Source organism: Mauremys reevesii, linkage group 15 (assembly GCF_016161935.1).
Source record: "Mauremys reevesii isolate NIE-2019 linkage group 15, ASM1616193v1, whole genome shotgun sequence".
NCBI classification, from domain to species: Eukaryota; Metazoa; Chordata; order Testudines; family Geoemydidae; genus Mauremys; species Mauremys reevesii.
Window position 1 is genome coordinate 20,074,512 of NC_052637.1, and position 143,829 is coordinate 20,218,340.

Sequence of the window (143,829 nt, forward strand, 5' to 3'; positions counted from 1 at the left end):
GCCCTGTTCTCTTCACACTGAGGGAGAGGCAGCCCAGGGATTAAACCCATATATTGACCAGGGCAGGATGGTACAGCAGTGGGGTGCTAGGCTGGGAGCTGGTGGCTAGATAGCCTGCAAGTGACTGCTGCTGGGTGTGTCCCTCCTGTGTGAATGCTGGTGAAAGTGCAGGCTGGGGGGCTTTGCAGCTTGTCACAGCAGCAGTGTGAGAGGGATACCAGGCTGGTGGGTCAGAGGGCTCAGTGGTACCCCAGTTCCAGGGGCACCCTGGGGGGAACCTGTCACAAACTGAACACCAAATTCAGTGGCTGTCCTTCTCCCAGCTGAGCAAAATGAAACAGCAACCTGAGAGCAGAGAGAGTGACAAGACAAGAGGGTATTTAATAATGAAGGTGTTGTTGGTAACATAGCTGAGGAAACGTGTCTGTTTACAAGTTTTAAGTTGACAGCATCACTTTAAATAAGGAAATACATTTGTCGAGAGGAGAAAAGTATCTGGAAAGCCCTGTACATTTAGGCAGTGCAGCAGCTAAACTACTCTGGATTCAAGTGCTATTAAAATTCACCATGGAATGGTTTCTAAAGTCTCTCACTTATAAAAAAAAGAAATTCTTTTAACAAATTGCAACTTGTGATTGTTCTAGCTACCAGTGTCTGGTGAACATTTGTACAATAGAAAAGTGGTGCCTTAAATAGTGACTTAAAAAAGCTACTAACATGTTCTTTATACAACATGCAACAACATCATAACCTCATCAACTGGGGCCAGAGAGGGCTGCAGAGGCTCCTCCTCAGGCTCCAACAAACCTTCAGCAAGTCACCCACATGGGAGTGCCCCTGCCCCACAGTCCCTTTGCACTGGGCTCTTCCCCAAATGACTGCACGGCCAGTGTGCTGCCCTTCCAGTAACACAAACATTAAATACACGCAGGCTGGAAATATTTGAACAATCTTTGTCAGCAACAATATTTACTTTTGCAAACCAGCTGACAGGTAATTCTTATAAAAGTAGATGTAGCTCTAAAACAATCGCTATCAGATTCTCTGGTGGCAGCCAAATGGTGACGAGATGGCCCTTTCTCACCGGACAGCCCGGTGAACAATATTGCACCGTGATTCAGAGGAGAAAGGCAGGTGGCTTCCTACTGCAGCCAGAGCTGCAGCAAAGCATCCATCTCTGATGAACTGGGAAGAACGAGCTCCTCTAGCCTTGTGGATTCACAGCTCTTCTCCGGATGACCTTGCTCTGAGCCGAGCAACTGGTGGGGCAGCAGTAACCTCAGCAAAAGGAAGGAGAGAGGAGCGAAGGGGAGAGGGACGGCAGGGAGGAGGGCTGGCATAGGGAGCATAGACTGCACAAACAGATGGTCACACAAACTCCAGCCATAGTTAAGGACCTGTTTTGACCCATTCCATTTCTTGGGGAACACACAGGAGGGGCTATTTATTGCAATTGAATTTCTGTGGCTCTCCCCCACCCTCAGGGTTCCCTGCAAGTCCAGGAGAGGTTCATCCTCAGGTTTCTCATACTGCAGAGAAAAGCCCAAGGGATCCCCTCCAGAGCTTCGGTTTGTTTACGTCCCGATTCAACATCCTCCTTGTCCCCCGCTGGAGACATATTTATACCACACCAGTAGGAAATCGACAGCTCTGTCAGTGCATCAGGTTATTTCAGTAGCTCTATGAGTAACCTGAGCAGCTGGAGTCAGGTATCAGGACATCTGTGGTTTGGGCTTCTTTGAGGTTAAATTATAAAATGTAACTGTGCAGCATGGAACACGCCTTGGCTTTCACTCACTAAAAGTGACCATATGAGATGTGCTCACATGAGTTCTGGCACATCTCTGACATGGCACAAGTCACCGCCCTTGACTGGACAGCAGCTGTCTGTGCTATGGGGACTTGGCTTCAGAACCATTTTCGATCACTGACTAATTGGAATGGAGACAGGAAGCAGAGCGAGGTGGACCAGGCTGTACAGTGCAGTGTGTTTTGTCACTGTGGTGGGCAGAGAACATGGCACTGGCTGCCCACAAGACTTCTGACCAAACTGGGCCTTTCTCCATGGCTAAGACGTGCCGTGCAGTATTTCTTGAAGGAGATGAGGCGGCTTTCGGTAGCAATGCCTTGGACCCTGTTCTGGATGCTTTCATGCTTCCTCCCAGGTGAGGTCTCTTTTCCACACAGTATGTCACGAGCTACTCCAGTTCTCATGTGAACGGCTGCTAACACTGAAAAAGCATAAAGAAAATGTTTTAGAGAAGTCTCATTTTTAAAAGGCATCAATAACCACATAGGTGTGAAAAATAAAGGGTCAGCGTCATTGTGCTGACAATTCTTAGTCACTGAAAAAGGGTAGGAATTATGTACTGGGAAAAATACTCCAGTTTCCCCTGACTGGTTGGCACATTAGCCCTTTGGGCCAGGACTCAGTTCCTGTTGGTTCTGTTGTTTAATGAAAGGACTTGTGGTTGGCTACTTTTGCTGTACATCCCCATCTGTATTGCCACCACCTTTCACCACTGCTGCAAGTGAAGGTCCATGGTGGTGTTTAAGCTGAGATCAGTGACGTCTAGGAAATCTATATTGAAGAGGCTGGGCCCGGTGGTGGTGAAAGAGCCAAAGGCAGTGGCTGAGCTAGGTGGGGTGAGATCCAGCCATTCCATCGTTTCCCAGGGCGATTCAGTGAAACTCATTTGTAAACCAGAGCCTTCAGCGGAGGAGGGTGACAGCTGGGTCTCCATGGGCGAGAGAGGAATCTCCTGGGATGTCAGAAGTTCATCTGCAACTTTGCTGGAAAACCCATCAATCAGCCCTTCAAAGTGAGACTCCTCACCGCCCATTTTCAGGAGGGGGATCTCGCTGACCTTTCCCAGGGGACTCTGGGAATTTAATAAGACTTCGAGGTGAGTGTCATTGCTGCCAGTGCAGTGGTCAAATGAGAGTTGGGCTGAGGAAACATGTTCAAATGGAGCAGAGGCCTTTGGAAGTGAAGCGCTGGCGTTCCCTGAAGACACCGTTATCTGAGGTACTTTTTGGAGGCAGGAACGATCTTCTTTGGCAATGGCTGGCATTTCTGTTTGCAAAAGGAAATGGAGAGCTTAGACCCATGCCATGTAACTGCCTGAGCCATCTGCACTGGCCACATGCCTTGACTGCCTGCTTTCCCTCAGAGCCTATCCCACCGTTCTGCTCCACTCAGGGTTCCCCCAACCTTATCAGTGCAAAACCGGACATCTTCCAACAAGACTTCCTTCCTCCCTGCACCATTTACCGCCCCCCCCAGACACACACACTTCACAGCCATCCACTGGCTCCCTTTTCTCCAGCTTATCAAACACAAACTGCCTGTCTTCAGTGGCAAGGCCCTTCTTGCTTAGCCCTGTACTACTTATCCTCTTATCCGCAGTCATGCTGCTGCCAAGGATGCCAGCCTACATTGACCATGAGTTTGATTTTCCAATACACGCCTTTGTGCTGTTCCCCTCGCTGCCCTTGTGCATGGGAGGAGCTCCCCAGAGACATCTGAAAACCCATCACACTGTCCTCCTGCAACTGCCCCCTTGCAACAACCCTCTGCTGAGAAACCTAGTTAGCTCTCAGCAGTGCTCGGACAGAGAGTGCGCTGGGACTGCTGCTGCTGACACTGATCAGCATGGTCTCACTGGTGAAAGGAGAGCCAGCCCAGGGTATGTGGGGGAAAGTGCGGCACAGACTGGATGGCCCAACTGATGCCCAGGCTTGGGGTGACTCAGGATCAGAATGTTGCTCTGACCCTTTGTAAACAGGACACCTGGGTCCTTGGCTTTCTTGGCAAATCACCCCAAAACCCAACATGGCCTGGTTTGTCCATGTCATACAGGGCCCTGCTAGTACCAGCACTCAACTGCTCAGCTTTCAAAGTCACCACGAGGCCTACTCATGGAACGCTATAATCAGCAATGCCTGAGAACATGGAGACAGCCCCTGTAAGGAGCAAGTGACCGGAGCTGCTTTTAAAGCTTGATTACCTAGTATGGAAGCCAACTGACAGCTAAGCATCAATGATGCTTTCCCGCTAGGCACTGGCATATGGACAGGGTACAGACAATGGCCCTATAGGCCATCATCAGAGCAGATAATGTCTCTTTGTAGCTCGTATGTGTGGGCAAGGGGCATAATCAGTGTTCCCCAAAGGCATGGGCCTTGGCCGTGGTAAATGAGTGTGGGGAATGGGCACTGTGTGACACAAAAGCAATTAGTGGTTCACTACTCTGTGTCAGCAATGCCTGCCAGGCCTGACAGAGTCATAGCAACCAGCACATGGGTGGCATAGGATTTATCTCTAAAGACTGTCATATGAGGTATCAAATGAAAGCTTATATTCTACTGGTCAACATAAGCATCATGAGACGTCTGTACAGGTGTTCTTCAAGAAATTGTATGTATGTGCTAAAAATAGGTTAGCAGGCAGAGCTGATAACCGAGGTTCTCCCAGACAAAGGAATGTTGCTTTACCTGGCTGCATAGGTGTCAGATGTAAAGCAAGCCGAAGTCAATGGGAATTACATTTGCATCTGAGGCAAACGGGACGAACATATTAACAGGCTAAGAAAGCTGCCTGGCTTCAGCTCCCCGGAGAGGAAACAGCAGAGGAGAAGACCTTTATCTGGGGGCACACTTCCAAAGGATACAGTGCCAAGGCTTACTGGACTGTAAGAAGGGGGTCTCCCTTTGTTGAGCAAAAAGGACAGCACTTTTTGTATCCATGAAAGCTGGATCCTGGCTCTGGTGGCTGGTGATGCTGAGAGGTTGCTTTAGGTAAGATGCTTATCTGAGACCAAGATTTTCGCCAGCTAAAGTTGTTTGTCTCTTAGAAGTGTGTTACACTCTGTTTTATTTGTAACCATTTCTGTTTTCATTGTTCTTCTTTATATCATTGAAATCTCTATCTTTCTTAATAAACTTCTCTTTGTTAGATCGTATGAGGAACTCTGGGCAGTAATATTAAGCAAAGCATGAATTCTTAGTTGGAGATAGCGAACTTGGTATCATTTCTGTGAGTGGCCAATGGCAGGGGCTGGGTGTTCCAGGGGAATGCTTTCTGAGGGGGCTCAGGAACTGCGGAACAACAAGTGTTACCTGTAAGGCAAAGTAAGGGCTGACAGAGCCCTGAGAAGTTTCTCTGGGGTGGCTAGCCACTTAACACCAGCAAATCTCTCTCTAGCTGGAGCAGAGGGGTCACACAGTGACTAACAGCTCTGGGCCCCCTGAGAAAGCATCACAGTATCATTGTTCTCCATGGAAAATGGGCACAGACAGAGCTCTCTAGGGAACGGGCGCGGGCGGTGCTCTCTCTCTAGGGAACGGGCGCGGGCGGTGCTCTCTCTCTAGGGAACAGGTATGGCTGATAACCACAGGACAAGCTCCCCACAGGAAAGTGATTACAGTAATGCACATGGGGATTTGTTAAAAGCAGAGCTCCCCAGCAGTGGTGGACATGTGCAGGGCACCTCCAGAGCACTGCTCCATTTGTGTAATGGAAGACAAAGCTTTAAAACCAGCCTCAGCCATTCCTTCCTCAGGGAAAGCCAATGCAAGATGGCAGCCTCAAAGAGGACTGCTCCAATGGGGCTCTCACGGTCCCATGTTCATCACCATGGTGCTGAGCATGCTTTTCCAGCAAGGGCACTGTGTGTAAGGTATCAAATCTCTGCCTACCTCCACTCTCAATCAGCACATCCAGGAGCTCGTCCATTTGCTGACTTCGAGTCATCTGCTGCAGCAAAACACCACAAGAGGAGAGCAGGGGGTTAGAAGCGGTTTCTCAGGCCAGGGGCCAGAGCACAAGATGCAGCTTTGCTAGTCCTAAAGTGCTGGAAAGATGAGATCCCATGCTATGCTGAAGAGTACGCTGAAACCCCAGTGCGTGACCGGGATTAGCCTCCAGAGACGGGGAAGACAAAGGGGATCCCTGGGACCAAGAGGATTCTCCATGCAGTGTGGATGTGCTGGGCTAATTTGCTGTGGCTAGTGAGCAATGAGCTGGTTTCTGTCCCCTCCCTGCAGGTAGAACTGAGCTCATAGGCTCCATGGTCACTGCACAGCCGTCTTTTACAACCATTTAAATCAGCCTCTGCTCTGCAGCTGGGCTTCAGGAGCCTGAGGACCAAGTTGGGTGCACACAGCCTCCCTGGGACTCCTGTGCCCAGCACACCTGGTGCTTGTCCCAGCAAGATGCCTGCTCCCCTATGCCCTCACCCCCCTGCTGGCCAGCTGAGCCTTGCTGATGAAATGCACTTTCCCTGTTGTTTCCTTTGATTTAAATACAAAACGACTCCTCGTCCCCCCGCCATTATGTGCCAATATTTAGTGCTATCCAGTGGGCCACGTGGGATGAGTTTGGTGGTCTCAGTCTAGTTACCAATGGAACAACTATCCACCATCACAGCTGGCACTAAGTGGCACCCTGTTTGCAGTCTCATGCGATGTGAGGGACGAAATGGACTATGGAGACTGAGTATCAGAGGGGTAGCCGTCTCAGGCATAAGGCTGAGGCACTCTGGCAGGGGGCAGAGCAGGCCAAGCTTGTATTTGCTCTGGGGCTAACTACAGAAGCCAAGATTTTCCAAAGTGACTAGGGATTTGGTGTGCCCAAGTTGGGACACTTCAAAAGGGCCAAGTTTCTAAAGTTTCCCCTTCTCCCCCCTTGGAGCTCACATCCATTTGAGGTGTCTCAACTTGGGCACCAAAACCTGGAGCTCCCCCGTATCACTAGCCCCTTCTGCTCTGCTTGACCAGGGCATCAGTCTGCAGGGCTGTCAGCCTAGCACCTTTCACCAGCACAGTATTCAAATGAAATCAAGTCTGATGCTTTTCTGTCACATTGAGACAATAGTTAGCAGCTAATGCCTGGATGCACAACAGGCATTAGGCAACTAAGGCCCAGTTTCTGGACCACTGCGATGCACAAAACTCCAGCTGCTCCCATAGGTGCCTAGGGTTACTCAGCACCTAACAGTTTGCAGTAAAAGTTCCCTAGTGCCTGTGTTCCTGCTGCTGGGCATGTGCACCTGTCCCCTGGTGGGCATCCGGTGCCGAGCTCCCACCTATGTCCTGGGGCAAATTCACAAACTGGGGGAAGAGAGGTGCTTGGCCGCCCAAGTCACATGCAGGGCCCAATCTGACAGGCACGCTCAGAAGCTACCCACCTCTACCCAAAGGCACCAACTTCTCCTGGTGCCGGTGGGTGCTCGTGCTCCCCCAGCTCTGCCCTGACTCTGCCCCCATTTCAACCCCTTCCCCAAAGTCCCTGCCCCAACTCTGCCCCCTCCCTGCCCCTATTGGACTCCTCCAAATCCCTGCCCTGGCCCCGCCTCTTCCCCAGAGCGTGCTGCGTTCCTGCTCCTCCCCCCACAACTTGTTACGCCGCGAAAGAGCTGTGGGAGGCAAGCGCCGGGAGAAGCAGGGACAGCACACAGATGGAGGCGAGCTGGGGCGGGGAGCTTGGCTGCAGAGCACCCACCAATTTTCCCCGTGGGTGCTCCAGGGCTGGAATTGGCGCCTATGTCTCTACCGGTCGGGCCCTCAGGTGAGTTCATACAAAAGAGGAGCTTTCCACGTCCCTGGTAAGGCCCCTAACCACGAGGCTAACAGTTCTGGGGTTATTATTGTTCTTCTTCCCTCTGGGATCCTTGCTGACAGCACAGCCACCTACTGCCAAGAGAGTGTTTGCACCTACTCTGACCACGTACCCCTGTCATTGGCCTCTCCCACTGGCTAGCTCATGCCTAGTGTGCTGGCTTTTGTGGACTGCAGTCTAAGGCGCCTCACTCTCCCCATTCAATGGACAGGGAGTGTGGGCATCCAGCTCAGGCGTTGTGGATCACAGTGATCTTCTAGGCACCTAATGTCTTTTGTGCACTTACGCCTAAAATGTCAATTCAAGCTATTTCTCGTACACATCAAATGTGCCTGCTTCACTCACAGACCAGGCAATGTGCTGTAATTGCCACAGTCACTAGTTCCATAAAACTCAATCAAAACAGAACAAGATCAAAATGGTAAAACCTATTCCTGTAGAAAATAAAAACCATGCAGTTACCTGCTTCACTGCATCCGCATAGGATGGAGGCTGCTTTACCTCCGAGAGGGCTGGGCTTGACTTACAAAAACTTGGGGATGGAATAGAAAACTTTTGACCTGCCTGCGTAGCCATCTGCGTGGGGGGAAATATAGGGAAATGTAATCAATCCACAGGCAAAAGGTTATGCTCCTCTCTGCCTTTCTTTCTACCTTTATTTGGGGCCCAAGCCGCCTCTCACCCCAGTGTAAACCAGAAGTAACTCCACTGGAGTCAATGGTATTACACCAGTGCCAAACCAGACTAAGTGAGGGAAAAATCAAGCCTGTGGGCAGGAGAGATGGGTTCAGGAGACTAGTTATGAGTTCCCCTAGCTATGAGGCAAGCATTCAGGTCTGTATGCACAGTTCCTGTGCATTTTAACATGAGGTGACCCTGAGCAGTTTGTCTTTCAGCACCCGCATTCAGCTCAGCTCTGAACGTCCCTACACCAGAACAAGAGGAAGAGCAAAAACAGGCAAAATAATATGCTGGTGAAAAATATTGGCCAAACATAGACAGCAAGGTCCCAAAGATACCACGTTACTGGTGCGTGAACTCGCCTCCCTGCCCTTATCGCCCCTCTCACACTTCAGCAGCCCTGGCTGATCCTGACCAGGTCTTATGCTAATTAGTGCGATGCTTGTTTTTTGACACCCAACCCAAATTCTGTTGTATGTCTCAGGTGTCTGAATCACAGGACAATGCTCAAACTAGGAGATGCAGTAACCCCACCACTCATTTCTACTGCCCCTTCTCAAAGGGCCTCTAGAGGCACAGTGGGTCAATACTCTGGACCTTCTCTGAAGTTCTGGTTTACATGGGTTAGGGCATCCTTGCAAAACTGTCGTACATGATCCCTCAGCCTGAAATCTCCTGCCCTTCACTTCTGGAAAAACTGATTCTGTTTTAAATGTCCCAATCACTCGCCCTAAGTAAGTGGTGAGAATAATATTGTGAGTCTGGATTAAGCCACAAGGGAATGACTTGCATGGGTCTTATCCTGCAGTCTTTCTAATCCCACCCATTTCACCACTCCAGAAAACAGACACAGACACAGAACCCATGGGATATTCTGCTTAGAAGGGGCTCACACACTGGCCTAGCAGGAATCTTGCAACTCAATGATGAGTTTCTTGGCAGAGGTTCTGAGGGAAACTTGCTAGAACACCTGTTCATTTTATACTGGGTTCTTGCCAGTGAATGTGACTGGGTAGCATTCTGCGGCCTGTTATGCAGCAGGCCAGACAACATCAGAATGGTCCCTTCTGGCCTTAAAGTCTATGAATCTGTGAAAAGATTAGCTACCAACCCCCTCCCCGCAGATAACAAATTCCTTTCCCTTTCCTTCTACTTCACTCCAAGACTGCTCTGTCCCCGCTGGCTGGCCCTCTCTCCCCTGTTCCCATGGTGTTATCATGGCAAGGCGCAGCATGACTGTGGCAGGCAGTGTTATTTCTGGGAGTGTTGATTAGTGTGGGAGTGATGCACACATATCCCAGCAGCAGCAGCTGGAGCTCCTTCTTCACCAGGATTCTCAGTGACCCATCAACACCCCAACTGGGAACCCAGAGGAATGGCTCAGATCCATGTCACAGAGAGCACAGGTCATTAGTGCTGCTCTGTCATACACACCCTTCTCAGGTGAGGACCCCCGGCACTGGTGTGACATCCGAGCTGGAGATCTGAGAGGCCGCCCCAGCTGGGAAGGACTCACGCCAAGCAGAGTTAGGCTCAGAACCTTTCCAATGGCCTCGCTCACATCAGGGCAGAGGAGGGGGTTGCTGTGGAACAGGGAGCTCAGAAGACAGAAGAGCTGCCCTGGTTACATTGTTTATAGGTGGGCCTGGGTTATGGTGTCTGATTTTTAGCCACGTGAAGAGAATGTGACCAGAGACTGGAACTGCAGAGGTAGGGTGAGGTACCCGCCATGGCACCCCATATGCAGCCCCAGCCTCTCTCCACCCACAATGCCAAATGCTGTCAATTGGAAATTTGGGGCTTGCAAATGTTCCACGCCCCCGAACGCTGACATCTTCACATGCAATTCAGGAGAGTCAGACACTCCTAATTCACACACACAGCTGGGCATGCAGAGCTGACCTGAGTGCAAATACAGGAGGACCTAAACTACAGGCGATGATTAGAGCCCACTTTGGAAATTAAAATGGTGACACTGTGCCCCTGCTCCCTGTGCCATGACCCTGCTGCTCCCCATGGTACAACCCAGCCCCCTGTGCCATTCCCCCTGCGGCTCCCCATGGTACAACCCAGCCCCCTGTGCCATTCCCCCTGCGGCTCCCCATGGTACAACCCAGCTCCCTGTGCCATTCCCCCTGCGGCTCCCCATGGTACAACCCAGCTCCCTGTGCCATTCCCCCTGCGGCTCCCCATCGTACAACCCAGCCACCTGTGCCATGACCCTGCTGCTCCCCATGGTACAACCCAGCTCCTTCCCCTGCTGTTCCCCATGGTACAACCCAGCCACTTGTGCCATGACCCTGCTGCTCCCCATGGTACAACCCAGCCCCCTGTGCCATTCCCCCTGCTGCTCCCTGAGGCACAACCCAGCTCCCTGTGCCATTCCCCCTGCGGCTCCCCATGGTACAACCCAGCTCCTTCCCCTGCTGTTCCCCATGGTACAACCCAGCCACTTGTGCCATGACCCTGTTGCTCCCCATGGTACAACCCAGCTCCTTCCCCTGCTGCTCCCCATGGTACAACCCAGCTCCCAGTGCCATTCCCCCTGTGGCTCCCCATGGTACAACCCAGCCACCTGTGCCATGACCCTGCTGCTCCCCATGGTACAACCCAGCTCCTTCCCCTGCTGCTCCGCATGGTACAACCTAGCCCCCTGTGCCATTCCCCCTGCGGCTCCCAATGGTACAACCCAGCCACCTGTGTCATGACCCTGCTGCTCCCCATGGTACAACCCAGCTCCCTGTGCCATTCCCCCTGCTGCTCCCCATGGTACAACCTAGCCCCCTGTGCCATTCCCCCTGCAGCTCCCCATGGTACAACCCAGCCCCCTGTGCCATTCCCCCTGCGGCTCCCCATGGTACAACCTAGCCCCCTGTGCCATTCCCCCTGCGGCTCCCCATGGTACAACCCAGCCACCTGTGCCATTCCCCCTGCTGCTCCAATGGTACAACCCAGCTCCTTCCCCTGCTGCTCCCCATGGTACAACCCAGCCCCCTGTGCCATTCCCCCTCCTCATGGTACAACCCAGCTCCTTCCCCTGCGGCTCCCCATGGTACAACCCAGCCACCTGTGCCATTCTCCCTGCTGCTCCCCATGGTACAACCCAGCTCCCTGCGGTCCCACTGCTGGACATCAGAACTGTACCTGGGTATTTGCAACCTCGTCCCTTCCCTGGCAGCCTGGTAAAACCCTTTCCCTTAGCCACGTGCCTGAGTGGGTGTGGGACCCTCCAAGGCTGGGCTACAAGGCCTAGCTGCTGAAGCATCGCTTGCCTCCAAGCTGGCAGGCTGCTGGCACCCTAGGAGTTGCGGGTATAGAGGAACCCCAATACTGCCTCGCTCCTGCTGCCTGTGTCACCTCCTGTATTACACCAATCTCACTGCCTGTGTCACACCCTCCAGTACCCAGCTCCCACTGCTTGTGCTACCACCAAAATTAACACGCCCTCCTGCGCCCTGTTTCACCCACTCCTGTTCTCTTTGCAACCTGCATAGTTTCTCCCTCCCACTGCCAGTCACTCCCATCTGTGATGAGACAAGAAGCTCCAACTCCCTGGCAATTTTAGCATGCTGATTGGCTGCCTGCCCCACCAGCCCACCTTCTAGGGGTGAGCAACCAATCAGATCTGCTGCAGGCAGCGCTCTCCCCTCAGCAGCCAGAGCCGTTCTCACAGGAGGGGAGGGCAAGATAAAGAACCCAGCTGCTCCAGGTGGTCCCGCCCCCTCCTGCCTCTCCCCCTGTGAGCAACAGGGAAGGGAAGGTTCCTCTTCCCCTCCCCCTGCCTTTCAGCTTCCGCCTGGGCCAGGGCAGAGGGGCACCTGGAGCTCCCCAGCCTGGAACAGGGAGAGGGGGCCCTGCTGCAGCTCCCAAGCTTGGGAGAGGGAAGAGCTGTAGGAGGAGCAGAGAGGGGCTGAAGTCTGGGTTGGGGCTGTTGAGGGGAAGCATTCAGTGCTGGGCAGGGACTGGCAGTGTGGGGTGAGAGCTCCTGCAGCAGGGGCCAAAACCCGCTTCCCAGTGCAGCTGGGGGCACTGGCAGCACTGATTATCACCCCACCCCCCCAGGAATGGCAGGGGAGCGCACAACACACGACAAACCAAATACACAGTGTCAGCGCTATGAACGGCTCAGGGGTTGGGGCTGACTCATGATCTCTGATCCCTGGAGGTCGGCAATGGTGTGCAGTCTCCCCTGACAGAACCGGCACTGGGTATAAGCAGATTAAGCAATTGCTTACGGCCCCAAGCAGCTCAAGGCCCCCCCGCATTTGCTTTTTTAGTATGTGTTGTGTAGGTGGTCCCCCAAAATATTCCTGCTTAGGGCCCCCCGGATTTGGAGAAGCAACCCCCAAAGCAACTGTACTGCTTGTGCCCCTGGATTCCCAGAGCTGCCCTCCTCTTCCTGTGCTGTACTGCTGCTGCCCGTGTTGCTCCTGTGATTTTGTTCCTAACTGTCCCTCGATCGTGAGCAGCTCTGTGAACACATCCAGTGTCACCAGGGTCTTGGCAAACTCACTGGAGCTGGTCACTGCATGTGCTCAGGATTTGCCCTTCCAGCTACTCTGACCTCAGCCTGTGTGGTGGAGGCACAGAGGAGGCAGCTTGCATGGAACGGTGGCTGTGTCTGGGCACACTCTGTGCAGCACACCCAGGCTCTTGGGTGATGAGCTCTCCCTGGCACTCCTGCTGCTCTCTGCCTGGGTGCCAAGGACGTCAGTATGCCGGCTGGCCCAGGTTGGAGAGAAGCACACGGGACTCCTGACCTGTGGCACTGCTTTTTGTAGAGTCACAAAGATGCAGCCTACAGCTTGGTGAGGGGAGACAGAGCAGTTGCTACTCCACTCACCACTGCCCTACTTTGAGCATGCTAGCCCTGTTTGCTCCTGGGATGGAACCCTTGGCTCTGCCTGGAGAACTCCCATTTGCACATGCGCTTTGAGCCTGGGCTCCCATGCCGCAAGCCAAAGACTGTTCTGTGAGTGCCCGAGCTGCAGGGGAAAGCCCAATCTGGTTTGTGCGGCCCTGTCGTGCTCACATGGGCCAGCTTACGATTCTGCCAGAATGATACATTTTGGGGGCAGCTGCACTTCCTGCTTCCAGGCAGGACAGGGAGCAAGGATGTGGAAGTGCTGCAGGACAGGCTGTTCCTGTGGTGTTCCAGGGTTGTCAGAGCCAGAGCACATTGGAGAGCTCATGGAATGGCCTGTACCCAACCTCATTCCCAGGTCAGAGAGATTTGGACAAGCAACCCTCAAAGCAACCTTTAATACCAGTGCAATCTCCATGGAGATAGGACAGAATGGCATTAGCCTTGTGCATTCCCCACTTACCGGTGCTGGGCGAAGTCGATTGCTGGCCTGTGGGGAAACACTGCGCCCTTCTCCCTGAGAGCCAGGGGACACAGAGAGAAGGTAATGGCTGTTAGGGGATGGTGGCAGACTAATATGCTGTGGGCTCTTTGAAGTCCCAAGTGGAGAATGCTGTGGAGAGCACTGTGGGCTTAGAAACGTGGAGGAGGTGATGGTGCTCTGGCCCGCTGACTCCATGCAAAGGCTGTTTACAATGTGAGGCAGCTGTGGCGTCCCACAGTTACTTAGTTTATCCAAGCTGTTGGCTTGGGCTTTCAAGGCAGTTTGTTTTGATGAGAATGGACAGCTGGATACTGTGTTTTCTTGCTTGATGGGAATACCGAAGAAATGCTGGGTGGGTGGCTGCTTCTCCTCCAAGCCATTGTTCCTTTTTCGCTTCTGGAGTTGCATCCGCAGCTCTTCCACCTGTCTCTGCTCTTGTTGCAGCTTCCACGTCAGTTCATTGATAACCTTCTGCTTTTCCACCAGCATCTTGTCTTTCTCTGTGTCAATCCCTTCCAGTTCCAACTGGATGCTCCCTCCATTCATGCTGCCCATTAGGCTTTCTTCAGCACTGCCATGCACAGGGGATGGTTGGAGACCAAACTGTGGAGAAGTCATTGGTCCATCATTGAATGTGTCTGGTAAAGAGCCACTGACGGAAAGGTCAGAGGATGCTGGGGAGATGGGTGGGGAGGAGCTGGTGCTGCCAAACTGATAGAAGCTGCTAGATAGCATGCTGGCCGAGGGCTGTGACTGGTAGCTTGAGAGCGTGTTTGTTGGGGTGACTGGAAAGGTGACCGTTGTTATTTCATTGAAGTTTGGCACCACACTGCCACTGCAATCCTGGTAGGGCCGCAGACGCTCCATCAGTGCCGTTTTCGTACCGGATACAGGGAGGCCTCTTATTCGGAGCTGCTGCCTCAGTTCTGACACCTAGAAGCAGAGCCAGCCATTTAATGACAGTCACTTCCAGCACCTCCCCTCACTGTCATGCTCCTTATACACTTGTGGGGAAATACCCTGCTGTGAATATTTCCCCCAGGGAGCATTCTCCTGGCCTCCTGCCTGATGGGACAGAGCCCCACCCCTCACTGCTACTCACAGTCACTAGAAGCACCATGCACAGCCTAACAGCCTCATTGTGTCCCAGCAGAGGAAATACATTCGTCCTTCCAGCAGCCACAGCTGCTGTAAGTGGAGAGCCGGAGCTGTGAATGGGTAATGTGGATAGCAGTGCAGTAATTCTCATGGAACACAGGCTGACACAGTGGGGCTTGGTGTCCCTGCTAGCAGCTGGCCCTCCTGTAGAGGTTTATGAGTCTGCTGCTGGCCATGAGCTAGCTAACAGGCTAGTTAGCTAACAGAAGTTCATGCTTTTAGATCCATATGGCTCAGGTTCAGGCCTCCCAGATGACTCAGCCAGGACTACTTTACACACATGCTCCACTCGCTAATCCTTATTCATGTCTCTGAATAATAAGGATTATTTTACACATCCCTGCTTCTGCAAGAGACTGGTCTGGGACTTTAATCATGTTTGAGTTTAAGTAACAAAACCTGAAAGAATTGTATGTGTAAATGACCCACATCAATCAATATATTTATGCCTGTATCTGTAATTTTCATTCCATGCATCTGAAGAAGTGGGTTTTTTACCCATGAAAGCTTATGCCCAAATACATTGGTTAATCTTTAAGGTGCCACCGGACTCCTCGTTGTTTTTATCAATCTAGTGTGAGTCTTTATTCCCCACCCCTTCCTCTCAGGGGCTGGTCTATATAAGAGTTAGTGACTCAGCAACAGCTTCTAGCTACAGGACTAGTCCTTAAGTTCAGGCAGTAAGAGCTCATGCTTTTCAAATCAGAAGTTATTGGATTTGTTCTCCACCAACAGCTCCTCAAGGCATTATCACTTTGGGTTCTCCTGCAAACATTTTGCATGGCTCTGACCACCTGTCTCAATCTGATGGCAATTAGGAGATTCCCGCACAGCAGCAATAGCATGTTCTCTAGCACCACTGCACCATTTGTCTCATGACAAGTCAGAGCACTTTATGAAACATAAAGGCACTTAGCTCTTCTCCATGCATTACATATTTTGCTGCATTCGCTTGCTCTATAACATGCAAGTTTAGGTTCCAGCCAGCTCATCGCTGTTACCCTGGGATGCCTGATAGACTTCAAAGCATTTTCATTGTAAGGTACGGTGTCGCTAGATATGATTACTGCTAACAAACAATTAATGGGAAGTTTGCACTCACTTTCAGATCATCCAGGTTGGAAGGGAGAGGGCCTGGTTTGATAGAAGAAACACAGGTCTGTCCGGAAAAAGTGGTTTTCACAGGAGAAAGGGGTATGTTGGTGACTGGAGTTGACGAAGAGTTTGAACTTTTGACCATTTGCTCACTTGGTTGCCTGAAATGACAAAGGAGGGGGTTTGGGGTAATAGTGTCCAGTTTTTGCCACGTTTACTAATAGAAAATGGGACTTACTTATGGAAGGGTGGCCAAAGAACAGCCCCTGCCCATCTAAAATATGATTTAACTTCTTCATCTTAGCTGCTTTTTTCTTCACTTTAGAGGGGTGACCTAAGGTCCCAGTAGATAATGCTCCATCTAGAGGTGATTGTAAAGAACATTGGAGACACTATAGCCGGGCCTGGGGAGCCCCAGGAAGGAGTTCAGCAAGAGCCTGCAGAGTTCATGGGATGGGGCTGCAGAGAGAGGACTGGGGATGCTTATCTTTCCTTGTCCATTTTCAGGGGGGATCAAAGGAGGCCTTATGTGGCTGTCATCCCTCTGTCTGGCCAATCAGAATATGGCTTTGGATGTGACCAGGGCTACGTTTTCAAACTGTGCTCCCAGATCCCTGCTATGCCGCACCAACAGGCACACAAGCATAGAAGCGGGACCTGCAGGAGAGCTTAGAAAGCCCCCCAAAACATCTAAGCCTCAGACTACTGTGCAGACATTGTTCTTTACAGGCTGCTGACTCACTTCTGCTGTGCTTGGTGGATTCCAGGGTAGCTGAAGTGCTGCTGCTGCTGCTGCTGGCTGAGGATTTGTAGCTGCAGGAAGAGCTGCTGCTGTTGGAGGAGTCTAGCATAGGCTGAGTCCATGGGCGGAGGAGACTTCTCTGCTTTCTGGTCAGGCGGAATGTACTGGTGATACTTCAGCTTCTTCACCTTTGGCTTGGTGTCCTTGGGCTTTTTGTGGCGGTTCTTGCTATCGCTGGATGATTTTGACTGTGTGTCATACAGAAAAAAGAACAGGGGTTATATAAGAAATCAGGTCTGGAGCTGGAGTTGGCTAAGCGATGACATTCACATTTATGACTTTAGAGACCCAGAACCAGAGGATGGGCATGTCCATATTCCTGAGGGCATTCTGCGGCAAAAATTAAAAATTATGTGCAGCACATTATTTTAAAATTCTGAAAGTTTTATTTGTCAATAAAAAAATGCAGAGGCTCCAGCATGGCAGTGGGGAGCACGGGCCACTGGCTGCACGAAGGTGGGAGATCACACTGCAGCCCCCGCATCCCCGGAACACAGACTCAGTGGTGAGGCTGCACCCGACCCTGATGCAACACAAGGCCTGGGCCTGCCCCAGAAACACCGTGGGTCCCTGCCCCTCTGCGCCAGGTGCACCAGGTGTGGAGGGCAGGTAGGCTCAACCAGGCAGGATCCAAGCATATAGGGGCTCAGCGTGGGGGGATCCAGGTGTGGGATGAGAGGATTCTGTGTGGGACAATCTGTGTGCAGGCAGCTCAGCAGGGTGGGGGTGGGGGGTTTAGGTGTGGTGGGATCTGGATGCACACAGGCTCATTGCGGGGGCTCCAGGTGCAGGCAGGGCCGGCTTTGGGCCGATTGCCCTGATTCCCCAGAATCAGGCCCTGCGCCCGCGCCTAAGAGGGCCCTGTACCTTAGGCGCCTTTTTATTTTTTTAAATTTTTTTACTCACGCAACAGCGGGGTGGGTGTGTGTGTGTCCGAGTCTTCGGTGGCATTTCAGCGGCGGTGGAGGGGTCTGCTCCGGGTCTTTGGTGGCATTTTGGTGGCGGGGGGTCCTCTGGTGCCACGGAAGACCCAGAGTGGACCCCTGCCACCGAAGTGCCGCTGAAGCCCCAGACCGCCGCCAGGTATTCGAATCAGGCCCCGCAGTTCACAAAGCCGGCCCTGGGTGCAGGGGCAATAGGACTCTGCAGGGGCTTCCAGGTGAAGGTGGTTGGGGCTCAGTGGAGGGGTCTAGGTGTGGGGAAGTGGGGCTTGGTGGGGTGGAGGTCTGGGTGCAGCTAGTTGGGGGTCTGGATGTAGGGGCTCAGGGTGGTGCAGAGACTGGGGCATCATGGTGGGGGTTTGAGTGGAGGGAGCTCAGTGGCTGGTGGTCTGAGTGCAGGGGTGGGGGTCCAGAGGCAGGGGGTCTGCGTGAAGAGCGGCTCCAGATGCAGGGATTGAGGTTCAGTGGAGTGGGGCTTGGGTATGGAGGGCTAGGGGAGTTCTGGATGTACATGGTAAGGCTTGGCAGGGGGATATGGGTATGGGAGGTCCAGATGCATGGGGGTTGGGTGGACGGGGGAGGAGCTGCCCGTACAGTGACCCCTCTCCCCACAGTTGAGTAGTGATGAGGGCAGGAAGCAGGGGAGGATGCTGAGCTTCCTGCAGCTGATGGAGGTTTCTGGGGGTGGGTCTGACACAGCCCCAGACACCCCTTGCAAGGGAAGAAGTCCTGTCCTCTCCTGCCTCCAGCCCAGCCGGGACTAGCAGCTGATCCCGGCTCAGGGTAGAAGCCACTGGCTGGAGTGTCTCCAGCCCCACGGTGATTTACCACTCTGCCAGCTGCTCCGGATGTGTGACATGATCATAGAATCATAGAATATCAGGGTTGGAAGGGGCCTCAGGAGATCATCTAGTCCAACTCCCTGCTCAGAGCAGGACCAATTCCCAACTAAATCATCCCAGCAAGGGCTTTGTCAAGCCAGATCTTAAAAACCTCTAAGGAAGGAGATTCCACCACCTCCCTAGGTAACCCATTCCAGTGTTTCACCACCCTCTTTTAGTGAAAACGTTTTTCCTAATATCCAACCTAAACCTCCCCCACTGCAACTTGAGACCATTACTCCTTGTTCTGTCATCAGGTACCACTGAGAATAGTCTAGATCCATCCTCTTTGGAACCCCCTTTCAGGTAGTTGAAAGCAGCTATCAAATCCCCCCTAATTCTTTTCTTCTGCAGACTAAACAATCCCAGTTCCCTCAGCCTCTCCTCAAAGGTCATGTGTCCCTAATCATTTTTGTTGCCATCCTCTGGACTCTTTCCAATTTTTCCACATCCTTCTTGTAGTGTGGGGCCCAAAACTAAGGAAACAGTACTCCAGATGAGGCCTCACCAATGATGTACCTACTGTGCTAGGGAGTGGTGCATAACTGCTCTTGCAGCTTCCCTGTCAGAAAGTCATTTTTTTCTGCAGGAAAGCAAAGAAATCTGTGGGAGATATGAATTCTGCGCATGTGCAGTGGTGCAGAATTCCCCCAGGAGTAATGTCCTGAGCCCACCACTGTCACCTGATCCTAATGGTGAGCCCCAAGAGGTCCTTCCCGTCCAGGGCTCTGCCTACATGCCAAAGCCCCAAATCTGGAGACCAATCCTGTCTCTAAGTGACAATCACTGAAGTGATGCACCTGCTCCCAATCACACCAGATGTACCAATAGTATCCAAGGAGCTTCCCTTTTATGTTGAATTTTACATTCCTAGTTTGTATTCTTTTCCCTCTCTGTGAAGCTGGTGGGGCAGTCTAATACTCAGAACCTAGAGGCTTGCCCACATTGAGACTCTGTCTGAATTCAGTATCCAGGGCCTCTCGCAGGGCACAATTCTACTCCTTGACCCTCATGGTGGCTCTTAAATGGGATCCACTGGGGAGTTCCATTCGTTCAGGGAGAGCAGCACACCAGACCTGGGGTCTCCTGTGCAGAGCAGGACAATAATTGGGGTTTTTGCTCTTTTGATTTTAATACTTCCATTAAAAAATCCCAGTGTGCAATTACCCAGATCACTAAAGTCAATGGAAAAGGAGGGGACTTGCAGAAAACTAAGCTGGGATAGGCCCCATTGTCTTTCCTGAATGAGCAAACAAGCTTTATACCAGGCCTTGAAGTCACTTGGGCATTGGGGATTACAGGCTGACTTTCAGCCTGAATTAGTGCATTTCATTGTACTATAGATAACACGTGCACCAAGGACCTGGTTAACTTTTACCAAGTTGCATTCCTCTGGTTAAAGTTCTGCTCTCAGGTCAGCATGGCAGATTGTGACTCTGATATTCTGCTTCCTTTCCATTCCTGGACCTCCCAGTCGGTGTCCACTAATCATGTTGCATTGGGAGATCTGCCCATGCATGACAGCAGAATAGAATTGAGAGTGTCAGAGGAGGTATTATGACTTAATAACATCCTCTCTTCTCTCAGCTGTTTGTTCAAAAGGCCTAAATCCTGCTCAGAGATACAGGGTGGGTGAGGCAATATCTTTTATTGGGCCAACTTCTGCTGGTGAAAGAGACAAGCTTTTGAGCTACACAGAGCTCTTTTTCATGTCTAATCTAATATCTTGGGACTGACATGGCTACAAGAACATTGCATAATTCCTGCTCAGCGAGGCACCCAAAGCCGCTCTCTCTAAAGCAACTAAAATCCTCATCTGAGGCCAATCCTCTTACTCATCTACTCATTTGCATTGATTAGCCTAATTCAGTGTACTGCCGGGGGACTGAGAAGTTACACACTACGCACTGTGTTGCTCTGAGTGTGAGGAGCCCAGCCCTCTAATGCACTGTATTGAACTCCTCTGTGTGACCCTGAGGCTTGGCATGCTGATAACTCTAATAAAACAATGACGATGATATTGAGATCCCAACGTGAAGGGGTGAGTGGTCTTTCAGGATAGCAATGTGTGCTGTGAGACATGTCCTGGGCAGTGGGAACAGGGAGAGTGTTTATGCAAACTTTTCCAGGTGATCCCTGCCTGGGAACAAGCTAAGCAAAGGCTCAGTCCAGACAAGACGGAGGTGGTTCTAGTTGGTAGCATTTGGAGAGAATCTCAGGACTGATGGTCTGGATGGAGGAGCACTGTACATCTTTTACCCTTATGTGAGGTTCACCATGTAGAGCATTTTTGGAGCAGGGATTTCTCCTACACTCCCAGCTGGTGGAGGTGACCAGAAGGGCTTGTTTATGGTTGGTGTGGTGATGGTGGCTGCTATCTCTGTAGACTAGCTCACTGCAGTCCCTTCAGCATGGGGGTCCCCACAAAGACCACTCAGAGCCAGGGGCGGCTTCAGGGCCCAGCACGCCAAGTGCGTGCTTGGGGCGGCATGCCGCGGGGGGCACTCTGCTGGTTGCCGGGAGGGCGGCAGGCGGCTCCGGTGGACCTCCTGCAGGCGTCCCTGCGGAGGGTCCGCTAGTCCCGCGGCTCCGGTGGAGCATCCGCAGGCACGCCTGCGGGAGGTCCACTGGAGCCGCGGGACCGGCGACCGGCAGAGCGCCCCCCGCGGCATGCCGCCCTGCTTGGGGCGGCGAAATGGCTAGAGCCGCCCCTGCTCAGAGCCTTGTCCTGGTGCAGAATGTGGCTGCCTGCTTTCTTGGGCATAATAAGCACATTCTGCCTGCTGTTCAGAGCCCACATGGATTCCCTGCTCACTTCTGGGTGCCATTCAGGGTATTGGCATTGATCTTTAAAGCCCACCTGCCGAGAACCTCCCTTTCCAATCTCCTCCTACGCCCTCCTCTTCAGTCAGCTTCCCATCTCTTATGCTCATCAAGAGTCTTCACATCGTCACGCTAGGAGCTGCTGGCCTGTGTCCTGCCTTGCATTTGTCTCCTTGTCAAGCTTTTCAGGACGGGGGCCAAAGCCAGTCTGTCCCATGGCCTGGGTCCTAGCTGCTCCCTCCCTGTGCACTGGCTCAGCAGCCACAAACAGACAATGCACTCTCATTTACAGAGCCAGGAGTTGCGTATCTGGAGGCTGGGTGAGGACAGAGCATTTTCTGGGGTTTGCCAGCTCCTGAAGTGGCAGACTGAGTCTCTGTGGGTATGTCTGCACTGCACAAGCCCCTTTCCACCCCCCTACAAATCAGTCTGACTTGGTCAGCAAGTACCTGGCTTCTAGGACCCTGTTGGAGATGGGTCAGAGCCTGAGTCCCGCTGAGAGACAGGGTCCAGCAATTGTAAACCCAGATTTAAAATGCAGCGTGGACGCTCAAGCATGGGCTTGGAAACACCAAGCCCATAAGCCCGGATCCCACAGACTAGGTTTTGTGTGCAGAGTAGACACACCCAAGGGGGCCCTACCAAAAGGACTACAACTATAATGGCTACCAGAGCTTTCTGACCCCATTTCCCAGCATGCACTGAGCTGGGGTGGGGACAGAGGGAACCCTGGTGGGCCAAGAGGGAGACTTCTGCATGGGGTGATCTGGACCAAGCAGTCCATGAACCAATGACAAGTGGGCACTGCATAGCCCCTAGCAGGGGGCAGCCTGACTCAGCTGAAGTTTGGTTTTGGTTTGGAAGCTGGGTGTCCCTGCTGAGGTGCCATTCCTCCCACAGGGCATTCTGGCTCTGCTGTGAGATCTAGCTGCATGGATCTGACAGCTCCAGCCCTGCAGTGACAGCATCCTGCAAAGAGGTCTGGCCTGGCTACCGAGAGCCAGCTGAGACCCCAGGAGGATCCCAGGCCAGGGAGCAGGGAGCCTGGTAGGATTGGGAGAGGGTCCTGCCCCTCCCAGGTGTGAAAAATAAAATCAGAGGACTTTTATTTAATCCAGCCAATGCCACAATGCTGCAGGTGCTCTGCCTCGGGACTCAGCCTTGGCGTACTATCTGCCTAGGATGGTGCAAGGGAGGGAGCCAGAGTGGGGGAGGAGTTGGGAGTTTGTTATTCTGTTATTTTGGGAGTGTCATTCCTTTGCATGGCCCAGTGAGGAGTCACCTTGGGTGGAAGGTGGGGCAGGGTTTCGTTACTGTCGGTTGAAACTGGCTGCTAAAGTGCATTAAGAAAATGTAGCTAAACTTTAATCAGCAAAACTCAGCTAGCCGTGTTGTCTTTCTTTGCAAGGCGACGAGGTAGATACGTTACCTTCACCACCGCAGGCACTGGGAGGGGTGGGCTCTGCTGGCCGTTCACCTGCTTTGGGCTTTCACATTGGCTGTTTTGCACGGATGCCAGGTCAGTCACGTTGTTTTCAGAGGTGCGGGAATGATCCTGGAATCAAGAATCAGTCATCATTAGTGTGTGGCACCTAATGTCCAGGAGTATATCATGTGCTGGAAAACTTTCCTCTCTAGTCATGGAGCCAGCACCCTAAGTGGGCGTGAGCCTCCCAGCAGTCTGTGGCTGATTGGCATGGTATTGATGGGGACCCTCCTAAACCTGCACTGGCTGCCTTCCTCAGGGCAGAGCATGTGTGGGCTGCAGCAAGGCCGCAGCATCTGGAGTTATCACATCTAAGGTGGGGATATTCTTCGAGTCAGGGATATCATTTCCAGCTCAGGTAGACATACTCACACTAGCTCGCCAGAAACCAAAGTGTAGCCGCGGCAGTGGAAGTGGCGGGAGGGGCTAGCCACCTGAGTATGTACCTAGTATCTCAGATGGGTCATACTCGGGGTGGCCAGCTCCTTCCTCTATTGTTAGCTCTGTAACTGCCTCCAAGTTAGCATGGGTATCACACCTCCAGCTTGCGGTGTAGCCAGACCTGAAGCGCTGAACCTGACGTGTAGGCAGAGGCTCGTGGTCCTGTACTAATGAGAGTGCTGCTGCACAGCCACCACCAGTTCCCTCCAGTACTCCTTGTACCAGGAGTGAGCTCTAAGCCTGGATCTCACCTCTGAGGGTGGTGTCTCCTCGGGCACGTTCATTCTCTGCCCATGCTCCAGCCTTGGGAGTAAGGGGCAGCATGGACGAGGCTTGAGACCTCCCCTGCTTGGTGTCAAACCCCATTCACTACCCATACGCACCAGCGCTCGTCTGTACATGGGCAGCTGTTGGTGTCACACCACCAGCAATTAAACACTCCAGCACCACGAGAACCGACAGATTCTGTTCCTCGGGACTATTTACATCACCCAAGCCACCAAAACACAGTTTGCAAAGATGCCTCTGTCAAACAGAGGAAACAAACTAAGACACAGGATGAAATCTTGCTCCTAACTGGAGCCCTGCAATCATCGCCCTCATGGGATATCCCACACAGGCAGCTCACATGTGCAATTGTATCCATCTTCTCCTAGAAGCTTGTTTGGAATACAGTGATTTCTCAGTGCAAGTCAGAGCAAACCTGCCATGGTTTCATCAGGCCGATACAATTAGACAAACCAAATGGACAATCATTTGGCTACCAGCCATAAGTGCTTGAAAAATTGAGGTACCCGATACCAAGTACGCTGTGAAACAAAGGCATTGAAATGGAGAAGAGTTGCTGTGTAACAAAGACACTGGAATGGAGAAGAGTTGCCTAGCCAAGAATATTTCACTAGCAGGTTAACAATTGCTCAGGATCTTTTGCATAACACCCCAGTGCTCCCTGGGACTACCAGAGGCTGATATCCCCCTGCTTTCCCCTGCCTGCAGCCTGTGCACTCAGAGTGGGGCCTGCCCAGGATCTTGCACTAGCCCATGCTTCACAAGTGGATTTAAAGACAAAGCATGTTTGTTTTTTCAGGATCCTGAGTCCAGGTCCCCATTTGTCTCATTAAGTCCCTGTCAGAGCAAATTCCCTGGGGATCCTGGGCAAGGCTCATGGAATTGTCAGCTGCGGGCTGCCCTTTCCCTATGGAGGTTGACATGGGATGCATGCACATAGCATGGCCTGCAGCTTCATCCCCAGAGCAGCTGCTGATCCTCCTTCCCAGGTAGCAGCGCTCTGTGTGGCTCCTGGAGTAGCCCGCAGTGCCCCATTTTCACGGCATTGATCACCTTCAAAGGTATTAATTACTGTTAAGTACTGGGGAGATGCTGGGGAAGGAAAGGCCTCCCCCCAGAGCCATGTGCACAGCCACTACCTCAGACAGCAGTTACAGAGACTCATCAAGACCCGGGGACATCACTCTGGGGGAGCTGCTGACTGAAAACCCGCTAGTTAAAGCCCTGGCCTCACACTGATGCCACTTAAAGCCCAGCTTTCCAGCTGAGCTGCTAGCCAGTTCTACTGTCTGTTCGTACCCACTCCCTGTGCCCCCCGCTAACCATTGAGTCTGGAAAGCCTCACCCTTTCAGCCCCAAGTCCTCTCCTGTCTGTGGTCTCCAAGGGGAAAAGCTGCTGACATGCTTAAAGCTACCAAAACTACTAGGAAATCTAGGTGCGACAGTGATACAGATCATAACTACTAACACGGAATGCCTAGTGACCAACAGAAAGGGCAGAGGGGAAGCCACAGCAAAGGCATTTGCATCCTAGAGCATTAGGGACAGGAAGAAAGATAAGCACTTCTCCCTCTGCTACAGCCAGACTCAGTCAGACCCCCTGAAAGGTATAGGGTATAGCCTTGCCCCTATTGAGTGACGGCAGGGACTGGAACTGGACAGAAGGCACTGTCACAGCAGAGGCTGTTCATGTGAGTTGCAGGATCAGTGTCTGGGATTCTGCTGCAGCATCTTCCAGAAAGTATCTGGCACCAGCGGAAACTTTGGAAATGCACTGGGCCTTTGCTGCTCCACAGACCCTGCAAGCTACACAAGCATTTGGCTTCTGTTCTTTCCTCCGTGCCCACATGACCACACTGCCCATGTGACCTGAATGCCCCTTGCCAGGGCGGGCTGGGCTGGGAGTGAGTGAGCCTTGGCATGTGGCACTGAGCTAGATGCTCTCTCTCTGCCCCTTCCCGCCCAGACATACAGCAAAGAAATAGATCAAAGGAAGCAATGAAGCAGTTAGGCTCCATGGAGACTCCAGGGCAGCTGGATGTACAAGGCTGAGCCAGGCAGGTCACAGCTCTGCTTTCTTTTAAGCTGCCTGTGCCAGTCTGAGAGCTCCCAGGGATGGTCAGCCTAGGCATTGCTCCCCCTGTCTCCACTCTATATAGGAGGGTACTATGCTAGCTTCCCAAGGTCAGATTCTGCCTCCTTTGCTCACACTGAGCAGAACCTCTCTGAGCCCATTGCTGTCTGTGGGACTCTTGGAGTAGGGCTGGTCTCCTGAGTGTGGGCTGAGGCCAGAGGTGAAAGTAAGCCGGTATGATCTGGTATGGCATACCGGCAAGAGCCAGTACGCTGTGCCACACTGGACTGGCTTCCACGGCGGTGATTTAAAGGGCCCAGAGCTCCAGCTGCTGCGAGGAGCCCCGGGCCCTTTAAAACACTGCTGGAGCTCTGGCAGCTGGGCTCGGGTGGGGATTTAAACGGCCCAGTACTCCTGCCACTGCGGGGAGCCCCAGGCTCTATAAATCTCCGCTGGTGCTCTGGCAGCCAGGCTTAGGCGGGGATTTAAAGGGCCCAGCGCTTCAGCTGCTGTGGGGAGCCCTGGGCCCTTTAAAGCACTGCCAGAGCTCCGGCAGCTGGGTTCAGGAGGGGATTTAAAGGGCCCGGAATTCCAGCCACTGCGGGGATCCTCGGGCCCTTTAGATTCCCGCTGGAGCTCCGGCAGCCGGGTTCCCATAGTGATTTAAAGGGCCCAGGAATCCCTGCAGTGGCCGGAGCGCTGGGCCCTTTAAATCCCCACCCGAGCCCGGCTGCTGGAGCTCTGGGCCCTTAGAGGCAGCTGGGAGCTCCAGGGCCTTTAAATCTTGAAAGGCCTCACCTCTTCTGATTGAGGCCACGCCCCTGCTCAGGATTCAGGCATACCAGTAAGTCCTTTAAGTTACTTTCACCCCTGGCTGAGGCAGAGGCAGAATCAGCCCCCTCCCTAGCAAGCACACGCTTCCCCATGATCATGTGGATGGGTGGAAGAGGTTGTTTAAAGCCTTCACTTAAAGGTTTCTTGAGGGGGTGCATGTGAGAGGGAGAGAGAGAAGACTCAGCACTGCAAGCAGCTTTCAGGAAGGCTCTGCACTGCAGCCCCACAGTAACCCAGCAGTAAGTTCCTGAGCCCAGGGCATCGCCAGCCCAAGGGGATGAGCACTCCCCACCCCCATGGGGTGCAGAGTATTCCTGCATTCAGAGTGTTGGGTGGACGTCCGAATGCCCTTGCTGGGGAGAGGAGACAGGCTTCCCCCAGCTGGCTCCCGGGGCCAAGCCCTGGCTTGCCAACAGAACACTTGCTTTTTTTTTTTTTTTTTTTACCTGAGTTGTCCCTGATGTGGCAGAGGAAATTGCCTCTGAGTTTTTGGTGGCTGCTGGTGATTCTGTCGAGCCCTGCGAATCCTCCCTCCTGGCCTGCTCTGGGGACAGGCCATCATTGCTACTGTCTTCTTCAAAGGCAAAAGCATCAGCTGATTTAGAGAAGCTCCCCTGGGCACCTTAGCAAGTGAAACAAAGGCAATGGGTCAGTGGTGCATAAACAGACAGCCTTAGCAACGTGTGCAATGAACCATCTCAGTGGCTATACCACCCCCCCTACCATACACAAGCCCAGCCCCCAGTACCTGAGTGGGAGCACCTTGAGCACAGCTGAGGAGGGGAGGGGGATTTTGATGGAATGAGCAATAGCCCCTGGGAACAGTGCCCTGATTCCAGTGTGGGCATTTCAGATAATGCTGGCTGTGATATGGAGCTGTATTTTGTGCAGCACCTTTCACACAAGTGTTCTCCTGATTGGCTTTTCAGAAAGAGCTCAGCCATTCAGATGGGAGAACATGGTTTTCAAACATGGGCATCCCATTGAGGTGCCCAAGAAACAACTCCCGGAAAATCATATCAGGTTTTGGTGTCTCTGTGCCCGTTTTATGCCTAGTGCTCTGTACACATCCACCTACAGATCTGGGCTTTCTAGTAAGGGACTCACAGAAGTGCAGCTGAGATCTGAGCTGAGATGGAGAGTCCATGAGGGGAGAGGTCAGGCAAGCTGCTCAGACTGCAGGAGCTCCAGAGGACAGTGCCCTGCAGGCTCATGTAGAGGGACAGGGAAGAGCATCAGAGAAGGCAGTAGGGAGAGATTTTGAAAAACCTGCCCCATTGAAATCTCTACGCTGCAGAGGGATTTTGGCTTATTCTGGTTATCATCCTTTGAACTGATTTTATTTCAGATGTGTCTGTCTGTTTCCCATTTGTATCCATCTGCTCCAGAGCAGGCTGTGGGGATCAGGCCCTGGAAACCTGGGGCATTTCAGTCATTAAGCCCTAATATTTTTCCTCCCAACACGGATGTGCAAAAATATGGTGATCCAGGCTCCTGCTCTCTCATTGGCCTGACTGGGCATGTCTTGGAGGCAGCACACTAGTGAGTGACACTCTCGTGGGCAAATGCAGCACAGTGATTCTGCTCCCCTCTAGTGAATGAGATGATGTTGGCTGAGGGGCTTTAGGGAAAGTGGGGGATCCTAGGAGCTTGGCTAGGCAATTGGAGCCTGGGAAATAGTGTAATAGGCCCCCTACTGTACCCAGTGTAATCCATGGGAGCTGCAGGTATTCAGCACCTCTGCAAATCAGGCTGTGGGGTTCTGAGCCTGAATACACATTGAGGTGCATAATTGCAGAATACGAGTGTGGTGTTCATCTCCAAAAAGCACCGGGACTGCTCGACTCGGGCAATAGCTCGGGGCGGGGGGAGTGTTTCCCACCTTGGGGGTTGGTTTGAATCCAGCGGTATGTGAAACTGTTCCCACCAGAGGGGCTAGCGCCGAGCAGCCTGTGTGATAATAGTGTGTGGGGAGTCCTCTTCCCACTGGACGAATGTCTAAATCACAAAGCCAGTGGCTGCTGTCTGGAGCCTCCACAGAGAAGCCAAGGACCGAATCAAACAAAGGTCTCAAATCTCCAGGCCCCAACCCTCCCCCCCCCCCCCCCGGCTTCTCTGCACAAAGTACAAAGAGTTGGAAGAAATGCTCCAACTGACTAACTGTGCTTCCGGAATCCCAGCAAAGCCTGGTCCAGACACTCCTCCGGAGGATTCCCAGGGCAGTGTCCCACACTCAGATGGACAAGAGCTCTTGACCCCAGGGTTGTGCTGATAAGCAAAGTGCTGAAAAAGCAAGGCTATTTTGCAAGACCCTCGGGAAGGCTTAGGCAGGAGGGTGGGTAACAGAAGGATTACTGCTGCTGCGGTCATACACTGCCCAGTCTTAACATGCAGCTTTGCACTCAGATAGCTCAGGGAAGGAGGAAGGGCTGGGGAAGAGTAATCCACCTGTCCGTGCTCCAAGCCCAGCAGTGTGCAGCAGCTTACTGACACGCTTCGTCGTGTTCTGACCTTTCCCTTCCATTATCGCCCATTCTCTTTGCACAGGGTGTGTTCTCCAGAGGGAGAAAGCAGATGAGAGACCCCATCGTGTGTGGGATAGTTTGCCAAGTCACTGGGAGCTAGCCAGCTAGCCACTAGGGGAGCTCCTGGAGTCTGTGCTCATCTGCCCAAGGCACTTGGTGGGAGGAGATACCACAGGAGCATTGCTAGTTACCATAGTTACGGGTTCCCCAATGCAGAGCTTGGCTAAGTGCTGGGCTATGCACTCTAGTGGTCTGGGGGGATGCTCTCCTAGACATGAGCCGCAGTGCTCCTAGCACCGGGCTTGAAGGGCTCCAGTCCCACTCATGTAGCGGGAGTAACTCACAAGTGGTTTGGTAGGGCTGCCACGGAGTCCAGGGTGCAAATATCCTCAGCACAAGGGCTCCAACTATTGGAACAAACCCCTCAACCGCAGCCTAAGGGCAGCCAAGGAGGGGGATAATGAGGTAACCTTGTCTCAGTGAGCTCCTCTCTCCAGGCCATCCTCTTGCCTGCAGGGCACTGCCCTGGATCTGCCTGCTGCAGCTGCTGCTGTCCCCGTCCAGCAATGGGCTGTGTTCCCCTCCCAAGGCTGCCAGGCGGTGATTTCTAGGCTGCAGACAGTCTGCGCTCCCTCCAGAAGTGCAAGTGCTGCCTGCCTAGCTTCTGCGAGGATCTAATACTCCATTGCACCTGGCTGGCAGCCTGTCTGCACCCTCCCTGTCAGTGCAAGGATTTCTCTGTCACAAGCCTTAAGAACTGATGTGCCTGGGAAGCTGCAGGAGTCAGTAACACCCAGAAACCAAAATCAGCTGTCATGTAACACAGAATGGTTGTTCTAAGCCTGATGAAACCAGCTGCTGGTTCTGGGAAGGCCAGGAAAGGGAGTTTTTCTGGTGGGAACCTGTGGAAGCCAATGGCACCTTTTATTCTTAAGTACCATGGGAGGTCTAGGAAGGATGCACAGGCAAGGGCATGGAGCAGTGTTGCACCAAAATATGCCAAAACATTGCCTCAGGAGCTACAAATACTGTGGGCTTTCTGTGACGCTGAGAGCTGACTCAACAGACAGGGTGTTCAGGTGGTGACAATTGTCTTGGCGCTGCCTTGAGAACTGGGTGACAGCATGGCGGATGGCAAATTATCCACCTTCAGTCTTCCTGCCGTCTGGAGCTTTGAAGGAACCCTATCAAATTCCAGCACGTTACCATCCTTAGCCACAGAGTATCAAAGAATCATAGAAGATTAGGGTTGGAAGAGACCCCAGGAGGTCATCTAGTCCAACCCCCTGCTCAAAGCAGGACCAACCCCAACTAAATCACCCCAGCCAGGGCTTTGTCAAGCCGGGCCTTAAAAATCTCTAAGGAAGATGATTCTACCACCTCCCTAGGTAACCCATTCCAGTGCTGCACCACCCTACTAGTGAAATAGTTTTTCCTAATCGTACAGCTGGGCTGGCAGTTAGGAGGAATTTAAATCCCCTCCAAGAGGAGATAGACACCAAACAAGTGAGCCGAGGGGACCTCAGTCAGGGACAACATGGCATTCCAGAGCATGACTGGAATGTGCTGCCTCTTACTTCACTTCTTGATACCAAGGGTCTGCATGGAGCAGGGAGAGGGGAATGCTCGGCTTATCTCTCTTGCTCTCACAGCAATCTGCAGCTATCCATGTTGTTTCATGATCCCATGCCTCTGCTGTAATCTCAGGCAGGATGGTGTTTGCTTGGGGCTGTTTTTAGTGCACTGGGTATTGTCCTCCTGAGTGCATTGGACAGAGTGATGACAAGGACCTGGTTAAAAAAGGCTATTAGATCACCCCTCAGCTATGTGGAGCACAGGCAGCCTCCTGTTGCTGGGACATTAGGGATCTAGACTGGCTTCAGCACTTTTCTTTCGCCCTGTTGGAGGTGATTAGATGAATATGACAACTATATTTTCCACTGTATAAACATTTAAAATTCCAAGGTTACAATAAGACAATTTTAAACCCCATCATTTTTCTGGTATTGCAAAAACAAAAGACTCAGCGTTTCAGAATAGCAGTGCTCCTCTCTGCTCCGTCTGAGCCTGGGCTGCAGGCCCCAGGGGAATCATGGACCTGGCAAACACACTGTGCTGCTCCTTTGACTTAGGCATTTTGCTACATAAATCTAAAGGCAAGCACTGACATTGTGTCATGCTGCACAGTTCAGTGCTCAGCATTCAAGAACCCCAGAAAGTTTGTTTAAAGATGTGCCCTTGACTCTGCCCCCTTGTGGCTGAACAGCCAACAAAGGGTAGATTGACCCACTGGTTGCTGTGCCCAGGTGGGATTCGCACCCAGAGCAGGCAAACCGTCGCCTGGTTGTTCTGCTGGGGAGGACACCTTAAACTTGGGATGGAGGCTCCTCTGCCCATCAGGGGGAAGCTGCCTAGGAGAGAGGTTAAATCAGTGAATTCCTGGGAACCTTGGCCCCACCTCTCCCAGGGCACTGCCATCCCACTGTCCGAGCTGCACCGGCTAGCTCTAAGCCTTCTTAAAGTAGGGATTGCGGGTACCTTCCACCCCTCTGGGCCTGCTGCAGGAAGACTTGCTGCATCAGGCAGGCCCTCAGCCTGCATTTCTGTGGGCAGGAGCTGAGGCTGGCTAGAGCCCACACTCTTGAATTATGTGGCCATGGATGATTTTTCAAATAATAAGGTATTAATTTCCAGACGCAAGCTGTGATCAGTTGGAGCTAAGGCTGAGAGCACATATTACTAATTTAGGGCAAAACTCTGTTACCAGTACGTTGTAATTATTCTAAAACAAAGTGTTTTAAACCCAGGAAATGCATCGTCCGGGTAATTCTTAATAGAAATTCAAAGATGCTGAGATGTGGCAAAACACAGATAAGGCACCCAAACAACCCAGCTCTGCCCCGTAGTGATGTCATGCAATAATCATAGGTTTATGATTCAAATGTTTTGGTGCTGGTGGGTCCAGACTAGATTAAACTGATTTTTAAGGACACCCCATTGGACTTTTTCATATTTTTACTCTGATGATATCATTGCAGGGCCTGACAAGAGAATGTCTGCTAAGCTTTTGAACAAGGGAAGACATTTTTCATCAGACCATTTAAAACTTTTGGTTGTTAAGCCCTATTTAATTCAAGCCCCTAACAAGCACTTAGGAGAAAAGCTCTCGTTGTTCAAGATTCAGACACACCTGCCCAGTTTATTGTGAGCTCAGAAAGGTCCCATGTCAGGTGTCTGATTCTGAGCTCACATCAGCTTTATGCTCAGCTAACTCCACTTACTCCTGATGTACGCTGGGGTCAGTGAGAAGAGACTCAGGCCCACATTGGCTCATCTGTGGTAGAAAAACCTTTGAAATCCCAGACATTCCACAAGCAGAAAATGCTGGGAAGAAAAACCTTGCAGGCCCTCTTGGTGCATCACAAAAAGGCACAGGGCACAAAGCCAAGTTCTTGTCCATTGTCAGTTACCTTTAAGGCCTGAGATCATTGTACGCTCTTGTGTTGCTTGGTGGGCGAGGGAGGAGCCAGGAACTGAGCAAAGTCTGAACACAGCCTCTGACCCAGGTTTCCAAGCCACCCTCCCTCATGCTGGCGGGGGGTTCCCTGCAGTCCATGCTCCCCAGGTAGGTTAGTGTGCACATCCCAATGACCAGGCCATGACCAGGATGCCTTTTGCAAGTGTGCCTACCATAGGCTGTCTTCCAGTTGGGCAAAGGCCCTAACCCTCCTCGAGCACTCTTCCCCCAGCAACCTTCCAGCCTCCAAACCTCAGCTCTTTCTGACACAGCGGCATTCAAAGACATGGCTCTGGAGTTTTTATAAAGTAGGAAATGTATTTTTCCACTCTTCCATCATTTAAAAATGGCTGACGAGATTTTGCTTAAACTCCCCTTAAAAAAAGAAAGACCCTTCAGGCAGGCACCCGGCTTGGAACATTTCAGGCTAGTGTATTGAAAAGTTACAAGCATGAGAAATCAGGGTGTGACACTGGACCCTGAACTATAGTGATGTGACCCGTGCAACGCTGGGCCTTAAAGGTGTCAAATATGCCAAGACCAGAACAGTGACAATAGCAGGGGCCAAGAAAGGAAACCGCTGCACACGACAGCATGGGAAATCTGCAGGCTTCACTCTGCTTGACAGTGCTCTGCCGAGTTGGCTCACCATGGGATGGAATAGCTCAGGTTCTACATGCTGGGTTCTTATTCGAACCAAGAGTCAAAGGGCTTCCTGTTTCTCACACCACGTCCTGTGTCATTCTAAAGTCAGTATTGCCAAAGGGTCTAAGTTCCTGGTGAGCAGAGCCCCTGCCACTGGCTCCAGCTCACCCTGAGCACTAACCGGGGCACTGAACGCCCTCACTGGGCTGCACACGTAACTGGCATGCCAGTGGAAATAATCTGTTACAATTAGGGACTGAGTATTATTGAACAAGGAATTTGGGCTGCATGGGACCAGCTCTCAGGGACACTTTCAAGTCAACGGCAAGACTGTTATTGACTAGCAGAGCTGGATCAGACCCTCCATGGATGGGCCTGGCTTGGGTACAGATGAGCCTTCTTGGCCTGTCACTGCTGGGTCTCTCGTTTCTCTCTTCCAGATACTTCCTGTATTGGGAGTGATTCTGGCAGGATTGAAAGTGCCTTTTCATTTGGGTGTCTGGAACAGTACCAGCCCCATGCAGAAATACTAACAGAGAGCATGGCTAAGCTGGGCTCCATTCCCTCCCACAGGTGCTATCTGTAGGCTGACAGGGTAGTAGCAGTCCTGACTCTGCAGCTGCTTGAGCTCTGCAACCTGCATTTCCTAGCCAGTGCCAGGCTCCCTGGGGCTGTGGAAAGTGGCCCTGTACATTTCACTCAGAAAGGGCTCAGCCTTGAAGTGGGCTTTATCCCCTTGGCGAGTCAGCATGGCAGCTTAGTGTGCCAGAGCGAGCAGTCCAGGCCCTAACTCAGGGGTCGGCAACCTCTGGCACGTGGCTCACCAGGGTAAGCACCCTGGCGGGCTGGGCCAGTTTGTTTACCTGCGCAGGCGAGGGATGTGCTGGCTGCAGCTTCCTGCAACCCACATTGGCCTGGGATGGCAAACCGCGGCCAATGGGAGCTACAGTCTGCCGAACTTGCCAACGTGGCAGGTAAACAAACTGGCCCAGCCTGCCAGGGTGCTTACCCTGGCAAGCCGCGTGCCAGAGGTTGCTGACCCCTGCCCTAACTGCACAGCCTGGGCTAGCCCTTACCAAGACCCCAGGGTGACAAGCTGTGTGTCTCAGGTGAGCCAGGAGGTGCAGGGGGGAGTGTCTCCAGCATCCTGAAGAGAGGACGCCCCTTGTGTTCACTAACGTGAGTCCTGTGGCCTCTGCGTCAGAGAACAGCCCCAGCCTGGCTGCTGTCTTCTGGGGCACTGCTGAAATGCAGTGCAAACACACAGGGCCTGACTCATCCCTTCCTGGGGCATTGAGGCCGTTTACACCAGTGCAGAGTGAGTGCAAAGCACCACCTTTCTGATTGGGGACTGTTTTACACCCACTTTGCACAAGTCTAAGGGCAGATCTTCACTACCCACCGGATTGGCAGGTAGTGATCGATCTATCGGGGTCGATTTATTGCATCTAGTGTAGCCGCAATAAAATCGATCCCTGATCGCACTCCCCATCGACTCCGGAACTCCAGCTCGCGAGAGGCGGAAGCGGAGCCGACAGGGGAGCAGCAGTGGTCAACTCGCCACCGTCCTCACGGCCAGGTAAGCTGACCTAAGATACGCCGACTTCAGCTACGCTATTCGCATCTTAGGTCGACCCCCCGCTAGTGTAGACCTGGGCTAAGTGGAATGACACACCAGGGAGAGGCAGGGGGTACCAGGCCCACATGGTACACACAGCACGACCCCTCATCCCCATCACCAGGCATACTCATTCTTCCAGCCCTCCTGGCCACTGCCTGGCACTTCAGGCAGAGGCATAAAACCAACCAGCCAACCAAGTAGCTGTGCACTAATGCAGTGGGGGTGCCTCCCAAGCCCTGACTGATTCCTTACCCCAGCGGTCCCCTGGCTGCGCAAAGAAGGGAACTGGACTCTGCTTCGGGCAAGTGAGGTGAAGGGATGGTAGGAAGAGACTGGGCATGCTGAGGCCTTTCAGCTCTGGCTGATGGAAGCTGTGCCTTCGTCTTGGTCCTTAGCTAGAGGGTAGGATTTGAGTTGTGATGCCTAACATATGTGGAGGGGAAGCTGACTGCACAGGGGGGTGACTGAAAATGTTAGCCTCTTACCAAGGCAACTTAATGGGAGACATTTCTGGGAGGAGTTGACAGCTTCCTTTCTCCTCTTAGACCTGGTGAGGAGAATATATGCGCTGCTGGTTGAGGCTGCTTTCAGTGAAAATAATATGGACTGACTTAGGTTCTGTTATGGCTCTTAACTTTATACTGGTAATTTCCTGCCAGACTCATATCTAAGTACTGCACTATATGTATCAGTGTCCTTATCAATCTGTGCTGTACACACACATGCGATACCAGACGTGCTTCTCTCGTGACCTACCTTTTATTGCCTCTTTCACAGCTGAGTCAACAGGAATAATATTCTTCTCCACCAGCTCCAAAGGACCTGGTCTGAGAGCAATTTTTTCATTGAGATCATCTGCAAGTCGGGCTCTTTTCAGCTTCATCTGAGTAGCTTGAATGGACCCCTCTGCAGCTGAGTCTAAAAGGCCAAAATTGAAAGCATCAGTTCCAGGTCCCGCTGAACCTGTGCTCTAGATACAGAATGCTCAGTGATAACGAGATTTCCCTTCCGGGATCACGGTCAAAACAAAACACATTTCAGGTTAGAGCAGTAAATGGCGAGAGATCACTTCTGAGCCTGGAACGCTGGCTGTTAGACTAATCCCTAGACATAGGACTGTGTGTGGGATGGATTGTGGGTCTCCACATGGTTCTCAATGGTTCCCAGGTCAGAATTCTCAGTTATCAAGTAAAAGATTCTCCCCCCTCCCCCCGCCCCCAGATTCCAGCTGTGCAAACTCAGCCTGGGACCCTAGAGTTATGCTGGGTTCTGTCTGATCAATAAACAGTCTGCAGTGAAACTTAGTTAAAAATTGTGTGGGTGATGCAGGAGCAGAATAGACTCCAGCTCCTCTCCCCAAGCTGGACTGGCTCTGCCAGCTAACGGGAACAGACTCTAGCTCCTTGGATGCTGAAATATTAGAGTGTGTAGAAAGAACCATAAAAATGATTCAAAGGCTGGAGAGAATCATGCTGTACAGGGAGAGATGTACAGAGCTCAGTCTGTTCAGTTTATCAGAAAGAAGATTGAAAGTAACTTGATTACAGTGGAGAAGTACCATCGTGGGTACTATGAAAATGCTGGACACTAAAGGGCTCTTATTCTAGCAGAGAAAAGTGAAACAGTCACAAACGGCTGAAGTTTTAGCCAGATAAATTCAAACTGGAAATAAGGCATAAATTGTTAACAGGGAGGGTGATTAACCATAGGAACAAAATCCCAATGGAAGTGGTGGATTCTCCATCGCTTGCTGTCTTCAAATCCAGACTGGATGCTTTTCTGGAAGGCACAAATTTTGCTTTAGTCTAACACAAGTTGTTGGCTTAATACAGAGGTAACAGGGTAAAATGTAATGGCCTGTGTTATGCAGGAGGTCAGAGTAGATGATATAATGGTCCCTTCTGGCCTTAAACTCTATGAAACAATGACTCTCTGAGTCCTCTCCCAGAGCTGGATGGGCTCTGGAAGGTTGACAGGAAAAAAAGGCAGAATTTACTGGTTATACTTTATCCTAAGGCTCCCCTGATAAATGGTTTATAAAGAGTTGGTAAATGATTACTAGAGATTTTTAATAAGTAATTAATCAATTTTTATAGATTTGTTATTATAGATTGTCACCAAGTCCAACAAGTCAATAGATTGCTTATCACCATGACGTTAACATCTTCTACCATCCCTAAACACATACTACTACTGTCTGCAACATGCTTATATCTATTGAACACTTACTAAGCCTTTACAAACCATTTATAAATGGGCCCTTAATATAAAGTGTGACCAACCTGCTGTAGTCAGTAAAGTCAGGGGACCTCTCTGGACCGGAAGGTACCACCGCACATCCTTATGGTTCCGAATACAACTACTCTTTGAAGAAATTCAGGCTGTGGAAAACACAAGCCTCAAAGTCTCAGCAGTGTGCTGTAAAGCCTGTTACGGACCTGATGGGACATTTGAATTCTTGCTATCCTGTGAGTGGTCATTCACCCCAATCATCCCCATTTGTCCTTATGAAAGTCTCTTAGCAGCTGTTCTACTCTGCAAAGCTTCTACTCTCCCAGATTAATTCAGATAAAGGTAGGGTGCGAATTGACTCCCAGGAGCTGTTCCAGAATAACATGGTAGGTCCTCTAATGTCCCTGAGCATTTTACAGTCACTATCACCATCCTGGTCAGGTGGTCGATACTATATCCCTACTGCTATATTCTTATTATTCAAGCATGGAATTACTATCCATAGAGATTCTATTGTACAGTTTGGTTCATTTAAGGTTTTTACTTCATTTGACTCTACGCTTTCTTTCACATGTAGGCCACTCCCCCACCAGCATGATCTATTCTGTCTTTCTGATATATTTTGTACTCTGGCATTACAGTGTCCCATTGATTATCCCCATTCCACCAAGTTTCTGTGATGCCTGTTATATCAATATCCTCATTTAATATGAGGCACTCTAGCTCACTCATCTTATTATTTAGACTTTTAGCATTTGTATATAAGCACTTAAAAAATTGTCACTTTTTAACTGTCTCCCATTACGTGATGTAATTGAATGGGACTCTTTTTCATTTGACTGTTTCTCATCAGATCATTTGACTGTTTCTCATCAGATCAGTATTTCCATTAATAGATCCTCCCTAAGGGATGTCTCTGTCCGAAAAATGTGCTCCTCTGCACCTGTCAGCTTCCCCCCAGCCCTTAGTTTAAAAACAGCTCTATGACCTTTTTAATTTTAAGTGCCAGCAATCTGGTTCCATTTTGGTTTAGGTGAAGCCCATCCTTCCTGTATAGGCTCCCCCTTTCCCAAAAGGTTCCCCAGTTCCTAATAAATCTAAACTTCTCCTCCCTACACCATCATCTCTCATCCACGCATTGAGATCCTGCAGTCCTACCAGTCTAAGTGGCCCTGCACGTAGAACTGCAAGCATTTCAGAGAATGCTACCATGGAGGTCCTGGACTTCAATCTCTTCCCTAGAAGCCTGAATTTGGCCTCCAGGACCTTTCTCCTATCCTTCCCTATATCACTGGTGCCTACATATACCACAACCACCGGCTCCTCCCCAGCACTACACATAAGTCTATCCAGGGGTGAAAGTAACTTACAGGAGTTACCGGTACTGCCGGAGTCCTGAGGGGGGCGTGGCCTCACCCAGAAGAGGCGTGGTCAATCAAGATTTAAGGGGTCTGGGGCACCAGCTGTGGCTGGGAGAACCAGGGCCTTTAAATCAACCAGGGGCTCCCAGCTGAAGAGGTGGCTGGGAGCCCCCCCTCCCGGCTCAGGGGCAAATTAAAGGGCCCAGGGCTCCTGCCGCCTGGAACCCCGAGCTTTGTGGGGCTGGGGCAGGGATTTAAAGGGCCCAGAGCTCCTGCCACTGAGGGGAGCCCAGATCCCTTTAAATCCTGGCCCCAGCCCCACTGCCAGAGCTGTGGCCGGGATTCAAAGGGCTCTGGGCTGCCCACAGCCGCGGGCAGCCCAGAGCCCTTTCAATCCCCGTGGAAGCCAGTGCAGTCCAGCACGGCATACTGGCTCTTGCTGGTACGCCGTACCGGACCAGACTGGCTTACTTTCACCTCTGAGTCTATCTAGATGTCTTGAGAGATCTGCAACCTTCGCACCCAGTAGGCAAGTCACCATGTGATTCTCCCAGTCATCACAAAACCAGCTATCTATGTTCCTAATGATTGAATCCTTCTGATGGACCTGGTGCCAGCCACTGTGACACAGGATGCTGAGCTAGATGGACCTCAGGTCTGATCCAGGCTGCCAATGCCTATTTATGGATGATGAGAGCTGCATTGGGCACAACATGAAATACCTTGTGCTACAAGCCCTTTACATAGTCTGATTGCCATCAAAATCTGGGGCAAAGTAACCCTAAAAGTGCATCTTGCAGAGAAACAGGAAAGCAACAGAGGATTTGGGGCCGCAAGAGATGAAAGGTTGGAGAAATCTACAAATATGTGAGGAACAGCTCATCCAGTCTTACCTTGTAAAATGTGCATATTGACCCGGTCTGATTGCTCAGGCCTGCTTCTGATCTTGTGCTTTAGGTAATCCTCAGTCTGCAGAACAGAAATACAGAGAATGTTAGATCACCAGCTCCAGCTCTGGCTCTTTCTGCTCAGCTATTGGAATTGTTCGTGTTTTCGTAGGAAGGGGGAATAACTGCTTTTCTCCACCGAGTGAGCTGTTAAGTGGTACCTTATTCACCCAAGTATTAGCCAGCACTCAGACAAGAGATGCCCAATGAGACAAAGTGATGCTCTTGGAATCAATGTTGACAATTCGGCAGATGGCCCTTGTAAGGTGTGTCCTTTTAAGCCTCCAGAGAGCTGTACCTCAAGACCCCAAGCATTGCTGGTGCCCAAGCTGTTCTGACAGTATGTGAAGTCTGCTGGAGCCCTGTTCACCGAGTGTGAGGACTATTCACCGGTGAGTGCCTGGAACTACCCCCACAAGACAGCACAGCATGTTTCCTTTGGAGTTGGTTCTAAATCAACACCCCAGCATGGTGCGAGAGGATGCTATGCTGCTGGAAATGGCAGCTTTTGGATGAGATGTAAAACTAGGAGCCTGACCCTCTGTACCAATTCTCTGACACTGTTTGCAAGACAGAGCTATATTGGCTATTGCAGTGCTGATAATGACACTTTGCCTTTCTAAATCCCCCACAGTTTCCAGAGTACTCTGCACTTCCTGATGTAAGCTGCTAGGTCTTGTTGCTCTGCACTTAACTGCTGAATTCCACTTTGTGAATGGCCGTGGCTGACAAAGTCATGCTCTCATCTTAGATATAAAGGTGATAAATGCCTTAGAAATAGATAGACAAGGTAGGTGAGGCAACATCTTTTATTGGAGCAATTCCTGCTTCACCTACCTTGTCTCTCTCTCATATCTTGGGACCAACATGGCTACAACAACACTTAGAAATAGGTTTGTAGATAGATACTGATATACAGTGAGACCTTCACTGGGGACAGCACTTAGTAAACAAACATCGTAGCTCAAGTGACAAATTAGTATTATTGGAATGCCCAGAAAATGCCAGATCCTTTCTAAATAGAGAAGAAATGATGTCTGCCAAATGAGCTATCAATATAAAGGCAAATGGAAAGGGTACAGCAGATGCACAGGCATATTAGCAAATACACATCTACTCACACATATGCTTAATTGTATTATTACAGTAGGAAATATCAGTTATACTCAAGTTACCCCTTCACCTTGTCATTGTCATTCAATTGACCTTCAGATGTAGCCAATAGAGTTCTATCTGACAATCAGTTAAAGGCCATTCCACTACTCAACAGAGTTTACCAACTACAAATATCTGGATATCAATGAAAGAAACTTTAAAAGTAAAAGCAGGTGAACTAAAATGTCCAACATTGCAAGAGGATTGTGATGTAAGTGGCATTTCTGTTTAACAGGGTGGAAAGACAATAATCAATGGGATACTGTAATACCTGGTTATAAACTATACAGGAAGGATTGATTAGGTCAGAGAGATGGGGGAGTCCCACTATCTGAAAGATTCCATGGAACCTAGTGAGAGACCAGCTCTGCGTAGAGAGGACCACACAGTTGAATCTGTGGAGATCCAAGTCTCAAATAATAGGAATACAAATATATGAGTGAAATGATACTCCCAGTCTCCAGTTAAAGAAAATGCTATTGAATGAACAGTGAGGAGGGAGACAAAAGTAAAAACTACACCTACAAAAAGAGTTATAATGGATATCTCTTAGTACCCGCATAAAAACGTATCAAATGTCACTTCAGGCCAGATTTTCAAAGGTATTTAGGTGCCTAAAGATGCAGATAGGTGCCAGGTGGGATTGTCAAAAGCAGCTAAGCAGGTTAGATGCCTAGCTCCCTTTGAAGTCAAGGACAGTTAGACACCTACTCTCTTTTGAAATTCCTACTAGGAACTTATCGGCATCTTTAGACATCTAAATGTCTTTGAAAATCTGGCCTTTCGGGTCCACATGTAGAGAAGCAATTTCTTGGCACCTTAGTGAGAGAACACAAGAGGCAAGACTATGCTAAACTTAGTCCTAAGTAACATAGAGGTAAGTTCCAGAAGCAGCTAGAGTTGAGTTGCCAAGTGATAGTGACTATAAAATATAATTAAATTCACCACCATTGAGGGAGGATTAGAAACAGTCTAAAAGGCAGAAATCAGTCCAGAGGAAGAAAGAGTCAATTTGCAATATAGCAAAAGGTAAACGGTGAGATGCCACAAAGTTCTGTGCTAGGATGGTGTTATTTCAGGTACTGATTAGTACTCTGAAAAAGGGGAGGGGGGAGCAGTGAGGTGGAAAAAGCTTCAGATGGCACAATGTTATTTAGGTCAGTTAAGATTAGAGCAGGCTGTGAGGAACTTCAGAGGGACTTAACCACGCTGGGTGACTGGGTAGCAAGAATGCAGATGAAATTCAGTGTTGACAAAGACAGTGTAATGCACATTGGAAAGAAGAATTTACACTGATCCTACTAGGTTCTAAATTAATTGGAACCACTCAGGGAAAACATTTCGGTGTCACTGTGGGCAGCTTAATGATATCTTCTCAGTGTGCAGAGATGGTCAAAAACCCCAATAATAACATTAAAAAACACAAGAAATGGGATGGAGAAAACACTGAACAGAATTATGCAGTTCTATAAATACATGGTAGGTCCTCTCCTGAAATCACGTATTAAATTCTGGTCACTCCATCTAACAACATGTCTAGCAGAAAGAGAGATGTTCAGAGACAGGCAATGAGGATGATGAGAGGTATGGAAAGACTTTCTTATCAGGTGAGAGTGAAAAGAACAGGACTGTTTAGTTTAGAGGGGAGATAAAAAGAGGTCATATGAGCTAGTGAGTGGTATAGGGAATGAATGGCGTCTCATAACTCAAGAACAAGGGGAGGCCAGCAAATTCAAAACTAATAAAAGGAAATGTTTTTCTACATAATGCATTGCTAACCCGTGGAACTCTCTGCGACAAGATATTGTGACAGATATGGCAATTTCTTGCAATATCCTTGAAAAATCTTATTGAATTAAGTTTAAGTATCTTGGATTCCATTGTATTAAAAATTTAAAGTTTATGTATTATTGTGGAATTGTATGTGACGCCTCTAGAGGGGAGACATGGCCAATATAAACCCTGGGAAGTGTTAAGAGTCAGACAAGAATGAACTTTCAGGACAAGCAAAGTTAAGTGTGTTTCCCAGAAAATCTCTAGGGGGAGATGAATGCAAATGTACCACACCCCCCAGTTGTGCAAAAATCCAGCCTTTTGAAGCTATGCCCTGTGGAAAGAATCATTACGTGCTGATTACCTGTTCCTGGAATTTAAGGCTCAAAGGCCAAAGCTGTGTAATGGAGAGATGCACAGATTCTTAGGTTTGCTTGTTCTGGGCTAACAGCTGTTTTGAACTAATAACCACAGAAAACTCTTGTTGGTGTTTGAACTACTGACTCCTACCAGAGTCCTTGTTGGAGTGGGGGTGACCTCTGATAAGCTTACTAGCATGTGTGTAGGGTTTTTTATTGTTTGTAATATGTTCTCTGTATACTGCTTTCACCTTAGGAAGAAATGTGTGCTTAGAAAGGGCTGTATGATGACTTTTAACCGTGGCAATTATGCTGTTTATAGCCTCTGAGAAAGGAAAGCAAAGCTGGCCTGCCTAGGCCACCTGACTTGCTGGGGAACTCATGATGAAGGCAGGGAACTGTGCAGCTGGAAAACCCCCAGTTAGGAGGGAGAGAAATGTGGGTCTCTGCCCGGTAGAAGTGACAGCTGTGGAGCTGGGAGCCTAAAAGTAAGTGCCTGTGGTGGGCCACAGAGGGGCAATACAGGTGCAGATATTGCTGACTGCAAGAGCTTCCAAAAGAGGATTCCAAAATGGATGAGGCATTATATGAGTGATAAGAACACTCAGTTACATTACATTGGAGAAATGTATCTGTGGTACCCGCATAATAACATAATACTTCAAAGATCTGACTAATCCTATTACCTCCCCATGATTTCTCCCATGCTACCTGTGATGCATGGAGGAATCCCTTAGTCAAATTTTATAAAGCCATCACCAAGTCCCTCCTCAAAACTTACCTCTTCCATAATGCATGCGGTAAACTGCAAGCTGAGCACAGCTAGATAGGTGCTAAATTGAGTTTACTGCTCCTGACTGGCTAAGAATTTGGAACATCCTATTAGTTTTGCTAGTCTGTCTCCTTCATTCCCCACTCTGTGATTTGTGTTAACCTCCTGTTATGCCTTCAAGTTCAGAGCACAAACTGACTGACATTGGGAAGAAACTTTCCCTGTGTAACTTATTCCAGAATTGTCCTTCCTCTGAAGCATCTAATACTGGCCACTGTGAAAGAAAACATATCAGACTAGATGGGTGGCAGATCCGATCCTGTACAGCATTCCTATGAATCCATGTTTCTTTGGTGCCTTGATTTGTTTAAGTGGTGTCACTGTGTCACTATATACTGTGTGTATAGTTCTGTGAGATCCTGTGCTCTGAAAGACCTTTGGAATAATGTATCTGGAGGTGGTGGATTAATTTAATTTAATTAATTTCACATTATAGGCTACCAAACAGCCATCAGATAGATTCCTGACTCAAGCGAGACTTGAATCACTAACCTAGAGGTTTGTCAACAACCCCTTGGACCATCTAGTCCACTGTGCATTAACGTTAACACTTATTGTCGTTCTGGCTCCCCTCAGGCCTTCCTGGTTCTAAGTAGTAGGAGAAGTGACCTGGGGCTCAAAGGCAGGAGATGCTGTTATCATGATGTTTCTAGAATCAGTGGAAGCAGAAAATATTGGAATACATAAAAGAACCTGTTATTAGATTTCTAGACCAAGTTTGTAGAGAATGGAATTTGGAGAAGATTCAGCTAAGCAACCAAAATGTCATTGGCTGCTTAGCTGAAAGCACCCAGCAATCCTCCTGAAATTCACTGGTTACTCCCCTAAACAAAGGGCACCCCTATAAACAGGAGTATATTTTTGTCATGCATTGTGCTCTTTAGCATGCTCTGAGAACAAAGACATTTTTGGGCATCCCACTCATAATCCTTCCCTCTTCCCCCAGGCAAGCAGCCAATGGAAGCCTTTGAAGGGCGAGACAGAGAGACATTAATGAATACTTGAACAATAAAATATACGACACTTCAAGGATACTTTAATTGGTTGAAATTTCCTAAACATACACATTTTTTCATAGGAGTGCTTTGTTTCTTACATTAGTCATTTATGATTGTAGGAGACAAAGGGCAAGTACCTAGAATATGTTAGTTCACAAGAACACTCCCAAATATTTCAAGTTAACTCCTTCACATAAAGAGCCTATACAAGTAGCTGAAAACAAATCTCTCCTAGGGTAACTGAATGAATTGCTCTGTTCTGTTTACACATCAGCCAGAGCCAACCATTTAAAACAAGGTATTTTCCTCTTAATGTGCCATGCTACTATTATTGCTCTGTATGCAGCATGAACCAACTGTTAATGAATATGATATGGGCAAAGAAATGAGGATGAAGAAAACCATACTCAAAGACCAAATGAGAAAATTGGGATAGTTTTGGATTAGTTTATCTTGGATTGATGCAATGGAATCAATGCAATGTACTTGATATATCAGCATAGCAGAGGTTTGTTGTCTATTGTCAGCGTTGCAGGGTATCTTATTCCTTGCTGTATGTACTTTTCTAACCTGTTGTCTTGGACTGTGTGCTTTCTGAACCGGCCCCCAGGCAAACGGGAGAGCTGTGTGAACCCTGGAGACCCTCTTAGGGCATGTTTACACTTTGAGCTGGGGGTGTGATTGCCGGCTGGAGGAGACACACTCACACTAGCTCCGATTGAGCTAGCATGCTAAAAATAGTGTAGTCATGGCAGCATGCATGGTGAGAGGGGCTATCCACCCAGAGTTCATGCCCATGGTCTTGGGTGGTAAGGCTAGCCCCTCCTGTGGCTCACGCCACCGCTGCTGCACTCTGTTTTTAGTACACTACCTTGTTCTGAGCTAGTGCAAGTATGTCTTCTTGAGCTGCGACTCACCCCCTGCTCGAGATGTGGACATACCCTAGGTTTAGCTGGGGGTGGCAAGTGTGTAATGTAGGGGGCTTGGAAAGCTCACATGGTTCCCCAAAAAGCTATCTAGTCACAGGCATTTTCAGACATTTCTGGAAATGGCCACTTATCTTATCTCTGCCATTAGCAATATTGAGAGGTGCCTGAGTTGGGCTAGATAGCTGGTGCCAGCATGAGCAGAGCACATTCCGGGGAGGTACTTAGCTCCCTGAGAGGCTTTGCAATATCCCAGCGGACCCTGGGGCATGCTGCAAAGCCAAAGGTCAGGGTTTTGCTATGTGATGACAAGTATGACTTGCTTGGGGACTACTCACTGCAGACGACAAAGGGCATTTCAGTTCCTCCCTGGACACTTGTTTAGGGCTCCATGTGAGTTCAGTGGCTGAATCAGAAACCAGAAGGACTGCTCATCTACTGGAAGGCATGAACCTGCCCCATAGATCACTGTCAGCTCTTGTACAAATGCAGGATTCTGACCCCCTTTCTCAGGTGTAAGAGTCTTCCTTATCTGCCCCATGCATCTTTCCTCTACCCCTCAGAACTCTGAGTCCCCCTGTGGACTTCTGTGCTTTACTCCACAGATCTCTGTGATCCACCCCACAGAACTGTACTCCACCCAGAGGATCTCTGTGCTTTACTCCACAGATTTCTGTGATGCACCCCACCGAGCTCTCCTCCTTCCTGGGGATCTCTATGATCCACCCCACTGAGCTCTCCTGTACCCAGGGGATCACTGATTCAGGGCTGCCAACTCTTTGGGTTTACCCTGCAGGTGTTTTGGGGGGCTCCTGAGGTCCTTTCCTTTTGCCCCATTCCTGCGGTGAACTGCCCCATGAGAGGTGCTACCGCTTCTGATGGGCATCTTCCTCCCACAGCTCATGGAGCGGACAGAGCTCTTTGGGATGGAGGTGGAGAGCCTCCCCACCTGGCTCTGCAGGGCCTCTTCTACAGCTGCCAGCATTGCCTGCAAAGGGGGAGGGTGCTTGTGTAAAGAAACTCCCTCTTGGCCCCAGCACACCTGAGGGAAGGGACTCCTATCCGTCCCACTCTCCTCAATGCCCCTCCCCCTGTACAGGAGCCCTGCACTAAGGAAGTGCAGAGCAGGGACAGCCTAGTACTATACTTACAGGGTGCTCTGTGTGTAGATTAATGCATTTGGAGTTTCCAGTATTACAACCTCAGCGTTCAAAGATCATGAGATTTAAATTCTGCCACCAGGAAATCACCTTTTTTTTTTTCCCCCCGCTAGTGTGAAGCTGGGTGCTCCTAGTTTGTGTGGGATGATTGCAGGGCCAAAATTCATGCTACAGCCAGCTCTGAGGGGGGTCCACTACTAGGGCTGCCAACTTTCTAATCGCAAAAACTGAACACCCTTGTCCCACCCCTTCCCTGAGGCTCACTCCATCCCCCCTCACACGCTTGCTCGCTCTCCCTCATTTTCACTGGGCTGGGGCAGGGGATTGGGGTGTGGGAGGGGGTGAGGGCTCTGGCTGGAAGTGTGGGCTCTGGGTTGGGGCCGGGCATAAGAGGCTTGGCGTGTAGAAGGGGGCTCTGGGCAGGGGACAAGGGGTTTGGAGTGAAGGGGGGGGTGCAGGGTGTGGGCTCCGGGAGGGAGTTTGTGTGTGGGAGGGGTCTCAGAGCTGGGGCAGGTGTTTGGGGCTCAGGCTCTGTCTGGGTGGCACTTACTTCAGGCAGCTCCCAAAAGTGGTCAGATTGTCCAGCTCCTAGACGAAGGGGCCAGGGGGCTCTGTGCACTGCCCGTACCCACAGGCCCCCTCCCCCCCGCAACTCCCATTGGCTGCGGTTGCTGGCCACTGTGAGCTGTGGAGTCGGCACTTGGGGCAGGGCACTGGGGCAGTGCATAGAGACGCCATGGCTGACCGTGCACCTAAGGGCCGGACATGCCAGCTGCTGCCGGTAGCCGCATGGAGCCGGGGAGCCTGCCTTAGCCCCACTGCGCCACCAACTGCACTTTAAGTGGTCAGAGTCCATTTTTGACTGGGCGTTCCAGTCAAGAACTGGATGCCTGGCAACCCTATCCACTACCCCTTCCCTAGCTGCCACTCCATCCCCCTCTCTCCCGTCCCTAGCTGGACATGATAGCTGGTTGCCTCACCTGAATTCTCCCTTCATAGTTTCACCATAGTCTGCTGGACCCCACATTTATTTGCCAGACATGTTCCCCTGCTTGTCTCCTAAATCTTCTACCCATCCCATTACTCTCTCTCTCTCTCTGCCCCCCGGGGCGGCTCCAGGCCCCAGCACGCCAAGCACGTGCTTGGGGCGGTAAGCCGCAGGGGGCACTCTGCCGGCGCCGCGAGGGTGGCAGACAGGCTGCCCTCCGTGGCTTGCCTGCGGAGGGTCCGCTGGTCCCGCAGCTTTGGAGGACCTCCCTGCCTGCTGTGCTTGGGGTGGCAAAATTCCTAGAGCTGCCCCTGCTGCCCCCACACATCTGTTGCACCTCCCATCTGTCCCTCCCCTTGCCTTCCAACCCTATCAGTATGCCTCATACCTCTGCTATCCCTCACAATCCCCCCATTCTCTTGCTTCCCACATTTCCCACCCCCACCCGCTTGGTGTGTCTTATGCTTTTCACATTTCCCTACACATTCCTCAGCCTGCCTCCTGCTCCCACATTCCCCTGCTGTCTCAGCCTGCATCCCGCCCCCACATTCCCCTGCCCCCTCAGCTTGTCTCCTGCAGGGGTGGCCAAACTACAGCCTGGGGGCCACATCCAGCCCTTCAGATGTTTTAATCCGGCCCTTGAGCTTTCACTGGGGAGTGGGGTCTGGGGCTTGCCCCGCTCTGTGCATGCCCTGGCTCTGCGTGTCTCTCAGAAGCAGCGACATGCCCCGACTCTGGCTCCTACACGTAGGGGCAGCCAGGGAGCTCTGCATGTTGATCCCGCCCAAAGCACTGCCCATGCATCTTCCACGGGCTGGGATTCCTGGCCAATAGGAGCTGCAGGGGTGGTACCTACGGATGGGGCAGTATGTAGAGCCTCCTGGCTGTGCCTCCACATAGGAGCCGGAGGGGGCATATGCTGCTGCTTCCGGGAATTGCTTGAGGTAAGCGCTGCCCCGAGCCTGCACCTCTGACCCCCTCCTGTGCCCCAACCCACTGCCCTAGCCCTGATCCCCCTTCTGCCCTCTGAGCCCCTCGGTCCCAGTCCAGAGCACCCTCTTGCACCCCAGCCCCTCATCCCCAGCCCCACCCCAGAGCTCGCACCCCCAGCTGGAGCCCTTCAACCCCCGCCCATACCCCAACCCCCTGCCCCAGTCCAGAGCCCCCTTCCACACCCTAAACTCCTCATTTATGGCCCCACCCCAGAGCCCTCACCCCCTCCTGCACCCCAACCCCCAATTTTGTGAGCATTCATGGCCTGCCATACAATTTCTATACTTAGATGTGGCCCTTGGGCCACAAAGTTTGCCCACCCCTGCACTGGTGTAAATACATTGATGGACATAACGGTCCAGGCAAGGCCTGATTCAATTTATGCAAATGTCTGCAAATGAAAGGTAGACTGTGGGGTGTTTTGTCTGAAGTTCCACCCTGGAGATGCCTGTGATCTTCCTTAGGGATCTCTCTCTTCCACCCTGGAAGATCTCTATGATCCACATCTTGTTTCTCTCCACCACCTCGATTTCTCCTGCATTCAATATAGTCTGAACTCATTTTACATGGACAATATGTAGCTAAGGTCCACATTGCAGACAGGAAAGAAGACACTTGCTGTAAATGAAGCTGTGTCAATGTCAGTGGAGCAGGATATTAGGCCCAACAATTATAATGTTGCTTTTATGCAAACTCCGTGTCTGAGTCTCCGGCAGCCTGCCCAGACTTGGAGGATAATACACAAATTCATTCATTCACATGTGTGCAAGGAGTTACCTTGGCTCTCTCCAGGTTTTTCCTTTGTTCATGGAATGCAGAGGGGCTTTTCAGTGCTGCAGTAAGAAACACAGAGGCACAATCAGCACAAGGGAAGGAGCAAGCAGCCACCAGAATACTCAGCAATAGAATTTTAACAAGTGCTATAAAAATAGCAACACAAATGAGCCGATCTCTTTACTGAGCTAACTAAAAACTCAGAAAGCTACGGGAAATCCCAGACTCTCAGCCAGGCTGTGGCAGGAGAGCAGAGAGGATGGAGAGCAAGGGGAGAGCAGAAGCCCACAGGCAGAGAGATGGTGCAGGCTGTGCAGCTCAGCGCTCAATGGGACACTTCCTCTTCCAGGGGAGGCTCTGTGGGTTACAGCACCAGGAGGCCTCAGAACATAGTGGGGAGGAGAAAGCAAAGGGTCAGTACCCAGAAGAGAGGAGACCTCGTTAAAGGACTCTGTCAGCAGGTGGGTCAAACTGTGAGGCCAAGTCCAGGGGAACATGAAAAAACAAAGGGATCTCGTCATTCTTCACTTAGGTTGCAAGTGTATATTAATCACAGGGCCCAGAAACTTTTGTTCTCTGCTCTCCTCCCCAGTTTCTCCACTCACTGCACACCAACCTCATCTCTGTTCATTTACACAATCCCCTTCTCTGCAGCTCCCGCCTTCAAGCAGCCTTCCTGGCTCTCTGACACTCTTCTCCATCCCCCCGTGAAAGGTGCTGGGCAACTGAACTGTGGGTTTGGGGAGTGCTAAGTTAGCACATGACCCAGCCTGGGAGCCAAATTCAGCAGGCTGCTCTGGCCACCCCTTTCAAAGACTCTTCCTGAAAGCATTTTGGTTTTCTCCAAAGAGGGTTTCCAAGAGAAGGGCGTCTGTACAATTCTGTTCACCCTCTTCAGAATATTATATCATGCAGGGGAGGTCAGCCTGGTTGGTGAGGGTCCCTGTGGCACATGCTAAGGCCCACAGCTCTCTAGGGATTACATACAGCTTGCGGGTTGAAAATCTGAGTAATTTCGGAGTTCCACTCTGTTATTCCTGGGTACTTCAAAATACCAATCGACAATAAGTTCTTTAGTATCATCTCAGTATCAGCTTCCGAGAGCTGAGTGTAAAGAGTCTGTTTCCAGTGCTGTTCAAAGCCTCTAATGACAATATCTGGAACTTTATGTTAAAGCTCAGCTAGAACTTATTTATATTTCTGGCTGAAAACCGAGGTTTCCAAAGTGCAGAAATAAAGGCTGTGAATAAAAGCAAGGCCACAGTTTGCTCCGCGTCACGTTATTCCCCATTTGCAGGGTGTAAACGAGAGCAGAGTTTGGTTCTGGATTTGAAATCTGTAGGAAAGACTCAGTCTTTTTTTGGGTGTCCAGGGAATTTCTTCTCTGGCAAGAAAAGAAAAAAGACTCAACCATCTCCTTGGGTTCCTGCATTGAATGGAAGGGGCATTCTAAAGTGAGAAGTTCGGGGGTCTGTTTTGTTTGGCACCATTTATTTAGCTAACTTACTTTGATCCTTGGCAGGAATAAAAAAAGGGGTTAGAAGTTCATTTTGCACAGAGCTCAGAACCTAGCGGCCAGTCTACACTCCAGAAATGTGGGAGTAAATGGGGAGCTCAGGCAGAACAAATAAACGTAGGGGAAGGGAAAGGAGGCCAAGGGGGATTTGGGGTGGATTGGCTGGTGGAAGGGGATGGATCCAGTGGAAAAAGTAGGATGGATCACACCAAAGTACAAAGGGCCAGGGAACCTTTTCTTGCTTCCAACATTTCAAGAGCAGACAGACAGACATGCTTGTATGATTGTGCCGTGCTTTGGTGAGCAGCCACGAGGATGGTGACAGCTGTTTTAGTCAAAAGCAAAATAAAATGAGTGCACAAAAAAAAAACACCACAATGAAGTAAGTAAGGGACGTTACTTTTGATAGCCCAGTTCACTACGAAGTCCTAGTGTTATGAGGTTTCTGTGGGCAGGAATTGACCAGGTCAAACTTCATTTCATGCTATTCGTAATGAAAGTGTTGCAGAATTTAGTCATTTACCAAGATTTTGGAGGAATTATGTGGATGCTGCAGCTTGTATTAGTCTGCAAAACAAATAAAGGTATTGCTAGCATCGGTTCTTCAAACAACACATCAGGATAGATCTGTGATGGGATTCACCAGTTTGGAAGTGCAGGTGCCTTTGCAGAAAATGGACAAAGCTGCTGCACTTGACATGCCAATTTTAGGACAGATTTTGCCTTTAAGGCACAGCCCTGTGTTTGGGAGGATGAGGAGGAGCCTCTGTGTAGCCTGAGCCCAGCATGAATTAGGCCAGAATTCTACTGGGGATCTTGAGAATCAATCTCTGTAGCAGCAGCTGGTCCACCACCAGGTGCAGTGAATGGCTTCTTCCAGCCCAGCCTTCCCATTTTGCAGATTGTGGCTGACCCCTGCGTAGGGTTGCTAGGGAAAGACTTCTTGCACACTCTTCCTTGTTTGGGCAAATACCCACACAATCTGCCCCTTTGTGGATCATGAAATGTAGACAGTTAGTGATACTCCTGACTTTATGGCAAATGCTTCCCAGCAGTTCCACAGAGTGAATTTGCCCCGTAAACCAGGCATGAAACATTTTCATCAAGCCAATAAAATTGCATCTGGATGAGACGTTCAATAACATATCCCGTTGTTTTGGTCCTCCTGTTCACTAACGGGGCACGTTTGGCTCAGTTACTTTATTGTGAATCCAGAGTTCCTCCATTGACTTCACTGAGCCTGATTCTCTGCTTACTTTCACAAGTTCTACCCTGTGTGACTCCATTAGCTGAGCGAGGTTGAGATTGGAGTTTGTGCCCTTCTCACCTGAGACAGTCACCCATCTCTCCGGGGGGAGGAGAGGGGCATGTCTGCAAAGCCTTCCTCTCTCTTCAGTCACAGTCTACCCCATAGGCTGTGCAAGGCTGGTCTTTGTCTTTGCGACCCTGACTGCTTTAGCTATTCCATTTGGAACTGATCACAGACTGACCTTTCACAGCATCGGGTTGTTCCCACCGTTGAGGCCACATGGGACACTCCTGCTGCACACTAGCTAAGATGCTTCAGCTTGGTGTGTTCTGTATTATTTGTTTGAGGCTTTCACTTTAATGATCTTTCAGTAAATGGTTACAGAACATTGTAGTGTTCAGCACCTCCAAGTGCTGTTGAGAACATTCATAACTCATTAGTATCCAGAAGGGATTGCTCAACACTTTTACCCACTGATTTTCTATTACTGTGAATATTAATCTGTCTCTCTGTCCTCTGTGGGTGGAAATCTAGAAATGGATCAGTTTTAAAGAGGAGGCTAAATTCTTTGCAACAGAATTACACTAGCAGAAAATCTGGCAGAGGGATTTTAAATGACCCTTGTCCAAAATCCAGGACTGACAGTGTCCCACTCTTGGACCAGTTTCATGATTAAGGGCTGATATCTTGTGACTCCTTAAGGCTGCTGTATCTCACAGAGTAGCTTTCTAATATACTGTATAAAACAACCAGATCCAGCCCTGGTGACTTTTGGGATCTCAAACTTTAAAATCATGACACCCAGGTTTACAGAACAGCTCTTTTTGATATATTGTAGACTGCACACTTTGTGCATTAAAGCAACCCCACCTCATTCCATACTCACCTCAGTGTATGGAATGAGGTTCCAGTCGATGTGCACCTTCAAGAACTCAGCTTACATACGTATGCTTAGTAGCAGCAAAACATGGGGACACCATTAGGAACAGACCCTTGTTGTTAGGACACATTGACTGTGCGTGCACAAACCCTCTGCGAGCTGGACTATTGAAAGGCATCTGTGAGATGCAGCAACAATCTCTCTGTCAGATGTCTAGTTTCTATCCTTCCTTGTGACATGATAATGCTGTTAAGAAATGTGCACATTTGTATAATGGCAAAAGAGTATTTTATTGTCTTCATTCTCAAAAACGAATGAACCATTTGTGCCTAGTCTCTCCCCACATGGCCCCCTTGGACAGAGGCCTGCAAAATGCCAGCCCAAAAGGTGAGAGTGTGGCAAAGCTGTAAGCAACAGGAAAAGGCCTTTGAGGTTTCTTCACTAGTGCCAGTGCCTCTGCTGTGCGTTTCTGCGCCGTGTGCAATGCAGGAATTCTTTAGAAAGCACTAGGTCCCCATTTCTAAAAGTACATGTGCCCCATGTACTCACACCATTGGGGGCTTTCCAACTGCACAGACCTTTACGTTCAAGAACTCCAGTTTATGCACATGCAGTGGGACACTCTGCATGCTCATCTTGAGTGTGCCCCTTTGAAAATGTGGGCCAGTCATCTAACAGGAGATGTTAGAGGTGGCACAGAAATCTGATGCTATCACCAGCTCTTGCAATTCTATCACAAGTCTGACAATATCTGGTGTTCTTTTTTAAAGCCCCAGGCTCTTGGATTTACATAAAAATTTCAATTTACATTAAAAATAAAAAAATAAAAATGTCTAGACTTCCTGGTTGCAGAGAAAAGCTTGAAAGTATGAACCCAACAGGCTCAAAACCCAGAATGCAAATCAAAAGAACTCAACATTTATTCTGTTTTAAAATCTCATGATTTATATGACAATCTCATGATTTGGGGCCCGACTCATGATTTTTGCATGCTTGAGGGTGGTAGTACTACACTGATTAGCCTTTTACTGCTAACACCGATTACAGACTCATGAAAGCAAGAGAATTAGAAAGATGGTGGGAGAGATAATCCAAGTATTGAATGGAATACTACAGACATACGGTTACTGAAATGTCTTGTTACTGGAGAGCAGAGACCATACTGCTATCCTCTGTTTGGGTTTAAAAGTTGTTTGAACAGCACAGTCCTCAAGGAAGTCCATATTATAAAGCACAATAGCCAATAACAGAGAAAGAAAGAAGCAAGTAAGAAGTGTATTTGGTCTTGCAAATTTGCAGTCCTTTGCAATTATTCTAAAGGGGCAGTGAGGAGTGTGACAGACCCATACCAGTGGGGTACAGGAATCTGGTCGAGGGCAAATATACTGGTCACTGGATGAGTAGTTTTCTGTTCCCTGAGTGACCAGAGCAGGGGCTGCACTAGAGTAATCAGGAACCTGCTAGAACCAATTAAGGCAGACAGGCTGATTAGAACACCTGCAGCCAATCAAGGCAGGCTAATCAGGGCACCTGGGTTTAAAAAGGAGCTCACTTCAGGGGGGAGGAGCTGGGAGCAAGAGGCACAAGGAGCCGAGTGGGAGTGCTGCTGGAGGACTAAGGAGTACAAGCGTTATCAGACACCAGGAGGAAGAACCTGTGGTGAGGATAAAGAAGGTGTTTGGAGGAGGCCATGGAGAAGTAGCCCAGGGAGTTGTAGCTGTCCTGCAGCTGTTACAGGAGGCACTATAGACAGCTGCAATCCACAGGGCCCTGGGCTGGAACCCGGAGTAGAGGACAGGCCCAGGTTCCCCCCAAACCTCCCAACTCCTGATCAGACACAGGAGGAGTTGACCCAGACTGTGGGTTCCACCAGAGGGGAAGATCACTGAGGTGAGCAAATCTGCCAATAAGTGCAAGACCCACCAAGGCAGAGGAGGAACTTTGTCACAGGAGACAAATTGTATAGGGACAAATGCTTGACCTGGGTTACTGCTAGCATTATAGCTTCTGTACATGGAGGGCTGTTCTAGACTAGGATGAAATGTGTCAGTTAACAAGGCAGAAGGGAGGTCTGAGATTTAGCTGACTGGCTCCATTGTTGCCACTTGCTGGCTTCATGCAGCTGGGCAGTGCAGGTGCAGCAGGTAGACCAGTTTCATTCTTGCCTTTCCTGGCTCTCATATGCTAGCACAGTGCTGTTGGGTTTGGCTTTGGCTTTGGCTTTGGCTTTCTGAAACATGGGGCTATAGCGAGTGCTGGGCTGGGCTGGATCCCACCAACTGAACTAGCGGCTGCAGAGCCTTGGTGAGAGAAATCTGCTTAGGAGGTAGGGGGATCTGAGCAGGGCAAAGCACAAGTGCTCCACTCATCCAGGGGCAGGGGATGCAGAGCAGGTGTGGCCCCCAGGAGATGCACTGACTCAGCATGGCTGTCAGCTGGCCCCTAGCTAGACACCTGCTGGGGAGTAATGGCTGTGCCTGGGGAAAGGGCTGGGTATGAATCCCACCAAGTAGCACAGTCCCTGCTGACTCAGGGGCTGTGCCAGGGGGTGGGGAAACTAGGTCATTGTTTTTATTGACTCCTGCCTTTTAAAATAAAACAGCAAGCTGTTCAGCTTGACTGCATGTCACTGCCCTGTGACGGGGAGACTCCGGCCACCACCAGGCCACAGACCGCTTGAGATGTGGAAAAAAATCTTCAACACTATCACCCCCTCGCCTCTTTCCAGGGAAATTCATTCCAGCAGAAAATCCCAGACAGCTCCCGGCAGCCTGTTCCCTGCCTCTGGGCCTGAACCTACCAGGTGATGAGCACCTCAGGAGACCTGGCGCTTTTCAGGTTCAAATGTGTTATCAGACTCCTGCTCTGACCATGAAGTGAACTGTTGGCCCAGACAGACCTGCGCTAACCTACAATGGAGATTTTGAACAGAACAGGAGGGTGACCTGCAATGTACAAGAGAGTGGGACTGAAACTCTACTAAGGATGATGGCTAGCAGGCCAGATCCTCAGCCGGTGTAAATCGGGGCAGCTCCACTGACATCCATAGGAGGCCTCTGCATTATTACCCATATGATAGATATCCAAACATAGTGCTCACATGCTAGCTAGAGCAGCGTGGAGGTAGCGGGGTCCTCCCCAGAGCCCAACTCCCCAACCAGGGGTGAGAGTGAAACCCAGCCACGTGGAGGGTGCCAGAGAGCAGCTACCTATAAGCATCAGGAGGCTAATGCTACATCTGCAGGAAGTACTGGCGGCTGTGCTCTAGCTCTGTGATGCATGTGTCCCAGAGAGTGGCAGGTGAGGTACTCACGTGGCATGATGCCCTGGTCTGCCAGCTGCTCACGGGTTCTTCTCTGCTGAAGCCGTAACTGTAAAACTGTTAGAGAAAGAGTGTCAGGAAGAGATGCAAACTTTTTTCTGAAGCAAGTAACTTTCTGCGAATGGCCCCGGAGAGCTTTCAGCAACACGCCCAACACCTTTCTGTCACTGAGGATGAAAGACAGTCTTGCCCTTAACACAAGGAGGAGAGAGGAATTCCCGTAAGGGGAGGGGTGTTCCTGAAAAATAGTAAGGGAGGCCCTGCAAAGCAGGTGCTGAGGCATCGCTGTGATCCTGTTTTATTCAATATCTGTAGGGCAGCGTTCCTGAACTGGGGGGCAGAAGGATCAGCAGGTGAGAGAGGACACAGACAGAGCCTCTTAACTGTTCTCCAGAGTCTCAAATTTCATTTAAAAAGAGCACCACAGCTTGACAGAACCTTCCAAATGGGCAACAAAGGTAAAAGATGCTCAAGGCTGCAGAGAACCTGAAACACTCTGAGCTGCCCCATTCAGTAAGATGGGGTTGGCTCATTATACAGGACTTTGTAATGTCACCATTGCTGGCTATTTCACTGCCCATCACAGCATGTCTGAAAGGGTCTGTCCTCGTGCTTCCCATAGCGCAGGGCATGCTGGAGGCGTGTCAAGGACTGGCCGGGGGACACAAAGGCAGCATCCATTAAGAAGGGGAGACTTTTAAGCGCCCATGGAGGCCTTGCATGGGGTGTGATTGGTTTCATTTTCCAAAGGTGGCTCAGCGGTCAATAGTTTGGGACGTGCTGCTCCAGGGAAACCAAAAAACCCAGAATGAAACCAAAGTGCACAGCAATTCCTGGAGCGATGTGAGAGCTTTCAGCCACACCGAACCTCCTCCGGAAACGTGGGACCTAAATAACATGGGTTCTTTCTGGCTGCTGTGCTGCAGGTGGGATATGTGAGAGCCCCATATTGCTACTGGGGGCAGGGGCAGATGGAGAGGAGGATTATGAGGGGGCTAGGCTTTGTTGGCATGGAGGGTGCAGACAGCCCTCTGGCCTGCCTAGAAGTCATTATTTTGGCACCTGTGTCAGTGCCCTCATGATAGGCACCATATGGTGGCCATGAAGCAGCACAGGATTGCTATACGTTGGGCATGTGGCGACTGAGAACTGTGGAGGTCTGAGTCCTTGACCCCGTGTGAGTGAGCAGGGGTGGGAGTCAGCAGGGTGGAGGACTTTGGTCTCACCTGCTGTACACATGGGAGATGGAGCCTGTCCTTCAGTTCATGTTGTCTATCACAAGGCCAGTAGCATCAAAACATCTATTAGGTGTTACTGAAACCTGGCTGGAAGCTGCTGCTGAGCCAGTCTTGGTCCAGTTGATGCCAGCCAAGTGCTCAGCCCAACATGGGCCAAAGGGGACAGCCAAGCTGTAGCTGTGCTCTCTCAACCAACCTAAAATGCAGGTCTCCAACCCCAAGCCTAGATCTAACACAGTGTGTCCATCTGGCTGGGAGGGAGCTGGGGCTAGTCCTAGTGCATCGCCTGCCCTGCTGCCCAGCACGGGCCATTCTGGGGTGGCTGGAATTTCTTGTTTCAGTGGCATTGGAGCTCTGTAGGCTGATGGTGCTTGGCTATTTCAGTGTTCACAGAGATGACCTTTTGCCTGAATCACCTCAAGATTTCATGGCACTGGAATGGCCCCAGGACTATCCCAAGGGATTGCAAGCTCAACTCACACAGCTGGTCATACTTGCGATCTGGGATTTGGCCTTAGATTGATGGTGGAAGCACCTCAGAAACCCTGAAGCTCCATGTGGCACTGTGCTGCTGCTAACCCCTCCCTTAGAGGTGAATACAACCCTCGCCACACTCACCCTCATGGGGCTTTAGCTGCATGATTTCTTTTTCCATGATGTTTTGCCCTGGGTGCCATGTGGCTCTGTTTGCTGGGGGGGCTCTAGATAACGCAGTTAGGAGAGGTTAGCTCCGTACATGTAAGAAGTGCCTACTTAGATAAAATGTCAATCGCTAGTATCACTTCTTCTTGGAACAAAAGCTCTGGCAGATGGGAACCAGCCACTGAACACCGCAGACCTTGGCTTCTCTGTGACAATGAAAGCAGATGTGCCAACTCCCTGTTGATAGTTACAATACGCTGAGAGAGGCTCCTCCAGACTCCTTATAGTAGATCCTATGTTATAGTATACTGTGTCTGTGTGGCACTGCATGGTAGAGTGTGTATTCTCTTACTACTGCAGTCACACTGGCTATAGTAATAGATTTGACACCCTCTCTCTTTTGATTATTTATCATGCAGTTTTTCAAAGAAATGTAATTAAAAGAAAAAGGAAACAGTGTGGATTGCTCTCCTTTCTATTTCATTGCATGGAGGTCAGAATACTGAGTGTTCAACATTTTTCTCCATTAGGAGAAATTCAGTAGCTAGAGCAGTGCTTAATTTGTAATGAAAGAGGCCAGGGCTCAAAGTGCCAGGGCTCAAGCAGTTTTATACATTCATCACTGATGCAGCAAGCCCAGAGGTGCTGGGCTATGAACTGCCAAGCCAAGGGGTGGGGGGCTCAGCCCTGGCAAGCCCTGACACAAATTAAGCACCGCATTAGAGATTTTAGCAGGGATACGTGTGTTTCCATGGACATAACATAATGGCATACTCCTCTCCTGACTAGAGATGAGCCCATAGACAAGGCCTTGTGAAAATCACAATTTCATGAACTGCATGGAAATTGTAAAATTAGCCCAATACCACAATTTTTCCAGGTTTCAGAGTAGCAGCCAATACTTTTACAAAATCAAAACAAAATGAGGAGACCAGGGTCATGTGATCTTGTTGCAGTCCTTCTGTCTGCCATTTTAAGTTGTGGCTGTGGGGAAGAAAGAGGCACAGTAGCAAGCTCTGCTGCTGCCACTCGGACCATGAGCAGCTGTGGCCTCAGCGGGGAGGTGGAAGCAGGCATCCATGTGTGCAGGTCTCATGCTCAGTGCAGCTTGTCACATGTGGCAGCATCATGTTAGAGGATTAGTTTGGGGGGACTCAGAGACTAGTTTTATGCAAAGGATTGTAGCAGTGACCTTTCCCCAACTGCATTATGTGCATATTCTGTGATATTTGATACTTTACCCGGGATACTGCTGTGAATTTTCTAAAAAAAAAAATCCGCTATTTTCATAGGTCTCTAGCCAGAACAGAACCCCCAGCCTGAGCACCCCAAGACTTTAGCAGACTCAAAGTAATGATCGATAAGATCCCCTGGGCAGAACATCTAAGGAAAACAGGAGATCAGGAGAGCTAGTAGTTGTTCAAGGAGACAATAGTAAAGACACAACTACAAACTATCCTGATGAGCAGGAAAGAAGAGGCCAATATGGCTCCTTCGGGAGGTCTTTAATGGTCAGATTATCAGAAAGGAATCCTACAGAAAATGGAAACATGGATAATTGCTAAGAAGGAGTACAAAAGAATAGTACAAGTGTGTAGGGACAAAGCAGAAATTCTATGATTCTATTATTAGCCTATCAGGGTTGGAAGGGACCTCAGGACCTCCAGTCCAGCCCCCTGCTCAAAGTAGGACCAATCCCCAACTAAATCATCCCAGCCAGGGCTTTGTCAAGCCTTACCTTAAAAACTTCTAAGGAAGGAGATTCCACCACCTTCCTAGCTAACTTGTTCCAGTGCTAAGATACACAATGATTTACATCTAGCCAGAGACATAAGGGCAATAAGAAGAGGTTCTTTAAATATAATAGGAGCAAGAGAAAGATGAAGGAAAATGTAGGTCCTCTACTTAGCAAGAAGGAGAGCTAACAACTGATATCAAGAAAGCTGAGGTGTTTAATGCCCATTTTGCTTCGGTTTTCACTAAAAAGGTTAATGGGGACCAGATACCAACAAACCTAATATTAACAACAAGGGGGAAGGAATGCAAGCCAAAACAGGGAAAGAACAGGTTAAAGAATATTTATATAAGCTGAAGGTATTCAAGTTGGCTGGGCCTGATGAAACTCACCCTAGAGTACTTAAGGAAGTATCTGAAGCAATCATCTTTGAGAACTCATGGAGGATGGGTGAAGTCCCAGAGGACTGGAGAAGGCCAAACATGGGACTGATCTTTAAAAAGGGCAAGAAAGAGGACATGGAGAATTATAGACCAGTCAACCTAACTTCAATACCTGGAAAGATCCTGGAACAAATGATTCAACAATCAATCTGTAAGCACCTAGAGGATAATAGGGTGATAAGTAAAAGCCAGCATGTTTTTTTCAAGAACAAATTATGCCAGACCAACCTAATTTCCTTGTTTGACAGTTTAATGGCCTAGTGGATGGGGTGGGGAATGGGGAGGAGCAGTAGATGGGATATCTTGATTTTAGTAAGGCTTTAGGAACAGTCCCACATGACATTCTCATAAGAAAACTAGGGAAATGTGGTCTAGATGAAATTACTATAAGATGGGTGCACAACTAATTGAAAGACTACAGAAAAAGTATTTATCAATGGTTCGCTGTCAAACTGGGAGGGCATATCTAGCAGGGGTCAGTTCTGGGTCTGGTACTATTCAGTATAAAAACATAAGAACATATGAATGGCTATACTGGATCAGACCAATGATCCACCTAGACCAGTATCCTGTCTTCCAACAGTGGCCAGGATCAGGTGCTTCAGAGGGAATGAAAAGTACAAAGCAATTATTGAATAATCCGTTCTCTGTCATCCAGTCCCAGCATCTGGCAGTCGGAGGCTAAGGGACATCCAGAGCATGGGGTTGCATCCCTGATCATTTTGGCTAATGGCCATTGATGGACCTGTCCTCCATGAATTTCTCTAATTTGTTTTGAACCCAGTTATACTTTTGGCCTTCACAACATCCCCTGGCAACAAGTTTTACAGGTTGACTGTGCATTTTGTGAAGAAGTACTGCCTTTTCTTTGTTTTAAACCTGCTGCCTGTTAGTTTCATTGGATGACCCCTGGTTCTCGTGTTATGGAAAGGGATAAATAACATTTATTCACTTTCTCCACACTATTCATGATTTTATAAACTGCAATTATATCCCCCCCAAGTCATCCCTTTTCTAAGATGAACAGTCCCAGTCTTTTTAATCTCTTCTCACATGGAAGCTTTTTCGTACCCCTAATGATTCCACCCCATACCTTTTCTAATTCTAATATATCTTTTTGATATGGGGTGACCAGAACTGCACACAGTATTCAAGGTGCAGGTGTACCATAGATTTATATAGTGGTTTTATGATATTTACTGTCTTATTATCTACCTCTTTCCTAATGGTTCCTAACATTCTCTTGGTTTTTTTTGACTGCTGCTGAATATTGATCAGATGTTTTCAGAAAACTGTCCACAGTAACTCCAAGATCTTTCTTGATTGGTAACAGCTAATTTAAATCCCTTCCTTTTGTATGTATAGTTGGGATTATGTTATGCCTTTTCAACACTGAATTTCATCTGCCATTTTTTTGCCCAGTCACCCAGTTCTGTGAGATCCCTTTGTAGCTCTTCACAATCTGCTTTGGACTTAAGTATCTTGAGTACTTTAGTATTATCTAAAAACTTTGCCACCTCACTGTTTACCCCCTTTTCCAGATAATTTATGAATATGATGAACAGCACAGATCCCCCAGTACAGATCCTTAGGGGACTCCACTACTTCTCTCCATTCTGAAAACTGGCCATTTATTCCTACCTTTTGTTTCCTATCTTTCAACCAGTTACTGCTCCATGAGACGATCTTCTGTGACACTCTGTATCTTGGGGGAACCCCCTGAACCCCCATGTTCATCCTTATAATATGATTGTGTGGTATCCAATGCAAAGTTTGTCATGTCTTCGGAAGGCTCATAATGCACTGAGCATTGTTGTTATAGTAATGTTATAGGTTGTAATTTCATGTATATAGTTATGAGGCTGAAAATGTGTCCTCATGGCTTCAAAGAAGCCCTGGCAAAACTCTCCAGGAACAGAGGAGCAGTTCATATCTCATGAGGGCACGTATGGGACAAGCCCAGCCCAGCCTCACAGGAACAAAGGAGACTGGCATAGGCAGCAAGAAAGGATCGGTTGGACTCTTGAGTGAGTTACACCCCTTCCCTTGGCCAGTTTGGGACTATGATGAGGTAATGCTCACTTGACTCGGGGGGGGGAGGAGAAGTTTGCCATGCTCTCTCTCTTTCTTCCACCTCCATCTACAGACACCACTGCCAAGCGATTGAAGCGCTGATCAAAGGGGAGAGCCTGGCTGAAGGGAAACCAGACCAGCCTGTGGTGAGAAGCATCTAAGTTTGTAAGGGCACTGAAAGTGTTAAGATCAGATTAGAATGCATTTTGCTTTTATTTCATTTGACCAAATCTGACTTGTTGTGCTTTGACTTATAATCATTTAAAATCTATCTTTATAGTTAACAAATCTGTTTGTTTATTCTACCTAAAGCAGTGCGTTTGGTTTGAAGCATGTCAGAGACACCCTTGGGATAACAAGCCTGGTACAGATCAATTTCTTTGTTAAATTGATGAACTCATATAAGCTTGCAGTGTCCAGTGGGCATAACTGGACACTGCAAGTCAAAGGTTCCTAGGGTTATGTCTGGGACCGGAGATATTGGCTAGTGTCATTCGGTTGCACAATCCAAGGAGCAGCTTACATGCTAGAGGCTGTACGGGAACAACCCAGGAGTGGGGGTTCTCACAGCAGAAGAGGGTAAGGCTGGCTCCCAGAGTCGAGGATTGGAGTGACCTAGCAGATCACTGGTCCAGATAACACCAGAGGGGAATGTCACACCTTCCTCTTATCCCATGACTTCTTACTTTGCTTAAGAATCTTTGGTGAGGGACCTTGTCAAAGGCTTTCTGAAAGTCCAAGTACACTATATCCACTGGATCACCCATGTCCACATGCTTGCTGACCTCCTCAAAGAAGTCTAAGAGATTGGTGAGGCATGATTTCCCTCTACAAAAGCCATGTTGACTCATCCCAACAAATCATGTCTATCTATGTGTCTGATAATTCTGTTCCTTACTACAGTTTCAACCAATTTGCCTGTTACTGAAGTTATGCTTACTGGCCTGTAATTGCCAGGATCGCCTCTGGAGCCCTTTAAAAAAATTGGCATTGCATTAGCTATCCCCACTCATCTGGTACAGAGTCTGATAGGTTACATACCACAGCTAGTCGTAGTGTAATTTTATATATGAGTTCCTTCAGAACTCTTGGGTGAATACCATCTAGTCCTGGCTTAATTTATTGATTTGTTCCAAAATCTCCTCTATTGATACTTCAATCTGGGACAGTTCCTCAGATTTGTCACCTAAAAACAATGGTTCAGTTGTGGGAATTCCCCTCATGAGCTCTGCAGTGAAAACCAATGCCTCAACATCTGTCCATCCAGACATGCAGCCTATATTTCAGGTTCAGAGGGGAGGCTAGATTACTGTGCTTTTGAAGCAAAGCAGCCATCCCAGGATCCTTTGAGTATGTCCCGTAGTTGCTCAGTGGCTCATGCACATCTGATTTCATGTGGAAGCAGAAATTGGTAGTTGAAAGTCAAGAGCACTTTTGTTCTGACATGTTAGTGAAAATTGACTGTGTCTCTTTAAGACCAGTGGGTTTGAATTGGTAGTGGCTAATAATTTGAAAACCAACAAACAGAGTAGTGCCCGTGTCTATGCAAATTGAGCTGCTTGGAAAGGACACTTAATCAGCAAGTAGATTCTTTTAACCAAAAAGCTCAGATTTCAACCCTCCAGGAAAGGGAGGTGGCGTAAGAATTGTTCTTGAAGGTGAAAAAGACAAATTAACCCTAAGAAGGCAAAATTCCCTTACATTATTACCTCACCAAACCCTGAAATACCAACCCCCCGCAAGATACAACTGAGCTAAAAGCCTATGCTAAGGAAAACACTGACGTGAAGGAGAATCTAATGACTAACTAGATACAAAAGTTCAAAAAGGGTATTGAACAAACTGTCCTCAGAGACAAACTGTCAAAGCAAAAGGTGTGGTATGACAAAGATACTTGTAAATGCCCACTTGTGATAGATTTGGTGTTAATGTCAATGATAAACATTGGGAGAAATTTAATGTTGATGTTAAATTATGTAAAAAATTTACAATGTGTATAACCTTTGGGAAAAGCCGTTGGTGGTAAGCCCACATCTTGAATACTGCATGCAGATGTGGTCGCCCCATCTCAAAAAAGACATATTGGAATTAGAAAAGGTTCAGAAAAGGGCAACAAAATTATTAGGCGTATGGAACAGCTTCTATATGAGGAGAGATTAATAAGATTGGGACTTTTCAGCTTGGAGAAGAGATGACTAAGGGGGGTTATGATAGAGGTCTATAAAATCATGACTGGTGTGGAGAAAGTAAATAAGGAAGTGTTATTTACTCCTTCTCATAACACAAAACCTAGGGGTCACCAAATGATATTAAGAGGCAGCAGGTTTAAAAGAAAAAAAGCGGGTATTTCTTCACACAACGCACAGTCAACCTGTGGAACTCTTTGCCAGAGGATGTTAGGAAGGCCAAGACTATAAAAGCGTTAAAAAATAACTAGATAAATTCATGGAAATTAGGTTTATCAATGGCTATTAGGCAGGATGGGCAGGGAAGGTGTCCCTAGGCTCTGTTTGCCAGAAGCTGGGAATGGGTGACAGGGGATGGATCACTTGATGACTTCCCGCTCTGTTCATTCCCTCTGGGGCACCTGGCATTGGTCACTGACCGAAGAAAGGATACTGGGCTAGATAGACCTTTGGTCTGACCCAGTATGGCCATTCTTATGTTCTTATGAATGGTACATGAGAACACACTCTGTGTTAAAAACCCTTATGATTATGCTGTTTCACTGAATAAGAACACCCTACTTGTTAAAAAGCCTTATGGTAGTGATAATTTGCAGCTGATACCTGTAAGCAATCTTAGAACTTATCACAGCAGAAAAGCCTTTACAAACTTGAACTGCTGTATGAAAAGGGAAACTGAGGCACGCCATCTCATTGCTTTCATGGCTAAATGCCAAGACACCTACACTATGGAGAACACTAATATCTACATTGAGTTGATGTTAAATGGGTTATAAACATTTGCCAGACCTTGTATGGATAACTTTCATGAACGCCTGCCAAGGTCACATGAAAAATTTAGTGACTGTATTACAAAAGCTGAAGAAATCCTTTAATTGAATAGCCAAATACTGCAATAGATTTGTAAAAGGATGCAGTAACATTGTTACTCCCATGATGAACCTTACAAAGAGAGAGCTTGTTTTAGTCAGACAGGATTATGATAAACCATTTCTGTTACACACTAATACTTCTAATATTGGATTGGAAGCTGTAATGATGCATTGCCAAGAATGGAAATTTTCTAGGATGAATTCATCAGTGTCTTGGACACCCCTTTCTGCATCAATTTTGTGTTGGGGGTGTGATGCTGTGTATAAGAAAGGTGATCATTTATAGCACTGTTATTACCATAAATCTTGTACAAAGTGTGTCATATAAGGTATCAATAGAAAAAATTCTGAATTGCTAGATATGATTATCCTGTTTATATGTTTGTATCATCTTTGTATCTGAAGTTCTGAGTATTGGCTATGTATTTGTATCTCAAACACGTGTTGTATCCCTCAGTGACGCCCCCAGATAGATTTACATCAGGGCTAGCCAGCTATGTATTGATGGCCTATTAAGGACACTCCAATCACACAGTGGGCCACTGAAGAATCTCATCCCATCCAGTAGGCCTTTGCTGGGGATGCCGCAGATAGCGAGGAGCCAGTGACCACCACCCGTGATTCAGCAAACCATGTAGGGGCATCTGATGTGGACATGTGACCTTGGACTCCATCTTTGTCAGTAACTTTCCATACACAGGGGCTATGGGCTTTGTTTGGGACAGTAACTTTCCATGCACATGGCAGAGGATATAAAAGACACGTGAGTCGGGTGACCATACATCCCACTTTGACTGGAACATTCCCTGTTTTAAGCCCTGTCCTGGCTGTCCAACTTTTTTGGCAAAAGTGGGTATTTGTCCCATTTGCTCTTGCTGCGCAGTGTCCCATTTCCCCTTTGGAAAATATGGTCACCCTACAACTGAGACATCTCCATTTTGCCTCATTCCTGCTCCAATTCTCTGGACTGTGGATTTACAACTAACAGGAGTATTTTGAACTATGGCCTGAGGACCTGTGTTCCCTCTAATCTGCATGGTCAGGCTGCCGCCCAGGAGGGATTCAAGTGCCATGCACTTGACTAGCAGAACCGCATACATCCGGCAGTGTATGTTCAGGTGCCCCTCCTCCCGCTGCTTTGCAGCCACATTGCTCCTGCAGCTGCTCCTGGGACTCTCCTGCTGGGTGTGCAGAGCAGGTGGGAGACGGTGCTGATGTCAGGGTGTCCCCCTCCCCCCGCCTCTGTCCCCATTTCCAAAGAGCAGGGGAGGGGGGACAGGGATTCTGAACGAGCCTTCCAGACGGGGAGTGAGTGCCTTAAAGGGACAGTGCACGGCGTCCCTCAGAAATTTCCCCAGTAGCTAGCTAGCTCGCTCACACACACACACACACACACACACACACACACACACACACACACACACACACACACACACACACACACACACACACACACACACACACACACACAGTCTCTGCGTCTCTCCTCCACACACACAGTCATTCACACTCACCTCCCAATACATAATTGTATTATTGTTTTTACTTCTTGGTACTTCCTGTAATTTTATTCTTTCAAAGTGTGTTATTTTAATTTCTGGACTGTTCTATGCCTTTATTTCTCTCTTACACTTAAATTTAATTCTTTGAGTAGTGAGTTCTAAAATGCCTAATCTGTCCTGGCTGGAGTAATTATCCCTATGGTAACTTTTTAGAAGCATACGTTGTATCTAGGTTTTTTGTTTCTACTGGTGGCGCACATCCGCACATTACTTTGGTGCACATAACAAAATTTATTCTGCACATGGATGGAAAAAATTAGAGGGAACATTGCTGAGGACCTTCCAAGCTTTTGGAAGTTACAAGAGAGACGTATGTAAACTAGCAGTCTAGTCCATCACTGTTATGATTGTGATCTATGAACACTGAAAATCACTTGAATGGTTAAAGAATCATATACATACAATAACTCTTCTTTTCTTTTCTTTGTTAGTTTACGAAGGATTGGCTGACAGCATGATATTTGGGTAAGATCTGAGATACATATTGACCTGAGGGTAAGTGTCTGATCCTTTAGGATTAGCGGAACATCACATATGGGTAAATTGGGTTTTCCATAACCTCTCACTATATTAAACCTGTTTTTCTGTATGGGAGCCAAGGGCTGGAATGTGTTTGGCTTCTGGTTAACCCGCGTGGTGCTGCAGAAGCCCCTTTGATTCTGGTATGGTGAATCTAATTATAGAATAAACAACCAGTTTTGGGGAATTGTCTGCCCTGATTCTTGAAATCTACCCTAAGCATGGCATTTTCAATGTGATCTATCCCCAGAACCTGGTCACACCCCCATGTCCCACAGGATATTACATTTAATTATATTATGGTCACTATTACTGAGTTATTCACTTCTTGGACCAGATGCTGTGCTTCATTTAGGACTAAATCTAGAATTGCCTCATCTCCTGTGGGTTGCATGACTAGTTGTTCCAAGGAGAGGTGATTAATGGTGACTAGCAACTTTATTTCTGCATCTCATCCTAAGGTGACAAATACCAAGTTACTATGGGGATAGTTGAAATCCTCCATTAATATTGAGTTTTCTATTTTTGTAACCTCTTTAATACCCGGAGCATTGCACAGTCACTATCATCATCATCGTAGTCAGGTGATGGATAATATATTCCTGCTACAATCCTCTTACTAGTCAGTCATGGAATTTCTATCCATAGAGATTCTATGGTACAGTTTGAGTCATTTAAGGTTTTTCTATATTTGACTGTATGCTTTCTTTCAGACTCCCTCACCATCATGGCTTAGTCTATCATTCTTATTTATGTATTTTATATCCCAGTATTACCATGTCCTGTTGATTATCATTGTTCTATCAAGTTTCTGTGATGCCTATTATATCAATATCATAATTTAATACCAGGCACTCAAGTTCACACTTCTTAGTATTTAGCCTTCTAGTATTTGTACACAAGCACTTATAAAATTTGTCGACTTTTCATTGTCTGCCTTCATGTGATATACTTAAATGGGACTCCTTCTCATTTGACTGTTTATCTTCAGTACTGTTTTTCTATCAGTACTTTATCAATATTTTCATTAATGAGTTGGATAAGGCACGGAAAGTCTGCTTATAAAATTTGCAGATGACACCAAATGCGGGGAGGGGTTTGCAAGCACTTTGGAGGACAGGATTTAAATTCATAATGATCTTGGAAAATTGGAGAGTTGGTCTGAGTTCAACAACATGAAATTCAATAAAGAGAAGTGAAAAATACTTCACTTAGGAAGGACAAATCAAATGCACACCTACAAAATGGGGAATAACTGGCAAGGCGGTAGTACCGCTGAAAAGGACCTGAGGGTTATTGTGGATCACAAATTGAATATGACCCAACAATGTGATGCAGTTGTCACAAAGGCTAAGATCATTCTGGGGTGTATTAACAGGAGTGTCATGTGTAAGACATGGGAGGCAATTGTCCTGCTCTACTTGGCACTGGTGAGGCCTCAGCTGGAGTACTGTGTCCAGTTCTGGGTGCCACACTTTAGGGAAGATGTGGACAAATTAGAGGGAGTCCAGAGGAGAGCAACAAACATGATAAAAGGTTTACAAAGCCTGGCTTATGAAAGATTAAAAAAACCTGAGCAAGTTTAATTTTGAGAAAAGAAGACTGAAGGGGGATCAGATAAGTCTTCAAATATGTTAAGGGCTATTACAAAGAGGAAGGTGGCCAACTGTTCTCCATGTCCACTGAAGTCAGGAGAAGAAGAAATGGACTTAGTCTGCAGCAAGGGGGATTTAGGTTAGATATTAGGAAACCCTTTCTAACTATAAGGGTAGTTAAGCTCTGAAATAAGCTTCCAGGAAAAGTTGTGGAATCCCCAAGTGATGAAGTGGGAATTTTCTGTAATATGTTTATGAAGTGTGTGTGTGCTTCAATTTCCCCTACACTGTGCATGGTTACTCAGTGTGGAGAAAAAGGCTAAGAGACAGGACAGGCTAAGAGACATAGGTTGGAATGTCACCTGGCTTTCTGACCCTGAATGGGTCATTAGAAATGACTGGCCAATGCCAACCCCATATTCATGGAGAATCCAAGAAGACGGTGACAAAACCAGTCTAGGATATTGACACCTAGCAACCAACAACCCAGAGGGAGGTGGATTTCCCCACCTCTCAGCAGAGAAGTGGGGCAACCCCCTGCCCCTCCCCAGCTCTAGAACAAAGGACTGGAGAGGTGTGAGGTGGGGAGTTTTAGAGTTGGAGGCTGGAAGATGTTGGGGCTCTCACTCAGAGGCGCTGACTTTCTAATTTCCTCAGGGGTGCTCGACCCCTGCTTTGCCCCAGGCCCTGACTCCACTCCATCCCTTTCTCCAAGGCTCCACCCCCACCCCGCCTCTTCCCACCCTGCCTTTTTCTGCCGCTGCTCCTCCCCTTCTCCCCCCAGCGCCTCCTGCATGCCACTGAACAGCTGATCATCAGCAGGCAGGAGGTGCTGGGAAGGAGGTGGAGGAGCTGATCAGCTCCACTATTTTTTTCCACGGGTGCTCCAGGCCCATGCCTAGGCTCTCACCTGGGAACTGACCAAGGAGATCAGACTGAGAGAGTGACAGAGCCTGATCATGGGGTTCACTACAGCTGGGCTGGACTCTGGGCTAACCATAATGGACGTGGGCTATGCTTTAACCTTCATTTCTCTGTGCTAACCTAAGGACTTCCAGTGCTGTGTTCCAGCTGACTAATAAACCCAACTCTTCTGAGTGTCACTGCAAATGCTTGGTGAGGTGCATTAATCCCTGAAGCATGTACAAGTCTTTATCAGGGAATCCATCTCAGTTGGACTCACTGACCAGAGTTTACGGTGTGAAGCATGAGAACTGGAGCCGCTGCAGTTTGCTTTAGGAGGTGGTGAAGCCTTGGCCTTCCCTGATGGAAGAGTGAGACCCCTGGGGAGTCTGGCGCACTGAAGAGGTTTCTCCAAGAGACTGTTTCAAACCTGGGGTCACAGCACCAGTCCTGTGGATGCAACACCCCATCATTGGAGGTTTTTAAGAACAGGTTGGGCAAACACCTGCCAGGGGTGGTCTAGATTTACTTGGTCCTGCCCCTGCACAGGGGACTGGACTTTGACTTCTCAAGGTCCCATCCAGCCCTATATTTGTATGATTCATTGACTCAGGGTGTGTGTAGGGGTGGAGAGGTCCAGACCAGCTCAGCTCTCCTCTTCATTAACCTTCAGCTTCTGTAAACAATTTGTAGTATCCAGAATGAAACTTCCCCGAAGTCTGAAATGGAGCCGAATAATAACAGTGCTTCCAAAGAAGCCTCCATAGCATGATGCTACTTGAAATGTCTTTGCTTTGTACTTTTCCATATTCTGAATACAAACAGTGTCTTACGTTCAAAAGTAAATATTTAGTGAAAACCCCACATGGGAGGATGGTTTCCTGCCAAATTCTAGCACTTCTTAGAAAACCAAAGTTAGATTTTTTTTCTGAGTAATAATGCAGCCTCAGCACATGGGCCAGTCTACATGCACAGTGTTTTCCTTACACAATCAAATGTGAAATTAATGACTAGTTCTATGCAAAAAGGAGCAAAGTATTCCCCGTACAAGTTTTCTTACCCAGAAAACACCATAATTCCAGGCAATGTCACAGAGACACAGTCTATCTAGGTACTTATTTGGACCTGTCACCAAAGCATGTGAGCTCTTGTAATCGTACATTAGGTTTTAACCTCCCATCCCCCTGGGAAGGGGAGAAGTACTACCCCAGTTTGATGGATGAGTAACTAGGTAGGGGAAGTCACTTGTCCAAGAGCACAGAACAACTCTTCAGCTGACCCAGATCACTGAAGGTCTAGTCTAGTCTAACCAACCTGATAGCTTTCTTTGACAGGGTAACAAGCCTTGCGGATAGTGGGGAAGCAGTAGGCGTGGTATATCTTTACTTTAGTAAAGCTTTTGATACTGTCTCGCGTCACCTTCTCATAAACAAACTAGGGAAATGCAACCTAGATGGAGCTACTATAAGGTGAGTGCAAAACTGGTTGCAAAACTGTTCCCAGAGAGTAGTTATCAGTGGTTCATACTATCAGTGATCAATCATGCTGGAAGGGGATAACGAGTGGGGTCCCACAGGGATCAGTTCTGGATCTGGTTCTGTTCAATATCTTCATCAATGATTTAGATAATTACATAGAAAGTACACTTATAAAATTTGCAGATGATACCAAGTTGGGAGGGGTTGCAAATGCTTTTAGAGGATAGGATTAAAATTCAAAATGATCTGGACAAACTGGAGAAATGATCTGAAGTAAATAGGATGAAATTCATTAAGGACAAATGCCAAGTACTCCAATTAGGAAGGAAGAATCAGTTGCACGCATACGAAATGGGAAATGACTGCCTAGGAAGGAGTACTGTGGAAAGGGATCTGGGGGTCATAGTGGATCATAATCTAAATATGAGTCAACATTGTAACACTGTTGCATAAAAAGCAAACATCATTTTAGGTATTAGCAGGAGTGTTGTAAGCAAGACATGAGAAATAATTCTTCTGCTCTACTCTACAGTGACTAGGCCTCAGCTGGAGTATTGTGTCCAGTTCTGGGCACCTTATTTCAGGAAAGATGTGCACAAATTGGAGAAAGTCCAGAGAAGAGCAACAAAAATGATTAAAGGTCTTGGAAGCATGACTTATGAGGGAACATTGAAAAAATTGAGTTTGTTTAGTCTGGAAAAGAGAAGACTGAGAGGGGATATAACAGTTTTCAAGTACATAAAAGATTGTTTACAAGGAGGAGGGAGAAATTGTTCTTCTTAACCTCTGAGACTAGGACAAGAAGCAATGGGCTTAAATTGCAGCAAGGGAGGTTTAGGTTGGACATCAGGAAAAACTTCCTAACTGTCAGGGTGGTTAAGCACTGGAATAAATTGCCTAGAGAGGTTGTGGAATCTGCATCATTGGAGAATTTTAAGAGCAGGTTGGACAAACTCCTGTCAGGGATGGTCTAGATAATACTTAGTCCTGCCATGAGTGCAAGGAACTGGACTAGATGATCTCTCAAGGTCCCTTCCAGTCCTATGACTCAGCAAGGTATGCAAGGGCATGTGACCAGGTCACATGACTCTGGACTCCATCTTGGGATGTTAGTATTTTCCCACAAACTGGTCTGGGAACTAAGTTTAAAATGAAGGGTTCCCACCATATGCTAATACTATGTAAGGCAGGGAGTGACATCTATTGTTCTTCACTCCCCACACAAGAGGACTCCTGGAAATACCTGAGGAACAAAGACTGAACTGGGGGAAGTGCTGGACCCAGGCTAAAGTGATTTCTAGCCTGTGTATGAAGACCTGGGGATCCTAAGCTGCAGAGCAAGTGCAGCTTGTATCTAGAGAATCTGCAGCCTGCTTGTATCATCAGTCAGGGTGGACTGTTAATTCAAATCCTAGCCTTCTAATACGTTAAACTTGGTTTGTGTTTTTATTTACTACATAATCTGCGTTGATCTGTTTGCTATCACTTAAAATCTATCTTTTTTAGTTAATAAACTTACTTTGTTTTAATCTAAACCAGTAAGTTTGGAATGAAGTGCTAAGGAATCTCAGCTTAAGGGGCAGGGGTTGCATTTTCTCTCCACATTGATGGGGAGGCAACTGGATAATAAATTCATAGTGGTCGGGGTTTTGACCAGGGCAGGACAGTACAGCTCTGGGGTCCTAGGCTGGAAAGCTGGCGGTTATTTTGACTGTAGCCTCTCTATTGTTGGTTCATACAATGGTTGGTCAAAGAGCCTGCATGTAACTACAGCTGGGTGAGTCCCTACCTGTGTGAATCCTGGTGGAAGTGTAGGACCTGGAGCAGGTCTGCAGCTTGTCACAGCAGTACAGTGTGAGGCACAGGGCTTAGTGGTACGCCAGTTCCAGGAGACACCCCAGGGGGAACCATCACACTGGGGATTTAAAAAGCCAGCTCCTAAGTGACCAGAGGAGTTAGCAAACGGGATTTTTGCAAGGGAGTTTAGAGAGGGAGAGTGAAAGCCAGATACATCCAACATTCTCTACACTTAGGCCAATAATGCCACCCCCCCAAAATAAAACCTGCAAGAATAAAATTAATGCAGGCAGAAGTCCAGCAGTGCAGGGGGGCTATCCAGTTCACTGCACTGAATGCAGCATGTAAAACTACCTGCCTTGTTGGCAGGTAGCATATGGGTGCATTCAGTGCAAGCAGCTCATGGCCCTCATAGACTGAGTATGAGCTCTGGAGACCATCGTGGCTGAACTTGAGGAGCTAAGTGAAACGTAGAGGTACAAAGATGGGACTTTCCAGGACAGAGTAGAGTGGTCCCACCCCCAGTGTGACAGCCTCTGTGCTGTTGAGGAGATCATCAAACTAGAGCGTAGGAAAATGATCCCATAGTTGGGACCCTCCTGGAACTGTAACTCCTCTTACACTGGGAGGGGACACTGTTATTAGGAAGAGATAGGTACAAGTAATGGGGGATTTGATTATTAGAAATATATCTTGCGGGGTTTGTGATGACCCGGAGAACTGCATGGCTAATTGACTGCCAGGTGTGAAGGTTGAGGATCTCTCGAGATATCTAGACAGACTCATGTAGTGCTGGGGAGAAGCCAGTGGTCATGGTGCATATGGGTACCAATGACAAACGGAAAGGTAGAAGAGAGGTCTTGGAGAACAAATTTAGGCTGCTAGGTAAGAGATTAAAATATAGGACCTCCATGATAACATTCTCTGAAATGTTTCTAGTTCCATGTGCAGGGCCCATTAGACAGGCAGAACAGCAAGGTCTTGATGTGTGGATGAGACGATAGTGCAGGGAGGAAGGTTTTAGGCTTATTAGGAATTGGGGAACCTTTTGGGAAAGGAGGAGTCTATACAGGAAGGATGGGCTCCACCTAAACCAAAATGGAACCAGATTGCTGGCATGTAAAATTAAAAAGGTTGTAGAGGAGTTTTTAAATTAAGGACTGGGGGAAATCCATGGTTTGGACAGAGACATTATGAAGGGAAGGTTTTATTAATTGGGATTCTCTATATCCTAGTAAAGAGGAGAGGATAGAAGTTGATAAAGCACAGGTAGAAGCTGAATAGAAAATGAAAAAGAATTCCATTGAATTACATCATATGAAGGCAGACAACTAAACAGTGACAAATTTTATAAGTGCTTGTATACAAATGCTAGAAGTCTAAATACTAAGGTGGGTGAACTTGAGTGCCTGGTATTAAATGAGGATATTGCTATAATAGGCATCACAGAAACTTGGTGGAATGATGATAATCAATGGGATACAGTAATGCTAGGATACAAAATATATTTACAAAATAAAATGACAGAGTAGGTCATGCTCAGAAGGGAGTGGCACTAAATATGAAAGAAAGCATAGTCAAATATAGCAAAAATCTTAAATGACTCAAACTCTATCATAGAATCTCTGTGGACAGAAATTCCATGCTTGAATAATAAGACTATAGCAGTAGGAAGATACTACTGACCAGAATGGTGATAATGATGGTGAAGTATCAGAGGGGTGGCCGTGTTAGTCTGGATCTGTAAAAGCAGCAGAGTCCTGTGGCACCTTATAGACTAACAGACGTATTGGAGCATGAGCTTTCATGGGTTAATACCCACTTTGTCAGATTTTGAAATGCTGAAGGATATTAGAGAAGCTACAAAAATAGAAAACTCAATAATAATGGGGGATTTCAACTATCCCCCTATTGACTGGGAATATGTCTCCTCAGGACAGGATGCAGAGATGAAACTTCTGGACAACATTATTGACTGCTTCTTGGAGCAGCTAGCCCTGGAACCCATAAGGGGAGAGGCAATTCCTGATTTTGTCCTAACTGGAGCATAGGATCTGGTCCAAGAAGTGAATACAGCTGAACTGCTCAGTAATAGCGACCACAATGTAATTAAATGTAACATCCTTGTGTTTGTGTGTGTAATACCAAAGTAGCCAATGACAGTAGCATTTAACTTCAAAAAGGGGAACTACACAAAACTGAAGCAGCTAGTTAAATGGAAATTAAAAGGAACAGTCACAAAAGCAAAATGCCTGCAAGCTGCTTGGAAACTTTAAAAAACACCATAATAGAGGCTCAAATTAAATGTGTACCCCAAATTAAAATAAAAAAAACAGTAAGAGGACCAAAAACATGCCATCATGGCTAAACCATAGAGTAAAAGAGGTGGTAAGAGGCAAAAAGGCCTTAAAAATTGGAAGTCAAATCCTACTGAGGAAAATAGAAATGAGCATAAACTCTGGCAAGTCAAGTGTAAAAATATAATTAGGAAGGCCAAAAAAGAATTTGAAGAGCAACTAGCAAAAGACACGAAAACTAACATCAATTTTTTTTAAAGTACATCAGAAACAAGAAGCCTGCCAAACAATTAGTGGGGTACCTGGACAATCAAGGTGCTGAAGGAGCACTCAGGGAGGAAAGTGCCCAGAAGCTAAATCAATTCTTTTAATTGATCTTCATAGCAGAGCATGTAAGGGGGTTTCCCACAACTAAGCCATTATTTTTAGGTGACAAATCTGAGGAACTGTCTCAGATAGAGGAGGTTTTGGAGCAAATCGATAAATTAAACAATAAGAAGTCACCAGGACCAGATGGTATTCACCCAAGAGTTCTGAAGGAACTTAGATATGAAATTACTCAGCTACTAACTATGGTATGTAATCTATCACTTAAATCAGGCTCTGTACCAAAGAGTGGAGGATAGCTAATGCAATGCCAATTTTTTTCAAGAGGCGATCCTGGCAATTATAGGCTGGTAAGCCTAACTTCAGTAACAGGCAAATTGGTTGAAACTGTAGTAAAGAACAGTTATCTGTTCTTTACTACACATAGGTGAACACGATTTGTTGGGAAGAGTCAACATGGCTTTTGTAAAGGGAAATCATGCCTCACCAATCTACTAGAATTATTTCAGGGTGCCAGCAAACATGTGGGCAATGGTGATCCAGTGGATATAGTGTACTTGGACTTTCAGAAAGCCTTTGACAAGATCCCTCAGAAACAGCTCTAAAGCAAAGTAAGCTGTCATGTGATAAAAGGGAAAGTCCTCTCATGGATCTGTAACTGGTTAAAAGACAGGAAACAAAGGATGGGAATAAATGGCTAGTTTTCAGAATGAAGAGAAGTAAATAGCAGGGTCCCCCACGGATCTGTACTGGGACCAGTGCAGTTCAACATATTCATAAATGATCTGGAAAAAGGGGTAAACAGTAAGGTGGCAAAGTTTAAAGATGATACTAAATTACTCAGGTAGTTAAGTCCAAAGCAGATTGCAAAGAGTTACAAAGGGATCTCACATAACTGGGCAACAAAATGGCAGGTGAAATTCAATGATGATAAATTTTAGGCAGAGTAATGCACATTGGAAAACATAATCCCAACTATACATACAAAAGGTAGGGGTCTAAATTAGCTGTTACCAATCAAGAAAGAGATCTAGGAGTCATTGTGGACAGTTCTCTAAAAACATATTCTTAATATGCAGTGGTGTTCAAAAAAGGTAACCGAATGTTAGGACTATTAGGAAAGGGATAGATAATAAGACAGTAAATATCATTTTTCCACTGTATAAATCCATGGTACGCCCACACCTTAAACACTGGATACAATTCTGGTCACCCCATCTCAAAAAAGATATATTAGAATTGGAAAAAGTACAGAGAAGGGCAACAAAAATGATTAGGGATATGGAAAATCTTCCATACAAGGAGAGATTAAAAAGACTGGGACTGGTCAGCCTGGAAAAGAGGGGACTAAGGGGGGATATAATAGACATCTATGAAATTATGAATGATGTGGAGAAATTAATGTTATTTACCCTTTCACAAAACACAAGAAGTAGGGGTCACCCAATGAAATGAATAGACAGCAGGTTTAAAACAAACAAAAGGCAGTACTTCTTCACACAACACACAGTCAACCTGTGGAACTCATTGCTGCGGAAGGCCAAAAGCATAAAAAAATTAGATAAATTCATGGAGGATAGGTCCACCCATGTCTATTAGCCAAGATGGTCAGGGATTCAACTCTATGCTCTGGATGTTCCTTTAGCCTCTGACTGACTGATCCATCCCTGTCATCCACTCCCAGCATCTATCAATAATTGCCCAGGTATTGGCCATGGCCAGAAAACAGGATACTAGGCTAGATGGACCATTGGTCTGATCCAGTATGGCCGTTCTTATATTCTTATGGCTATGGGTAATTGTTGCCTTTTTTGGAAACCTCTTTCTGCTTCTTACATGTGTATTTAATACTGCCAATGCTGCTGCTACAGGGCTCCCAACTGCAAGTTTACTTCTGTTAGTTGTGGCAGAGAAGGCCCCTTTGATACTTTGGTGAAGAGGAAAGTACAAGAGTAATCACTTGCTCTTTATCCACTGGCAGGGAGTACAGTGTTGTAACTACCTACTGTCTGCTTGGATGGTCCACAGCTGCACTAAGCAATAAGTATGGTGACAAAAAACTCGGGTTACCTATTGAGTCTATAATATCCTGAATATATCGCTGGGCTGCCAGCCATGTTCCTGAACTCACATCCCATTGCAGGCACTTAGCCCAGTGTGAGGTACCCAGACTACACCCAGTACAGTGCCTACTCAGAGAAATAGTAGGCAAGGTCCCCTGGAAAGACCAGTTAGGAAGAAAAGGAATTGAAGGGGGCTGGCAGTTCTTAAAAGATGTTATTCTAGAAGCTCAGCAGCACGTTATTCTGACACAGAGGAAAGATAAGAAGAGCCACAGGAGGCCAATGTGGCTGCACAAGTTGCTTTTTAGCTATCTACAAACCAAAAGGGATACACACAGGAAATGGATGGAAGGCCATGTCACCAAGGAAGTATACATAGGAATAGCACGAGTGTGTAGGGACAAAATCAGGAAAGCCACGGCAAAGAATGAGTTACAGCTGGCAAGGCATGTTAGAAGAAATAAGAAGGGGTTCTTCAAATATGTCAGGCAAATAGGAAGATTAAGGACAGTGTGGGCCTGCTGCTCAATGGAGAAGGTGAGCTGGTAATGGAAGATGATAGGAAGGCAGAGCTGCTCAATGCCTACTTTTCTTCAGTCTTCTCACAAAAGATAACGTGACTGGATGACTAACAAAGTTACCACAGAGAATAAAGGAGAAGGGATGCAGATCAGGACAAATAAAAAGCAAGTAAAAGATCGTCTGACCAATTTGAATGAATTCAACTCAACAGGGCTGGATGCTAGTCACCTGAGGGTAATGAAGGAATTAGCTGAAGAAATCTCAGAAACACTGGCAACAATATTTGGAAACTCATGGATGACAGGAGAGGTCCCAGAAGACTGGAGCAGGGCTAACGTGGTGTCCATCTTTAAAAAAGGGGGAAAAGGAGGACCTGGGGAAGTATAGACCAGTCAGCCTGACCTCGATACCTGGAAAGCTACTAGTGCAATATATAAAACATTCAATTTGAGAATACTGGGAGGATGAAGGGGTGTTCACTAGTAGCCAGCATGGATTTACCAAGAACAAATAATGCCAAACCAGCTTGATTTCTCTCTTTGACAGGGTAATTGGATTGGTGGCTAGGAGGAATGCGATGAACATAATATATCTGGATTTCAGCAAGGCTTTTGACACAGTCCCACATGACATTCAGATAGGTAAGCTGGAGAAACATGGGCTTGGTGGAAGTACCATTAAGTGGATACATAATTGGTTAAACATCTGTAAACAAAAGGCTTGTCTATATTACCCGCAGGATCGACGTGCAGCGATCGATCCAGCGGGGGTTGATTTATTGCATCTAGTGTAGTCTAGACACGATAAATCGACCACCGAGTGCTCTCCTGTTGACTCCTGTAGTCCACCAGAGCGAGAGGTGCAGGTGGAGTCAACAGGGGAGTGTCAGCAGTCAACTCACTGCAGTAAAGACATCACAGTGAGTAGATCTAAGTACGTCGACTTCAGCTATGTTATTCACATAGCTGAAGTTGCGTAACTTAGATTGATCCTCTCCCCTATAGTAGACCAGACCAAAGAGTAACTATTAATGGAATTAATTAACTATTAAGGGGAGGTCTCAAGTGGTGTTCCACAGGGATCTGTTCTGGGTCCGGTGTTGTTAAACATCTTTGTTAATGACCTGGATGTAGGACTAGAGAGATTACTGATAAAATTTGAAGATGACACCAAACAAATGGAGATTGCAACCCTTTGGAGGATAGGGCTAAAATTCAAAGGGGTCTTGAGAAATTGGAGAACTGGGCTATAGACAACAAAATGAAATTCAACAAAGACAAATATTAAGTGCTACACTTAGAGAAGGAAAACCAAATGCGCAAATACAGAATGGGGGATAACTGGCTTGGCAGCAGCACTGCTGAGAAGGAGCTGGGAGTTGTGGTGGATCACAACCTCAACATGAGTCAGCAATGCAATGCTGTTACAAAAAAAGCAAATGCAATTTTCGGTTGCAGTAACAGAGGCATAGCATGCAAGTCACGGGAGGTGACGGTACAGCTTTACTCGGCACTGGTTAGGCCTCAGATGGAGTACTGTGACCAATTTTAGTCACCAGTGCAAAGAAAGTATGTGGAGAAACTGGAAAAGATCCAGAAGTGAGTAACAGAGGTGATCAAAGGGATGGAATGGATGATATATGAGCAAAAGCTGAAATAACTGGGTATGTTTGGTTTGGAAAGAGGAGCTTAAGGGGGGGACATGATAGTGGTCTTCAGATAGTTTGAATGTTTAAATATTAAGTGGAACAGGGACTGGTTTCCCTTCCCTCCTCCGGGGAGAGTGCCCTCACCACCGGTCTTGAGTCACACTCTTGTGCTCCCTTTTGTATGGGTTAGGCATGCCCTGAGAGTGCTTACCAGATTGGGCCCCTTTGACGCAATGGGAATTCCTGTAATATTTGTATGAATCCTAAATGTGCCTCAGTTTCCCCTATATTTTGCATGGTTTCCCAGTGCGGGGAAAGGACTAAGTTTGCTCTCAGGGCAAGCTAGGAGAGATAGCTGTGAGTACTTCTCTTAGCTGTCTGAGCCTGAACAGGTCATTGAAAAGGATTGGCCAAGACTGACCCCATATCAACTGAAAATCTGAGAAGTCCATGGCAAACCCAGAACACTGACATCCAGCAACCAACGACCCAAAGGGAGATGGATTTCCCCGCCTCTCAGCAGGGAAGCTGAGCAAAGACCCCAGCTCAAGAAAAAAGGACATAAGAACATTAGACTGGCCATACTGGGTCAGACCAATGGTCCATCCAGCCCAGTATCCTTTCTTCTGACAGTAACCAGTGCCAGGTGCTTCAGAGGGAATGAACAGAACAGGCAATCATCAAGTGATGAAGGACTGGAAGGTGTGAGATGGGTGATAAAGGGTTGGCTTCCGGAAGGAGTCTGGACTCCCTCACCTGGGAAGTAAGGAGGACCAAATGAGAGAGAGAGAGAGACAGCGCTTGACCATGGGGTTCACAACAGTGTGGCTGGGCTCTGGGCTCACCGGAATGAACTATGGTGTAACTTAGTTCTGCCTCTCTGTGCTGACCCTAAGGACTTGCAGATTCTGCGGCCAGGTGACTAATAAAGATTAGCAAAGGACTAACAAAGGCTGCCTGTGTCGCTGTAATACTCACTGAGAGCCCTGCGCCCTGAAGGGGACAGCACAAGCCTCCCACTGGAATCTGGCTGGGGTAAGTTGCTGCAGGGAGCCATGGAGAGAGACGGGAATTGCTGGGGCTGACAGCCCAGTTCCAGAATCGTGGAGGCCACAGGCCTGCCCCTGTGGACAGTGTGGGTCCTTGGGGGCTGGCCCACTACAGGGGTCACTCCCTGGAGACTGGTTACAGGCCGGGCATAGGCCAGATCCTGTGACTCTGTTACAGCCCCACAGCCGAGACAGGCAGCGGAGAGCCTAGTTTGACAATGTACTGGGACCTAGGTGTGAGCGGGGGCTCCAAGCAGCTTGGCAGTGTCAGGACTTAGGCAGGTTTGCACATGTGCTCCAGCAGGAATGTAGGCACCTCATGGACTTTGCTGGCAGAAACGGAGGTGCCTCAGGAATGTGAGTGCCTACTCGATTAGGTGGCAGCTGAGAGGTGGGTTTTGAGGTTCTTAATGTTGCATAAATGTTGGGCCTTGCCACTAACATGGCAGTTAGGTGTGTCAATTGATTTGTGGATCCACTGGTTGTGGGCTGGGTCTAATCTCAGCTCGTTCAGTCGCTGAGTGGTGTCAGTGGACTCATGCCATGGTAAGGGCTGTTAAAAAGGCAGAATTATTTTCATGGGTCAATAGCAAAGTGAGACTGGATTGCCTGGTTTAATTACATGATCACACAGTATTTTTTCACAGGGAGTCAGATCTCCCATGGTTCCACACTTTGCCCCCTGAGGACGGCAGCTCAGTCCAACACCCAGTCACAGAGACACCACAGCCAGTCACCACAGAGTCAAGACCTCAGGACTTTCATCTCCCAGAGACCTTGTTTAGGAAGAGCAGACTGCTCAGACTCGAGGGGACAGCACCACCTGTCCGTATTCTGTTAGTATACATGAGAGCATCCACCACAACAGGTGTCACCAGGTGAACTTGTCAGACCTCTCTACACCTAGGTGTTGGAACTAGGGGTGCCGGGGGTGCTGCCATACTCTTGGCATGAAGAGGTTTCCATCATGCGTAGGGTTTACAATTTGGTTCAATGGCTCACAGCACCCCCCCACTATACAAATTGTTCCAGCCTCCCTGCCTCTGCAGAGGCTGAACATGTGTAGAGGACATTCTGCCCGTTAACCTGTGTCAGCCAGAACATACTCCAGAGTGACTGAGAGAAAAGCCTCCTTCCAAACAGCAGTGACAAACGCGTGAGAATCCTGGCACTGGTTTTCAGGGCAGGATAGCTCTCTTACACAGGCTGTGGTCAGAATCTGCACCATCCTGTATAGGAAGGTTTCATGTGATGCTGAGTAATGGTTAATCAGTGTGGCATCTTCCGGTAACTCCCTTACACAGACCACTAGAGGGCCTTTGGTGAGCCAGCCCAGCTCTTTCCTGGCCACCTGGCTTACAGGCTGCTTGGGAACAGGGTGAACCTAGAGACTGTTTATTTTGCAAAACAGGGTAAACCTAGAGACCGTTTATTTTGCTGCTGGCTCCAGGGTAACAGCTGAGATGCTCTTGGGGCCAGGCCTGTCTTCTGTGACATCAGACTGACAATGGAGCAGAATAAACCTGTTTGAAACCTGAAACCTGCAGTTGTATTTCCCTCCCCACAAACCCTTGTGGCTTTGGTCTGGTCTGATCATCTGCCAAGTTTGTTTCAAGCCCTAAGGCCAGATCTGAGTGCCAGGCATAGATAGCAGCCTCAAGGGGGAGATAGTCGCTGTGTTAGAGCTCTGATACACACCTCACCTCCAGCCAGCCACAGGGCATGAGCTGCTCACTGTAAGCGCAGAGGGATGGAAAAGCTCCTGATAAAAGGGAGCAGCAGTCAGCAGATAGACGTGTCAGTGCAGCAGTGGGCATGGCCTCACTGCCATTAGGAAAGGGACAGCAATTCTTTCCATGGTACTGCTCACTCCTGGATTTCCCTGGGCACCAGAGGCCAGACGGGGCAAGATCTGTGCCATGAGAAATCCCTGCCAGTTTGGGGCTGAGCTGACACCACCGATGTATTTTATTGGCTGGACGCAAAGTGGGTTTGGACATTGCACGGGCTGCTGCTGAGTTTAACTCGCCAACCGGAAGCATGGGGTGCTGAGGAGTGACTCTGCTTGAGATGCTCTTTCTTTTCCATCAGAAACAGATCCCCAAGGAAGCAAACAAAACTCCCATTGCCATCCATAGCTAGTAGCAATGAGCTCTGCAGACACTGTGCTTCCTCGGGCCCCCACTGCCCCTCAGAGAAGCTCTTGAGGTCATGGTTTGTAGAAATTCTGGTGGTGCCCAGAACCCGCCCCCCCACCTGCCTAAGGCTCTGGGAGGGAGTTTGGGTGGGGGAAGGAGGTCTGGGGTGCAGGTCTTGGGCTGGGGATTAGGGTGCAGGAGGAGTGGTTCTTTCACACTCGGGGTGCAAAGAGCCAGGTGGCTGCTTAGGCCCTCCTTGCCTGTCAGTGCTTTGACCTCTGTTTCACATCACTCATGAGTCCTGTTCCACACCTCCTCGCAAAGGCCAGAGGGACTGCTGTGGGGCCCTTCTGCAGAAGGAAGATTTTCAGAGCACCTCATGCTGTGAGGACATTAATCAGCCTCTCTACAGAGCAGGTGCACACAGCTGGCAAGCTCCTGAAACTTGGGGAGCGCTTTGGAGCTAAGCAGAGTAGGTGATGCATTGATGGAATTGCCCTTGTCTGGAAAGACGCTGCACTATCAAACAGACCCAGTGGTTACTGGTTTCTCTCTCACCATTTAGCTCTTCCATATCTTTCCCTGCCCTGCTGTTAAACAGGCCCAGCAGAAACCTATGGGCTAGAATGTCTGCCCCAGGAGCTCGCCTCACATCCCTGGCAGGAAGGGCAGCCCCCGATCCCTGCTAGTGCTCCCAGAGGTGCCACGTGCTGGAAGGCAGAGGGACAGAGTGAGATCAGGGCCCTGGTCCAACACCCACCTTTGCACAACAGTTAGTAGAGCTGGCTGGGCATGAAGAGGGCCAGGCATTGGCGGGCACTGTCTAACAGCCCTCCGGAGGCATTTTGGCTGTGGCAAGCAAAGACTGAGACTTTGGCTGCAGCAAGGCCCTTATGCATTCCTGCCAATGCACCAGGCAGTGCCCAGGGCACAATCTAGCCCTAAAGAAACTGAGGCCAGTTCCACTGACTGGCACAGCATGAGTCATGTACAGCAGGGGAAGGCGAGTGTAAACTGCTGGGAAATCAGAAGAGTAATGATTTGCACCCATTTCCCCCTGGTGTAAGAGACTCACATTCTGCTGCCGGACAGCATCCGCGGCTATCTCCAGATCCCCACCCACCTCCATGGCATGCTGGGATGCTGCACACAATGTCTGTCGAGAAAGCCCTCTCTCTGAAAGAACACATGGCTAGGAGTGGTCTCTGCCAGCCAGTCCTTCTGTTGCTGCAGCACACTTCCCAGGAGAGCTGCCCTCCATGGTGCTACCCCTGGGAATAGAGTGAAAAACAGGCCTGCGCCCAGCCAGAGGAGCAGGCTGCTGTGAACAGGGCTGTGCCCAAAGGTATCTGCATTGGACTGGTTCTACTTGGGAGCATTGGCTGGTTGGAGAGCCAGGGCTTGTGCCTTGCTCCCTGCTAATGTTCAGCCATCAACGCCCCTGATAGGGCCAGGCCTGGGGAGATTTTGTCAGTAGTGCCAGTCTCAGTGACTATTTTGGGTAGGTTGTAGCTCAGCAGTAGAGACTGTTCCCAGCCTGAGGCCCATCAGGAAAAGCACAGCCTGGCATGGAGCAGGGGCTGGGTACAACACTCCACCTTCTCCCAGAGCTCCTACATTTGCTCCCCATTCACAACTCAATACATTTAACCTTGTCAGTGCCACAATGCACACCCCCTCTCCCTTGCCTGCAATACACCCACTGCTGGAGAGGTTTAATTAGATCCATCAGCTAAACCAGTCAGGGTCAGGATGCGTGTTAAGATAAAACAAGACACAGACCAACATACGCTGAGTTTCCACAAGTCTGTTTTTAAATACTCTATAAAAACAGAAGGAACTCTCAGGAAACAATGTTGTGAATGAAGATAGGGTTTGACTGTAAACACATACACGGATTTAAACAACATTATTTGAAAATTAAACAGAAACACATGTTGTTTGAAAAACCTGGCAATTCCGAGTCAAGAGTCCACTAACAGCCTTAAGATGGACCTTGTCCCCCTGCCCATCTTCAAACTATCACCAGAACTTCCTTGCTCTCATTTCCCATACCTCATCTACTTTTTCTTTCCACCTAATATCAGCCATTCATCTTTGACACATTCACTCAGATATTCAGGGGGAATCACATCTTATCCACGTACAGTGCAGAGAAAACATCTTTCTCATCTGCTATTCCATTGTAAGCCGGAGGTCTCAACCTACTTCTTCAGCTTTTACATGCAGACTGGAACCTCTGCTGCATCTACTTCATCCAGCCAAACAAGCCTCATTGGCACCTTAGCCTGTCCACACCACACAACCTACCCAGTGTTAGCCTAGGGCACCATCAGTGCCCAGTCATGCTGAGATGTGTCTAGAACAGGGGTCGGCAACCTTTCAGCAGTGGTGTGCCGAGTCTTCATTTATTCACTCTAATTTAAGGTTTTGCGTGCCAGCAATACATTTTAACATTTTTAGAAGGTCTCTTTCTATGTCTATAATATATAACTAAACTATTGTTGTATGTAAAGTAAACAAGGTTTTTAAAATGTTTAAGAAGCTTCATTTAAAATTAAATTAAAATGCAGAGCCCCACCAGACTGGTCGCCAGGACCCAGGCAGTGTGAGTGCCACTGAAAATCAGCTTGCGTGCTGCCTTTGGCACGCGTGCCATAGGTTGCCTACCTCTGGTCTAGAATGTTATATACTAATTCCAAGTACTGTGGTACTATCAGTGTAGGACCTTTTATATCTGTTTCCTCATTGGTTGACCAGGGAAGGTGGAAACAAGTGGAGCCCTGCAGATCTGCAGATATCTGCTTTATGTCCACAGATATCCACAGCCGTGGACCATGTTTGCAGATCATGGATTGGATGTGGATGCAATCTGTGAAGGGCTCTAGAAACAAGTTCAGAGTTAAGGTTGTTTCACTCTGCATTTTCTGGCTATCAAAGTTTGTGCGCGGTGTGTGCTATGACTGAGTGCACCTGATTTGGTTTGGAGCAGCGGCTCTATCCATAGGAATGGTTTGTTCTGGGAAGAGTTAAATACATTCAGGGAGAAAGGTTCCTGCAACAGCCCCTTGTGCGTCCCAGTTGATTTAATGCGATCCCATTGATACTTGGAGCCTTCAGGACAGCCAGGCAAGCAAGAAGAATCATTGTTCCTGCAAAATTTGTCAGGATGACCTCAGGTTTGTGTATTTATCTTTGGCAAAATAGACAAAATAAACACACACACAAATCCTTGTCTCTTACTCCTAGGAAATGGGAGGAGAGAAAACCTTAGTGCCTGCAGCACATTGGAATTGCTGATGTGTAGATTATTCTGCATTTCAAACCACAGTTAAAGTTTCCCAAATCCCACTCGGAGCAGCTATTCACTGCATTATATGGTGACTGCTGCAGTCTCTGCACATGATGCAGCTGTGCTGAGCCCTTCCCCGCCACTGGTGGCAACTGGAAGAGTAGAAACTTGCCATGTATGTTCTGCGCACAGGGAGGATTACCAGGGACTGTCTAGAGAACCTGGCCGGGCAGAGACCATTTCCAACCAAACTCCTTTTCTTCCTGATTCCCACGGAAGCTACCAAAATGGAACCAAGTGACTAGTAGAGATGGGCTATCGATAGGTCAAAATGAGTCAAACAACTCTTAGGGCAACAGTTATGTCTGTATCATCAGATGCCGCCCCGCGATGTGCTGCGGAGATAAAAGAGGATTCTGGCACTAGGGTGCCAGCCAGGCAAGTAACATGTTTCCATTGCCCATTAACTCTCTGAGTGCCCGTTCTGCAGTTCAGTAACTCAGACCACATAGCGACGGGAAGAATCCACTTACTCCTGCCTTAGCCACATCAACATGGCACTGTTCAAACGACATATGTGAGCACGAGTCACAAGAATAGTTCATCCTTTCTAGGACCTGAGGGAATGATCACAGCCTAACACCTGCCACCTGCCTGCTTAGCACCGTTTCCAAGGCAACAGAAAGTCCTATTAGGGCCTGTGCCTTTTACACCTGTGCAAAGTGGGTGTGAGGCCCAACCCAGTCCGAGTACTCTACTCCCTGACACCAGCATTAGTATTTTACAGTTACTGCGCGCAGGCTTTGTGCAAATGTAAACAGCGCTCAGGCCTATAAACGACTTGTACCAAACTGAGATTGATCATTTCCGTCATTTATTCACTTTGTCTTCTTTATTGCATGTAATGTGGCAATTTAACTCAGGTCAACAGCCCTGGCTGTGGGATTCCTTGATTTCTGCCGACATTCAGCTTTCCCCCCCACCCAGTTTTAGTGATGTGTCAACAGCTAGGATTGGGATGCTGTTAATGCTGGCCCTGAGCTGCTCATGCACTCACCTGCACCATGGCTAGAAACGAACATCCACAAAGCTGGGATTTGGGGAAGATTTGCACTAAAATAATAAATAGGCAAAATGTTGTCAAATCGGCATCATATCTTTCAGCAGCCAAATAGCAGTTCTAGGAACAAAGGCCACAAACTGAAGAATGCCCCATAAATCAACTGCATTAAAATTGCTGAAAGGCATGGGAATGTATGGAAGTGAAGACCCATCAAGTTTACACTTAGTAAAGAATCATTTGGAAAATATGTTTTGAAATTCTGCTGTCAGCTCCATAATAAACCCCTCTTACAAATGACCCAGAAATGAGTCTTAAAAACAATAATGGTTCATTTGAAAAGAATGTGGTGACACAGAACACATCCCCATCCCCCTCTCTTCAGAAAGGTGGCAGTATTGCTTTGGAGTAGCTGCATGAATTGTTAGGAACTGAGACTTCCTTCAAATGAACAGCAATGTACCATAATATACCAACAAAATCTAAGGAACGACTTAATCTAATGCAATGTAAGATCCTAGTGATATGGAAACCACACCAAAGCCCTGGACCCAAGCTGTGTGTAACTCAGCCAGACTAGGACCCTTGTGTTTCCACACATACATTTGGATTTTTAACCAGCTGCCAACTTTGTATTTGCTAAGAAAACAAAGTTTAAATTGACCACCCAGCTATCTAAGAGATCCTGATAACACCACACATGTCTAGTATTGGTATCGGAAGCCTCTGATCTTGTTATTACCCGCAGCCTACACAAAGGCAAAACAAGAGTGGGTGATGGTCTGGAATGGGCTTTACAGCATTATATATGGTACGTGTGGACATAATTTGTCTGTATGTCCACATGTACAGTAGCACTATAGAGAGCTGTATGCCACTGAAGCTAACAGCAGATTGTCAAATATTTTTTTCTAGCATTCTGATCAATCAATTTACATTAATTAATGTCAGTTAAAAGAACGAGCAACACAAACACATACACCCCCCTTATTTATTATAAGTATAGAACATGAATAAAATCACAAGTGTCCAGCAGAGGGGCTGAGTCAGAAATGACCGTCCCATCGTTCACCTTCACTCACCTTCACTCATGCAGACTGTCCTCTGGAAAGCCCCTCATTGGGACTTCCACTAACTCACAAGAGGGGGACATGTTTTTAGTTGCAAACCCTCCGAAAATGGCACTCAGCTGGGTGGCTCTGGTTTTATTTCTCTGATGATGTCACTTTAAATATTTTGCATGTTCCATTTGTTATTTTTACTTCTAAAAATGACGCATTTCTGCAAATTCATTTTTATCCAATTAGTCACAACTTAATGGAACAAAGTCAACTGCCTGGATGTCAGAGTAAATGTCAGGCCTGTCTTCTCTGGGACTAGCATGTATATACAGGATAGCACCTGGAATATATGGAGGGGATTAGGCATGTCGTTTTTCACAGCAGCTCTTTTGGATTTCTGACCCAGTCCGTCACCATACGGCCCAGGCCAAGAGAACCGGGAACTGTAGCTTTACCAACATACACCACAAACATAAATTGAAAGCAATGAAAAAGCAGTTAAAAAGTAATAGAGAAGAAGGAAAATGCATTTCTTCATTTGCAGAATAGCCTCTGTGAGAGCAAAGCCATGACAGCTTTACGACTCCCTGATTATTTTACTTGCATGCGGCTTCCAAACATTTAATGAAAACCAGCGTATGGCTGAGGCTTGCAGGAGAGGAAAACTTTAGACGAAATTCTTGATGCTTAGCCCTACCTGATCTGAACTTGCTCCGAATCAGCAAAGAATGCTCAGAACCCAGCAGTGTCATGGTGACTCTCTGTGAACAGGTCCAGAAGCCCCCGCACTTAAAGCATGAACTGGCTCCAAGGAGACAAGCTGGCCACTGCTAGGGCCCCAGGATTCATCCAACCCTCCTGGGAGCCTCTGGGTGCTTTCAGAGCTGGGCTTGTAGAAAGCAGCAAGTGACTTGAAAAGATTTGGTCCCATCCAGCACTGCCTCTCCACAGAAACCAACTGCTCTCCCCTGTGCTGGGTTGAACTAATTAACTTTGAGCTAGCAGGACCCTCCTCCTGCTCAGAGTTTACTATCAGCAGCATCACTGGGTGTCCTGGCTGATGTCATAGTCTAGCAGGGAGCAGCGACTATCACTAAAGGGTCTTAGGAAAGACAGAAGTTTGATATCTGATCCTTATTACTACCAACAGGAACTTGGCCAATCAGGAGGCTCCTTCTCTCAGACAGCCGGCTTCAGAGCAGCTCTGAAATATCAACAGACCTAGAGCTTAACTCTTTCCAGCATGGGAGATGTAGCCACTGGGAATTCTGTGTGATGGGACTTAACTGCACAGAACCTAGAGCGGGGCTTAATAGCTGCAACTTGAAAATAATCTGGGCACTTTATTCTCTGATACTTAACAAGAACTTCAGGGCCATTACATGGGGCTCTCTCTGCTTCTGCAGGAAAGGGGACAGGATGAGATATTTATTCATTGGGCTTTTATGCTCTCTGATGTACAGAAGTTGCGACTCCTTCCATCTAAGGAGTCTAAATGTTCCTGTGGGGCATGTACTATTGCCAGCATACTGGCGTGCTCTCCCAGTCTGGTTCTGCAGGGGCTCCTTGTGATGTGCTGATGGAATGTGCTGTACAGTGGGTTTATGCAGGACTCACCAGGCGTTATCTCATTCTGATACCGATAAACCACAGATAAGTGGCGTTTTTTTGAGGAAACACAGTCTCCTGGTAACTGCATGGCCATCTTACCATCCAGGCCCAAAATGTTTGCTAAAATCAGTCATTCCATAGCTGGCGTATTTGTTGGTGCTGAATATTCAATACACAGAGGTTATTGCAGCTTAAAATCACCCTTTTGTTCAGGACAGACTAATGCAGTAATCACAGAGATGCGAGACACAGAACACAGAGACTGCCATGGAGCCATACTGATGTTTCCCCAACTCCCATCTATCCCATCTCAGAGCTGGTAGTACCTTTGCAAACACACAGGGAGGTGGATACAAATTCCTGCACAGCTTGTTCCATGGAAAAGATGACAGGCAGAAGTCACTACCAGGGTCTGGAAAGAGGGCTCCAGAATGAGACTTTTGAAGTGAAAAATTTGCCAAGAATGTCCCAGAATCAGAAGCTAGAGATGGGAGCCCTAGGCTCAAAGGAGCTTGTTCCTTATTGTACACCCTCTGATGCTTTGTCCCGTGGTGTTTCAGATGTCCAAGGCAACAGACCCCTGCCATCCCATCCCCGAGAGGCCATTCCCCAGCCTAACAATACTGCTCACTTCCTGATACGCTCCCAAAACTTCCCCCTCATTCCTCCTTGCCCTGAAGAATTCCTCTCTGCCTGTGGGACTTGTTTACGTGCTTCACAGAGCAGTACACTGTTATCACGTCCTCTGCTAGTGGCTAGGCTCCTAGCTAAACTACTCATGTTTGGCCAAACACAAGCTGTTGGGCTCAAAACAGGGGGACCTGAGTGAAATTCCCTGGCCAGTGGTAGGCAGGGGGTCAGACTAGATGATCTAATGGTCCCTTCTGGCCTTACACTCTATGTGTTGCTCTTTTAATGTTTCCTCCTCACCAGCCCCTTAGGTCTGTCAACTTCTTTGTTGCTCCTCTCTCAAGCTGCCTTGCTCAATTGCACTGTGATATTGCTGTGCCCAGAAGTGAATGGCGGCTGCACCAGAGCCATGCAGGGTGGAACTAGAATCCAGCTACTCCCAGATGGGACCTCTCAACATCTGCAGCCCAGTATTGCTCGGCCTGTCCCCCCTGCATCAGTATGTTGTAAATGCATATTTACTTTGTTGCCCCTGTTGCCCCTGTTGCCCCCGGCCTTCCTCATCTATGGCTTATGCGGCGCTTTCCCTGCTTCAGATTATTTCTCCCCAAATGCATTAACTGCATTTTCACATATCATTCTGTGTGGCTGAACCACTCTTCCCTCTGTGTCCCTTGGAGGACTCCTCTCTCTTCTCTTCAGTATTATCTGCAGGTTTCATTGATGTGCTGGTTACCTGCCTTTCCAGATCAGCTATGTGAGTCTCTGTGACAGCATATTACGGGCTGCGGGGCTGAGGGGCAGGGTCCCTGTGGCAATGCTTTATGGCTTGTGGGGCTGAGGGGCGGGGTCACTGTGATTGTGTTATGGCCTGTGGGCCTGAGGTAGGGTTGCCAACTTTCTAATTGCAGAAAACCAAACACCCCTGCTACACCCCTGCCCCTTCCCAAGGGCCTGCCCCCTGCCCTCTGCCCCATCCCTTCTCCAAGGTTCCGCCCCCCACTCACTCCATCCCTCCTCCCTCTGTCACTTGCTCTCCCCCACCCTCACGCATTCACTCATTTTCACCAGGCTGGGACAGAGGGTTGGGGTACGGGCTCTGGGGTCAGACCAGGGACAAGGGGCTTGGGGTGCAGGAGGAGGCTCCGGGTTTGGGGAGGTGGGGCTGAGGGGTTCAGAGTATGGGAGGGGGCTCAGGGCTGGGAAAGGGGGTTGGGGTGCAGGATGGAGTTTGGGGTGCGGGCTCTGGGCAGCGCTCACCTTAGATGGCTCCCTTCAAGAGGCAACATGTCCCTCTGGCCCCTAGCTGGAGGTGCGGCCAGGCGGCTATGCGGTGCGCGCTGCCTCCAACTTGAGGCGCTGCCCTTGCAACTCCTATTGGCTGTGGTTCCCAGCCAATGGGAGCTGCGGAGCCGTGCTGGAGCATGGTGTGGGCAGCACATGGAACCCCCATGGCAGTTTCTCTGCCTATGAGCCGAGGGACATTTTGCTGCTATTGGGGAGCCTTGCAGAACCAGGTAGAGAGCCTGCCAGCCCCACACCAACCGGATTTTTAACGGCCCGGTCAGCGGTGCTGACTAGAGCTGCCAGGGTCCCTTTTCGACTGGGTGTTCCGGTCAAAAACCAGACTCCTGGCAACCCTAGGCCCTGTGCCCCTCCCTTCACATTACTGCTGGGAGGAGGCTCATTCGTTTCCTGTTCCCCACATAATTCCCATCATTGTTCGTGCCAGGGGGCCTGAGGGAACGCTAGAGTAGACAAGTCCCCACCAGTCACTGGTCTCATAGAACATGGCTGAAGGCAAGTCTCAGCAGCACAGTGGGAAAATGCCAGCAGCCCCCAGAGCCTCATCTGCACTAGCACCCCACTGCCGCTCTTACCAGTGGGCTGCGGCAGGGGAGCAATTGTGGGGACTAGGCTCGCGCAGGTGAGGCCCAGTGAGACAATCCACATTTGCCTGGCAAAGCAAGAGCAGAGAGGGAAGCCAGGGTCCGCTGGTATGAGCTGCAGTGAAGTCCCTTGGCAGGGACTCTGTGAGCGTATGAAGCCATGTGAGGCAGGGAGAGAAGCAACGGGCCTGAAAGCAGGAGGGCTGGGCTGAGCCCAGGGCCAGTCATTAAGCAGCGAGGGAAATGCCCCAAAACAAAGGTCAGGAGCAGGATGGAGAAGGAAGGGGATCAGAAGCGGGCCAAGGTCCAGCACCCCAGTTCTGCAGGGGTGTCACTTTCAGCATGGGCGAGAGCTCTCAGGGGTCTGTAGTGGGCAATCTCTATGGTTGCAGTTGACAGAGCTGTGAAATAGAAGGGGTCCCTGCTCCTGCCAGGTGTCCCAGCCCTCTGCCGCCCATTCCCGGGGCAGCACGGTGCCTGTGGGGTGAGTACCTGAGTAATGAGCACATTGCTATGTGCTGTCCTACAGCCAGGTTGGCTCAGTGTTTTAATGGCCCCAATAAACCTGCTCCCACTCCTTCTCCCTGGCCTGCCAGGCTCAAGGGGAGATGCTGCTGCGCTGGGTCACACTGTGATCGACACGCCCTGGGCTTGGCTCAGTCTCGCTCATAAATCTCTGGAGACGGGGAAGGTTTCCTCGGGTCAGTTACAAAAGGTTCCGTTCAGAACTAAAATCCCGTAAACAGTGGTGATCAGAGGGAGTCAGTGAGAAACAGAGAGACGGTGGGATCCCATTGCCCTGGGCAAGTGCTGCACAAGGAGAAGTCAGCACCACAGCCCTGGAGAAATAGCCCCTTCACTGCTGGGCTTCGATGCCTAGGGCTTCTCTTCTGTGTTCAAAGACTCCAGAGGGTCCCCAGGAGCAGGGGATGTCTCAAAAGCCTCCTGGCCTGCTGCACCATAGAGCACCTCCTTGAAGCCTGCCAGCTCCCAGAAGCTCATGTAAACAAGCCCCTCCCAGTGCTCATCAGCTCCTGCTCTCCCCAGTGCTGGGGCGTAATGGTTTCCATTAGTAAATCCAGAATATGGCACAGCTCAGCCCATGACAGGAGGGCCTGGGGAAGGGAGGATGGGGCGGGAGTGCCGATCCATGAGGGAATGGCCAAAAGCTGCAGAGGTTGGCCTCTACCTTGCCCTGGACAACCCAGTGGATCAGTGGCCTTGTACCTCAGTGAGTCTCCCTCACACCTCCCTGACCCTCTGTGAACCACTGATTCCTCTTGGCCTTCCTTGCCTCCCAGTATGGGCGGAGAGCACCTGCCACCATTGGTGCTTCTTCAGTGATGTATGTTCCCTGTCCCTGCCCCACTCCGGGCCGGCAGCGCTGGTTCAGCGCTGTTGCTGGGATGGTGCAGGGGAATCAGGCTGTGTCACCAATGGAAAACCCCACAGCAAGTACCCCGCCCTGCCAAGGCCCAGCTGTGGGGCAGGATGGGTGTCAGAGGCCCAACTGGAGAGACACAAAGTGCAGGAGCTTCTGGGGTTCTGAGATCCTGAGTCAGGTACCCTCCCTCCCCCAAGGTTCAGGAACTCCCCTCTGCCAAGAGGATCAGGCACTGTCCCTTCAAACAAGTCAGGTCCCCTCACCCCAGTATCAGCATCAGGACCAGGACATGGGCAGTGTGATCTAGTGGTTGGAGCAGAAATTGGGAGCCAGGCCAAGTCAGATACCAGGAGGTCAGAGTCAGACAGTAGGAGCAGGTAGCACAAGGGAAGCCATCCCAAGCAGGGAAGACCCAGCTGCATGGACAACTTCCTATGATGGGTTTAAATAGAAGCCGGGAATCAATCAGGACCCCCCCCAGAGTTCTGCCAGTCGGATCCCACGACTGGCATCTGCTGTCGGAGTTCAGCTCTTAGCAGGTCGCTGGGTCGCAGTTTGGAAGTTACTAGTTCCTAAGCACCCTGTGCACCAGGCTTTGAGACCCATGGCCTCTGAGAGTCAGGCATTGCCTCCCTTGCTGCAGGGGGGGAACTCACATGAGTGATGTACTCCAGACAGATAGAAACCTCATGGGGCAGAAGGATTTACGGTTATCCCATGCAACTGCTGGGAATTTCATCCCACAAATGGGAATGGAGGCAGAGTCCCCTCATCCATTCTGCCACACTGCCTTTTGTCATTGCATTGATGGATATGCTGGCAGGGAAGGGGCCGGTGCTGGGGTTGCTGGCAGGGCGGGGGCTGGCGCAGGGGTTGATGGCTGGGCAGGGGCTGGCGCAGGGATTGTATCACAGCAGGGTTTTAGAGGCCCAGTCAGGATCCTCAGTGTGCTTGGTGCTGTGCACACAGAATATAGAATGACCCCTGCCTTGCAGAGTTTACAATCAAAAAGGGCAAAGGGCAAAGGGCAGGAGGGGAAGGAACTCACCCTGCAAGGTGGGAGGGTCCCAGAGCTCAGACTGTTGCCTGAGCCCAGAAGTCTACACTGCAATGAAACAGCCCTGCAGCCTGAGCCCTGTGAGCCTGAGTCAGCCGGCACGGGCCAGCCACGGGTGTCTAATTGCAGTGTAGACATACCCAACAAGGACAAAAGACTTTGTTGTTTACTCTCACCGCATGAGGATGAGTCTTGCAAGTGGATTCCTCCCATCAGCTGAGTTTGCAACCCAAAACAGAAGGGGTGTGTGACGTAGCACCCCATAATGCTTTATGAAAATATGCTTATGAATGTAAATATGACATAACTGGAATACGTTTTATGCTACATATGCCAGGTAACATATCTCTGCAAAGGTTATGATCTACTGAATATATTCATCCTATTTGCATGCATGTATCATTTTTGTATTGGAAGTTATGAATATTGGCTGTGTACTTGTTTGATTTTAAGTAGCCTTAGTAAGCTATTTGGTCAGCTTCTTTAGAAAGGAATTTGCAAGTTAAGTGCCCAGTCAAGAAACACTTAACGGACAATGGATCTTGGAAGACTCCAATCCACATAAGAAGTCTACCTGAGGATGTTCAAGGTAGCATGTGAACAATGGCTGCCACCTGTAAATTTCTGAGTCATGCATGGACATGTGACTTGCCCATGTGACTCCAAAACTCCATCTTGGATTTTGGATAGGAGAGGGGAGGGAGTCGCCACCCACAAGAGAAAGTTTATTTAAGCCCCTGGGGCACCCCTCCATTTTGTCTTCAGCTGGTTCAAGAGATAGCCTCTCCACCCCCAAAAGATACTTGAAAGAAACTGGAATGAAGGTCAGTAACCACAGGGGTGTGAGTGATCGCAAGATCCAGACTGGAAGGAGGCTAGTCTGTAAAAGAGGCTTATTGGAACATCTCTGAGGGTGAGATTTTATCTGTATTCAGCTTCTTACTGTATTAGGTTTAGACTTGCATGTTTTATTTTATTTTGCTTGGTAATTCACTTTGTTCTGTCTGTTATTACCTGGAACCATTGAAATCCTACTTTTTATATTTAATAAGATCACTTTTTACTCATCAATTAACCCAGAGTATGTATTAATACCCGGGGGGAGGCAAACAGCTGTGCATATCTCTCTATCGGTGTTATAGAGGGTGAACAATTTATGAGTTTACCCTATATAAGCTTTATACAGGGTAAAACAGGATTTATTTGGGGTTTGGACCCCATTGGGAGCTGGGCATATGAGTGCTGGAGACAGGAACACTTCTTAAGCTGTTTTCAGTTTAGCCTGCAGCTTTTGTGGGATGTTGTTCAGACCTGGGTCTGGGTTCGTAGCAGGCAAGCATGTCTGGCTCAAACCAAGCAGGGCACTGAAATCCTAAGCTGGCAGGGAAAACAGACTCAGAGATAGTCAAAGCACATCAGGTGGCAGTTCCCAAGGGGGTTTCTGTGATCCAACCCATCACAGGGGGAAGGGAATAAAAACCCCTAACAAGGACCAACTGTATCTTTATGTTGTTTGGACTTTGGATGGGGGCCGGTTTTCTAGGCATAAGCAAGGGATCCCCAGCTGCTTAGCCTGGGTTAGCCCTAAAGGACATAGGGCTCTTGCTTAATATGGAAGCTTCTATTACCTTTTGAACTTTAAGATTGTAACTCATTTGTGGGTAAATTTACCTGCTTTAACCTTGTAAATAACTCTCTTGGTTCCTTTTCCTATGAATTAATCTGTATATAGTTTATTATAGGATTGGTTACAAGTGTTGTCTCTGGAGTGAGATTTAAGGTGCAATTGACCTGGGGAAAGTGACTGGTTCTTTGGGACTGGCAGTAACCTGAATGTTGCTGTGATCCTTGCTGTTAGGGGCCATCTATCGCAAAGGCATCTCAAATGAGTGGCGAGACAGATCAGAGTACCAAGGGGATGGTCTGTGTCGCCATGTTAAGGGTGTTATAGTGCCTGAGGGGTTACACTTGAAAACTGGTTGGTGAACTCTAAGTGTAGAACTCACAACCAATTTGGAGTTTGTGCCCTGTCTCTTACCAGTATGGCCTGAGAGTGGTATCCATGCTCTGGAGCCACTGCAGGACAGCTTGACAGCTGGCAGGGCAGGGGCTGGAGCAGGGGTTGTCAGCATGGCAGGGCTGGCACTTTTCATGCTTTCCAAAGGTGATTCCTTAGGTAGTTCATATTATTTGTATCACAGCAGAGCCTAGAGGCCCAGTCAGGATCCTCATTGTGCTTGGTGCTGTGCACGCAGAGTGTAAGCTGACCCCTCCCAAGCAGCAGCCTGCCTGTCCCCCAGCAAGCAAGGGGAGCTTGCCCTGCTATAGAGTCTCCTTCTCCCTGCATGGCTTGACGGGGCCTCCTGCGTGAGATCCGAGTGCTGCTGTTAGATCAGGGCCATTCCCAGTGCATGTATCAATGGTCTATTTTGACTGTAAGGGAAATTGGGCCAAGGGCACGAGGGGAAGGGACTCACCCAGGAGGGCAGAAGCAGAACCAGGCATGGAACCCAGGGGTCCTGATGTCTAGGCCTGTGCCCTATCCACACCATTACTGCCTCTGTGTAGTAGCACGGCCTAACGAATGACCATTAACCTCCCATGGTGGGTGATCAGCGATGCCCTGAACTTCTCTGCAGAAGTCATTGGGCCTGTCAGTAAACATGCACACATACGTGTACGGCACACCGACATGTCTGTACACGTGCCCATGTGCATGGACACCCCTGCCCACGTATAATATGCACCCCTCCCACACATGCACACATGCCCCCCCCCAGTGAGCAGTGGGTGCTGTTCGGTGTGAACTACACGCCCCTGGAATTGGCCCTGGCCTGGCCTGGGCTTAGAGAGGCTGTGTTGCAAGCTGCAGCAGTGCTTACTCAGGCTGGCCCCTGGCCCCTAGAGCTGCGGTGAGCAGGCTTGCTTGAGCCAGCTGTCTGTGAGTGATCTCAGGCCCTGGCACCCAGGGCAGGCTGCGTTCTGAACTGGCACAGATAGGGCAAGCATGGGGCAAGCTACATGATCTCAATTGTTCTGCTTTCCTTTGTTCCTGGCTGGTTGAGCTGACCCCTTGTGCAGGAGGGCCACTCCCTGTGCTGTCATGAGCTGAACTCTGCTCCTGCTAGGAAGTACAAAACAGCCATGGCTCATGGTCACTGGCTGTGGCAAGCAGCAGCCTAGTAAGCAAGAGGAGCTCGCCCTGCTACAGAGCTTTTCACTTGCCGTATGGCTACTTCAGGAGGGCCCCCTGCCTGAGATCTGAGTGCTGCTGTTAAACCAGGGCCATTCTCAGTCTATGTATCCCTGCCACAAGCAAATCCAGTGTCCCTGGCAGCACCTGCCCCTTCCTTCACTTTTGATGCCCTGGCAGCTGAGCCAACACCATTGCTGAGTAACCTGTGGCCACAAGAGGGAGCTCAGTAGTGTGAAAGGCTGCATAGTCTAATGGAATAAGCATGGCACTGAGGTAAGGGACTGATCCCAGCTCCAACATGGACACCTGCAGTGGTCACAATCAGGTCACTTAATCTCTGTGCTTCAGTTTCCCCATCCATAAAATGGGGCTAAAGAATACCTATTTTCCAGGGGGTGTCTGGGACAAGTGAGTAGGGGACATTTGCAAGGTTCTAAACTCACCGAATGCTCACAGGCCCCTTTAGGGTCAGCACGTGTAGCAGCCCCTAAGTCCCTGCTCATTTGGACAATTTGGACCCACAGTGGGGCTCCACTCCTCCTGCAGCAGGTGGGGTGCCCCCCAACACAGACATATGCCACACAATGATTCAGTTCAGTTTGGGGTGTTCACCAGGAAACATCTCACTAACCCTCCCCAAACCCTAAGACTGACCTCTGCCCTGCACAGGGGAACAGGATTCACTTACAGTCCAGAGGGGCAGCTCAACATTGTTTTGCAGGCCCACTCAAAAACACTAAAGCTGGTTTGGGGAGAAAACAAATCATCAGTGTGGCTCTGACAAGCAGGAGCTGGCAAGGACACTATGCAGTTTTGCTGAAATGGTACAGGCTGCACCTTCAGCCCCACTGGAAAACGGTAGTAAGCTGTACTCGGCATTTTCTTGTCAGTGCCATTCCTGCAGAATAGAGCTTATTGAAAATTTAAATTGATCAAGAACTCTGTGAGGTGCTCAGGGTCTATAATGATTGTTAGTGTCTCACCAACAGATTAGACGTAGTTGACCGTGTCAATAAAGGAACAAAGCAGAACGGGGTGATATAATTTGATCAGACTTTCAACAGGCCTTTGGCAAGATCTTGAACAAAAGGCTTGTAAAAAAAAAAACCTAAGTAGTCCTGGGTGAGAGGCAAAGCATTGTCATGGATCAAAAACTGGCAAAAAGCCCAGACAGAAGAGTAGGAATGAACGGTCAAGCTTCAGCATGGTCCAAGGTTAACTGCAGGGGCTTCAAGGTTATTAGTTCAACCTTTTTTTTCATTTGTGAACTCCTAAAACATTTTGAATGGAGGTGCAGATGCCTTTGGAAATCTTAGACACAGTCTGCAGACCCCCAGGGGTCTGCGAACCACAAGTTGAAAACCAGTGTTAGTCATATCCTGACAGAACTGTCAGGAATTCCAGAGGGACGTGACCAAGCTAGGTGCATGGCCAACACAATAGCAGATGAAGTTCAGTCAATGATGATAAATTCCTGGATTCCGGTAGCTATAGAAGATGAACTGGCAAAAGTACGAGATGCTGATGGGGTCATGTGCAAAATTCAAAAATGTCCCTCAGAAATGCTCTGAGCTGCCTGAGTTTGAGTCACTGCAGATGTTTACACAAGTTTAATAGCTTGAGGCAGCTATGCATTTAATATGCTTAAACTAAAGTTCCTCTAGTTTTCAGAGTGGAGATAGTGTTGTCGACTCACATTAATACAGACTAAGGGGTGACCAGAAGGGACAAGTTAATGTTGAATGTTTGGGGGGGACATGCACAATGCTCTGCAGGCCAGCCAAGAATTGATCAGGCCTTAGGGGCCCTCCGTCTGATAAGGGGGTCATTTAACAAGAGATCTTGGGGCATCAAGACCTGCCGCCAGGTTCTCTCAGAAATAGTTGCTAACCCCCCTCAGGTGCCATTTGGCTGGGTTAGCACAACTCTGTACATACTAGAGCTGCCAGATAATTGATAGCCAGTGTGCTGTTCCATGTAGTTAGTGTCTTTTTCTGTTCACAAATTGGCTCCAAGCAGCTCAAGATTTTTCCTGGTGTATTTGTTGTTCAAAATAGTTTATTCAGAAGTTGTTTCTACCAGTAAGTCTCATCTGTGGATTATTAATGAGCAGCTCCCTGGGAGTGTGCCAGATGTTAGCTTGTAATTGGACACATACAGCAGGTCACATAGATGAACACACATCAGAAATGGTCTGGTTATTACGTAGTCAGTTCCCTTGTGCGAGCTAGAGTCATTTGAGGGTTGCTCTAATTCACACTTGCATCCAGTAGGGCATTCTACTGTGGGGCTCTTTCTCCTGTTGTAGCTATTTCGCTTTGTATAAATAATTATGTTATCCCTGGAGCAGGGATTTGAGTCTCCCACATCCCCAGGGTGTGCCCCAGACACCAGGCTATAGAGTCATTGTTACCCTCTCTTTCTCTGACCCAATGACTATTAAAATTTTATGTACAGTAGAATACCTTTGTGACGGGCCCCCCCATAAAGCTTTATGTAATATGCTTATGAATGTATATATGACATAACTAGAATATGTTTTATGCTACACACGCCATGTAATATATCTATGTAAAGGTTATGATCTACTGAATACATTCCTCCTATTTGTATGCATGTACCATTTTTGATGTGAAGTTCGGAATATTAGCTGTATACCTGCTTGATTTCTATTGAGAAAGGAATGTGCAAATTAAATGCCCAATCAAGAACCACTTAAGCCAACAATGAACTCGAAGACACCAGTCCACATTGGGGCTGTCCCAGGAATGTGGCTTGGCTGGTAAGAAACTCAGTCATGCATGGACATGTGACTTGCCCATGTGACTCCAAAACTCCATTTTGGAGCTCGATTTTGCATAGGAGAGAGGAGGGGGTCTCCACCCACAAGAGAAAGTCTATTTAAACCCCTGGGAGGCCCCTCCATTTTGTCTTCAGCTGGCTAAAGAGAGAGCTTCTCCACCCCCAAGGATACCTGAAAGGAACTCGAACAAAGGACAGTAACTACAGGGGGTGTGAGTGATCGCTGGACCCAGACTAGAAGGAGACTACTCTGTAAAAGGAAGCTTACTGGGTGAGGTTTTTTTCTGTATTCAGTTTCTTAGACATAGACTTGCGTGTTCTATTTTATTTTGCTTGGTAATTCACTTTGTTCTGTCTGTTACTACTTGGAACCACTTTAATCCTACTTTCTGTATTTAATAAAATAACTTTTTACTTATTAATTAACCCAGGGTATGTATTAATACCTGGGGAGGGGCAAACAGCTGTGCATCTCTCTCTATCGGTGTTATAGAGGGTGAACAGTTTATGAGTTTATCCTGTATAAGCTTTATACAGGGTAAAATGGATTTATTTGGGGTTTGGACCTCATTGAGAGTTGGACATCTGAATGTTTAAGACAGGAACACTTCTGTAAATTGCTTTCAGTTAAGCCTACAGCTGTTAGGGGATGTGGTTCAGACCTGGGTCTGGGTTTGCAGCAGGCTAGTGGGTCTGGCTCAAACCGGGCAGGGTACTGAAGTCATAAACTGCCAGGGCAGGAAACCAGGGGCAGAACTGGTCTTGGCTCATCAGTTGGCAAACCCCAAGGGGGTTTCTGTGATTCAACCCATCACAGCCTTCACCAGGAGAGAGTGACAGAGCCCTGCCACACAACATCCCATAGCTTGTGCTCTCCTGGGAGAAGGGTGACCGTCCCTTCTCCACATCAAATAGTGGAATTGAACCTGCATCTGCCCACCTCCTGGTTGAGTGCCCCAGCCACCGGGCTAAAGCCTATGCAGAGGAGGAAGTCTTCTCCTCTGGCCATTTCATGGATGGAGCCCTTTACAAATGCCAGGAACCAAATGTTTCAGGCACAACCAGATGTTTGTTCACCACAAAATTCCCTTTGTTGGTTTGCTGACATTTTCAGTGTGTTTCAGTTTTATCTGAACTGATTTTTTTTTTCAATTGCTCAGGACTGCCAGCAAACTGAAAACTCGGTTATTCACCCAGATCTACTGACCACTTGAAGTTTCCCCCAGTATTAACTAGGAACTAAAATATTGGAGATAAGTTTAAAAACATTGGAACAGGTACAGATAAGGGCTACTAGGATGATCCGAGGAATGGAAAACCTGTCTTATGAAAGGAGACTCAAAGAGCTTGGCTTGTTTAGCCTAACCAAAAGAAGGCTGAGGGGGGATATGATTGCTCTTTATAAATATATCAGCGGGATAAATATCAGGGAGGGAGAGGAATTATTTAAGCTTAGTACCAATGTGGATACAAGAACAAATGGATATAAACTGGACACTAGGAAGTTTAGACTTGAAATTAGATGAAGGTTTCTAACCATTAGAGGAGTGAAGTTCTGGAACAGCCTTCGAAGGGGAGTAGTGGGGGCAAAAGACATATCTGGCTTCAAGACTAAGCTTGATAAGTTTATGGAGGGGATAGTATGATGGGATAGCCTAATTTTGGCAATTAATTGATCTTTGATTATTAGCAGGTAAATATGCCCAATGGTCTGTGATGGGATGTTAGATGGGGTGGGATCTGAGTTACTACAGAGAATTCTTTCCTGGGTGCTGGCTGGTGAGTCTTTACTCACATGCTCAGGGTTTAACTGATTGCCATATTTGGGGTCGGGAAGGAATTTTCCTCCAGGGAAGATTGGCAGAGGCCTTGGTGGTTTTTTGCCTTCCTCTGCAGCATGGGGCACGGGTCACTTGCTGGAGGATTCTCTGCACCTTGAGGTCTTCAAACCACAATTTGAGGACTTCAGTAGCTCAGACATAGGTTAGGGGTTTGTTACAGGAGTGGGTGGGTGAGATTCTGTGGCCTGCATTGTGCGGGAGGTCAGACTAGATGACCATAATGGTCCCTTCTGACCTTAAGTCTATGAGTCCTGTGTACAAGCAGTGATGGGATGGGTTCATACCGGGCACAGCAAAGGGCAGTTAATTAATGAGGGAGAAAGCCAGTTCAATAGAAAGGAAATAACAGGGCATGCTACTTCCTGTTAATAGCATCTAAGCTTGGAGAATGCTTGTGCATCCACTGCTGGGGACGGGCAGTGCGGGCAGAGCAGAGCAGAGTCTAGCCAGGGAAGGTGCAAACTCTCCAGCCCTCTCACGAGGCCTGCACCCTTCAATACACACATGCATGCATCCTGCCTCCAGCAATATCCACCCTTGGGGAAGGTTGCCAAGGTTTGTGCCTGAGTCTTGCTGGCTGTTGCTCCTCTCTGTCTGTTGGGGAAGGGGGTGTAACAGTTGTTAGACACACAATGGAGCAGGTAAGAGGCTGCGTGGTATTTCTGGCCCTGTTTCTAGACATGGATGAGGATTCCAGAAGTCTAGTACCCTGCCCCATGGCACTGATTCCCGCATATGCTGTTACAGCCCTCTGCTCCCCACCCCAAGGGAGACAGCAAACCCAACCACCGCAAGCCAGCAGCAGGTGAGAGAGCTATCCTACCTCTGGAGCATCGCTTCTGAATCTCACTGACTCTGCTCACATGGCCATGGCTTGGTCTCAGATCGACTCCTCCTGCTGTGACTCGTGAGCTGCCAAGCTGCATCCAGCAGCTAGAGCCTGTGTTAGTGACTGACTCCTGGTGCCTGGATGTGATTGTTACTCATGCCTGCTGCATTCTGGATGTCCCCATGGAACAGAGAATGGTGTCCTCTGGGAACCTGTAACAGACCATGAGCCAGGGGTCTGGGACTGGGATCACAAACCCAATACAGACACTGAGCTGGAGACATGGGGCTCAGGTGGCATTCAGCGATTCTTGGGGCAGAAGGGCCCATTGTGATTATCTAGCCTGGCCCCTGCATGACATGGCCAGAGCGCTGATGTGATTCATGTTTGAACAACGTGTGCCTTGTAGGATAACATCCGGTCCTGACTTTAAAATCGCCAGCGATGTAGAGTGCATCGAGCCTCTGGCAAGTGGTTCCAATGGCTAACTGCATGTTAATAAAACATGTTAACAGGAACAAGTAGCAGCCAATGTGGAAAGACTCCAGGTTATTTCATAGATGGGGATAAGGCATTAACAGAATTTATGGACCATTCTTCTGAATTAAAGAATGAGATCACTGCTATAGAATTCTATAGGATGGTTCCAGAATCTATGGAAAAGGTCTTGTGCTCCATTAAATACTATAGGCTTATAGACTCACTTTTATAGAACCTGTTAGTTCCCTCCCTCTTCAGTCCCATAGAAGGATTAATTGAGTGTATCTTAGAGAGAGAATACAGAGCTGTCCCTCCCCCATGCTGAGAAATAACAAGTGCCCACACAGCCATCCTATGTCGGGAGCAGGCATCCCATCATAGAGCACGATGACCAGACATCCGCTAAGTAATTTATGTTCTCGGCTCCATGCCTGTGGACAAGTAAATTCTTTGGTGTTTCACAATACTCGCCTGACAAGGTCATCCTGCACTTCTAGATGCGCAGGCCTGAGTTCTTCCTGGACATGCATGGCACAGGGGTTGCTCCTCCACAAGCGCACTCACCACACTCCAAGAGGGGCAGTTTTTCACATTATTACTATTCTGAGGAAGGCAAAACAGACCAGCGGAGGTGACACAGGCTGCATGAAACAGCAATTCAGCACACTTCCCATTCCTTCACTTCCACTACTGCTGGAGGCTCTGAAGCCTTAAATTCCAGAATAAACTTAGTGATTGTCAAGTACAATTGTGAACTAACAACTCACACCCCAGAGCCACAATGAGAGCAGTTCTGTTGTCACCTGCAGCTGTGGGAAACAGGCCCTAGAGGTGCAGCTCAGCACTGTGGGATCCCTCCTGGGCCTCTGAAAGGGTCTGGAGGTGACACCACGTGTGTGGTGCCATCACCAAAGGTAGAAATGCAGGGCTGTGGAGGACACACCCTGCTCTGGGCTCTGAGATCCTGGCACTTCTGCTTCCCTGTCTGGGCTTGGGCTAGGTCCTCCATTTCGGGTCCTTGGCTTTAGAGTTCACTTTCTTCTTCGCTCTCTAAAGCTGCAGTCTGGCCTACTTTGCACTAGAACAGCTTTGCCAGTACAGCTCTGCTGGCAGACTTGGTGGCGACGCACCCTATCCCAGATAAAGGAGTGCGTTAGCTGGTATAGCTTGTGCTGGTTCCCTAAATGACTCCAGTGAGATGCTCTGGGGTTCATCCAGACCAGTCGTGGGTTGTGTCACCACCGGCCCTGCAAATCTGGCTGTTTCTGTGCTGTGTAGCTCTGGCTCAGCACCCTGACACCAGCAGCCTGCTCACAGCACCATGGCCTCACCCTGGCTTCCACTATCCTGGTTCCACCTCACAGGGTGACCCCCTACACCCTCCCAGCCCTATTCATTTAACTGAGGACTTACCCTTCTCTTTAACATACAGCACTGAGATAGTTTGTAGCAAAACTATAAACAAGTTTATTAACGAAGACCAAACGAATAAGTGATGACTAGTAAGAGTGACAGAGATATGAAAAGTTACAAACACTTTCTAGTGACTAAATTTAACTCCAGCAAATTACAGTCTTGGTCTAAGCAGCTTTCTCACCTATATTGAGTTTTCAGACTTTCAACCCCCTTGGCTGAAAGGTTCCACATTTCTCAGATGTACAAGACCTCGGTCTCTTGTGTGTGTCCAGCAGTGGATGCTGAAATGGCATTATGACCTTGCTTAAACCTTCCAAAGTTCAATTATCTTGCTCAGGAGGCAGGAAGGCTTCCTGGAGCTGCAGCTTCCAACCTCCATTGAGAGTGTTAAGTGGCCATTTTCCATATTGGGTTTGCGCAATGACTTTGTCTAGCCTTCATTGTCTCTCCTTGCTCCATTTACATTGGAGACACATTCAAGCAGGAGGAACCACATTCCTTTGTCTAGGATGGGGTGACTTAAACCTTGCCTGAGAAACACCTTTTAGGTACATATTTTCAGCACATATTTATAATTCTTCATATATCATCCATCCATACACCGCACAATGATATTAACAACCAGCATGTTGCCAGCTTATATATGATACCTTACGTGACACCTGTTAGATTCTCCTCCCTTGGTTTTCACACCTCTACTGCTAGAACAGGGCCTCATCCTCCCTGATTGAACTAACCTCGTTATCTCTAGCTTGCTTCTTGCTTGCACATATATATACCTGCCCCTGGAAATTTCCACTACTTGCATCCGACGAAGTGGATATTCACCCACGAAAGCTCATGCTGCAAAACGTCTGTTAGTCTATAAGGTGCCACAGGATTCTTTGCTGCTTTTACAGATCCAGACTAACACGGCTACCCCTCTGATACTGTTAGATACAGAATGTGGCAATAGTGAGTTAGGGCAATGAGTTTGTTAGACCTGATATGAGTTATGTTATGAGGTATGCCCTCTGCCAATTGGCATGGAAGGGGCTCCCAGGGTCATAACCAGCAAAAGCTCTGTTTTTCCAGTATAACTGTGCCTACACTAAGACTTGTGCCAGTATAGGACTATCATTAAAACATTCCTCTCCAACTGATGTAGTTACACCAGCAAACACTTCTAGTGTAGTCCTGGAATTTGCCTCCTGGATAGTCTCCCCGGTGTGTCTGTTAACTCCAGTTTTTCTGGGAAGGGCTAGTCAGGCTTTGGTTTCTTTCTCTAGCCCCTGGTAGCTCCTTTTGGAGCATGTCTGTGACATTTCTGTCAGCTGAATCTCCACATCGTGCTCTGGACAGACACATACTCGAACGGGTGGACATTATGGCTCTGCACCTCCCCACTCGTGAGTAGCTTTGGTAAAACTTGTGCCAGAGGCTTGTGAGTAGCAAGAACCTGCAGAGGTCTCAGGGTACCCATCTGACTCTTTGCATTGGGACACGCCGAGGCGGCCCCCTCAGCCCTCTAGGTTGGAGCTCAGGTTCTGCAGTTGGCTATAAAACTACAGTAAATTGGAAGAACACGAACCTCCCACCGCCCTCCCCTGGCACTGCTCTGCTGAGCAGGGACTTCCTGAAAAGGGGCCTTCTGGGCCAGCCACAGGGAACAACCTGCCTTGTACCCCTTGTAGTCTGGGGATGGGCTCTGGGCTGCAAGGCTCTTCCGGCCAGCTTCAGGGAAGCAGCCTGGTCTCTTTCTCCCTGGGCGTGGAGATGGGCTCTGGAGATGAGTTCACAGAGCCTAGCACAGCGCCTAGTTGGGCAGGAGAGCTGGGAACACATCTGGTCCCACAGGGCTCAGCAAAGCACTCATTCAGCCCTTCCATCCTAACCAGGTGGTGATCTGAAGCAGTGGGGAGTGTGAGGCTGGCACTCGTCCCATCCCTGTGCTCGCCAGGCTGCCACTGCAGCACACGTGGCACCAGCTGATCAGAGAGGCCTGGGCAGGGTCTCACTCCTTTCCGGGAGCCTGCAGCGCACAGAGGATTAGGAGTTTACAGTGGGAATGCCGGCAGCCCTGTCTGTCTAGCACTAACAGCAGACAGGCCTCACTCGACTTCGAGCTGTGAACTATTTATCGCAATGCTGCAAGCATCTGAGCCGGTTCCCTTAATTTATGACAGTCCATGGGATGTGATGCAATTGACAACACTAACAGAAAATACTTCTGCACTTTACTAAAGCTACTATTAAGCTGCCTGATGTTTTCATCATAATATTTACTTCTTTGTAAATAGGCTAAATTCTCCAATCCTGATTCAAAGCAAAAAGATCAGAGAAGGAAAATAAAGAGATGACATGGCTGTTTAAAGATTATGTAAAATGTTTTCTACTCGCATAAATATTTGATTGTAAAATGTTCAGTCTGTTGTGTTTATTGAGGAGGGCTGCGCCGGGTGTGCCGAGTGCAGGGTGGGGCCTTTGTCCAGGCTGCTCACGCATCAGAGCCTCGCCGTGCACCACAGCTTGGGGAGCCGGGGGATCGGTCAGGGCTCCTGCTACTTCGCTTGTCTGGGCTATTCTGAGCCACCGTCGTGGCAAGGCCTGAGCCCCTTTGGAACAGCAAGGGTGTCTCATCTCTCTGGCTGTGGTGCGTTCCAAAGAAAGGATGGGAACCCATCTGGGCCTGGAGGTGCACCCCGGAGGGCAGGGACTTGCCACAAGCGGCTCTGGCTTGAGCACGTCTTTAAGGACAGACAGGCTATGCTGGGAGAAGTTCAGTGAGCTGCCCTGGGGGCACCCACGCCTTGGGCTCCTCCCTCAGTTCTTCCTTCTCCGGGTTAGTGGGGCATGGATGCTGCAGAGGCAGAGTGTTGAGCCCTGGGGGAAGGAGAGCCCTTGCAATTGGGGGCCCTAGAAAAATGTGCGCCCCCCCCGCCCCGCTCCCATGCCCCAGCAGGAGCGTGGGGGAGGAGGGTGGGAGGGACTGCAGGCAGAAGGGGTGAGGAGGGGTCACCACTTGCTCTGGCCCAAGGCCCCACCAAAGCTTAATTCACCTCTGCCTTGCAGGGACGGGGCATGGGCTGATCTGCTGGTGCCCCCTTCCAGATGGTGAGTGTGTGAGATGGAGGCTCCCATGGGTAATGTCTGTGTGAGAGGGGCCAGACCACCTCCCCTCATTGCATTCCAAGGGGGAGGCACAACAGCCTGTGCTGACTGTGCTCAAAGCAATTACCAGCTGCCCACCCCCCTGAAGATCCCGGGGTGGCAGAAGGCCTATGGGCTCCCACGCTCAGAGGGTTGAATTGGTGAGGAGGGGTCTGGCCCTTAGCGGAAGGGCCTGGGAAGCTGGGGTAAAGCCCTCGTGTGTGAATATGGAGGCATATGGACCTAGCCAATGTCTGCTGTGCCAACCCTGGGTGTGTCTGTGCGTCTCATGCCTCAGTCTGTGTGTTCTGGGCAGGCAGATTTCCAGAGGTTTAATTCCTCAGAACTGATATTTTGAGGAGTGTTTTCCCAGTGGCAGCTGGGTGGGGACGACAGAGTCGACGCCCTGCTCCCGCCCTGCTCTGAGTGCGCTGGCTGCATCCATCCCTGCACGGGCCAGGCTGGAGCTGTCAACACAACAACGCCTTGGGGATGAGCCACAGCTCCGACTAGTGCTGTACCTCCCACCGTGCTGTCCATCAAATGTCACAGCCGCTTCCAGCTTGCAACTACATGCTCTCCTTGGGTGTGAGCACAGCACACTGCAGTCACATCATGGGGGAAAGCGCATTTAACAAGCTCCTTGGACTGCCTCACCTGCACTTTGCTACCTAGCCCGTCTACCTGGAGTTCAAGCCAGGAGCAAGTCATGCAAGTTAGCCCAAGCAAATGCCAAAGCCACCCTCTGTGCCACCCCACAGTGTCAGACATGCTGTATATGGGACACAAACCCTTCTATACCAAAGCACACTGTCACATCTGCTGAACATGCCACCCAGTAACACAAACCTCTCTGGACCACACCACACCATCAGCCATGCTTAGGCCTGGCAGAATTCCACTCCCCCACCCCCATTTTTATTGATTTGAATGTTCACAGTTGCAGGAAATTATGGGGGGTTGGGGGGGATCAGACAATAGGGAAATCAGACAATAATTACATAATGATGGTAGACGTTGCAATTCTAACAAACTGTCAGCATCGCATGGCAAAATACACAAAATAAATAGCCTTAAATAAAACTTTAATAAGTTCTCAAGCAGCATTTTTCTTACTTTGCCTAGCTGTAAATTTCAGCTATTGTCAATGGAAATATGTTTTCATTGGTTTGCGTGTGTAGGATGAAATTGATGTTTGTTGACATTTACTGATAAAAATCTAATCCTTCCAAGCCTATATATGCTGTATATGTACCGCGGGTTACATAACCCCCTCTTTACCACACCCCACCATCACGTATGCCATGTGCGCCTCACAACGTACATAACCTTTATTTTAAAAATTGGTTTTAAAAAAGTCCTGGTTGCACCTCATATCCTCTGCCCCCCACCCCAACAGACATGCCACCCCCCCCCCCAAACCAACCAAACAAAAAACAGAAATTGGGCTTGTGTTTGGCTTAATTGGCTTGTGAGTTGCTAGTTTTTGGCTTGTTGCTTGTTTGTCTTGTAGCTTCTTGTTTTTTGTAGCTTTTTGCTTCTCTTTTTTGATTGGCTCCTGGCAAGCAGGGACAAGGGGGGAGGGAGTCGGCGGTGCACAGCGGGTTCACCGCAGTCCCAGACTGCACGCCCGGGGGCGGGGGGGTGGGATTTAGTCGCATAGAGTGTTGGGGTTCTTAGGGATTGGCTCGTTTTGGCCTTGTTTTGAAAGGGGATTAACTTGATTTTTGGCTTATTGTGAACGTCGGGCTGCTTATTTACCACGTAACAGTTGGCAACTGTGCCCCTAGCGCCAAGTGCTTAGTGCTATATATGGGATGCTGAGAAACGGGAAATGTAAGACATCTCACAAGATGACCAAGGGTGCTGACTGATGTCAGAGTTTTAATGGGTTCCAGTCTTTTGTGAGCTGCCACAGAAGCAAGTACTATGTAACTCAGAGGGCTGCTGGGACTCTCCTATTTCCTGTTTTTATAATGAGGGGAGGGTGGGTGGAGGGGCTCAGTGAGTGGGGAGGGTGGGCGAAGGGTCTCACCTTCGGGCATGTGTTTTCTTGCCATGGATTTTCTGGCACACAGATTCGGAACCTTATATCTGTGACCGTCTCCCCTCTCTTCCCCCAATCCCCTGCTCATGTCTGTGGCTGCCAAGCCCCTCGAGGCTTGTGCCTGTGCAGCGCTTAGCACCCGAGAGCCCCGTTCCCAACTGGGACCTTCGGGCTCTTCAGCAACAGTAATAATGATGGTGACGATAGTGCTGAGGCTGCTGGGTCCGGTCTTTGCCCTAGGTTCTGGTAGCCATGTTAGGGATGTGAGGGGAGAGCTCTGAGCAGCTGTCCCAGTGCATGGGGTCACCTGGGAGTTCCCAGAGCAATAAGGAGGAACTGGGATTGTGGTCAGGGTCAGCGTGTGCTAGTGTCATGGACAGGCCTTTGCCTGCTGGCTGGGCCGGGCCACTGCCTGGGCTGCTGAGCAGAGCCGGTTATGCTGCTGTGTGGCCAATGCAGGGAGGCCACCCCATCCGCTGCTGCTGCTGGCATCAGGAAGTGCCTCCCTAAGTCTGCACTGTGCTAACTCTGCCTCATTGTTAACCTCCACTCAGGCCTTGCTTTTCTTCCTCACTGGCGCCTCGATTTCCTTCCCCTTCTGCTCTCTCTGGTTATTTAATGGTGAAGCTGTTTGAGGCCGTACAGGGCACATGAAAGGTGCTGTCAAACCCAAGTGATACTGCATCAGCCCTTTCCGAATGGCTCAGTGGTAGGGGAGAGCACAAGCCATTCCTCCAATAAATACAGCAGCATGTCACTGTCCCAGTCCCTCCCCCTCAAACACTACAGTGCTGGAGATCCAATCCCCCAGCCAAAGACCACTACACAGGGCACAACAGCTCCCATCCCTGCCCCCCCTGAGAGCAGCACCTGGGGAACGGATTGAACCTTCCCTCGGCGTTTGTTCCTCACACACTGAACCATCCTGTCACAGTCACTCGCTCTGTGCTCAGCCCTCAATAAGAAACTCCTGTTTGGGGAGGGACGTGACCGGCATTAGTGAGTGATGCAAAGCGAAGCCAGGCCTGGGTTCCTGGGGAACGGCGCTAAAGCCCCCTGCTATAGATTGGGTGGGTTGGGAGCATTATGTATTTCTGGAATGCCTCTGGTCTTTATTAAAATGAGACCACGGCCAATCCAAGAGTGCTCATCGCCCAGGCACTGGGCCAAGTCTAAGTTGCTTCTACAAATATTTATTTAACCGTATCAATGACAAACTCTTTTGTATAAATGTTTTTATTTTATCATAATTTACCAATTATTTTAAATCAATTGTTTGCCTGGATTCTAAACACTAATCAAGAGGCTTGCATTAGAGTTACTCAGAGGATTAGATGCATTATCTCACTGTAGCTCGTGCCATTGCCTGGCTGCATTGGCCTGGGTGCGTGTATGGATCCGAACCCTCCCCCTGCTGAGGCTCGGGAGGTTGGTGGCCTTGCTCAGCGCTGAGCCAGCCACAACCTTTCCTGCCGCTCAGACCAGTCACCCAGCCACAAAGGGCTCCGAGAGACTGATCCCACCTTCCCAGCCCCGGCTGGCACAGCCCCTCTCCCCAGGCTAACAGCCCTTGGCTCCCGCCAGCACACACCAGCAGTTGCCTAGCCTGTCTGAGCTGCTTGACCTCCACCTGCTCTGCTGTTAAATATCCATAGCGCTCCTGAGGCCTTTAGCTCCACGACTCAGCCTCCCCAGAGCTTAGACTAGCTGCTCATAATTCACATTCCATAGAGAGCCCGATTCAGGGCACGATGGGAGTCTCAGAATGATCCCTTTCACCTCCAGCCTCTGGATCCCCCCTCCAAATACCCTAACACCTCCCAGACCCCGGCCTCCCTAAATCACCATGAGGGCTCCTGACCTACTCCGTTTCCCTCCAGCACCCCCAGAGCTGTGACTTCCCTTCCAATAGGGATCTCTGCCAACCTCCCGCTCCTGCTCCTGGCTCCCATGGCAGAGGGGTCTCTAGTTCCCAGTGGGTTTGATCCTTGGAAGCTGCATGGAGCATACTGCTACCAAGCACTCTGTTCTTCTGGGCATGTGCAATGCTGGCTGCACTCCTGCTCATTCAGAGCAACTTCTGTTCTACACACTCCATCTCCTTGGGTATCACCAATGCTGCCTGTAGCCCTGCTCACACATAGCCGACTACCTGGCAAGCTGCAGCCCTTTGCGTACACCTGCTGCATAACAAACTAAAGTCAAGGCCAGAAATCTGCTCATTACAGCCTGCTTGCACTGTTTATTTATAAGATCTCTGCCTGCTACTGTTCCTGCACCTTGGCTCCTTGCTCCCACAGAGTCTGTTATAATACAGTTATACTCACATGTTTGTATCTGGTTATTAGCTGCTGCATAGATTGGGGTGTTTATAGTTTGTGCGTGATAAGTCCTGAGAATGCTGATTGCCCACCACTGAAGCACATGGCATGGCACCTGTCCTCTCTCTTGCTCTCTTTCAGATTCTGCGTGGTACAACCGACAGGTCTTGGTTGATCCTTTACCATTTCATCAGTGACAGGGACAGAGTTGCTGGTGTTTTGTGAAGCTGATAAAGCCGGTAGGGCTGATGCTTAGTCCCAGATGCAACAACCCCCCAAACACTCCAGTTATCAAACTGTCCTGGGCATTTCTTCTGATAGGGTCCAGTCTGGGCTACTCAACTGGTAGATAAAAACACAGTCATTCAAATGGCTCCCAGTGGGGGAGGAGTATAAACATGCTTATCAGGGGCACAGAGACCTTGAATGGGGTAAGGATTCTCTCCTGAGCCCACCCGATGGGTAGCAAGGAAGAAAGAGCCCTGCAGCCCATGCCATGCTGACCTTGATAGGACAAATGAACAAGGCTGGTGATCTCTGCTCCTTGTGCAGGTGGAATGGGACAGTCCTGGGCAAGGGGAAGAGCAAACGGAAAGGAGACAAGAGAAGTGAACTGAGCTGCTCACTAGGATGTGTGTGGATGCAAAATGGAATGGAAAACATGGCAGCGCAGAAGTATTTGGCAAAGGCCTGGGCTTGAGTCTGCTGTGCAGCGGGGATAGGAACGTGCTCGGCCAGCCTTGTGTCTCTCTCCTGCCTGCCTCTTGTCTTGTCCCAGAATTCTCCCTTCTCGTTCCCCCCAATTTTCTTTTCTGTGATTGCATCTACACACAGAATGGGGACATGGACAAACAGATCCTCCTGCTGCTGTAGCCGTCTCTTTCCTTGAGACCAACCCTGTTGGCCTGAGAGGCTGCTCGGGCTGTGGGGACTCGTCAGGATGTAAGAGAGCCCTGTCTGTACCCCTTCCCCTCAGCCATGCCTGAGCAAGCAGCGGTGGGGGGGGGGGAAGGGCCACACAGGGTCACTTTGTGCTCCTGGAGTGGGGCAACGGGGCTGGAGCACTGGGCAGAATCTGGCTCAGTGTCACCAATACATCTTATGCGTATCTAAGGCTACAGACTCATGTATTTTCTTCTTCTGTGCTAACTGAGAAGTAGTAGGTGCCCTGTGATACATACACACAGGGCAGAGCTGTGATCGAGTGCAGCTGCACAGGCCCTGCCACAAACGCTGTACTGCACGGCTGTGGGGGGAAGCAAATGAAGAGGAAGGGAAGGCAGGGCAAGGTAGCAGTGATCCGAGCATGACACGGCACAGACTCTCTGTGGGCCCGGTGTGCAGGTTCCATGAGGTGAGCATGGCAGGAGTGTCAGCTGAGCTAGCCAAAGGCTGGGCTGGTGCTGGAAGCGGCTGTTTGCTCCCTTTTGTTTGTTTTGGGCTGTTTGGGGTGAATACTGCCAAACCTTTCTTGTGAACAGGTTTGCCTGGCCAGTGTTCCTGAGCAGAGTCATAACAAGGAATTTTTGCGCCCGAGGCAAGGGCTGGCTCTAGGCTCTTCAGCGGCAATTCAGCGGTGGGTCCCTGAGTCCCTGTCGGAGCGAAGGACCTGCCACTGAATTGCCACCGCTGCTTCATTCATTCTTTGGCAGCAATTTGGCGGTGGGTCCCTGAGTCCCTCTTGGAGAGAAGGACCTGCTGCTGAATTGCCGCCGATGAATGAATGAAGCGGTGGTGGCAATTCAGTGGCAGGTCCTTCCCTCCGAGAGGGACTCATGGACCTGCTGCCGAATTGCCGCCGAAGAAGCGGTGGTGGTAGAGCTGCTGCCGAAGCGCCGCCGATCGCGGTAGAGCTGTGCCCCTGCACTTTGTGCGCCCGAGGCAAGTGCCTCACTCGCCTCGCCCTTGTTACGGCACTGATCCTGAGCCTCCTGCACTCGCTGTCTCTGGAGAACAGGCAGGGATGGTGAATAGGAATAACTGGCACATTTATAGAAACAGCTTATTTGAAGGACCTGATCCTGTGGCTGTTCCGCTCACTGGGACGCAGGCTCAGGCCTCAAGCACTGAGTGAAGAGTATCCCTGGAAAGAATATTTTATATTTGCTTCATGAACATTCAGGCCAGAAACTTGTTTCTATGAGTTACATTCATCCAATCAGGGAATATAAACACCCACCATGTGACTCAGTGAGCTCTCACCTAGCTCTGATTTTAAATTTCAAATGCTGAACACTTGAAACAAACTAGCTGCCAGTGAGCTACAGACCAGCAACTGCAACTCCAAATAACAAATCAGTTGGAGAAGATTGCAGTGTCTGTACGCACAGATCTCTGTGAATGGACAGAGCAATGCAAAGTGTTGACTAGATGGTTTCTGATTAACTCTTTGATGCTTATGTGTTGTGGCAACTGTGAAGGGGCATTTTAAAAACCCCAAATTAAAAATAAGATAAATGAAATAAACCACTTTTTGATCAAGTGAGTAAACTGATTTTTTTTAAACAGAGGGAGGATTCTGAAAGCAATTTAGCAACTTTCCTACAGGGTTAGCACAGGCGATTTCATTAGCCTGCACAGCAGAGTGATTTAAATAGCTCTCTTTGAGTCCCTTTTAATAAAACTATCCCTGAACACATACTTCAGACAAAAGCTATTGAGGGAGAGTCTCAGAAGCCTTGGATGAGGGTAAGGATAAGACTTGCTTTACTCCTGTGATGTGGCAGCTGGGGTGAGGTTGTACTGGTGGGGGAGACTGGGGACATGGACTTTAGAAGAAAAGATTTTGACTCCTTCAGGGAACTGATGGGCAGGATCCCCTGGGAGGTTAATATGAGGGGGAAAGGAGTCCAGGAGAGCTGGCTGTATTTTAAAGTAGTCTTACTGAGGGCACAGGAACAAATCATCTCGATGTGCAGAAGGAATAGCAAATATGGCAGGCGACCAGCTTGGCTTAACAGAGAAATCCTCGGTGAGCTTAAACACAAAAAGGAAGCTTACAAGAAGTGGAAACTTGGACAGATGACTAGGGAGGAGTATAAAAATATTGCTCGAGCATGCAGGGATGTAATCAGGAAGGCCAAAGCACAATTGGAGTTGCAGCTAGCAAGGCATGTAAAGGGTAACAAGAAGGGTTTCTACAGGTATGTTAGCAACAAGAAGAAGGTCAGGGATAGTGTGGGACCCTTACTGAATGGGGGAGGCAGCCTGGTGACAGATGATGTGGAGAAAGCTGAAGTACTCAATGCTTTTTTTGCCTTGGTCTTCACAGACAAGGTCAGCTCCCAGATTGCTGCACTGGGCAGCACAGTATGGGGAGGAGCTGAGCAGCCCTCAGTGATGAAAGAACAGGTTAAGGACTATTTAGAAAAGCTGGACATGCACAAATCCATGGGGCCAGATGCAATGCATCCAAGGGTGCTGAAGGAGTTGTCTGATGTGATTGTGGAGCCATTGGCCATTATCTTTGAGAACTCATGGCAATCGGAGGAGGTCCCGGACGATTGGAGAATGGCAAATATAGTGCCCATCTTTAAAAAAGGGAAGAAGGAGAATCCGGGGAACTATAGACTGGTCAGCCTCACCTCAGTTCCTGGAAAAATCATGGAGCAGGGCCTCAAGGAATCCATTTTGAAGCACTTGGAGGAGAGGAAGGTGATCAGGAACAGCCAACATGGATTCACCAAGGGCAAGCCATGCCTGACCAACCTGATTGCCTTCTATGATGAGATAACTGGCTCTGTGGATATGGAGATAGCGATGGACGTTATATACCTTGAGATATATGGTAGATATGGTCTGCCACAGTATTCTTGCCAGCAAGTTAAAGAAGTATGGATTGGATGAATGGACTATAAAGTGGATAGAAAGCTTGCTAGATCGTTGAGCTCAATGGCTCGATGTCTAGTTGGCAGCCGGTATGAAGAGGAGTGCCCCAAGGGTTGGTCCTGGGGCTAGTTTTGTTCAACATCTTCATTAATGACCTGGATGATGGGATGGATTGCACTCTCAGCAAGTTGCACTCTCGGCAAGCTGGGGGGAGAGGTAGATATGCTGGAGGGTAGGGATAGGGTCCAGAGTGACCTAGACAAATTGGAGGATTGGGCCAAAAGAAATTGGATGAGGTTCAAGAAGGACAAGTGCAGAGTTCTGCACTTAGGATGGAAGAATCCCACTAAAGGCAGGGGACCAACTGGCTAAGCAGTAGTTCTGCAGAAAAGGACCTGAGGATTATAGTGAATGAGAAGCCGGATATGACTCAACAGTGTGCCCTTGTTGCCAAGAAGGCTAACTGCATATTGGGCTGCATTAGTAGGAGCATTGCCAGCAGATCGAGGGAAGTGATTATTCCCCTCTATTCGGCATGGGGGAGGCCACATCTGGAGTATTGCGTCCAGTTTTGGGCACCCCACCACAGAAAGGATGTGGACAAATTGGAGAGAATCCAGCAGAGGGCAACAAAAATTATTAGGGGACTGGGGCACATGACTTATGAGGAGAGGCTGAGGGGACTGGGCTTATTTAGTCTGCAGAAAAGAAGAATGAGGGGGGATTTGATAGCAGCCTTCAACTACCTGAAGGGGGGTTCCAAAGAGGATGGAGCTAGGCTGTTCTCAGTGGTGGCAGATGACAGAACACGGAGCAATGGTCTCAAGTTTCAGTGTGGGAGGTCTAGGTTGGATATTAGGAAAAACTATTTCACTAGGAGGGTGGTGAAATACTGGAATGGGTTACCTAGGGAGGTGGTGGAATCGCCATCCTGAGAGGTTTTTAAGGCACAGCTTGATAAAGCCCTGGCTGGGATGATTTAGTTGGGGTTGGTCTTGCTTTGAGCAGGGGGTTGGACTAGGTGACCTCCTAAAGTCTCTTCCAACTCTAATCTTCTATAATTCTATGACATGTCCAAGGGATGTGTATCAGACTGGTTTCTGAAGGACTCTCATGCACAGCTCAGCTGAGCAGGGCGTTTGCCAACGGTAGAAAATCAGTGGTGTGACAGGCACTGCTTCTGGCCCTGATCTCCCAGCGTGATGGGATGTAAAGGGTGGACTCTGAGCTCAAACTCTTGAGTTACTGTACCTGACCTTACTGGTAATTAAAATGGAAAAGCTCTATTCCTTTAATATGCTGAAAATGAAAGGGTGCAGGTTAGTTTAATTTCATTTACTCTGAGATTTTATTTTTAATGTGGGTTTGATGGCTAAATGAAAAACAAATGTGGGTATTAAATGGTGCTGGCCCAGCCCCGTGCAGGGAATGGGACCAGTGCAGGAACATTTTTCAAATGATCCCTTTTGGAATGTTATTTTGAACTCTTCAAACGGCAAAGGGTTTTAGACAGTGTATGTTTTTTTAAATATCCCCTGGGAAAGTCAAGTTTAAACTTAGTAAAACTGCTTCACTTTTTTAAACTCTTCCTTAAAATAGTGGATGTAAAATTTGGTGGGAATTCTGATGAGAGCCTAAATTGCCTGAAATAGACGATGTAATGGAAATGACATTTGGAGGGAAAAAATGTAAAAACCTTAGTTTTCTTTCTGGCTTAGAATGACATAACCAGGTCATAGCAGGGCTGGCTGCCCCAGAGTGCCACCCTGACCCTGCAGCACTGGAAGTTTCCTTAGAAGAAGAAAAAGATGGCGGCATCAGGGAGAAATAACAGAGGAAGAGCATTGCCCTGGTGATGTGGCACCATTCACACCTACGTGGCATTGGTGCCTTTTCAGTTCCTAGTCACTTCTGGAGAAGGTAACCTGCCAAAGGTTGGGAATCTGGGGAGCACCCTGTGCCAGCTGAGGGAATAACTCTGTGCTGTGGTGTGAGGCAGAGTTGCTGCTCTCTGAGGATGTGTTTGTTAGGTTTTCAGTGGGCAATAAAGGTGAGATGGAGGAGTACTCACTGCCTGTTAACTACAGCAGAATGGAGGAGGATCTCTACATCAAACTCCAGTGTGAGGATGCTGGGTATTGGATCCTGAGGAACTCTGTCCACACTGGACGTTGCTGATGGGGAAGCCTGAAGGCTCTGCTATTTGGAGGTTCTGTCTGGAAGTGGAGATGAATGAAGGGATGCTTCTCCAGATCTCATTGAACACCTGACACAGGTGATCCCATAGGACTGAGTTCCTGTTGAGAGCATCGCCTCACGACCCATGGGCATGGCTTCCCCCCTGCCTCATGATCCATGGGCATGGCTTTTCCACCACCTCACAATCCATTGGACCAGATGGGAATGCCATCTCATGGTTGCATGGTACAGGCTGAGAACACTGCCTCACAGTGCATGGCACAAGCTTCCTGATGAGAACGTCACCTCATGATCCATGGCATCGGCTTCCCGGTGAGAACTCTGCTTCACGATTCATGGGCCTGGCTTTCCAGTGAGAACATCACCTCATGATCCATGGCACCGGCTTTCTGGTGAGACCGTCATCTCACTATCCATGGGCCTGGCTTCCTGGCTTCCAGCCAGGTCCCAAGTGGTATATGAGCAGGTTTCCATGTGGTACTCCAGGCCTCAGGGGGAAGTGACTGAGTGCAAGAGTCAGGAGGAAATAGAGTCACAGCCCCACCTCTTCCCCAGCCCCGTTTGGGTGATTTGGTCCCTATGCTCCCCCAAGCACACGTCCTGTGACAGTCCCTGGTCCCTTTGCAGTCTCTTGTGCTCTATTCCTGTATCACCTGCACAGTGCCCAGGAACAGTCTAGACTAGTATCTCCATTACATTATGACTGGGTGGGCCTGGGTCACTGAGTGGGAAGGAGGCTGGGCTTTCTGTGTGCGCATGGTGGCCATTGTTACTCCTTACACCCTTCTCTGTTCAGCAGTGAACTGTGTTATTTCCAGTGCCTGGCCTTCCATCCTCAGAAATGTGTCTGGGACCCTCCTCACGCCAGTAGCTTATTTACTCAGGGCTTTTTGTCACTTCCTGAGATAAATCTGCCTTCGCACACCTCGGGTTCCTCTGGGGCAGCTGGGCGATAAGGGATAAGGGACGCTGGCTTCTATTTGCCATGAACCTCTGAGGTTTTCAAGGAGACGCCTGTTTGGGAACCTACTTCTACTATCTTTCTGACAGGTGTCAGCTGTGCTTTTAGCTGCCAGCGACGTTAACATGGAGATTAGCCAAACACGGCTCCTGCCCAGGGCACATGGGCTTTGCAGGGAAAGGCTTTTGGACTCAGATACACGGCTTTATTCAGAAATGCTCTGACCTCCAGACCTCTCTATCACCAGCTCCAGCAGCCATCAAAGCTGCAGCCCTTCACAGAGAGGGGCCTCTGTGATAAGAAGAGGGAATGGCCATGCTTCACTCTGCCCCCCCAACCCCCCCAACCCAGCTGGAGACTGGTGCTCTGCTCTTTGGTGCCCAAGGTGTGCTGGAGACCCAGCTCCCATGAAGGAGTCAGAGAAAACCCCAACCCTCCGTTCAGGAATTCACGGGCCCAGAGAGTCTAATCTTGGCCCCATGAACCATATAACCCATGTGGGCCCCTATAACTAAACGGCACCATTGGCCTTTGCCAGTTGCACTGTCCTGTCAGGACACAGACCGTTCCATTGTCACCCAGCTCTGGGAGCAGCATGGCTGAGGATGGCTCATGCTCCCTTTACTGCAGATCTAATGAGTGCTGACTTAAAGGCATATGTGCCTTCCAGGCAGTGTGAAGGCCCACTGGCGAGGGGTGAACTCTCACTTCACAAACCAGCAGCAGCACTGGGAAAGCCGGCCCTGTCCCTGAAACACTGAAACATGAGCAAACAGGATTGGGCAGAGAGATGGCAGGAAATGCCACATTAACCTCCTGGGGCAAGGTCTCCTGGGAAGGAGAAGGGGCATCCTGTGTGGGTGGACAGCAGGGGAGAGTGGCTGCTAGAAAGAGCATATGGAGCTGGACTGCCAGAACCTGTGGCTGAGGGACTGATCCAGGGAACAGACTCGGGGCAACTGACCTCCAGCAGAGAAAGCTGGGCCAGCACTGGGACCACACCAGCAGAAGCCAAATGCAGCAGAGACTCAGACTGGGTGCTGTGAGCTTGCACAGGAGAGACTGAGGCTGGGGTTATTCTGGACTCAGAATCTAAACTTGTCGCTGATCATGGGCACTGCCACTGATAAAGCTGAGTGTTTGTACTGATAACAACACTGGAGTGATGCCTGGGAGGGATTCCTTCCTCCGAGGCAGGAGGGGTCTGCACCCCCAGCAGGGGTGGGAGTCTGTAACCCAGTTTCACTCAGAGGAGCCTCTACTTGACAGAGAGTATTAAAAAGCCCTGCTTTGGAGCTTCCTCACCAGCTGTATCCTTGCATCAAATGCATAATATTCTCATAGACTCATAGACTTTAAGGTCAGAAGGGACCATTATGATCATCTAGTCTGACCTCCTGCACAAAGCAGGCCACAGAATCTTACCCATCCACTTCTATAACAAACCCCTAGCCTATGTCTGAGTTATTGAAGTCTTCAAATTGTGGTTTGAAGACCTCAAGCTGCAGAGAATCCTCCAGCAAGTGACCCGTGCCCCATGCTGCAGAGGAAGGCGAAAAACCTCCAGGGTCTCTGCCAATCTGCCCCGGAGGAAAATTCCTTCCCAACCCCAAATATGGCGATCAGTTAAACCCTGAGCATGTGGGCAAGACTCACCTGCCAGCACCCAGGAAAGAATTCTCTGTAGTAACTCAGATCCCACCCCATCTAATATCCCATCACAGACCACTGGGCATACTTACCTGCTGACAATCAAAGATCAATTGCCAAAATTAATTGCCAAAATTAGGCTATCCCATCATACCATCCCCTCCATAAACTTATCAAGCTTAGTCTTAAAGCCAGATATGTCTTTTGCCCCCACTACTCCTCTTGGAAGGCTGTTCCAGAACTTCACTCCTCTAATGGTTAGAAACCTTCATCTAATTTCAAGTCTAAACTTCCTAGTGTACAGTTTATACCCATTTGTTCTGCTTTGTAATCAAATAGATGAGCAGAGTCCAGATGTATTGGCGCAGTTTGTGCCAAAGAGACTACTTCTAGGAATACACCATGTCTCTCTCCAGGCTGGTGACCTGGAATTCATGGAACTGTAGATACCTGTTAGGTAGCTGCTCACTTCCAATGCTACACATTAGAATGATAATGTCTGAGATGCAGAGTAGATACTTTCTTTTTAATTTGAGGTGGTGGTGAGGCTTTTTAACACCACATTAGGAGGCTTGAGCCCCACACCTGAGGGGTACCAGGGAGGGGTGAGAAACTGCCAAAAACTCATCTGAAATCACAAGCCAAAAGCAAAATGAACCTGTCGGACATGTGATTAACATCTTGAGGAGAAAGCACTGCACGAATGGCTCTGTGCTTCCCTGTTTCAGACAGCAGAGGAGCCGGAAGGCCTGATTCTCTTCTCATGTATAGAAGACAGGATGGACCCCTGAGGGCTTCCACATGTTCCTGTTTTACACAATTATGAAATCGGAATCAGGCCCAGAGATTCCATGGTTAGTCCCACCTAACAGAGTAACTCCACCCTGGCCAGTTCCAGCTTGGTTGAATTCATAAACTTCATTTCTGTTAGTCTGCACCTCACAGGTAGCTAGCTGTGTGGACTTGGGGTCAATTCAGCAACAAGAAGTAAGGCACGAGGCATTGACTACGTAGCTTTTACATCGTGTTTTACAGTCACATGCTCATTAACCTCTGCGATTCCCTCTTTTACAGCTGGGATTCTAAAGTTAAGTGGCTTGGCTAAGCCTTCTCTGCAAGTTAATGGCAGATGTGGGACAACCCCCCAGGTTTTCTGATGCTCACTCCTTTGGTTTAGCTCTAGACTACACTGCCATTTCATAGCCACCTGCAGGGCCGAAATGCTACATCGGAAGGACCCGGGAGGTCATCAATCCCCAGGCAGTGCCCAAAGCCAGACATTGTTGCAAGCAGAACCTTTTCTATATGAAGTTAGTGCCGCATCCATGTTTGCTTCTCAGACTGTCCAGCCCCAGGATTGAACACAGGAGTGTGAACTCGGGACTAAACCGGTGAATGTTTAGAGCCACTACTTAGGTGGCTACTAGGAGGCACAGTGCAAGGGGGTACGTGTATGTAACCGGGACCTAAGGAGAGCGTGTCCAGTATTCACAGGGCCATGTGCTTGCAGAGATGGACAGGACTGGACAGGACTGAGGCCACCTGCCGATGGCCCAAGAAGCTCCAGGCCTTGAGTGAATTTGAGCCTTCTGATTGGCTGCCCCACTTGCCCACCTCCTTGGGCAGAAGAACCAATCAGATCTATTGCAGGCAGAGCCCTCCCTCCTCTCAGCAGCTAGAGCCGTTCTCACGGGGGGAGGGGGGAGAGATGAGAGCTAAGAGTCCAGCAGCTCTGGGAAGCTCCCCCCTGCCTCCCCCCTCCCCTGTAAACAACAGGGACAGGACAGTTCCTCTGCCCCCTCTTGCAGCTCCTGCCTGGGCCGGGGCAGAGGGGGGTGAGGACCCCTGGAGCCCCCCAGCCTGAAATGGGGAGAGGGGACCCGCCTGAAGGGTGGGGGAAGAGCCCCCGGAGGAGCAGAGAAGGGCTGGGGGTGCTAAACTCTGAGGTGGGGCTGTGGGAGAGGGGCAGCATTCATTGCTGGGCAGAGATGGGCAGTGTAGGGTGAGAACTCCTGCAGCAGGGACCAAACCCCCTCAGCAGCACTGACTGTCACCCCGCCAGGGAGGGCAGGGGAGCGCCCGGCCCATGACAGACCAAATACACCATCAGCGCTGTGAATGGCTCAAGACTGCTGATCCCTGGGGGCTGCCAATGCCGGTGCAGCAGTGGGGTACGGGGCTAGAGGCCTGGTCACTAGTCAGTGTGGTCAGACAGCTGGGCTCTAGTCCCAGCTCTGCCAGTGATTTGCTGGGGTCTGCTGTTCCCCTCGCGCCCCGGGTGCCCAGGCATAAGGTGCGCTGGGCAGGGGCTGTCTCTTGCCGTATATCTGTACAGAGCCTCGCACAACGGGGCTCGTCTTGGCTGGCGAGTGTTGAGGGGCTATAGTGACAGAGAAATTAAACGGGCAACTTTAGCTAGGAGGCGGCCAACAGCCTGGGGCCTAGCCCTGGATCTGTCATTAGCTTGCTGTGTGACTGACCTTACGCAAGTCACTTCTCTAGCCCTCCTTTTTCTCCATCTGCAGAATGGGATCAGAGCACTCACCCTCCCCAGCAATGGTCTCAGCCTGAAAAGCTCCTGCAGATACAGAAAACGTGCTAACTAGGACTGTTAGCTCATCTGTACATGGCATTTCTAGTGAATTTATGTCCTGTGCCTCAGCCAGTCAGATCGCTTGAATCATCCCTCCACATGCTTGGCTGTGCAGAGGACAAGGTGCGTTGTCTGGCACAAGGCAGGTTTATTCGCTGAACAGGATGTTATGCATCCATAGCAGGGCTTGTTCTGGTAACATTTAACACTGGCATTCCTCATGGCACCCACATTTCCATGCCAAGCTAAACTTTCCTGTCCTTTTCTGAGATATTTATACATGGGAATCTTGACAAGAATGAGTTTCTGGTTTGGAACGAATAGTTTTGCTTATTACTAGTTCTGTTTTTAGTTTCTGTGACTGTGCTCAAAGGTGCAAATAATTGACAAAACTGTAATAAGCTAGCTAAAGAATGCGACAAATGAGTCCCTGAGGAGAAAGCCAGAGAAATGCGTGAATCCTTGAGACGGATGCTGAAAACTTGCCCACAAGCAAACACATTCTTCCCCATCTCAGCCAGAGTGCAGAGCCAACCCAAAGGAATGGGCACTGCCAACGACACTCGCAGCAAGTCATGCTTGCTTTGCATTGTTTTGTGGTCTAAGCAAAAAAGGCGATTTTTCACAAGTGAAAAATTGTTTTTACTGTTCAAACTGCTCCTAGCTCACAAGGGGAGCATGCTGTATTGCAGTGTTTTCCAGAGAAGAAATTCACCCTTTTTTGCTGTGGAAGACTGTTGACTGAAGTGAGTTAAATAAATATTCCCTCAACCAAACTTGCCAATGCCTCTGAAAAGGCTTGAAAATCTCAGCCCCAACGGGAGGGTATGGAGGAAGTGATAGCTCTGGGATACAGGCAATCCTGACTTGCAAGAGCACAGTTACTCAACAAACTCCTTACAGCGCTATTCCCAGTACTGGTGCACCCCACTACACAGGCACAGCCAGCTGACAGCCATGGAAATCCTCGTGCACACCTGCTCCTGATGATATCAGACAGTGGCAACAGAGTGCACCTCTGCCACCATTGTCTCCTGCCACCACTGTCCCTCCCCAGGCCACTCTGCCCTGGTCATATCTTTGTTCTCATCTCCTCCAATGTCCTTCCTATGGCCTATTCTCTGACTAACTCCCTTCCTGGACACAGTTCTGTATCCTTCTCACCTCATCTCCCATCCTACTCCCAGGGCCTGGAATGCCTTCCCATTCCTCCTCAGCTAAACAGCACCCTTCAAAACCACTGCCACCTCTTCACTGCCGTTGGTACCTGCACTAGCTATAGCTGGTATGGCCGTGCCAACCTGTGCTGCAATCACACCTTCCTTTGCTGGGTAGACGTACCCTAAGTGACAGCAAAATCCAGAAGAAACTGCCCTCCACTGCAAGTCCAGTGCTTTGGAGTGTATAAAGGGACTTCATCTGTGTCTGTCAGTGAAAGGGGTTTAATATCTGCAGTTCCTCCGAGGGGGTTGCTGCGTTAGTACATATCCTGCTAGCAGCCAGTCCCACGCAGCTGGGGCTGATCATGCTCAGAAGCAATAGCTTCACCAGTGATGAAGTTTCTCCTTTGAGAGGATATCAAACGTAGCTTCAGGGAAACACAAGCTGCCACTGCAAGCCTGGCACAGGCCGCTCCCATTGTCCCACACGCTTGCCCTCCTGAAGCAAGGGGAAGGAAGACACTTTTCAGGAAATGCAGATTGCCTGCAAAGTGGCCCTTATTCTGCTCAGCTTCAGATCGGGGATAACCTGACAGATCTGAATTGAGACGCAAGAGTCCCTTGCTTGGGGGCTTCTGTAGAAGGCTGTGTGCGAGCTGCTGAGCCATGGTCTGGGCTTCTCTAAAGCACACAAGAGTAAAATACAAAGTGAAGAGCTGTGTGAGATATGTGTGTGGTTTATGCAAAGCCAGTATAAGAAATATCATTTACATTTACGCCTGTGAGCTCTGATTGAGCTTTGGAACTGATTTAGGGTGACCGTATTTCCCTGAACGGGGCTGGCCTGAGCTGCTTGTCCAAGCACTGCCTTCCCTCCCTACATGGGGCTGGTGGCGCTGCTCCCCCGAGCCCTGCCTCCCCCGTCCCCCTCCCCCGCGCAGGGCTGGCATCACCGCTCACCCCCCCGCCCCTGCACATTCCTCCGCACTCCACTTTTTTTTGACAAAAGTGGGCATTTGTCCTGTTTGCTCTTGCCAACTGATCAAGTTGGCATGAGCAAACAGGAAAAATGCCCACTTTTGCCAAAAATGTTGGGATGGCCGGGACAGGGCCTAAAAAGGGGACTTCTCCTGGCCAAAACAGATCATATGGTCACCCTAGAACTGATTGCATTTTAGAAGGGCTGAAACTTACAGCAAACTGCATGTGACTGGCTCTGCAATCTAATACAGAAAACAGATCTGACCCACTCAGGCCCAGGGAAGCTGCTGTGTGCTGCTCTAAGCAAACCAAAGGCCAAATACTCTGTTCTGACTTCTGGCCAGGTACGTGTGATAGTGTCTCTAAATTACACCAATCCCCTTGTCATTAGGGTTCACTATTGCAGTTGTGAATGCTATCAAGGAAATGCCAATGAAGTGAGTTCAGAGTGACTGAGTGTAGCAGCACCTACTTATTTATACAAGATGAATTCCTAGCAAACACGCTGTAACAACCCTCTGAGCTGAGCAGCTGGTTGAGCAGTTAAATGTGCTCAGTTACCTTGAGCACACAGCTCCCCTGGCAGGTAAATGGGAACCCTAGGACTGTGCTTTATGAGTGATGGGCTGGATGGCATTACTGGTGGATAGCTCATTGCCTCTGAACTCTCCTGGTTTTAGGAGCAGTATAAAAGCATAGGTTCAGATGGACTAAACAGTGGGGAGTCTCAGCATTGAGATATTAGGACCCAGGCAGCAAACACAAGGGAGTGATCAATGGCCCTGTCTCAGGCACGGCCTTCAGCCCGGTCCCAACCAACTTCAACCTCTGCTCCAACCAGTAGGCCTGACTACTGGGAGCTAGTGCCCAACAGTTTGCATAGACTCCACTGTACCGGACCCCAGAGCCTAGATGGAGCACCTGGTGCCACGGCTCTGGAGACAGCATCCCTGGACCCTATTCCAGAGCCTTCAGAACCAACTTACCCAGCTGCAGTTAGAGAGCTCCTCCCTCCGAGTGCAGGTCTGCGCCCCTCCTCCATGACCCTTGGGCCCTCCCATGCCACCAGCCCTGGAGCGTGTTCTGAATCCCCCCCTGCCAGAGTGTTTGATGACGGCTGCCACAAGTTCCGAAGCGATATGGACCAGTGCCGTGTGCTGTTCCTGATGTGGCCATCCTTGTGCCCAGACCACAGTTGGGCTGATTACCGGTCTACTGTCTGGAGAAGCCACAGATTGGACCTCACCCATCCTGGAACGAGCTGACCCAATGCTTGGCCGCTTTGAAGAATTCATTCGTTCCTTCTCATTGATATTTGATGACCCCAACTGACCCCCTGTACTGTCAACAAACTGCCTATAGTTCCTCACCCAGCACTTGTGACCCATCTCCCCACTTCTGGCATCTGGCCGCTGCTTTGGCTTGGAAGGAAATGACTCAAATCCCCCATTTCCATTGGGAATTGAACAATGCTGTAAAGGATGAACTGGCTGGGATCTGCGCCTCTCCTCCTGTGGAGCTGCTACTCACATTGAGCTCTGCATTAAAATTGAGAACCGGCTGCTCGAGTGTCACCTGGAAAGGAAACAGACTTCCACCCATTCCCAGCCTAGTCTCACGGTTCCCCATGTACACCTTTGCCTAGTTCCAGACCTGAGCCCATGCAGATTAACAGGACCAGGAGGTGCCTTGTGGTCCAAGAGAAGGAATATGGCACTACAATACAAAATGCCTTTGCCCGTATTGCGGAGAAGGTGGCCACTTCACCTCAGGGTGCCCCCACAAACCCAGACCCACTGTGGTGCCAGGAAACCACTCTGTCCAGCCCCAATAGAGGGGTAGCAGCTGGACATGACCAGAGAACAAGCTCTCTGAATGGATCCCCTCGGCAGCCTCCAGGTGCCACAGCAACACAGAGCCTCCACAACCACATCTACAGATCCGTCTCTAGCTAAGGGCCCCGCCAGACCCAAAGAAAGCTGTTTGGCACTTATATTGATTGACTTTGGGGTGTCCAGCAACTTTAGAGACTTGATCTTTGCCTGAGGCAACCACTTGCCCATCCAGAGGAAACTTGTCCCAGAGCAGAAGTATGCTGACCTCCAGCCCAGTTTCCTGCGAGATAGCCTCTTTCCAGGTCAGGATTGGGGCCCACCAGGAAACTATGCAATTCGATCTGATCCTTTTGCTGTACTTTCGGGTCATACTGGGCCTCCCTTGGCTCTCTCTCCAGAACCTGAACATTTTGTGGGCGGTGTGGGAGGTATAGTTCAACTCTGGGTTTTGCTGGCTGCAATGCCTAGGAAGGCCCAGCAGGGAGAAGATGGAACCTGCCTCCAGGAGGGCATCCTCCCTGCTCGGTACTACCCCAGCTTCAGAGGATATTGGTCCATCAATTCCCACCAAGCATAGGGATCTAGCACATGTGTCTGACAAACAGAAGGCGGATGTCCTACTCCCACACAGTGTTCACGTCGCACTCCCTGTCAGTACCCAGCCCGGGCCAGGGAAGCTAATGATCCAACCAGTGGACCAAATTCAGTGATGAATCCTGGTCATGTGCCACCTCAGGCACATTGCACATACGCTAAGAAGAAGAAGACCAACCCTGTGACTGCATTATATATCTCCAGCCAGAGGCAAGGTCCCCTGTGGGACAATTTACCCTTTTATTGGAACCTGAGCTCAAGACCCTACAGGATTACCTTGATGATAATCTGCCTAAGAACTTTATTCAGCTTTCCAAATCCACTGCTGGAGCCCCATCCTGTTGGTTAAAAAGAAGGATGGGACAGTCATGGGGTACACTCACCATTAGCAGTGCCTCCTGCTGGCTATTCTGGGAATTAGCTCTGCCAGTCTTGCTCTCTCCCTCTGGTGGTGTCTTTTACTGTCCTGTCTCACCGCGCTGCCCCTCTCACTCCTCTTCGCGACTTGACCCTCCAGCCAGGTCACTAAGGTCCTCCCCTTCAAAGTCCTTCCAGACCCACTGTGCCTCTTCCCAGTCGCTAGTAGGGGAACCCAGGCCTGCCCTCTACAATGGGTTCCTGCCCAGGGACCCTATAACAAGCAGCCAAGATCTCGGCATGGTCTGACCCCTTGCTGCTGTTTCCCTGGGCTTATTCTAGGGTGACCAGACAGCAAGTGTGAAAAATCGGGACGGGGCTGGAGGGTAATAGGAGCCTATATAAGAAAAATACCCCAAAATCAGGACTGTCCCTATAAAATTGGGACATCTGGTCACCCTAACTTCTTCCTACTTATCTGGCATCCCCCCTTTCTGGGTTTTCCAGCCTCCCAACTTCTCCATGCGGAGTAACTGCAGCCTCCTTCCTTGCATTCCTGAAGCCCCCTTGCTGCTCACCACTCCTGGGCTTAATTCTGGCCCCACCTGCTCCTGCCATGATGAGCCTACTTCTAATTAGTGGCATGCTTCCTGGCTCCTTCTCCAGGAGTACCCCATGGAGCTAATTGGCCTGCCTTGCCACCTTAACCCACTTCAACTTTGTGTGCACTGGACGCCCCATCACACGGACACTGCACCTCTGTGTCGATTATTGTGACCTGGTATTACCATCAAGGACAAATACCTTCTCCCATTGATCAATGAGATACTAGAACAGGTTGGCATGGCAAAGGTCTTCATCAAGCTCAACCTGTGCACTCTGTACAACTTGGTCTGCATGAGAGGGTGGTAAGTGAAAGACATTTTTCTGCACCAGGTATGGCCACTATAAATACCTGGTTATGTTCTTCAGCCTTTCCAATGCCACAGCCACATTCCAGTGTTTCATGAATGATATCTTCAAGGATATCCTAGACCAGTTCATTGTGATTTACTTAGGTGGCATCCTCATCTTCTCAGAGAACCAGACTCTGCACAACCAGCATATCTGACAAGTGCTTGAATGAAGAAGGCCTTCATCTCAGCACCTATATTGAGGCACCCAGACCCATCCATTGTACAGGCAGATACTTCCAATTATGCCATTGGGACAGCACTGTCACTAGGGGTCACCAACTGTTCTTCATCCATGCACATTCTACTCTAGGAAGCTAAGTCCCATGGAATGGAACTACAGAATCTATGAGAAAGAGCTGCTAGCCATCAAGGCCACTTTTGAGGAGTGGCGTCACTACCTAGAAGGTGCGCATTTCCTCATCCAGATATTCTCTCATGCTTTGTGGCAGCAACCCATCCCTGAGCAGAGCCCAGGTCAGATGAACCACAGGCTTAGGTATTTCCCCAACCCCACCAGAGCTGGAAGCCAGTTTGTGCAACAGCACTACCCAGCCAGGAACCCTCCTGCTGCCTCGTGGTAGTAACTACTCTTTAGACTCCCAGCTTGCTCCTGATCCAATTCCTGTTCCTGCCCCCAGCCTTGTCCTTTGCCCTACTCTTACCCTGCTCCAGCCCTGTTCCTGACCCTGCTCTGACCCTGCCTCCACCTTCTGACCCTCACCCATGGACCCTGACCACCCAGCTTTGACCTTTGGCCTGTTATCTGGACTCCGGCTACAGTACTGATTTTTCTTGTCCATGGACTCTGATCTTGTTTCTGACCCCGGCCTCTCCCTGGTCCCTGGTTCCAGCACAGCCCTCGGCCCAGTCCTGACCCTTCAACCGGCTTTGACCTCTGCTCCAACCACTAGGCCTGACTTTGGAAGACAGCATCTGACACTCCGCCTACCTCCTGTAGCAGATCTGATTGGCTATTCTTCCCCAGGAGGCAGGGCAGTGTAGCAGGGTGGTCACCCTGCTCCCGCCCTGAAGGGGTTAAAAGCAGCCCTAGAGGGGGCCGCAGCAGGGAAAGGGAGTGAGAACAGCTGTGAGAAGCTGAGTGAGTCGCTGACCACAGCTGTGGCCAGCTTAATCAGGGCCCAGCTGGCCCTTATAAGAGGGCTGGGGGCAGATGCTAAACAGAGCCACTCTCTCTAGCCTTTTGTGAGGGAGGGACCTGGCTGCTGGGAGTTGAGCAGGGTACCTAGGCTGGAGCAGGGCTGGGGGAAGGCCAGAGGAGCTGGGGAGCTCCAGCCTGGAAAACCTGCAGGCCTTGCTAAAGGCCGAGAAGGTACTGGGGCTGCAGAGGGCAGCCCAAGGGTAGCCAGAGGCAGCAGGTCTAAACCCTTCTTTCCGATGGTGAGTGGTAATTACACTGCAGTCTGCCCCAGTGAGCGGGGGCTAGGCGGTGACTGGCAGTAGCCAAAGACTGAGGTGAGGTGGAGAGAGGGGATTCCCTGGGGATGGGAGACCCAGAGAGACTGCGGGGTCCTGCAGGGGCACCAGGGTCTGGGAGGGACATTGGGGCCAGCTGCAAGCGAGGCACTGGGCCACAGAGGGTGCCCAGGAGGACCAGCTGCCCCCTGCTGGTCTGCAGCTCAAGTGACAATCTTGCTCTAAGCGAGTAACTCTAAAATTATCCACCAGCCCTCCCTAAATCTACTCAGAGTGACTCATTCCCACTGAGAGCGAGTGCTTGAACAGGCAAGAGAAATCTTAAGGGGAGGCAGCTTCACAGAGGTGATGGTGATGCTGGGAGGGGCGGGGGACTCCATTCTGAGTTCATAGCAGAATGCTCCTCATATGCATAACCATGGAGCCTTATGGGGGATCCTGGCCAGAAGACATGTTCATGGAGAGAGCTGGAGGGAGAGTTCCCTCACGCTTCTGTGCTTTGGATTTTGCAGTCTCTCTTCACGGCTGGGTTTGGAAGTGAGGAATAGGTGGTCAGGCTTTGTGGAAGGAAACCATCACTGTTTGTCCTGGTCTATGGAGTCAATAAAGCAGTTTGAGACTTCAGGGGAAAAGCATTGTGTACATGTGAGATATTGTGTGTTATTAGCCCCAGACACCAGCCCTACCCTGTCCAGAGAAAAAGATACACAGCAGTAGAATGAGCCTTCCAGGTGTGGGGTGGGCTGGCAGCTGGAACCTGCCTTCCACAGCTCAGAGACTCACGTAGTGACCCACGGTGCCTTGGCCAGAAAGGATCCTGGCACACCGTCTAACAGCAATGCTCGCCCCCTGGCTTTACCTGGGGAAATGTGCTCAGGGGAATGAGGCTGCCTACCAGGGATTCTCAACCTTTTTCTTTCCGAGGGCCCAACATGCTATAAAAGCTCCATGGCCCACCTGTGCCACAGTAACTAGTTTTCTGCATATAAAAGCCAGGGCTGGCGTTAGGGCAGGGCAATTGCCTGAGGTCCCATGCCACAGGGGCCCCTATGAAGCTACATTGTTTAGGCTTCAGCTTCAGCCCCAGGTGGCAGGGCTCAAGGCCCTGGACTTCAGCCCCATGCGGTGGGGCTTTGGCTTTCTTCCCTGGGCCCCAGCTAGTCTAACATTGGCCATGCTTGGAGGACGCCCTGAAACCTGCTGGCAGCCCCCTCTGAGGTCCTGGACCCCTGGTTGAGAACCGCTGGCCTAGACCCTGCTTTCACTTCTGGGAAAGAACTGGGGGGCGCTTTTAGTCAGGACTTGGCCTCATTCTGTCTTTGCTTAACTTATTTTTTTTCTCCTCCTCAGAGACAATAAATGCTCAGATGTCCATGTGCTTAGGGAGAGAATGCAGGGTCTGACATGGCAGGTTCAGGCCTTAATGCTGCCCTCTCTGAGGTGAATGAGCATTTTATCTGGGACTTCAGTGAGAGCAAGTTCAGGCTCAAAACTGTCTCCTCTGACCGCTAGAAATGTCTTGATGCCTCCCACAGTCCTGCCTCTCTCCATTCACTATAATGCTGCAGGCTACAAATGCAGACATTACACACACCCATGTCTTCTGTACAAATGCTCCAGTCCCTATTGCACAACACTGAGAAGCAGTGGAGGAATTTCTCCTTCATTCCAGTGGAGTATGTTTCATCCAAGGATGTGCTGTGCCTGGGGCTTCCCGCTGGGCCCATTTGGGAAGTGCAGCATGCAGCTGCCCGTGCACCAAGTGGTGTATCACATAATACAGGGTACCAGGATCTGCCCTGGCTGCCAGATGGTTTCCAGGGGCAGTTTAAGGTGCTGTTTTTCACCTAAGAAGCGCTCGATGGTTTGGGACTTGGCTGGTTCAGAGACGCCTGTCACCCCAGCAGTACCACTGTGGTGTGCTCAGCAAAGATGCTGGAGCCCATTCAGTCAGATGAGAGGGGCTTTGGGGCCCTCTCCCCACCGGGCCTGACAGAGTCTGGCTTTGTTATGCTCTGGCACAGACTGTAAGGCTCTGCTGTGTGGGGAGTTGGTGGGATACAGGCAGGTATTTTACCGCCCCAAGCAGGGCAGGCAGGCTGCCTTCGGCGGCTTGCCTGCGGGAGGTCCCTGGTCCCGCAGATTCAGCGGCAGCCTGCGGGAGGTCCGCTGAAGCCGCGGGACCAGCAGACCCTCTGCAGGCATGCCGCCGAAGGCAGCCTGCATGTCGCCCTCGCAGCGACCAGCGGAGCGCCCCCCGTGGCTTGCCGCCCCAGGCACGCGCTTGGTGTGGTGGTGCCTGGAGCCGCCCCTGGATACAGGCTGGGCTGGGGATGGGAGCTCTAATGGGGTCCCACTCACCTCTAGAGCACCTCCTCCTGGCTGCTCTGGAGATTAGCTCCTTCCAGGTCTGACATCCCCTTCTGTCACTTGTTCATGCACCCTGCCATGCCTCTTTCTCTCTCTGAAACCCGGGGTGTCCTCTCTTCATGGCATAGTCCTCCAGCCAGGTCACTATAGTCCTCCCCTTCTGGGATAGCAAAGTCCCATCAGATGATTGGCCTAGGCAGTGGTCTGCTCCACTGCCTAGTCTGTGCCACTGCCCAGTGGCTGTTAGGGGAACCTGAGCCTGCCCTCTAGTCCAGGTTCCAGCCAGGAATCATATATCTATATCCCAGACCCTGTTGCTATTTCCCTGGACTCCTTCCTATGTCTTCTGGCTCCCCCATCTCTGGGTTCACAAGTCCAGACTCCCTCCTCCCAGGGAGTAACTGCAGCCTATTTCCCCTTCAGCTGCTTTCTGCTGCCAACTTCCTGGCTTTATACCAGCCCTTCCTGTTCCTTCTCAGATGGGCTCCATCCTCAGTCAGCCTGGCTATCCCTGGCTGCCCACAGGTGCAGCTTATCAGGTTAATTAACCTAATTTAACCTGCTCTGCCTTGTATGGAGTGAACACCCCATCACAGGGGCATTGCTGGAGGTATTATTTATCAGGATGCCTGTCTGGCTATGGCCATTGTGGGTCCACCATTGTGCTGTGGAGCGTTTAGCTTTCACACGACGGGTTTGGGGTGGGGGCTGAAAACTAGACAGACAGAAACTAAGTAACTCTCTAAGCAACTCAGATAAAGTTTTTTTCACTCCATTCATTCTGATGAAGTGGGCTATAGTCCATGAAAGCTTATGCCCAAACAAATGTGTTCGTCTCTAAGGTGCCACAAGGACTCCTCGTTGTTTTTGCTGATACAGACTAACACGGCCGCCACTCTGAAACCTGTCAGTTAAACCTGACTGTTGAATATGCTCCTTCCCCTTGCATCCTGTTTCCAGGGGGTGCCCGGTGACTGGAGAGCAGTGCTGGGTTAGTGCTTTCATGCCCTCAGCAGCGATCCGCCCAGAAACTGAATCTGCTCAGAGAGCAGCTGGCCTCGTTTGCTTGGGTTATCGGTGTGTTTCTCTGTAGACTATAAGTAAGTTCTTTCTGCAAGTGCTAAGTAGATTTCCAAAGGAAAACAAACCACCGCACTGAATTCAGAAGCCTCATATTGTCTGCATTATGAGTAGTATAAATCTCTCAGCAGACTCTGACGTTGCCAATGCACTGTAGGTACGTGGATCATTCCACCTCCCAGCTCCAAGTCTGAGAGTTCCCTGGCAATAACCTAAGCTGCGTCTAAAAACATACACCCTGGGGCTTGGGCTATGGTGTAGCCGATAGAAGAAGAGCTGCCAAATTCAATGTACTGGTGGCACTGAGTAGACTTTGAAATAGGGCCCCACCCCCGCCCTCCCTTGTCTGCGGAGCTGAAAGGCAGGAGTGCTAGGATTTAATAGCAAAGGCTTGGCCAGCGAGAATGGTGCCGGACGTCTGTCAGGGAACATGGCTTCTTTGGCTCAGATGAAAACTGAAACTGCCAACAGCTGCGGCTGCAAGTTCCCAAGTGCTCCACATTCCCCTTGGCCCCATTGCCAGTGCTCACAGGGTGCTTGGTCCCTCTGAGTTGCCCTGCCAGAGCAAGCGCTGGAGATGTTTACTGCACTGATGACAGGAGGGTGGCTCAGCAACAGCAAATTGCTCCTAGCCTTCCAGGAGTGAAGTCCCTCCTCAGAGATTTCCCTGATAGCTACGTAGGTGTGCAGGTCACCACAGGGGCACCAAACCACAGTGGCTGTACTGCCAGAGCATGAAGTGAGAGTGTAGCGGTGAGCTCACTGAGAGGGTGACGTTCGACTCTCTGACCTGCGCCCACACGGACATTACTCTGGCCTCCTTTGCTGTTGTGTTTAATGTTAACATGGTCAGCAATCCACAGACGTTCAGAACGGCTCGTCTGTGGGGAGATAATCCAGGCCCTCCTGCTCCAGAGCCATGGGTCCTGCTGCTTGACCTAATGGAGACTCCCGTGGCGGCTCTTCAGTGCAAAGCCTAGGGAAGTGCAGCTGTGTTTCCAGGTTTTGAGTTATGGAGAGGGTGAGGCCAAATCATGATGTCACTTCCCTTCTTTATAGTTTCTTCCAGCTTGCTGAAAAGATCTTTTGCTATGAAGTGGGTCAAGCAGTTTCCATTGTCTACCCTCTCTGAGAAGTCTCTGGGATAGTCCCTGGGAATGTGGATTCCCTTCAAAGGGCCACTAGTGCAGCTGCTCTGCTGGTCATGAGAGAGACATGGTGGGTGAGGTAATATCTTGTTGTGGCACTTGTACCTTAAAGCAGCATCCTGGAACCCCCATATTCACCACTGTCATATAATTAGGATATGTTTTGTACAAAGTATGCTTTGTGAGGTATCACTTTGAAAGTCTTGATCTGTTGAACATTAATATCCTATTGGATTGTATGTACTATCATTGTACGGGAAATTATGAAGTTTTGCTCTGTGTGTATTACTGAAATATGTTGCGAGGTTGGGAACACCCATAACCAGCCTTTCAGGTTCAACAATGGTGTATCTAGATGCACTAGTGGCCCTTTGAAGGGAATCCACATTCCCAGGGACTATCCCAGAGACTTCTCAGAGAGGGTAGACAATGGAAACTGCTTGACCCACTTCATAGCAAAAGATCTTTTCAGCAAGCTGGAAGAAACTATAAAGAAGGGAAGTGACATCATGATTTGGCCTCACTCTCTCCATAACTCAAAACCTGGAAACACAGCTGGAGGACAAAGACTTTGAACTGGGGAGGGTGGTCCTGAGCTGGAAGGCAGTTCCAACCTGTGTATAGAAGATCTATGACCTGTATGCAACATCTATCACGGTGGGACACTAATTGATTCAAATCCCGTTTAGTTTATAGAATGCGGACTGCAAATTTACTTTTATTTCTTAAGTAACCAACTTTGTTCACTACACTTACTACTTATAATCACTTAAAATCTGTCTTTCTGTAGTTAATAAATTTGTCTTATATTTTACCTAAAGCAGTGTGTTTTGATTGAAGTGCTTGGGAAATCTCAGCTCAGTTTACAAAGGCTTGTGTGTGTCCTCTCTGCATCGAGGGAGAGGCGAACTGGGTAATGAACTTACACTGATCAGTGCAAAATAGTACAGTTCTGGGGTGCAAGGCTGGGGAATTTGCTGGAGCCCCCCTATTGTTGGTTCATGATTGGCTGGGGAAAACATTAATGTAACTAAGTTGAGTGTGTCCCTGCCTGTGATGACTGTGGAAGTGCAGTACTTGCTAGAGGTACTGACTTGGCACAGCATCACAGTGTGAGAGGGATACCCCAGGTTGGTGGGAGAGAGGGCTCAGCAGTCCCACAGTCCAGGTTGAACCCCGTCACACTTGCATTGGACCAACTTCTGTGGGTGAGAGAGACAATCCTTTGAGCCAACACGGAGATCTTCCTCAGGTCTGGGAAAGGTACTCAAAGTGTCACAGCTAAATACAAGGTGGAACCCATTGTCAAGCATAAGGAGTTAATGTGTTGGAATAAGCCATTCAAAATGAAGTGGGAAATTAACACCTCTGCAGTCGTAGGACAAAAGAGAGATAATGGGTTACAGGTTGTTGTAACAAAACCTAAAACCAGGGACTCTACCCAGTCTATGATTTTTGGTGTTTAGCTGGCTCTGTGGAGATAAGTGTGGTGATCCGTGGGTTTCCTGTATATAGTTGTCTGTAGGGTTCCATTGTTAAAGCTGATTGTGGTGTCCAAGAAGTTGATGCTGGTGCAGAAGTGTTCTACAGAAAGTTGGATAAATGGTGGTTGTTGTGGAACTCTATGAGGGAGTTTAGATCTTCTATCCTGAAGATGAAAATGTCATTGATGCATCTGATACATAGTTCGTTTCATGTTGCATTTTCCCAGAAATTCTTTCTCAAGGCGGACCATGAAGATGTTGGCATACTGGGGAGCAATCCTAGTAACCATGGCTGTTCCCATGGTTTGGACAAAGTGTTTATTGTTGAACCTAAAGTTGAGGATGAAGATGAAATGGATGAGTTTGGTGATGTGTTAGAGATGGATGTCTGAGAGTTGTCCATTGCTCTACAGATATTTGAGGCATGCAGAGGTACCATCATGGTGAGAGATGTTGGTGTATAGAGAGGTGACATCTAGAGTGGCCAGCACTGTGCTCTGAGGGAGGTTGTTGATTTTGCAGAGTTTCTGAAGGAAGTTGGTTGCGTCCTGGAGGAAGCTGGTCTTTTGTGTGGTGAATAATTTAAGGATGATTTCTGAGACCTGATATTCCTTCAGTAAGAGATCTGTGGCCAGATATCATGGGTCTGCCTGGGTCCCCTTGTCTGTGTATCTTGGGAAGCACGTAGAAGGTCCTTGGGATCAACTCAGCTACAACAACACTGCGAAAAATGTTGGTGATGGAAACTTAATTGCTACCCAATGCCATTTAAATCTGAATTATTTATCCAGGTCCATAATGAGATAGTCTGGCTTTACACTGGCCCACAGAGTGGATGAGAAGAGCTTTGAGCTTCACAGTGGCCTGGGAATGACTCTCTTGGAGCTGCCAAGTGGCATGGCCCTTGCTATCTAACAATCAGCACTCAGTTACTGCAGGTATAGAGATCAGTGCTCCACGTAGCCCACAGGGTAACCAAAACAATGGGGAGACAGCACGTGGGGCTGCACATGGCAGAACTCCTGAGGGCACCAGGCCAGGATCCCTTATCTAATCTGGTCCTGAATGCTGGCTCTTGATACTGTGGTGCATGGGCTGCAGGTGTGGGGAGCTGCAACTCTTGCCGGAGAAGTGCCGCCACCTCCCCAGCTAGGTTCTCTCTCAGGCAGCAGCTGTTCGGCACAGAGCGACCAGCATGAGAAGTGGCTGGTCCTGCCCTTTTCACTCCCCATCCAGGCTTGGCTGCCAGGGACAGGGGCTGAATGTGCCAGGAGAAGGCGCAGCGGGAGGAGGACAGAGCCCCACTCCCTCCCCATAGCAGGCCAAATAGAAATGGGGGGGGGGAGGGTCACTTGACCCCGCATGTCCCCTCTACATGTTGCCTGTGGCCAGAAATCTCATGGGATGGAGCCAGCCTTTGGGGGGTTATCTGAACTAAACACACTGTCCCAGCCCCCAGCTCTAGGAGTGATCCGTCATCATCTCTTAGGGCTGGTCAAATAGCAGAGAATCAGTGATTTGCCAAGATTCACAATGAAAAGTTTAGAGCCCAGCTCAGTGGGGTTTCTAGGGTCATGCCCTGTGTTGCTGATGAGCTCTTCCACCTCAGCTGTGTCCTGGAGAATGGGTGAGCAAAGTGGGCCTGCCTGTGAATTTAATCAGAAATGGATATTTGTCTGATATGTCTTATCAGAACATTGTGATTTATGGGCCGGTCAAGCTGTCCTGTAGTGGCTCCAGAGCATGAGTACCCATCTCAGGCCATACTGGTAAGAGGCAGGGCACAAATCCCAAATTGGTTGTGAGCTCTACACTTAGAGTTCACCAACCAGTTATCAAGTGTAAACCCCTCAGGCACTATAACAACCTTAACATGGCGACACAACCGTCCCCTTAGATTTAGTTGGGTTTGATCCTGCAGGCGAGCCTCTGTGACATACCTGGGTGCAATCCAGACTAGTGGAGGAGGGGGGCTGTGTCACCCCTGCCCTGCAACCTTGGGTGCCTTACAATGCTTTGCTGTAGTAGCTCCCACCTGGGCCGCTCACAAACAGCCTTCTAGCATGCAAACGCATCCTGAGTGTCTGTGTGTACAGGGCTGGCTTTAGGAAGTGCGGGGCCCAATTCTAACATTTTTGGTGGGGCCCCGGCAGGGATGACTTAAAAAAAAAAAAAGCCTTTCATTTCTTAGCAACCGGTTCCCTATAAAAAATTCTGATTTAAGGGATGTGCCACAGTATGTATTTTTTGTACCAGTAGGGTTACCATACGTCCGTATTTTCCCGGGAGGAATTTTTAAATTTAAAAAATTCCTCCCGGATGGTGATTTAAGAACCAAAAAGCCTGACATGTCCAGGAAAATACGGATGTATGTTAACCCTGCCTAAAGTTCTTTTTTAAAAAGATGGGCCTGAACTAGAAATGAGCTCCGTTTCACACGTGTGGGTCCCCGCCACTCCCTGGGGGTGTGCTAGGGTGACCAGATGTCCTGATTTTATAGGGACAGTCCTGATTTTTGAGTCTTTTTCTTATATAGGATCCTATTACCCCTCACCCCCTGTCCCAATTTTTCACACTTGCTGTCTGGTCACCCTAGGGTGTGCACATGTGTGGGTCCCAGCTGCTCCCTGCCCCCCCCCCCCCATTGAAGCAAGTGTGCAGGGTTACTGCCCTGGGAACTGCAGGACACCAGTGGACATGGGGCTGGCTGGAGGCAGGGCAGGGGCTGACTGGAGGTAGGGGTTGGCTTCAGGCAGGGCTGCAGTGGGGTGCGGCAGGAGTTGGCAGGGCTGGAGACAGAGGAGTGCGGGACTGGCTAGCTTCAGGCAGGGGGGTGCGGCAGGGGCTGGCTGCAGGCAGGGCAGGGGCTGGCTGCGGGCGGGGCAGGGGGTGTGGGGCTAGCTACAGACAGGGCAGGGGGTGCGGGGCTGGCTGCAGGCAGGGCAGGGGGTGCGGGGCTGGTGCGGGCAGGTTGTGCAGCAGGGGCTGGCTGCGGGCAGGGGGTGCAGGTACAGGGGGTACAGCCCACCCTGCATGGTGAGTGCCCCCCCTCCTTCCCCTCCCCACCGGGGTAGCAGCAGCAGCAGCAGCCCGGGGCTCGGGGGCTATTTAAAGAGCCCGGGGCTCCCCTGCTTCCACCGCCCCGGCCCTTTAAATAGCCGCGGGAGCCCTGGGGAAGTGGCGAGGCTCCGGGGGTTATTTAAAGGACTGGGGCGGCAGAGGCAGCTGCCGCCATGTCCCTTTAAATAGCCCCCGGAGCCCCCCGCTACCCCAGGGCTCTGGGGGCTATTTAAAGGGCCCGGGGTGCTCCTGCTTCTATGCCCCGGCCCTTTAAATAGCCGAGGGAGCCCTGGGGAAGCGGTGGGGCTCCAGCGGCTATTTAAAGGGCCGGGGCAGTAGAAGCAACAGGAGCCCTGGACTTTTAAAATAGCCCCCAGAGCCCCACAGCCTTACCCCAGGGCTCCAGCAGTGGGGCTCTGGTGGCAATTTAAAGGGTCTGGGGCTCCAGCCCCTGCTTGGAGCCCCAGGCCCTTTAAATGGTTCCCTGGGGAAGCCGGGCCACCCCAGTACAGCGCACCGGCTCTTGCCCCTACACCGTACTGGGGCTTGGGTGCGGGGCCCTCTTAGGGGCGGGGCCCGATTCAGGGAAATTGGTTGAATTGGCCTAAAGCTGGCCCTGTGTGTGTAACTACAGCCTTCCAGCTACACGCTGGCTCTCATCAGCCTGGGTTTTACTGCAGGGTGACCCCAACACAACACCAGTCCTGGATTGTTCCCCAGAAATATATGTCCTGTCCTGCCCAGTCCTCTCCTGGACAGTATAAATACATTACATCCGTTATTCCTTTAAGGGACTAATATGCCAGCTTATTATTTTAGGTAGATACGCATATCAGTGATGAACACAGATTTTTTTCTCTGCATCCTTATCTAAAGGAATCTCCTATAACCACTTGTTAAAGCATGGGACACACATCTGGTACTGGGGTAGAATTGAGGTGTCTGTAACCAACACAAAACATTACAGGTGAAGCGCAAGAGCTGTTAGACCTTTCAATTACTTCTATGTCCAACATGCTTTGTATTTCTGTATTAATTTGTTCCTGCACCTTGCCAGTGACCCTCTAGGGTCTGCTGGGAGGTGGCGCAGGTCCTTCTGTAATGATTGTATGAGTCAGCAAGTGTTTCTTCCCTGACCTACTAGAAAACACTTATTTGTGTTCTTTCAGCCTTGACAACACCTCTGCCCTTTCAGCTGGTATTAACACACTGCAGATTTCAGTACTTTCCAGAGATGAGTCATTCAGCCATCAAAACAATGAGGTGGTGTGCCTCCGTTTTCCTGCCTGCACAGCCGATCATGTTTACCATGGCTTCCCTACTTTGATAAGCTGTAAGTCTGTTCACATGTACTAGCTGTGGAATGGCATTACCATGAGGCTTTTTAACATGATATGTATCTTAATTTACCACTTCTATCAAAGGTTCCTTCCCAAATATTTTGCATTTATTTTTTCACAGGGCTTAATACCAACACCAAGTCTCCTATTTCAAAAGAGTGTTTACAAGTACATTTATCATAGCATGACATTTGTTTGAACTGACTGTCTTTGAGGTTAGTTTGAACAGTACATATCACGTCTTTTAATTCTTCTCTGAACCTTTGTACCTGTTCAATTACTGGCTTTTCCTCTGCCTCAGTGTCCCATTTCCAGGAGTGTCTGATGAGATCTAGGGTCACCTCACTTTCCTTCTGTATAGGAGATCAAATGGGGAGAACCTGGTTGATTCATGGGGTAGGTAAGTGAACAGCAAATATAGTAGCAACTCATCCCAATCTTGAACCCTCTTATTTTCATACATTCCCAGCATATATTTTAGGGTCCCATTGAATCTTTCCAAAAACACATTTGTCTTTGGATGATAGGGGGTGGCATTTGTTTCACCTCACACAACTTCCATAGCTCACTGCATAGCTGAGACATGAAATTTGACCCACAGTCAGATAAAATCTTGTTAGGGAAACCCACTCTGCTAATGATGAGACTGCCTACAATGGCATGTAGGCAATCTGTGACTGCTAGCAGCAAACATCCCTAATGGCTGGAGATGGGACACTAGATGTGGAGGCCTCTGAGTTACTACAGAGAATTCTTTCCCAGGTGTCTGGCTGGTGGGTCTTGCCCACATGCTCAGGGTTTAACTGATCATCATATTTGGCGTCAAGAAGGAATTTTCCCCCAGGTCAGACTGGCAGAGATCCTGGGTGGTTTTCATCTTCCTCTGCAGCATGGGGTACGGGTCACTTGCTGGTTTGAACTAGAGTAAATGGTGGATTCTCTGTAACTTGAAGTCTTTAAACCATGATTTGAGGACTTCAGTAACTCGGCTAGAGGTTAGGGGTCTATTACAGTAGTGGGTGGGTGAGGTTCAGCAGGCTGCAGTATGCAGGAGGTCAGACTAGATCATGATGGGCCCTTCTGGTCTTAAAGTCTATGAGTCTCGGATAGTGAAAAGGGCTCTTGCCACAGATTCTGCCTCAGTGCTTGTCAGAGCTACTGCTTCAGGATATTTAATGGCAAAATCCACCATCATGAAGATATATTTCTTCCCCCTTCAGGTGGGATGTGGCATAGGACCCACAATGTCCATTGCTTCTCTCAGAAATGCCTCTTGTATCACAGGCAAGGGGTTCAGGGGGACTTTCTGAGGTCCTGCAGGTCTCTTTCTCTTTTGACATAAGACCTGCAATAATTCCTTACACCATTCTGTATTCCTGGCCAGCAGAAAATTTTCTTTAACTGCTCATAGGTTCTTTGTG

The 143,829-nt window shown here is 49.2% G+C and overlaps 1 protein-coding gene across 11 annotated transcripts; it reads right to left on the reverse strand.

Moving 5' to 3' along the window:
* Positions 1-380: 380 nt before the first annotated feature.
* MYOCD (myocardin) lies at positions 381-89,829 on the reverse strand. Of its 11 annotated transcripts, XM_039502109.1 has the most exons (14): positions 89,444-89,490; positions 56,238-56,303; positions 51,196-51,362; positions 49,283-49,338; positions 39,268-39,343; positions 35,538-35,699; positions 26,920-27,095; positions 22,780-22,905; positions 16,646-16,893; positions 15,911-16,064; positions 13,630-14,583; positions 8,084-8,197; positions 5,701-5,758; positions 2,098-3,076 (listed from the first exon to the last, which is right to left on the reverse strand). In XM_039502109.1, the coding sequence occupies exons 5-14, from the start codon at positions 39,281-39,283 to the stop codon at positions 2,517-2,519; spliced, it is 2,568 nt and encodes an 855-aa protein (XP_039358043.1). In that variant the 5' UTR covers positions 39,284-39,343; positions 49,283-49,338; positions 51,196-51,362; positions 56,238-56,303; positions 89,444-89,490; the 3' UTR covers positions 2,098-2,516. The 11 variants fall into 11 exon arrangements, with proteins under 11 accessions (XP_039358044.1, XP_039358046.1, XP_039358045.1 ...); XM_039502110.1 differs by lacking the exon at positions 51,196-51,362 and having other exon boundaries at positions 381-2,231; positions 89,444-89,829; XM_039502104.1 differs by lacking the exon at positions 51,196-51,362 and having other exon boundaries at positions 5,701-5,755; positions 89,444-89,829.
* Between the last annotated feature and the right edge of the window lie 54,000 nt (positions 89,830-143,829).

Bases quoted from the DNA above. Each gene is read 5' to 3' on its own strand.
- MYOCD (XM_039502103.1), bottom strand. From the start codon at position 89,498: ATGACACTGCTGGGTTCTGAGCATTCTTTGCTGATTCGGAGCAAGTTC. The intron at 16,065-16,645 runs GTGAGTCAGCAG...TTGTCATTTCAG, and splicing joins ATCCACCAAGCACAGCAGAA to GCAACCAAGTGAGCAAATGG. The intron at 3,077-5,700 runs GTAGGCAGAGAT...TTTTGCAAACAG, and splicing joins TGTGCTGATTGAGAGTGGAG to AAATGCCAGCCATTGCCAAA.